At 43.4% G+C, this 121,896-nt stretch overlaps 4 protein-coding genes across 4 annotated transcripts in view; all 4 read right to left on the bottom strand.

The window, feature by feature from the left end:
• Window positions 1–431: 431 nt before the first annotated feature.
• On the bottom strand, window positions 432–44,888 carry LOC146982342 (NLR family CARD domain-containing protein 3-like; the record flags this gene model as incomplete). Its single annotated transcript, XM_085785573.1, has 5 exons — window positions 432–879; window positions 5,253–5,426; window positions 42,181–42,354; window positions 42,793–43,642; window positions 44,093–44,888. Coding segments are annotated over 5 exons (2,442 nt in total), but the record flags the coding sequence as incomplete, so codon positions are not given.
• A 34,417-nt stretch (window positions 44,889–79,305) lies between these two features.
• LOC146982330 (uncharacterized) overlaps window positions 79,306–121,896 on the bottom strand; it is a 420,172-nt gene continuing 377,581 nt past the window's right edge. Inside the window, exons 14-15 of the mRNA XM_085785572.1 lie at window positions 81,258–81,431; window positions 79,306–79,492 (exon numbers count right to left, since the gene is read on the bottom strand). Of these exons, the coding sequence (XP_085641698.1) occupies window positions 79,306–79,492; window positions 81,258–81,431 (361 nt within the window). The remainder of the gene's footprint in view (window positions 79,493–81,257; window positions 81,432–121,896) is intronic.
• Window positions 85,036–104,323, bottom strand: LOC146982341 (NLR family CARD domain-containing protein 3-like; the record flags this gene model as incomplete). The annotated part of the gene is made up of 2 exons (XM_085785511.1): window positions 85,036–86,709; window positions 104,309–104,323. Coding segments are annotated over 2 exons (1,689 nt in total), but the record flags the coding sequence as incomplete, so codon positions are not given.
• Window positions 108,764–119,164, bottom strand: LOC146982340 (NLR family CARD domain-containing protein 3-like). The gene is made up of 6 exons (XM_085785510.1): window positions 119,074–119,164; window positions 115,026–115,076; window positions 112,548–112,595; window positions 112,143–112,190; window positions 109,229–111,209; window positions 108,764–108,941 (listed from the first exon to the last, which is right to left on the bottom strand). The coding sequence occupies exons 1-6, from the start codon at window positions 119,162–119,164 to the stop codon at window positions 108,764–108,766; spliced, it is 2,397 nt and encodes a 798-aa protein (XP_085641636.1).

The following is a 121,896-nucleotide window of genomic DNA, read 5'->3' as shown; positions in this document are numbered from 1 at the left end:
TCACACATCTGCGTTGCCACATATCTTCCATGACTCGTGCAACTCTGATCCACTTTCCGGCTCACAGCCTCACGTGATTTGTCTACTTCGAATTTGATTCCTGCTCCTTGTGGGATAACTAGATAGCTGAGCCCGCCACTTGGCCCAGCTGTATCCAGCTCCTCATATTCATGCTCCTCGGGTTGTGGAGCGTCTCCTGGCTCCACCTCGACATAAATTGATTCATTTATGCCTCTGTTGTTTGCTCCATTCCATGTAGCCATCCTGTTGTCTTACGTCGTCTCGGGCTGTCTGCCCCTCAAAGCCTCTCTTCGTCCGCTGAGCAGGGATGAGAGCAGACTGTTGTGGCTGCTCTGCAGCGTCACTCGGGCCCCGGTCACAGAGCTTCCGTCGGCTGCTGATTCTTCCTTTTGCGACCCTTTCTCTCGGTGTCACACTAGGCCGAGGCTCCAGCAGTTTTTGTGCTGAATCACCTCCAGTGGTTGCGGGCTTTTTCCTCTCCTTTGCCCACACTCACTCAGTTGCAGATGGTTTCCTTTTCCTGTCTGCTGGTGCTGGCAGGGGATTTCTCTTCTTCCTCTCCCCCTGCCCGAGTCCTCGTCTCCAGAGGCTGACAGGCCGACTTTCCTTCCTTGCCGTTCCTCGTCTCCAGAGGCTGACAGGCCGAATTTCCTTCCTTGCCGGTCCTCTTCTTCAGAGCCTGGCAGGCCGAATTTCCTTCCTTGCCGGTCCTCGTCTCCAGAGGCTGACAGGCCGAATTTCCTTCCTTGCCGGTCCTCGTCTCCAGAGGCAGCAGGGCGCTTCCCTGCTGTCAGAACTCTCACCGCCGGGTCGTCTCTCACGAACAGTGTCCCTCCAGGTACACTGTGGTTCTTCCTCCTAGGCTCGACAATTCCTTTTATCGAGCCCCACGTTGGGCGCCACGTGTTAGATCCCCGGTATTAGGCCCCTGTAAAGAAAGGCCTATACTAGACCAGCTCTCCGTTTAAAGGGTAAGTTCTTAAGTTCTAACGGTCATCGACCAGAGTAGAATTTCTAAAGAATGTTTAAGCTGGTGATGAGGAAACTCGCCTAGCATCTAACTGCCTTCGTCCTGACGTCTGTCCCGCTTCCCCAAGCCACTAGTTCTGATAGAGCAGCCCCCCACCCAGAAGTAGTAACCCGGCACGCCTGTTAACGGCAGCTTTCCTCTTTGATCCTTGCACTTGTTATTGGCTAGGTTTAATTTAACGGTTTGGAAAAATAACCCTAGGGACCTGTTTATCTTTTGAAGTGAACACAAAACTAGATTAACCTTTAAGAGTCTTAAAGATGTTGTGCACACTATGGCTTAGCTTCTTACGATCATGAACAGCATAACAGTAATATTTGAATTAAAACCTCAGACAAAAAGATGAGGATAACAGTTCTCTTGTCTTTTAGGTTGTAAATTTATTTGCAGGAATTTAGCAGGGGCAAAGCAGCATCAGAGCATAAATATAAAAATCAAAGAAAATAATTAAAATCAAATTCTCACCCTATTAGTCAACCCTACCTCTGATGGATAGTTGCCTGATTCGAATTTCTAGAATAAGGACGCAGGTTTCGGCCGAATTCCCTGGACCCCTTCTGCTGGGGATGATGATCGGGAGCCTAAGCCCCTGGGAGCGGACCAGCAGAGAGTGTGGAGATCAACCGAGTCCAAATTGCTGTGCGCAGTCTTCTTGTTCGATGGCAATCTTCTGTAGACGCACCAGCCCTCGGAGTCTTCGCAGGAGTAGGGTCTGAGGAGCTCGCTCTCGCACCCAGTCCCGACGCACACTGTCTTTACTTCGTCCCGATGACCTTTTTATATGTTTGGACCGCCGACACCCTTCCTTTGTGTCATGGAATAATTTCTCCACCACTCTGCACCGGTCCGTGCCCATATTTGGTCAACGCGCACTTCTCTATTTCTCTAAATTTCCCCAATTACCTGACCCTGTGGCCATCTCACCTCGACCTGTCCTGGCATGTCCCGGGACAGGCCACAGGTTCCTCATTTTGGTGACCTTTGTCCTGCCCACCCCATTCTACTTCTCCTTTCCAATAGATTACGGCAACTATTCCATCAGCTCGGGATTCATCATATCATGTAATACTTTCCCTGAGTCACATACAGTAATCACTTCTAAAAATAGTAAAGACATCAAAAAATAGTAAAAACATCATAAAAATAGTAAAAACCCACAGTATACATCAAAAGGCCTAGCCCGGGACCCTCAACTCTCCTTGACAAGAGGATCAGATGAGTCCAGAGACAGTGATGATCTCTGTCAGGTCCAGAACACACAGGGAGGATGGTGGACTGGACTCTGTGAGAGACAGTGGAGCTGCTCTCAGGTCAGTTAGGGAGGTCCAGGAGGGAAGGAGTTTACCACCGTCTGAGAAGAGAAGCAGAGGACAGAGGTGATTGATCAGTGGTTGTCTCTCTCTCTGCTCTGATTGGCTGACTGTTGTCTCTCTATTCTGATTGGCTGACTGTTGTCTCTCTCTGCTCTGATAGGCTGACTGTTGTCTCTGTTATTGTCTCTCACTGACTTTAGTACAATAGTGCTGAAAGCAGCACAGACTGACTCCGCCCCCCTACTGACCTCACAGTCTCCAGTCTACAGTCTGGACTCTTCACAAGATCATCCAGATCCTTCACGTCTGAATCCTCCAGGTTGTTCTGTCTCAGGTCCAGTTCTCTCAGGTGGGAGGGGTTGGACTTCAGAGCTGAGACCAGAGAAGAACAGCTGATCTCTGACAACCTGCAGCCCTTTAATCTGAATAAAGAATAAAAGAAGAAGATAAATTCATTGATGATCAGAAAGAAGAGTTTTTTCTTCAACAGATGAATTTCAGTGTCTTTGTCCAAACATGAGTTGTGAGGATCTTGTGCACATTGTTGTGATAGAGATGAAGTGAGTTGATGAGCTGATATTGGACATTTTCTCCAGAGCTTCTAGAAAACATGAGTCGTCTGACTGAGAGAAATACGAGTGTGTGTGAAGGTTGAACTGAAGTGAACAGACATTATTCATGACCACTGAGTGAAATGAGCTGAAACTGAAGAATCATTCTCACACAACAACAACTGCAAATATTCAACAACCACTATTTCAAATGTCATTAATCAATTCAATCTAAGTCAATGATTCAAGTTCTGAGTGAAGATCAATCAGGCTCAGTTGTGGATCAAAGATCTAAGATCTACAACAGTAACAGTCAGTGAACTGACCCCAGAGTCTCCAGTCTACAGTCTGGACTCTCCAGAAAACCACTCAGATCCTTCACTCCTGAATCCTGCAGGTTGTTTCTAGTCAGGTTCAGGTGTCTCAGGTGGGAGGGGTTGGACTTCAGAGCTGAGACCAGAGAAGAACAGCTGATCTCTGACAAACTGCAGAACTCCAATCTGAATAAAGAATGAAAGAAGATAAATTCATTGATAACTGATCAGATGTGTCCTGATCAATAACGAGTCCTGATCAATAATCAATAGAGGGACTTTGTCCTTGTGTTCTTGTGGATCTTCATCATGTGGCCTTCTACACACATCATCCACATGTCAGCACAGATTCATCAGCTGCTGCTGACCTCAGCTCAGTCTGTCAATATACAATCAATATCTGTTGGACTAAACACTGACTACAACTCTCTGATTTAGAGATTCTGATTCTTTTTATTTAGACAGATTTATATTTGTACCATTTCATGTCACTAACTTTGTATTTTTCTTCTTCTCTGTTATTATTATCATTATCAATAACTTTATTGATCAACTGGTATCAGGGTTAAATCAATAAACTAACAGCACAGGGGTCAATGATGTGATGAAACCCAGTGTCAAGTGGTGTAACTTTGATTTTTGATATAAATCTGAATAAACAGGAAAATAAATCTGGACTCAAATGAGGAATTAATACAACTGGACTCATTTTACATCATTTGTCACAGATTATTTAGAAGAAGAGTTTTTGTTTTTAGGACATGTCCAGCTCAAGATGCATTAAAATCTAAATATACCATGGTCTGGGTGAATACTCGATTCTGATTGGCTGCGGGGTGTCCATTAAAAAGTGATCATGGACACCGGTCAAATTGCCTGATTACATTCTAAATATTACTGCGCTGGCTCAAACGCTTGTTAGTAACCACGGCAACGGACACTCGGGACCATAACAACTTTTTTTCAGCGCATCACGGCCATAAACTGTAAAAAGAATGGACGTAGCGTCCGTGACGTCACCCATTGGTTTTGGGGAGTCGTTTTTGTGACTCAAACATGGCGGCCTGAACAGCGCCATGTTGGATTGGCCGGCCGAGAACCCGCCCACTGGCCTCGAAGCAGCTGTCCACGGAGCTGCTCGGACCTGTCACTCAACGTTTCCGCGCCCTAATTGGCCAGAGTTTTAACCTAATAACAGTAAAACGGTAGAGTTAAAAAAAAATTCACCCCCCTCAGAGTGTGTGCGGGGGTAGAAACTGTCGATTGAGACGAAAAAACGTTCTGACACCAGGCTTTTAACATGTTTACTGAGGATGTAAAGTCGGCGATTTTAACATGGGGGTCTATGGGGAATGCTGCTTTCTGACACCAGCCCCCAGAGGAAGCCGAGGGGATTGCAGTTTTTTGAACGCGGAAGTGAGCTTCACTTCTCAGACCGACAACTGCCCCCTTGATCACGGCACTGGAGTCTGTAAACACATAAGCGGTAAGAAGTGCACTGGCCGTCTGAAAAACTTTGTGTCACGTAACATTTAAGCCGTCACCTCACCTCCCTTCACTTATCTACTATCAGGCTGTCTTTGGCAAAGTCACTGGCTGTAGTTATGCTGTGGTCACAGCGGGTCCCTCTTTTTTTTTTTCTTTTATCGCCGACGAGAGTTATTAAATAGTCCGCTCAGCCGCTTATTGTGAAAGACGTATTTTAACGGTAAAAACAACATTAAATTATAAGTAATTGATTTAATATGTATTTATCTCGTAAGTGACCATGGTAAAAGCGGGATAATGCACCTTCAACGTGTCCGATTATCAGAGATCAATGGACTTCGCGGCGCGTCGGACGGTTCACGCCTCCGCGTCGTCCATTAATTTCTGATAATCGGACACCTCGAAGGGCATTATCCCTTACATATAGAAACACAGAAAAAAATCTATTTCTATTCAATGTTTTCAGAAGAAAGTATATTTTTAGTTCACTTTAATCCACTGTAGGTGGATCAGATACAACAGTCAGTGAACTGACCCCAGAGTCTCCAGTCTACAGTCTGGACTCTCCAGAAAACCACTCAGATCCTTCACTCCTGAATCCTGCAGGTCGTTCTCACTCAGGTCCAGGTGTCTCAGGTGGGAGGGGTTGGACTTCAGAGCTGAGACCAGAGAAGAACAGCTGATCTCTGACAACCTGCAGCTCCACAATCTGAATAAAGAATAAAAGAAGAAGATTAATTAATTGATAACTGATCAGATGATGATTCTCTGTTATTATTATTGTTATTAATAACTGGGCGTGTCCTCCACTAAGGATTTTCATAGTTGAATCTGATTGGTCAGATTTTGCCCACAGTCGACTAATCGTAGAAACATGTTGTTTTTTCCTCATTGATTCATGATCTCATTCGCGTCTTTTTCTGGAGAAAAGAGTTCAAACAGCTGAATAAACTAATTCTTCAGTTGGCATCAGATAACAGGACATTCTCCATCCGTCCTTTTCCTGATCTCACTGAGTAGATGACGAGTGTGTGCTGTGAATTAACAAGTGTGTGCTATTAAATAACGAGTGTGTGTGGAGAATGAAAAGATGGACAACCCATCGTTGTGAAGACATGATATGAGCATCAGTGCTGGTTCAGACGGGTCAGAGGTCGGGGGTCACAGCACCATAGTGGTGGTGTTTTTGTAAAAATCTGAATAAAGAGGAAAATAAATCTGGACTCAAATGAGGAATTAATACAACTCTGTTTAACTAACTTTGTATTTTTCTTCTTCTCTGTTATTATTATTATTATTAATAACTTTATTGATCAACTCGTATCAGGGTTAAATCAATAAACGACTAACAGCACAGGGGTCAATGACGTGATGAAACCCAGTGTCAAGTGGTGTAACTTTGATTTTTGATACAAATCTGAATAAAGAGGAAAATAAATCTGGACTCAAATGAGGAATTAATACAACTCTGTGTTTCTGGACTCATTTTACATCATTTGTCACAGATTATTTAGAAGAAAAGTATTTTTGTTTTAGGACATGTCCTGCTCAAGATGCATTAAAATCTAAATATAGAAACACAGAAAATAATCTATTTCAATTTAATGTTTTCAGAAGAAAATATATTTTTATAAGTTCACTTTAATCCACTGTAGGTGGATCAGATACAACAGTCAGTGAACTGACCTCAGAGTCTCCAGTCTACAGTCTGGACTCTCCAGAAAACCACTCAGATCCTTCACTCCTGAATCCTGCAGGTCGTTCCAGCCCAGGTTCAGGTGTCTCAGGTGTCTCAGGTGGGAGGGGTTGGACTTCAGAGCTGAGACCAGAGAAGAACAGCTGATCTCTGACAACCAGCAGCTCTTCAATCTGAATAAAGAATAAAAGCAGTGAGTTGAGGACAAAGCTCCTTGTTGACAGCGTTCAGTGTCTCATCATCTGTTCAGAGCTGAAGAAGCTTCAGAAAGAACAAGTTTAGAAAATCAAAGTCCAACAGCTGAAGCAACAGGAAGCAGGTTAAACAGTGACAGAGAGAAAACAGCTAATTAATATTCATGAGAAGCTGCTGCTGCTTCAACACAGACGCAGTGACTCCGCCTCCTCACCTGTCAGCTCCACCTGTGGCTCCATCCATACAAACTCATGTTGTGCAGCCACATTTCTCAGAGACTCTGTCACTGAGCTCCTTCTCACTCCAACAGCTCATCTGCACTCATACAGTGTGCGTCATAGTGCGCGTGTGCGTAGCGATACGCCGCTTCAATGGCCGACAAACACGGCTCCAGAGTTCAGGGCTGTTTGACAGCAACATCAAGTTGTGACAATCTTCAGAACGACGTGGTCAGCTTTTCTCCGTGGGCGTTTTGAAAGTGTGTGAAGCAGGTTGTTTGTGGTGAGCCCGTCCACAGCAGCTCATCACTCAGCTTCTGTGCTGCTGCTCTGCTCTGCTAACACACTGACTGTGTTCAACAGCTCACACAAGCCCACGTTCAAGAAGCTCAGCTGTCACTTTGAGCTGCTTCTGACTCCTGCCCTCAGCCAAGCACTGAGTCAACACTCTGAGCCTGAGCCGCCACATGAAGCAACAACCTTCAGCCCATCTTGGTGAGCCTCCAAACAAACCAGCTGAGCCTCTGCAGCTGCTTCATGTCAGCAGCAACAAGACCAACACTAGCAGCTCTGCTCTCACCTGTCTCACCTTGATTCTCAGCATTCACACTCATTGACAGGAAGTGGCTGCAGTGTGTGCCGTGCTCTTCACTTCCTGCTTCACACTCCAGCCTCTCCCAGCCAGTTGAGCTACCAGGGAGCAGACTTTAGCTGCCAACAGCTCCCTACAGCCAGCCTCCACTGGAGCGCAGCTTTCCAGCCTCCTCTGCCTCTGCTGCCAGCTCTGTGGATCTCAGCTGCTTCCTCTCATGCTTCCTCCCATGGTTCTGTCAGCTCCACAACATCCACCAGCTGCTGTGTTTCTGACCACATCTGCTCTCAGTAGGGATGGGCATTTCGAATAATTTCCTAATCGAGTAACCTAACCTGGTGTTACCCGGGTAACCGATAACTGTAATAAAAAATAAAATGACGTCATGTCTGATGGACAGAGCGCAGCCGGTGCATAAATGCGCTCTGTCCGTCAGACAGTCCGCATTACTGACACACAGCGTCGTCAGACAAAATATCAGGTGGATAATAAGAGTAGAGATGGAGTTTAAGATGCACATACGGGGCAGATGTGCATCTTTATGCCGGGGAATAAATGCGCTGCATGCGCTCTGAGCTCGTTCTATGCTGCTCTGAATCACAAACACTACGACTGCTCTCACCTTCTTCTCTCTGGACTCATCTCAACTTAGGGCTGGGCGATATGGCCTAAAATCAATATCACGATATATTGAGCAGTTCGCCTCGATAACGATAAATGGACGATAACTGCAGGGGTATCGCATGTTTTATGTTAATAGGAGAAGAAAAAGGGGTGGGGGCGTGGTCTTATATGTTGATGAGACATTACATTGTAAGCAAGTGAAAAATATGTCTAAAGGGATAGATGACAAGTTGGAATTCATAACAGTAGAAATTGAGATGGAGAAAGCTAAAAATATAATCACAAGTTGTGTTTACAAAGCTCCTGTATGTGGAATAGAAATTCTTAAGGAACAAATGATTGATTTGTATGAAAAAATAATTAATAAGAAGACTGTATTTGCATGTGGGGATTTCAACATTGATTTATTAAACCCACAGGGTCATACGGGAACAACTGACTTCATTAACACCATGTATAGTGTTGGTCTATTCCCAAGGATCACTAAACCAAGTAGAATTACTAGGTCCAGTGCAACTCTAATTGACAATATTTATTCTAACATCATAGATGCAACTGTAGGGGGGTTGTTCATCCAAGATATAAGTGATCATTTACCAATTTTTACAACATTTCAGTACAATATAAGGGGAAATACTGGGGGAAAAAAATTAACAACATTTAGATTGAGAAATACAGAAACAGTGGAGTCATTAAAAATGGACTTGATGAGACAAACCTGGGAATCTGTTTATGTTGCTGATGTAGACAATTCTTATAATTCATTTTTAAGTATATTCAAAGAGTGTTATGATAGAAATTGCCCACTGAGAACATGCCGTGATAAAAGTAAAAAAGAAAATAAGCCATGGATATCCAAAACCCTACAGAATGCAATCAAAAAGAAAAATATACTATACAGAGAATTTATAAGAAGTAGAACAGATAAAGCTGAAAGAAGATATAAGCTATATAAAAATAGATTGACAAAGATAATTAGGATAAGTAAGGAGAATTACTATAGTAAATTAATGGAAGATAGTAGAAACAATATCAGAGAGACTTGGAAAGTAATTAACAGCTTGATTAGAAAGAACACTGGAAAAGCTGACTTTCCCCAATCCATCTTAAAGGGAGATATTCATATTTACGACAAGGAAAATATTGCAAACGAATTTAATAGTTTTTTTGTAAATGTAGGACCGAGGTTGGCAAGTGATATTGCCCAACCAATTAATACGGATGAAGTAAGTAATTTGACAGAAATGAATGTAAATAGTATGTTTCTCACAGCCACTTATGAAACAGAACTCATGGGGATTGTCAGAGCATTTAAAAGAAAACGGTCGACAGATAATAATGGTTTTGACATGGCCTTAATTAAGGACACCATATAAGGTGTGGTGAAACCTCTGACCTATATTTTTAATCTTTCACTCAGAACTGGAATCTTTCCAAATGAAATGAAAACAGCTAGAGTAATTCCTTTGTATAAGTCTGGTGGAAAAGATCTTGTGACAAATTATAGACCAGTTTCTTTGCTTCCGCAATTTTCAAAAATTTTGGAGAAACTATAAACAAGACTGGATAGTTTTATAGAAAAGCATAACATCCTGAGTGAGAATCAGTATGGTTTTAGAACAAACCAGTCTACTGGATTAGCATTTATGAAACTCATGGATGAAATAACCACCGCCACAGACAATAAATTACACACGATAGGAATTTTCATTGACCTTAAAAAGGCCTTTGATATGATCGATCATGGATTATTAATGCAAAAGATGTGTAAGTATGGTGTCAGAGGGGTAGCTCATTAGGGTCCGGGCAGCTAAGCTGCCGGGACACTATTGTATTCCTAGGAATTCTTCTTCTTTCTTTCTTTCTTTCTTCTTCCAAGGAAGTCATACTTCCCATGGGCGAAAACTCACCAAACTTCACAGAAACATCCGACCCCATGCCAGATTCACTCAACTCCAAGGACATGTGCCCCCCCCTCCTAGGGGGGGCACAATAAGCGTTTAAATTTAAAAACTTTAAAAATTCCTACCAAACCAACGGTAGATGCTACAGTGTTGAAACTTCACCACAATGTAGCCTCAATACTGCTGAAACTTTTGTCCACTTAAACTCATTACAAATTATGAAGTCCATCACTCTGTTTTTTTCAATAACTGTAAAACTTTTAAAATGTATCTCCTCCCACAATTTTTGCTCAATTGACACCAAACTTGCTACAGAGCATCTCCAGACCGTCCTCCACAAAACTTGTTTCTCGGATTTTTGATTAAGCAAAAATTGAGCCTACAGTGCATGAAAACGTTTGACTGTAAACAGTACTGTAAACATATACCATCAAATTCTTGCTAAATACATTTTCAATCTTCCTGAAAAAAAATGACAATATTCTGGAGTCATGGTTGATGAAGTTTGGCAAATATCAGAATTTTAATTAAAAAACTGAATTTTTGAGAATATTTTGAATTCTGCTCTCATGGGAACAACTGCAGCCAATGTGAGTGTGGAATTTATAAACATCATATTTTCTCTTATGAAGCAAAACACTTATCATTAAAAACAAATCACCAACATTTCCATGCTGTCAATATGCAATTTATGTATTATCAGATTTTTGTTTAGATGACTGAATTTCTGACTTTTGACCATTTCATCACAACAGCTGCCCGGGCACTGGCTCACCTGAGTGGATAAATGAAGCTACACAGCAGGTCTCACTACCAGCTAATTAGCTCAGTGAGTTAAGAGCTGGTTCTTGGTGTCAGAGATTGTGAGTTCGAGACCCAGCAAGGGTGATGATGATAATGACAGATCATGTCAGATGTCCTCAAGCTATTTTGCTGTCTAAATGCAATTTATGTATTAACAGATTTTTGTTTAGATAACAGAAATCTGCGTTCACAACAGCTGCCCGGACACTGACTCCCTGAGTCTATTTGAGAAGACACACAGCAGGTCTCACTTCCAGATAATTAGCTCACTGAGTTAAGCGCTGGTTCTTGGTGTCAGAGGTTGTGAGTTCGAGACCCAGCCAGGGTGATGATGATGATGATGACGACAGATCAAAATGTCAAATGTCCTCAACATGAAACACAAGACAATTGTCCTAATGGTGGCATCACAGCAAGCTTCTAAGTTTAAAAATCCAAATAGCTTGGACTGGACCATGTGCGAAGGCTCCTAACATCTTAGACTCATAGTAGATGTTTGACAAATACATATCATTATTTTACCTCAAAAACTGATTTTTCTTTTTCTGCCTACACGACAGTGAATGGCTTACACAATTTGTGAAGCCACTATTGATCTGCCACTTGTCAATTAGCTCAGTGCGATAGACAACGGTCTTTGGTTCTAGAGGTTGTGGGTTCAATCCTCAACTGGTGCAAATTGAACATTATAAGGTCAACTGTCTTGTCTTCCTATTCTCCTGTTTGTTGCTCAGAATTGCCTAAATTTGCCCAAAAGTAGCCCGGACCCGACCCATCGCTGCGCAGCAGCTATAATTCCTGGTTGTGTTCTTATTTAAGTAATAGATGGCAATATGTATCCTGTGATAAAACTGATTCTGTGTTATTAAAGGTTAAATGTGGGGTCCCGCAAGGGTCAGTGCTGGGGCCAAAATTATTAGGGTCCGGGCAGCTAAGCTGCCGGGACACTATTGTATTCCTAGGAATTCTTCTTCTTCTTCTTCTTTCTTTCTTTCTTTCTTCTTCCAAGGAAGTCATACTTCCCATGGGCGAAAACTCACCAAACTTTGCACAAAGGTTCAGTCCCATGCCAGATTCACTCAACTCCAAGGACATGTGCCCCCCCCTCCTAGGGGGGGCACAATAAGCGTTTAAATTTAAAAACTTTAAAAATTCCTACCAAACCAACGGTAGATGCTACAGTGTTGAAACTTCACCACAATGTAGCCTCAATACTGCTGAAACTTTTGTCCACTTAAACTCATTACAAATTATGAAGTCCATCACTCTGTTTTTTTCAATAACTGTAAAACTTTTAAAATGTATCTCCTCCCACAATTTTTGCTCAATTGTCACCAAACTTGCTACAGAGCATCTCCAGACCGTCCTCCACAAAACTTGTTTCTCGGATTTTTGATTAAGCAAAAATTGAGCCTACAGTGCATGAAAACGTTTGACTGTAAACAGTACTGTAAACATATACCATCAAATTCTTGATAAATACATTTTCAATCTTCCTGAAAAAAAAAGAGAATATTCTGGAGTCATGGTTGATGAAGTTTAGCAAATATCAGAATTTTATCTCAAAAACTGAATTTTCTAGAACATTTTGAATTCTGCTCTCATGGGAACAACTGCAGCCAATGTGAGTGTGGAATTTATAAACATCAGATTTTCTCTTATGAAGCAAAACACTTATCATTAAAAACAAATCACCAACATTTCCATGCTGTCAAGATGCAATTTATGTATTATCAGATTTTTGTTTAGATGACTGAATTTCTGACTTTTGACCATTTCATCACAACAGCTGCCCGGGCACTGACTCACCTGAGTGGATAAATGAAGCTACACAGCAGGTCTCACTACCAGCCAATTAGCTCAGCGAGTTAGGAGCTGGTTCTTGGTGTCAGAGATTGTGGGTTCGAGACCCAGCAAGGGTGATGATGATGATGACAGATCAAAATGTCACATGTCCTCAAGCTGTTTTGCTGTCTAGATGCAATTTATGTATTAACAGATTTTTGTTTAGATAACAGAATTTCTGACTTTTTGACCATTTTTGAAATCTGCGTTCACAACAGCTGCCCGGGCATTGACTCCCTGAGTGGATAAATGAAGCTACACAGCAGGTCTCACCACCAGCCAGTTAGCTCAGCGAGTTAGGAGCTGGTTCTTGGTGTCAGAGGTTGTGAGTTAGAGACCCAGCAAGGGTGATGATGATGATGATGACAGATCAAAATGTCAGTTGTCCTCAACACGAAATGCAAGACAATTGTCCTAATGGTGGCATCACAGCAAGCCTCTAAATTTAAAAATCCAAATAGCTTGGACTGGACCATGTGCGAAGGCTCCTAACATCTTAGACTCATAGTAGATGTTTTACAAATACATATCATTATTTTACCTCAAAAACTGATTTTTCTTTTTACTGTGGTTTCAAATCTGCCTACACGACAGTGAATGGCTTACTCAATTTGTGAAGCCACTGTTGAATGCCACTTGTCAATTAGCTCAGTGCGATAGACAACGGTCTCCCCAAATGATGCAAATTGAACATTATAAGGTCAACTGTCCTGTCTTCTTATTCTCCTGTTTGTTGCTCAGAATTGCCTAAATATGCCCAAAAGTAGCCCGGACCCGACCCATTGCTGCGCAGCAGCTATAATTAGGGCCCGAGCGGCGACTGCAAGTCGCCCAGCGAAAGCCCTATTGAAATCGCGCTGTTTATTAGGGCCCGAGCGGCGACTGCAAGTCGCCCAGCGAAAGCCCTATTGTAATTGCTATGTTTATTAGGCCCGAGCGGCGAGTAGCACTCGCCCGAGGGGCTATTGAAATCGCGCTGTTTATTATTATTATTATTATTATTCTTCTCCGCCTTCAAACCCCAATTTCGCCCCTTTCCCCAACTCGAAAATGCGTGAACTTTTTGCCGGACGTCCGGCTTCTTCCGAAATTCGATATTTTGTGCTGCTCGCGCATGTCCGACGCGAAATGGCGAAATAGCGCCCCCTACAAATTTTAAAAAGTCCCATAGACAATTTCGCTTACTTTGGCGTAGACCAACAAAATTCGGTACACATATGTACCATACCCAGATATACAAAAAAGCCTCTTAATGTCATGGTGAAATGTCAACAGGAAGTCGGCCATTTTGAATTGGTCGTTTTTGGCGCCAAATTAACTCGTCCGAAACGGTTCGCCCGACACGCTCCAAATTTGATAGACAACATCTTCAGACCTAGCTGAGTACAGCATGTGCTCCGTAGGTCAATACGTCAAAGGGCGTGGCTTCCAATGGGCGCCAAACATAGGCTCGATCGCCACCAACATTCGGTTGGCTGTCACGCCCACATGCTTTATCCTATCAACTTCAAACTTGAAGGAAATTATGGGGGTGAGTCACTGATTAGCCCGATATATCAATATCTCACTTTACTCAAAGCGCCCCCCGGTGGTAACAGGAAGTGACCATTTTTTACATTAAAATCTTTAACTCCTCCCACTAATTTCGCCCGATCTACTTCAAATTGCCTACAGGTTATCGAGATGCCATGCTGATCCAACCTTGTGCTCCATAGGTCTCTACGTCAAAGGGCGTGGCTTCTGCGGCCTTGCCAATTTTTGGCGACTTCATGTTTCCTCGCCATTTCACCTTCTAACAGCTCTAACGCCCACATACTTCATCCTATCAGCTTCAAACTTGCTGAAGATGATGATGGCTCCACCCTGAACGTTCCACTGAATGGCACGCCCACTTTACTCAATGCGCCCCCCGGTGGTAACAGGAAGTGACCTGGTTTACACTTAACTTGTCCGATCGACTTCAAATTTTTCATATTTGATGAGCCACTGCCCCTAAACACACCTACCCACATCTGGGTTCATACAAATGCGCCCCCTGGTGGTAACAGGAAGTGACCTGTTTTACATTTACATTGTCCGATTAACTTCAAACCTGACATGTGTGATCCTGGTCAGCCCCTGATCACACCTACCCACATCTGGATTCATACAAATGCGCCCCCTGGTGGTAACAGGAAGTGAACTGTTTTACATTTACATTGTCCGATTCACATCAAACGTCAGGGGCTTGATCCCGGTCAGCTCCTGAACGCCGCTACCCGCTTTTGGCTTCGTAGCGCCATCTAGTGGACGAACCGCACGTTGCGTTTTTCCGCTCCCGCAGCGCTTTTTTGCCATTCTCGCTTCGCGCCACGGCCCCCGCACGCCTCAGGCCCCCGCGGTCGCATGGGTCGAGCGAGGGCCGATCATCGCCGCTTGCGGCTTTAATTATTATTATTATTATTATATTCTCCCTAAAATCGCATTTTTGGGGGCTTCAACATGCCCCAAAACGCGTAAATTTTGGCATGCACATCAGGACTCGCGAAAAATTTGATATTTTAAAGTCGTTGGGAATGGGCGTGGTCAAATGGCTGAATAGCGCCCCCTAGAAAATTTCAAAACATCAGCCCCTCCTTTGCGTTTCACCTACATGCATGAAATTTGGTGGGCTTATAGAACATGGCAAGACACACAAAAAAGCCTCTTAATGACATGGTGAAATCACAACAGGAAGTCGGCCATTTTGATTTGAACTTTTGACCTGTTTGATCTAACTTCTCCTACAGATTTTGTCCGATTGACTTCAAATTGGCTAGAGACCACCGAGATGCCACTCTGATCAAAAGTTGTGCTCCGCAGGTCTCTAGGTCAAAGGGCGTGGCTTCTGGGGCCTTGAGGATTTTGGCGACTTTTCGTTTGCTCGCCATTTCACCTTCGAACAGCTCTCACGCCCACATACTTTATCCGATCAGCTTCAAACTCACTGGACATGATGACGGCTCCGCCCTGAACGTCCCGATATATTAATTTCTTACGTCACTCATAGCGCCCCCCGGTGGTAACAGGAAGTGGCCAGGTTTTACCTTAACGTGTACTGATGCCACATAGTTGACCCCATCAACTTCATTCCACTTCTAAAACATGCAGACTAAGGTGGTGAAGCTCCATCATGAACGCTGTGAAGCTACGAGTAATGGCGTCCGTGTGGCGACGCGGCGACCATTCCTCGCCATTAAAATACGTTTGGCTTTATGATGGCTTTAATGAACTCGTATCATCATGAAAATTGGTACACAGGTCCAGGGTCACGACCTCAACGTCTACATATGCTCATAGGCGATCTCACTCATGTTGCCCCCTAGTGGAAACAGGAAGTGGCATATTTTACATCAACATTGTCCGATTTCCACGAAACTTCACATGTGTGATGAGGGACTGACTCTGAACACACCTGCACGCATACCATTACTGCCCCCTGGTGGACGAACCTTTAACTGCTCATAACTCCCTCATGATTTGTCCGATTCACTCCAAACTTCACATGTGTGATGAGGGACTGACCCTGAACACACCTGCACGCATCCCATTACTGCCCCCTAGTGGACGAACCTTTAACTGCTCATAACTCCCTCATGCTTTGTCCGATTTCCAAGAAACTTCACATGTGTGATGAGGGACTGACCCTGAACACACCTGCATGTATCCCATTACTGCCCCCTAGTGGACGAACCATTAACTGCTCATAACTCCCTCATGCTTTGTCCGATTCACTCCAAACTTCACATGTGTGATGAGGGACTGACCCTGAACACACCTGCACGCATACCATTACTGCCCCCTAGTGGATGAACCATTAACTGCTCATAACTCCCTCATGCTTTGTCCGATTCACTCCAAACTTCACATGTGTGATGAGGGACTGACCCTGAACACACCTGCACGCATCCCATTACTGCCCCCTAGTGGATGAACCATTAACTGCTCATAACTCCCTCATGCTTTGTCCGATTCACTCCAAACTTCACATGTGTGATGAGGGACTGACCCTGAACACACCTGCACGCATCCCATTACTGCCCCCTAGTGGACGAACCTTTAACTGCTCATAACTCCCTCATGCTTTGTCCGATTTCCAAGAAACTTCACATGTGTGATGAGGGACTGACCCTGAACACACCTGCATGCATCCCATTACTGCCCCCTAGTGGACGAACCATCAACTGCTCATAACTACCTCATGCTTTGTCCGATTTACACAAAACTTCACATGAGTGATGAGGGGCGGCCCCTGAACACACCCGCCCACAACTGCTTAGCGCCACCTGGTGGATGAACAAAACATTGCAGCCCCGACATGCCTCAGGCCCCGCGGTCGCATGGGTGAGCGAGGGCCCGTCATCGCCGCTTGCGGCTTTAATTAGGGCCCGAGCGGCGACTGCAAGTCGCCCAGCGAAAGCCCTATTGAAATCGCGCTGTTTATTAGGGCCCGAGCGGCGACTGCAAGTCGCCCAGCGAAAGCCCTATTGAAATCGCGCTGTTTATTATTATTATTCTTCTCCGACTTCGTGCCTCAATTTCGCCCCTTTCCCAAATGCGAAAACGCGTGTACTTTTGCACGGACGTCCGGCCTGATCCGAAATTCGATATTTTTGGGTGGTCGCACATGGTCGACGCGAAATGGCGAAATAGCGCCCCCTACAAACTTTCAAAATCCCCATAGGGAATTTGAGTGACTTTGTCCGATGTCGATAAAATTCGGTACACATATGTATTATACCCAGATATGCAAAAAAGCCTCTTGACCTCATGACCTCAACCCAACAGGAAGTCGGCCATTTTGATTTTGATTTTTCCCGCCTAAAACGAACTCCTCCCACAGCGTTCGCCCGATCAAGTTGAAATTAGGTACACCACATCTCCAGACCTAGCTGAGCTTATCTTGTGCTCCGTGAGTCCGTAGGTCAAAGGGCGTGGCTGCCAGCGCTCAATTCACTTTGGCGTGCTCGCCATGTCCATACGAGTGGCTCTCACGCCCACATACTTCATCCAATCAACTTCAAACTTGCTGGACATGATGATGGCTCCGCCCTGAACGTCCCGATATATTAACTTCCCACGTAACTCATAGCGCCCCCCGGTGGTAACAGGAAGTGGACTAAAATTTGGAAAATGTACATACTTTGCCCCATCAACTTCATTCCACTTCTAATACATGCAGAACCAGTTGGTGAAGCTCCATCATGAACGCTGTGAAGCTACGAGTAATGGCGTCCGTGTGGCGACGCGGCGACCATTCCTCGCCATGACAATACGTTTGCCCTTTGGATGGCTTTATTGAACTCGTATCAACATGAAAATTGGTACACAGGTCCAGGGTCACGACCTCAACGTCTCCATATGCTCATAGGCGATCTCACTCATGTTGCCCCCTAGTGGAAACAGGAAGTGGCATATTTTACATCAACATTGTCCGATTTCCACGAAACTTCACATGTGTGATGAGGGACTGACCCTGAACACACCTGCACGCATCCCATTACTGCCCCCTAGTGGATGAACCATTAACTGCTCATAACTCCTTCATGCTTTGTCCGATTTACACGAAACTTCACATGTGTGATGAGGGACTGACCCTGAACGCACCTGCACGCATCCCATTACTGCCCCCTGGTGGACGAACCATTAACTGCTCATAACTCCCTCATGCTTTGTCCGATTCACTCCAAACTTCACATGAGTGATGAGGGGCGGCCCCTGAACGCACCAGACCACATGCGGTGATTGCCCCCTGGTGGATGAACGAAAAATTGCTTTTTTTGCCTCCTCTCAGGTTTTTTCACCCTTTCACCTTCACGCCACAGCCCCGGCGTGCCTCAGGCCCCGCGGTGGCATGGGTGAGCGAGGGCCCGTCATCGCCGCTTGCGGCTTTAATTATTATTATTATTCTTTATTATTCTTGCGCTCTTAAAATGCCATTTTGACCCCTTTGCCTAAGGCGAAAATGCGTGTACTTTTGCATGGGCGTCCGGCCGGATCCGAAATTCGATATTTTTGAGTGGTCGCACACGGTCGACGCAAAATGGCGGAATAGCGCCCCCTACAAAGTCCAAAAATGCCCATAGGGAATTTTGCTAACTTTGTCCTACACTCACAAAATTTGGTACACATATGTATTACACCCAGATATGCAAAAAAGCCTCTTGACCTCATGACCTCAACCCAACAGGAAGTCGGCCATTTTGGTTTTGATTTTTCCCGCCTAAACTGAACTCCTCCCACAGCGTTCGCCCGATCAAGTTGAAATTAGGTACGCAACATCGTCATACCTAGCTGAGCTTATCTTGTGCTCCGCAGGTCTGTAGCTCAAAGGGCTTGGCCTCTGGCGTGCCCCCAAGTTTGGCGACTGTTTCGGTGCTCGCCATGTAAATACGAACGGCTCTCATGCCCACATACTTGATCGTAGACGCTTCAAACTTGGTGCAAAAATCTATGGCGAGACCCTGAACGATCCGACATATTATTTGCCTACGTCGCTCATAGCGCCCCCCGGTGGTAACAGGAAGTGAACTAAAATTCATTAAAAATACATAGTTGACCCCATCAACTTCATTCGACTTCTAAAACATGTAGAACCAGTTGGTGAAGCTACATTATGAAGACTGTGAAGCTACGAGTAATGGCGTCCCTGTGGGGGCGTGGCTACCATCAATTCCTCGCCATGAAAATACGTTTGGCTTTTTGATGGCTTTAATGAACTCGTATCATCATGAAATTTGATAGACAGGTCCAGGGTGGAGACCTCTTCCATCTGATAGGGGTGTCGCTCATGTGGCCCCCTAGTGGAAACCGGAAGTGCCATTTTTTTGCATCAATATTGTCCGATTTCCACGAAACTTCACATGTGTGATGAGGGGCTGACCCTGAACACACCTGCACGCATCCCATTACTGCCCCCTAGTGGACGGACCTTTAACTGCTCATAACTCCCTCATGCTTTGTCCGATTTCCACGAAACTTCACATGTGTGATGAGGGACTGACCCTGAACACACCTGCACGCATCTCATTACTGCCCCCTAGTGGACGAACCTTTAACTGCTCATAACTCCCTCATGCTTTGTCCGATTTCCACGAAACTTCACATGTGTGATGAGGGACTGACCCTGAACACACCTGCACTCATCTCATTACTGCCCCCTAGTGGACGAACCTTTAACTGCTCATAACTCCCTCATGCTTTGTCCGATTCACTCCAAACTTCACACGAGTGATGAGGGGCGGCCCCTGAACGCACCACACCACATGCGGTGACTGCCCCCTGGTGGATGAACGAAACATTGCGTTTTTGGCCTCCTTCCAGGTTTTTTCTCCATTTCTGCTCCGCGCCACGGCCCCGGCGTGCCTCAGGCCCCGCGGTGGCATGGGCGAGCGAGGGCCCGCCATCGCCGCTTGCGGCTTTAATTATTATTATTATTAGGGCCCGAGCGGCGACTGCAAGTCGCCCAGCGAAAGCCCTATTGAAATCGCGCTGTTTATTATTATTATTATTCCCACACTCTTAAAACCCCAATTTCGCCCCTTTCCCAAAGGCGAAAATGCGTCTACTTTTGCATGGGTGTCCGGCCGGATCCGAAAAACGATATTTTTGAGTGGTCGCACATGGTCGACGCGAAATGGCTAAATAGCGCCCCCTACAATTTTGCCAAAAACCCATAGGGAAAAAAATGACGTTAACGAAAGCGGACCAAAATCGGCACACATATTTATCAATGCGAGATGAACAAAAAATCCTCCTATAGCGAAGCCCGAAACCCAACAGGAAGTCGGCCATTTTGGTTCAAAGTTCGTTTACGCAAAACGAACTCGTCCGAGGGGTTACGCCCGATCGGCTCCAAATTGGGTTCAGAACATCGTCAGACCTAGCTGAGCTTATCTTGTGCTCCGCAGGTCTGTAGCTCAAAGCGCTTGGCCTCTGGCGTGCCCCGAAGTTTGGCGACTGTTTCGGTGCTCGCCATGTAAATACGAACGGCTCTCATGCCCACATACTTGATCGTAGACGCTTCAAACTTGGTGCAAAAATCTATGGCGAGACCCTGAACGATCCGACATATTATTTGCCTACGTCGCTCATAGCGCCCCCCGGTGGTAACAGGAAACGTACAAAAATTCGTTAAAAATACGTAGTTCACTAAATCGACTTTGTTCCACTTCTAGTACATGCTGAACCAGTTGCTGAAGCTACATTATGAACGCTTTGAAGATACGACGAACGGCGTCCGTGTGCCGCCGCGGCGACTGACGATTTTTTGTCGTAAAATTACGTTTGCCTATTACGCGCACATACTTCGTCGTAGCCACTTGAAATTCAAAGGACATGACGTTGGCTCTGCCCTGAACGTTTTGATGTATCGACTTCCTGCCTGGCTCATAGCGCCCCCCGGTGGTAACAGGAAGTACGCAAAAATTCATTAAAAATCTATACTTCACCCGATCAACTTCATTCCACTTCTAATACATGCAGAACCAGTTGCTGAAGCTACATTATGAACGCTGTGAAGATACGACGAACGGCGTCCGTGTGCCGCCGCGGCGACTGACGATTTTTTATCGTACAATTACGTTTGCCTTTTTCGTGGCTTTAACGAAGTCGTGTCCTCACGAAATTTCATACACGGGTCAAGAATGGCGAGCTCTTTCAGCAGATAGAGTCGTTTCCTATGGGCGTGGCTAAATGCCTCAATAGCGCCCCCTTGAAGTTTTCCCGAAATTCTTCATAGACAAATTTCGCTTACTTTGTCGAACACATACAAAACTCGACACACACGTGTATCATACCCAAACATACAAAAAATTGAATTGGAGCCACGCCCTAAACCCAACAGGAAGTCGGCCATTTTGGTGTAGATTTTTCCCGCCTAAAATTAACTCCTCCCAGAGCGTTCGCCCGATCAAGTTCAAATTAGGTATACCACATCTCCAGACCTCGCTGAGCTTATCTTGTGCTCCGTGAGTCCGTAGGTCAAAGGGCGTGGCTGCCAGCGCTCAATTCACTTTGGCGTGCTCGCCATGTCCATACGAGTGGCTCTCACGCCCACATACTTCATCCAATCAACTTCAAACTTGCTGGACATGATGATGGCTCCGCCCTGAACGTCCCGATATATTAACTTCCCACGTAACTCATAGCGCCCCCCGGTGGTAACAGGAAGTGTACTAAAATTTGGAAAATGTACATTCTTTGCCCCATCAACTTCATTCCACTTCTAATACATGCAGAACCAGTTGGTGAAGCTCCATCATGAACGCTGTGAAGCTACGAGTAATGGCGTCCGTGTGGGGGCGCGGCGACAATTCCTCGCCATGACAATACGTTTGCCCTTTGGATGGCTTTATTGAACTCCTATCAACATGAAAATTGGTACACAGGTCCAGGGTCACGACCTCAACGTTTCTATGTACTCATAGGCGATCTCACTCATTCGCCCCCTAGTGGAAACAGGAAGTACTATATTTTACATCAACATTGTCCGATTTCCACGAAACTTCACATGTGTGATGAGGGACTGACTCTGAACACAGCTGCACGCATCCCATTACTGCCCCCTGGTGGACGAACCATTAACTGCTCATAACTCCCTCATGCTTTGTCCGATTCACTCCAAACTTCACACGAGTGATGAGGGGCGGCCCCTGAACGCACCACACCACATGCGGTGACTGCCCCCTGGTGGATGAACGAAACATTGCAATTTTGGCCTCCTTCCAGGTTTTTTCTCCATTTCTGCTCCGCGCCACGGCCCCGGCGTGCCTCAGGCCCCGCGGTGGCATGGGCGAGCGAGGGCCCGCCATCGCCGCTTGCGGCTTTAATTATTATTATTATTCCCACACCCTTAAAACGCCATTTTGACCCCTTTCCCAAAGGCGAAAATGCGTCTACTTTTGCATGGGTGTCCGGCCGGATCCGAAAAACGATATTTTTGAGTGGTCGCACATGGTCGACGCGAAATGGCTAAATAGCGCCCCCTACAATTTTGCCAAAAACCCATAGGGAAAAAAATGACGTTAACGAAAGCGGACCAACATCGGCACACATATTTATCAATGCGAGATGAACAAAAAATCCTCATATAGCGAAGCCCGAAACCCAACAGGAAGTCGGCCATTTTGATTCAAAGTTCGTTTACGCAAAACAAACTCGTCCGAGGGGTTACGCCCGATCGGCTCCAAATTGGGTTCAGAACATCGTCAGACCTAGCTGAGCTTATCTTGTGCTCCGCAGGTCTGTAGCTCAAAGCGCTTGGCCTCTGGCGTGCCCCGAAGTTTGGCGACTGTTTCGGTGCTCGCCATGTAAATACGAACGGCTCTCATGCCCACATACTTGATCGTAGACGCTTCAAACTTGGTGCAAAAATCTATGGCGAGACCCTGAACGATCCGACATATTATTTGCCTACGTCGCTCATAGCGCCCCCCGGTGGTAACAGGAAACGTACAAAAATTCGTTAAAAATACGTAGTTCACTAAAACGACTTTGTTCCACTTCTAGTACATGCTGAACCAGTTGCTGAAGCTACATTATGAACGCTTTGAAGATACGACGAACGGCGTCCGTGTGCCGCCGCGGCGACTGACGATTTTTTGTCGTAAAATTACGTTTGCCTATTACGCGCACATACTTCGTCGTAGCCACTTGAAATTCAAAGGACATGACGTTGGCTCCGCCCTGAACGTTTTGATGTATCGACTTCCTGCCTGGCTCATAGCGCCCCCCGGTGGTAACAGGAAGTACGCAAAAATTCATTAAAAATCTATACTTCACCCGATCAACTTCATTCCACTTCTAATACATGCAGAACCAGTTGCTGAAGCTACATTATGAACGCTGTGAAGATACGACGAACGGCGTCCGTGTGCCGCCGCGGCGACTGGCGATTTTTTATCGTACAATTACGTTTGCCTTTTTCGTGGCTTTAACGAAGTCGTGTCCTCACGAAATTTCATACACGGGTCAAGAATGGCGAGCTCTTTCAGCAGATAGAGTCGTTTCCTATGGGCGTGGCTAAATGCCTCAATAGCGCCCCCTTGAAGTTTTTCCGAAATTCTTCATAGACAAATTTCGCTTACTTTGTCGAACACATACAAAACTCGACACACACGTGTATCATACCCAAACATACAAAAAATTGAATTGGAGCCACGCCCTAAACCCAACAGGAAGTCGGCCATTTTGGTGTAGATTTTTCCCGCCTAAAATTAACTCCTCCCAGAGCGTTCGCCCGATCAAGTTCAAATTAGGTATACCACATCTCCAGACCTCGCTGAGCTTATCTTGTGCTCCGTGAGTCCGTAGGTCAAAGGGCGTGGCTGCCAGCGCTCAATTCACTTTGGCGTGCTCGCCATGTCCATACGAGTGGCTCTCACGCCCAGATACTTCATCCAATCAACTTCAAACTTGCTGGACATGATGATGGCTCCGCCCTGAACGTCCCAATATATTAACTTCCCACGTAACTCATAGCGCCCCCCGGTGGTAACAGGAAGTGTACTAAAATTTGGAAAATGTACATTCTTTGCCCCATCAACTTCATTCCACTTCTAATACATGCAGAACCAGTTGGTGAAGCTCCATCATGAACGCTGTGAAGCTACGAGTAATGGCGTCCGTGTGGGGGCGCGGCGACAATTCCTCGCCATGACAATACGTTTGCCCTTTGGAAGGCTTTATTGAACTCCTATCAACATGAAAATTGGTACACAGATCCAGGGTCACAACCTCAACGTTTCTATGTACTCATAGGCGATCTCACTCATTCGCCCCCTAGTGGAAACAGGAAGTGGCATATTTTACATCAACATTGTCCGATTTCCACGAAACTTCACATGTGTGATGAGGGACTGACCCTGAACACACCTGCACGCATCCCATTACTGCCCCCTGGTGGACGAACCTTTAACTGCTCATAATTCCTTCATGCTTTGTCCGATTCACTCCAAACTTCACATGAGTGATGAGGGGCCGCCCCTGAACGCACCCACCCACAACTGCTTAGCGCCACCTGGTGGATGAACGAAGCATTGCAGCCCCGACATGCCTCAGGCCCCGCGGTGGCATGGGCGAGCGAGGGCCCGTCATCGCCGCTTGCGGCTTTAATTTATTTTGTATCTGAATGAACTTTGTAAAGTGTCGAATTATATGAACTGCATCCTTTTTGCAGATGATACAAATTTCTTCTGTTCTGGGGACCAGTTAACTGATATAATAATACTGTCTAAAATGAGATGAAACTTGTAAAGAAATGGTTTGATGTAAATAAGTTATCTTTAAATATAAGTAAAACAAAATGTATGATTTTTGGGAACCGTAAAACAGATACAGTAGTTAGATTGAGAATAGAGGATACAGAAATTGAAAGGGTGTTTGAAACAAAATTTTTAGGTGTCATTATGGACCATAAACTGAATTGGAAAATGCATATTAATCATGTCAAATCAAAATTAGCCAAATCAATCGCCATATTATACAAGGTAAAAGATATGTTGAACCAGCGTGCTTTGTATATTCTGTATTGTACAATGGTTGTTCCTTACATAACGTACTGTCTAAAAATATGGGGGAATGCATATCCTACCCATACTAAACCGATCTTTATTCTTCAAAAAAGAGCTGTAAGGATTATCACCAAGTCAAATTATAGAGAACCATCAAATGAATTATTTATTAAATTAAGGGCCTTCAAATTTATGGATTTAGTGGACTATAAAATAGCATTGATAATGTACAAAGTGTATAACAACTTGTTACCTTGTAAAATTGTAATCATGTTTAAAAAAAAGGGAATGTAGATATGAGCTCCGAGGGAAACGTATGATGGACAAAACAAAGTCCAGGACTTAAATAAAAGATCAATGTATTTCAGTAAGGGGTGTAAGTATATGGAATGCACTTGATGACGATTTGAAGATGTGCCAGTCAATGTATCAATTCAAACGTTTGTTTAAGAAAAAGATATTTGATAAATATGAGAGATGTGGTTGACGTAGCTGACACTATTATGGAATTATGTTTTGGGATATATATACAAAACGATATGATTTCTGTTTGATGTTTTGAATGATGTGATCTGATGAAGTTGATCATGTAAGAAGGGTAGGCGAAAATAAGCGATAGCTTCAGCCTATTCCTTTTCGGTTTGGCTCTTTTCTAGTTGAACTGATGTTTTCTGTTGGACTTTTAACTTTGAATGACCTGACCGAAATAAACACATTTTCATTCATTCATTCATAACTACTCAACCCCCCCCCTGGAAAAAAATAGCATGACTCCCCTGGACCTATTTATTGCTGCTTCTTCTTCCATTTTTTTTTTGCTATCTATAACTGCTGTATTTACAGAGGTGCCTCTTTAAAACTATACACAGTCTGAAAATAAGAAAATACAAATAAAGTACTTTTAGTTGTTAAGAGTTATTGAACAACTGATAAGCACACATTATTACAGCACACATTAGGCTACAGAATTTCTTTTTGGAACAAGCTGCTCTTCCTCCTCAACCAGATGACTACCTCAGCAGCCCCAGCCACTTCATCTTTTTAACGTTTTCGCTGGACCAGATGGATTTGGCATTGAGTTTTACAAAGCATACTTAGACATTATAGCTCCTTTTATGTTAAGAATGTTTAACCATTCTATTTCAGTTGGTCTGCTTCCAGAAACGCTTTACTCTGCCAACATCTCTTTGATCCTGAAAAAAGGGAAGAACCAGACAGACCCTTCTTCATACCGGCCCATTGCGCTCCTTGGCTGTGATCTTAAGGTGTTTACTAAAATCCTTGCAAACAGACTTAATAAATGTATTGCAGATATTATCCATGAAGACCAAACTGGATTTATTCCAGGTAGATTTTCGTTTTTTAATGTTAGGCGTCTGCTGAATATTATGTACACTAAATTTAGCAAATATTCTAAAATTGCCGTTCTCGCCCTTGACGCTCAGAAGGCGTTTGATCAAGTTGAGTGGTCATACCTTTTATCTGCAATTAAGGAGTCTGGTTTGGGGGAGAATTTCGCCTCCTGGGTCAAAATGCTATACGCTCGCCCCACTGCCTCGGTCATCACCAACAACAACAGGTCTCCTGCCTTCACTTTGCAACGATCCTGCCGACAGGGCTGCCCCCTCAGCCCTTTATTATTTGCTGTTGCTATGGAACCCCTGGCTATCAGTATCAGGAATCACCCTTCTATTGCCCCTTTAATTTTGGGAGGAGTAGACCATCGCATCTCGCTGTACGCGGATGATGTTGTTCTGTTTCTGTCTCGCCCAGAAGTCTCTCTCCCCCCCTTATTAGGACTCATTGAAAAATTTGGTGAAATTTCTGGCTACACTGTAAATTGGGATAAAAGTGAATTCTTGCCGCTCACAGGTGATCTGGACCCAAATTTTCTTAAAAACTTGTCATTTAAAATTGTCTATGATAAAATCAAGTACTTAGGAGTTACAATTCCTAAAGACCCCAAGCTAATTTATAAATTGAATTTCCTCGACATGATTGATAAGTTAAAATCGAATATTGAATGCTGGAGACTGCTACCATTATCTCTTATAGGTCGGGTCAACGCAATTAAAATGGTTACTCTTCCCAGATTCCTCTACCTGTTCCAGAACCTACCTATTTTCTTACCCAAATCCTTTTTCAAATTAATAGATTCACTCATTTTACCTTTCGTGTGGGGTTTCAAGGCGCATCGTATCTCTAAAAAGCATTTAACCAAACCCAAATCAGCTGGTGCCCTCAGTTTACCAAACTTCTGCCACTACTATTGGGCTGCGAACTGTAGAGTATTAATGTACTGGCAAAATCCACGACAAGGTAATGTTATTGCCTCCACCCCGTCATGGCATGGAGTCTCCCTATCAGTTCTTTGCCTGCCCTCCTCTTCTCCTCAGCTCAGCCCCCTAAATCCAATCCTGGAAATAATTTCGTAGTTACAAGTTCTTTAAAAATCTGGTACCAAATAAGGAAATCGTTTAACCTGCCTGAAATCTCAACCTCCACCCTACCGAAACCACAGTTTCCCACCCTCACTGTCGGACAACGTTTTTCTGCTCTGGGTTAATAAGGGTATCACTACCATTGAGGACCTTTATCTCAATAAGACTTTTGCTACCTTTACTCAGCTGAAAGAGAAATTCACATTGTCAGATACGCATTTCTTCCGCTATTTACAGGTTAGAGATTTCGTCTGTAAAAACATTCCTCACTTTCAGTCATTACCAGCTCCCATTGAACTGTATACTCTTCTGAACCGTTCCCCCGACTCTAAGAGACTTACTTCACGATTCGTCGACCTTTTTAACTTACTTAACCCGACGTCATCCCACCATTTGAAAGAGGCTTGGGAAAAAGACTTAGCTCTGTCAATAAGTGACAATGACTGGGAAACTTACCTTGGTGACATTCGCAGCTGCTCAATCAATTCGAGACACCAACTTATTTAGTTTAAAGTTATCCACAGGCTACACTACTCTTGTGTTAAACTTCACTCTTTCTACCCTTCTATATCTCCAATATGCTCAAAATGTAAATCAGCGGAGGGAACTCTGGGCCATCTATTTTGGTTTTGTCCCAAATTAAATCAATTCTGGTCTGATATTTTCAAATGTTTTTCTGAGGTATATAACTGTAATATTTCTCCAGATCCTCTCACCGCAATTCTAGGCGGCTCTCGACACCTTTCTATGCTCACCAACTTGCACCGTAAAACTATACAATATGGAATGGTCATTGCAAAAAGGAACATCTTATCTCATTGGAAAAGTGATGAGGCACCTCCCTTTAAGGCCTGGCTTTCAGAAATTACTAATTTGTTGCATATGGAAAGGATTCGACACAATGTATCTCTCAGCTCTGCAACCTTTAAAAGGTACTTTATTGGTCACATATACAGCTAGTACAGTGAAATTCTTTCTCTGCATTTAACCCATCCCTGAGGAGCAGTGGGCAGCCACGGTGCGGCGCCCGGGGACCAACTCCAGATTATGAGCCAGTGCCTTTGGTCAGTGGCGCTGACTGGAGGATTAATTTAGCCAACATGTTTTTAGTGGTGGGGGAAACCGGAGCACCCAGAGGAAACCCACGCAGACACGGGGAGAACATGCAAACTCCACACAGAAAGGACCTGGGCGGCCGGGGATTCGAACCCAGGACCTTCTTGCTGTGAGGCAACAGTGCTAACCACTGTGCCACCGACCTTTGATAGGATGTGGCTGGCAACCATTTCTTCTACATTTGTCAAGACTGACTTAAAAGTAACACTTAACTCTCATACATCTTTGTCAACATAACCCCATGTTTTTGATTTTTATATAATACCTGGTGTCATGTTCGTGTTCCAAGGATGAGGCCGTGTTGATAGCAAGTAACTTAGTTTAATGTCTCACGTTCTCAATAACATACATGTGGCTTCATGCAGTCTTGCTCTACTCAGTTAGTACGGTAAGCTGACTACAAACCAGTACTGCCGCCTAGCGGTCAAACATGTAATAACATCCAATCATAACATCCCCCCTTTTCTATGGTAAAATGCATTAACATGAATCATCACATTAGCTGTGTCAGTTATTTCAACCATTTCTCATTCAGCATAACTCTGCAACACATAAGCAGTATAAACAGTTTATATCAGATTGCATAACTCATATCTAAGCCAAAACTAGACCATTTATAACACATTCCCAACATCAATCAATATACATTTTGTTCAACATGTTTAACATGCATATTGAATTGTCTTTGTTTAGAAGTTCAGTCTATCAGGCTTTCTGATTTCTCTTGTGGACCTTCTTAACTCAGGTTCACTTGGAGTGAGCAGGGCCGGTTTTAGCTATGGGCAATATGGGCGACTGCCCAGGGTGCAATCTTTGTGAGGGCACACGAGCGCTCTCCAAAAAAAAAAAAAAAAAAAGACAAAACAAAACTCGCCGTCAAGTTAGTGGTGTGGTCGCTAGGGCGCCCCTATGTCACGTCAACTTGCTGCTGAGAGTCATAGACCTACTACAGGTTCTGTGTGTGTCAGGAGAGGCGAGGGGGAGGGAGGTGGGGGGGGATCAACTCGCGACTGCTGAGGTCTCACGTCGGATGCTCCGCCGGCCCAGAGGGCTCTCATGCTGGGAAAGAAAGGAGAGTTAAGCGCTAAACTGCTCGCCCTGAAGTTGGCTTCATTTTGGTAATGTTGCTATCGGGATGCCCAGCAATATTCCTCTTCTTCCTCTTCAATATCCGGTCTCTGGTAAACAACATGAATGAACTGCGACAGGATCATGTGTTAAAACGGATCCTGGACTGTCGTGATGTTTATAATGAGCATGGTTTAACAGCAACGTCACGCTGTTTCCAAAACCACACCGACTTCAGCAGAGAAGTGATTTTAAGCACATTTTTAGTTTAGCCTACAGATGGAACCTCTTACCCCGGAGGCAAGATGCTGGAACACGAGCTGTCGTGCTGAGATTCACCAATAGAAAATACAAGACTGCACTGCTGAAACAGGGCAAGAAGCTCAAAGGCTCAAACGTCTACATCAATGAGAATCTCACCAAAAAGAATGCTGGCATTGCCAGACAAGCTCGCCAACTGAAGAAAGGGGGGAAGATTCAACACACCTGGACGGCAAACTGCAGAATCTACATCAAAACGAATGGATCATCACCTGAGGATGTCCAAATAATACAAATAAGGAGCGAGGACGAGCTGGAGAAATTCAACAACTAAGGTATGGCTCACAAACACTCCATAACATCAACACAGCAAAGCACAAGGGTTCCTACACAGACTGAAAAAATGATGGAAATATCAGAGAGGATTGCTGAACTTGAAAGTGTGGAGCTGATTATAAATCAAGATGTGAACCATACCTTAACAGACCCGAATGAAGGAATTGACCCGAATACTCACTTTTATCTTAACATGACTGAGAAATGCCAGTACTACACTGAAGATCAATACAATCAGAGCATTGAGATGGATGGAAAACTGTCTCTAATTCACTTTAACAGCAGTTAAACTATACACTAACTTTGACCACATCAAGGAATACCTACAACACTTCAATCATCACTTCAATATCATTGCGGTGTCGGAAACATGGATTAATGAAGACAAAGGAGCGGATTTTTTCCTGGATGGATACAAGCTTGTTTGTGTTAACAGAAGAAGCAAAATTGGAGGAGGAGTGGCCCTGTTCATTGACAATGAAATTAAGTATGACACTGTACAAAATATGTCTAAAGCTGTTGACCACTTAATGGAATGTGTGACAATTGAAATATGTGTGACAAATGGTAAAAATATAGTTGTAAGCTGTGTTTACAGAGCACCAGATTCAAAAATAGAAGATTTCAATGAATGTGTGGGAGAAATATTATCAGAAACTAACCAAAAGAGAGTTTTCATCTGTGGTGACGTAAATATTGACTTGCTCAATCCAAAACAAAACACGATGATCGACGAATTCATTAATATGATGTATACAATGGGCTTACAACCTCTCATCACGCGCCCTAGCAGGATCACAACACACAGTGCTACTCTAATTGATAATATTTTTACTAACGTTAACGACATAACAAGAGGACTCCTGATAAATGATATAAGTGACCACCTACCAATCTTTGCTATCTATGACTGGAAACACACTGTGAGACAGACACCTAACAAAAACATTTACATTAGGGTCAGGACCGAAGAAGGAATGAATGCACTGAAAAATTAACTACTGAGGCAAAACTGGAACAATGTTTACAATGAAACAGATGTGAATGATGCATATGACTCCTTTTTGCAAACATTTAAAACACTGTATGACAGACACTGTCCTATGAAAAAAAGACACACAAATCAGAACAAGGAGGGGAAACCATGGCTCACAAAACCATTGATAAATGCCTGCAAGAAGAAAAATACTCTGTACAGACAGTTCCTGAAATTAAGAACGACACAGTCAGAAGTGAAATACAAAAGATATAGAAACAAACTACATAGCATTTTGAATGAACGCAAGAAAGAATATTACAGCAATCTACTAGCAGAAAACATGAATCACACTAAAAAACTATGGGATATTTTAAACAATGTGACAAAAAATAAAAGGGCAAAACCAAGCTACCCTCCGTACTTCAACTATAACGACATGCAGGAAGCTAACCCGGGAGTCATAACAAATAGATTCAACCAATTCTTTGTAAATATTGGGCCAGAGCTGGCCAAGGACATTCCTGACTCACCCCTGCACTGGGACCACTTTGATAAGGACGGAGACAGAAATCCCAGCTCAATGTTTCTCGCACCAGTTAAGGCCACAGAGATCACACACCTGGTCAACAAGTGTGTAGGAAAAACATCTACTGACACTAACGACTTTGACATGAGGTTAATTAAAAAAGTTTTACCAGGTATCATCATACCGCTAACATACATCTTCAATCTGTCGTTTCAAACTGGGACATTTCCCACCAAAATGAAAGTTGCAAAAGTTGTGCCACTGTTTAAGAATGGGGACACACATGAGTTTACCAACTATAGACCAATCTCAATACTGCCACAACTGTCAAAAATCTTGGAGAAGCTTTTCAACAGTAGACTAGACAACTTCATCAACAAACACAAACTGCTATATGACAGCCAATATGGATTCAGAAAGAACCACTCAACTGCTTTAGCTCTAACTGAGTCTGTGGAAATAATCACTGACGCCATTGACCGGAAACTACATTCAATAGGTATCTTCATAGACCTGAAAAAAGCATTTGACACCATTAACCACGATATTTTAATAGCTAAACTGGAGAGATATGGCATTAGAGGTATAGTTCTGGAGTGGGTTAAGAGCTACTTACACAAGAGATCCCAATATGTGAAAATAGGTGATAACACATCAACTTGCCTGGACTTAATCTGTGGGGTCCCACAGGGGTCAGTTCTGGGTCCGAAGCTATTCATACTATACATAAATGATATATGCAATGTGTCCAATATTCTGAAATTAATATTATTCGCGGATGATACTAATATCTTCTGTTCTGGGGGTGACTTGAGCCAACTTGTGGAAACAGTAAACCAGGAAATGGCTAAGCTTCATGTGTGGTTCAATATAAACAAATTATCACTAAATCTAGGGAAAACTAAATACATGCTATATGGGAAAAAAGGTTATAATAAGAGTATTAACATCCAAGTAAATGGAGTGAATATTGAAAGGGTCAGTGAGAACAAAGTACTGGGAGTAATTATTGATGACATGTTAAGTTGGAAACCACACATAAGACACCTAAAAAGCAAGCTAGCCAGGAGTGTGTCCATACTCTGGAAAGCACAAAAAATAATAAATCAAAAAGCACTTCACCTGCTGTATTGGGCACTAGTCGCTCCACATCTGCAATACTGTGCAGAGGTGTGGGGTCACACATATAAAGGCTCCACTCATCCCTTGTTAATACTCCAAAAAAGAGCTCTGAGAATCTTGCATTATGCCAACTATAGGGCACACACAAATCAATTATTCGTGGATTCAAGAATACTCAAACTATATGACTTGATAAATTACCGCACAATACAAATGATGTACAAGGCCGCGAATAAAAGCCTCCCAATGAATCTGCAAATACTTTTCCTAGAAAGAGAGGGGCGACACAATCTTAGAGGGAACAAGATTCTCAGACAAAGAAAGGTTCGGACTACGTTAAAATCCTTTTGCTTGTCGATCACAGGTGTCAAACAGTGGAATGCATTAGAAGATGAAGTTAAAAACTCAGAGACACTGAATGTCTTCAAGAGAAAGTATGTCAACTCAACTATTAACCGGTACAGAATAACACAGGAGGGCTGATAAAGGTCAGAGACACGAGTCAACAGACACTGTGCTGAGACGGCATGGGAGCATAACAAAAAACATTTTGTACCCAAACAATACGTTTAACCAGAGAAAATTGTATGTCAAAGGTCTAAGCCTGACTGTTTGTGCAGGATGTTGTTATAATGTCTATCAACAAAGTGGAGATAAATTGGGGTGCTAATGCATGCTGTGACGTTACTGTGAGAGATCAGAGTACTGAAGAACTCAACTGAGCCCTGTCAATCGATAAGCTGAGTTCAGTCAACTGGTCCACGATGGATTTGCTGAGCTGGTCACTGAATGCTATTGACAGAGTGTTCTCAACAAGGCGTGCAGGCTCTGGAGAACCCAGATGCCCGGACGGAACCTTCATCTCCGGCTACATCTTGGATGGATGGGAAAAGTGGAGAGTCCTCTGCCTTGCCGCACTGGATGTGGAGGATGTCGAGGACGTGTACATATTCACGTTCATGACAATCGGGATGTTCACCCTGGGATGCGGTATTTTCATGCAATATCGGAAAATGAGGAAGATCGCCTCTGAGCAGAGCAATGCGAGGGCGGACAACGCCACTACTCGAGGTGCTGTGGTCGGGATGCGATCTGACATCACAGCAGTTCGTGAATTCGTGTCAATATTGCGAGCTGACATGGCCAAAACTCGGGAGGATATGGCCAAGTTAAGCGCGGCAAAGGCTGCAGAGGAGATGGATGAATAAAAGAATATGGCAAAAAAGGGCTCTTACTCCACACCACACCATCCCAACAAATAATCAGTACACTGGACTTTGCTCTCTGTCAATTGGACCATTCGGTGACTTTGTGACATGCCAAGCTACAAGATGAGACTGTTGTTCACTCATGACGGACAAATATGGACACATGTGCAAACACACACGTAATCTGTATGTACTGTCTAGAGCTAAACTTCAGCTCTGTATACTACCTGCTGCCAACATGTCATGTCAAATGTCATAAGTAAAAGTATGTTATATCAAAATGTAAAAAAAAAAAAAAAAAAAAAAGCAAAAACAATGAAAAAAATTATGTTATGATCTGTATACTATCTACTACCGTAACATGTTATGTCAAAATGTCATAAGTAAAATAATGTTACATCAAAATGTAAAAAAAAAAAAATATATATATATATATATATATATATATATATATATATATATATATATATATATATAATAAGAAAAGAAGAAAAAAATCAAAAAGATATGTATGTATGACAAATATTCTTATTCTGTGGGTAATGGGGGCGGGACTAGATAAGCTTTTGCTTCTCCCGCTTTTCCCTTTCGGCCATGTATTGTATTATTTGATGATGAAGTGTGATGATGATGATTTAAATTGACATGCCCGAAATAAACAAATTGATTGATTGATTGATTGATTGAACCCCCCCAACACTGATTATGATATATTCTTGTGTTTGTTCGTTGGTGGGGTTTTTTTTTTTTTTTGGGGGGGGGGGGGGGGGGGGGCCCCAAGGGATGGTAAAACTAGCCAGGACCGCCTCTGTGTGTGAGAGTCAGTGTTACAGTCCATAGTAGGTGTGGGAATTACCTCAGGTTACACTGAGCTCACCAACAGTCCCTTGAGGAGTCTTTAACAGACTGCGACGATTGCGTCTGAGGATTTGTCCATCATCAGTTTTCACCGTGTACGATCGTGGAGCAACTTCTTGTTCGTAGCTTCCTCTTCATCAGCAGTTCAGCTGGTGATAGGCCGCACTGAAGAGGTGATGCTCTGTAGCTCAATAAAGCCAGATAGGGATCCGAGTCACTGTCAGCTGCTTTCTTTAGGAGTTGCTTGAGAATGTGAACTCCGTTTTCAGCTTGCCCGTTTGACTGTGCATAGTGTGGGCTTGACGTCACATGCTTGAAATCATATTGCACTGCAAACTTCTGCCATTCTTTGCTGCTGAAGCAGGGGCCATTGTCGCTCACCATGGTGTGTGGGATGCCATGCCTGGCGAAGATAGATTTAGCATGTGTTATGACCAAGGGGGCAGTTGTCGGTCTGAGAAGTGAAGCTCACTTCCGCGTTCATAAAACTGCAATCCCCTCGAATTCCTCTGGGGGCTGGTGTCAGAAGGGAGCATTCCCCATAGAGCCCCATGTTAAAATCGCCGACTTTACATCCTCAGTAAACATGTTAAAAGCCTGGTGTCAGAACGTTTTTTCGTCTCAATCGATAGTTTCTACCCCCGCACACACTCTGAGGGGGGTGAATTTTTTTTTAACTCTACCGTTTTACTGTTATAAGGTTAAAACTCTGACCAATTAGGGCGCGGAAACGTTGAGTGACAGGTCCGAGCAGCTCCGGAGACAGGCTGCTTCGAGGCCAGTGGGCGGGTTCTCGGCCGGCCAATCCAACATGGCGCTGTCCAGGCCGCCATATTTGAGTCACAAAAACGACTCCCCAAAACCAATGGGTGACGTCACGGACGCTACGTCCATTCTTTTTACAGTCTATGGTTATGACACAAGTTGATGTTGAGCTTGTTAGTAGCGCCATCTCAGGGAAGTTTGAGTAGTAATCCATTACCACTAAATAGTCTTTACCTCTGAGATGAAACAAGTCCATTCCTACTTTGTGCCATGGTGCTGTTGGCACCTCAGCTACCACCATAGGCTCTTTGCTCTGCTTGTTCCTGTGTTTCTGGCATGTTTCACATTTACTTATAAGTGTTTCAATGTCTTTGTTCAGTCCGGGCCAGAAAACCGTGTCACTCGCCCTCCTTTTGCACTTTTCGATGCCGAGATGGCCTTCATGTATCCTGTGCAACATGTCCATTCTCAAAGCCCGTGGAATAACAATCCTGCCCTTTTTCAACAGCAGACCATTCACAGTACTAAGCTCACCTCTGACATGGTAAAATTGTGGACATGAACCAGCTGGCCATCCCTCATCCATGTTCTTCATGACATGCTGTAGCTCAGCATCCTTTGCTGTAGCCTCCGCTATTTGTCTTGACTTTGTGTCAGACACAGGCAGTGTAGCCGACACCATGTTCACGTGACACTGTATGTCCTCGTCTGTCGCACTCACACTGTCGCCTGTAGTTGCTCTGGATAGGGCATCAGCAAGGACTAGGTGTTTACCTGGAGTATATATCAGTTGATACACTCTTTCCATAAGCCCCAGTTCTTCACAGGCTCTGTCACCAAGAAGTGATTCCCGTCCCTCATTCACAACAAAGAAGAATAGGTGGTTAGGGATGGGTATTGATAAGAATTTAGTGATTCCGATTCCATTATCGATATTGCTTATCGATTCGATTCCTTATCGATTCTCTTATCGATTCTCATTGGGTGAGGGAATAAAAGAGAAATGGGTTTGTTTGCATTAATGCAGTGGTTCCCAACCTTTTTTGGCTCATGACCCCTTTTGACATCACAAATTTCTGGTGACCCTCATTCAAGATGAGCAAGCTCAGATATTTGTATATGCTGCATTTTATTTTATCTTGATTTATTTAAGAAAGTGAATATATCAAGAATATAGTTGTTTAAGATTGTGAAAAATAATTAGTTTATTTATTTATTTATTTTTAATCAATTACTAGACATTTAAGGCGATCCCATTTGAATTCCAGGCGACCCCACATGGGGTCCCAACCCCAAGGTTGAAAACACTGCATTAATGGCTCTGACATTAAAAAAGTTGACAGGACCGACCTGCCTGGACAGGTTAACACTAGACCACTGTGGCTGTGGGGCAGCTGTGCTCACAGGAGGAATTTAACAATGTTTCCATTACATAGTTTTTAATGCATCTGTATCTTCTCACTAGTTATTGTTTTCATAACGTTCGTTTTTATGCGGAGCGAGTGAGCGAGCGAAAGAGAGAGAGCGCGCCAGAGAAAAGACACAGGGCGCAGCTACCGTTTCACCTGGCTACGAGCAAAACCTGAAAGGAAGTGATTAGAATGAAGAGAGAAAAACAGAAAGAATAGACATGTAGTCTGTTCAGGAGACGTTGTCCTGTCCTCACGACGTGAGGGAGGGAGGACCGGAGGGTGGCTCTGGCTCACAGGTTAGTGATGAGGAAACGTCACTGTCAGCTGCATCTGTCAGCAGCTCCGCTCCACACAGACATGCCACTAACTTTATTTTGTGAGAACAAACGGTGACATGTGGATATAAACACTAAGCACCCTCATTTATAATGAAGATTGATTTTAACGGAACGTTACGTAACGTCATTAATCAATTAATGCGCGAGTTTCTGAACCAAACGGAATCGATAAGGGAATCGTTAAAGCAGACACGCACACGATTCCAAGAATTGATCCAAGTTGGAACCGGTTCCGAAGAGGAACCGGTTTTCGATTCCCATCCCTATAGGTGGTGCACTTTTCCTTTAACTGTGACACTCAACCTGCATGTGCCCAAACATTTGATTGGCCGCCCATTGTAGTCTTTCAGTCCAGATTCTTTTCTTTTTATTTGTGGCTTATTTTTCATTGCCTTCACATCACACATGCTTATGAGATTTGCTTTCGCACCAGTGTCCAATCTCATGGTGACTACAGTCCCACTTATCATTAGAGGAGCTATCCACTTATCTTCTGTAGTGACATCTTTTACCTTGTCTGGTTTATTTATTTGCTCACTTTCACAATTCACCATTACAACAAAGAACGTGTCACTTAGATCAGGCTCGTCTATTAAGTTTACAGTTTTTTCTTTCTTCCACTCTTTCCGTTTGGAGAAGCATTGTTTAGCAAAATGATTCTTGCCTTGGCAAGTGGAGCATTGCTTACCAAACGCCGGACACTGTCTAGGCTTGTGCTGTGAGCCGCAGCGCTTGCAGTTTATCATCACGTCCTCCTGCTGTGCAGGCCGGGTCTGTGTGCGCCGTCTCCGCTGATACGACACTGCTCCAACCGCTGCCGCGCTGTCGCTCTGCGCCGAGGCGACTGCAGACATCTCGCTGAACGTCCTCACGTGCCTTTGGGACAGCTCACTGGCCTGGCAGATCTTAATGGCTCCTGCCAGCGTCAGACCTTTTTATCTTCCACGCCGAAGACAATCTGGTCCCGGATCATGGAGTCCTTCAGCATTGCGAAGTTGCAGGACTGCGCCTTTAGCCGTAAGTCCGTCAGGAAGCTATCAAAAGGCTCATGCTGCCGCTGTGTACGAGACCAAAACACGTACCTCTCGTACGTCTCGTTCTTCTTCGGAGAACAGTGAGTATCAAACTTACTAAGCACTACATCCAACTTTTCATTATCTTCAGGACTGTCAAACACGAACGTGTTAAATACTTCTATGGCCTGTGGCCCTGCTATTGTTAGCAGCAGCGCTACCTTTCTTGCTTCCGGCTTTGCCTCGAGTCCCATAGCAGCAACATAGAGGTGAAACTGTTGTTTGAAGGTGCGCCAGTTCTCGTCGACATTCCCCGTTAGTTTCAAACTTTCCGGTGGTTTTAAATCCATGTCGTTCATTCGAGTTTACTTCTGGTACCATGTCATGTTCGTGTTCCAAGGATGAGGCCGTGTTGATAGCAAGTAACTTAGTTTAATGTCTCACGTTCTCAATAACATACATGTGGCTTCATGCAGTCTTGCTCTACTCAGTTACATAGTACGGTAAGCTGACTACAAACCAGTAGGCTACTGCCGCCTAGCGGTCAAACATGTAATAACATCCAATCATAACACCTGGTACGTTCTATATGTCAAGTTATATACTGTTTCTGAGCAGGGCCCTTTTATTCTTCTTTTTTTTTCTCTCTGTCTACTTGTCTATGTTTATTTTCTTTTGAGCTAGTGATGTGCTTTTTTATAATGTCACAGTTCGTCTGTTGTCTTGTTTATGTAGTGGTATGAGGCACCACTGTTATATTGAACACAGGGTTCTGCTACACCGACACTCCTTTTTAGCTTGTAGCCAATCGTTGCTCAAGCCTAGAGTATAAAAGTAGGCCGTGTCCCTCCTCCTGACCTCTCGCTTCCTGCTTCTTCGGCCCGCCCACTGACAGGTCGTTGCATGGCTGCTCCCAGCAGAGCACAGGTAGGCACACTTTAGCGTGCTGTTTGTGTACATTGTGAGCGTTATTTTAATTTAATTCAAACCGTAACTCCTTAATAGATCCGGCATCTCCGCCGCGGTCGAGGCGACATAATGGGTCGTTAACTGCCGCCGACCGGCGCGTAGGTGAGTCACTGAGAGTTTCTGTTTTTAATCGCTGTAAGCCAGGTGCTAAGTGTCTTTTCGCTCCTCTCCCTCTAACAGCCGGCCGGTTGTATGGCGCGTGGTGGCCTACTCCCCCCCGCCACGCCGACCCTCTTCACCCCTCTCCCTCTTTGGAGGGGACGTTAAGTGACCGGACTGAACTGGGGTTTTGGACGCTAAAGCTGAGTAAGAAGAGCACTATCCGTCATGGATATTTAGCCACGGCTACATGCTACCGCTGCTTCGCTGCCAGTCTGCTGCTACTATGTTTCTGCCCTCCTTGCTGCTTCGGCTTGGTTCGGGGTCCTGTCGGCCTACTGACCGACTTCCTTCCTGTTACTGACCCTGCTCCCGCTGCTACTGCGCGTGGTGCATGTGTGTGTGTTTGGCTGCCGCTCGTGTGCGCTGCTACGGGCTCTACCTGGACTTTCAGCCACTCACCTGGACTGCGTATGTGTGTGTGAATGTGGAGGTAGACAAGGGTTGGTTATATTGTTTTGGTTATGTGTTATGTGATTGATGGTATAATTTCTTCATTTAGTTTTCATTTGGAATTTATTTGTATTAGTTTATCATTGATTTGTTTGACAGAGCCCTCTTAATTTTGTTTTCCTTTCCCCCTCCTAGAGCTGAAGGCCGACGGTGGTGGTGGTCCTCCTGGGTGGTGGTGATCCCCGTGTGTGTGTGTGACCCCCGTTCAAGATTTATTTTGTGTGCACATCACGTTTTTGCTGTGTGAGTGGGGTGCTCTCCCTTTTCTTTTGGCTTCACCTTCCCCCTTTTGGCCCCTCCTCCGGCCGGTGGGCCTCAGCCTGTGGTCCCCAGCCTGTGGTCCCCTTCTCCTGGGCCTCCTGTTTATTGATTTCCTTTTTGCAAACCTTGTCATCAATTTTGGATAGGCTTTTGTGTGCGATCATTGAACTCCGTCTCCTACCCTCCCTGAGTGAACGAACCTGAGTGTCCTTTGATAGGTGGTGGTTGACCTTTGGTGCGGGTCCTTGGGCCCTAACCCAAGGTGGCGTTGTTGGCGACAAATTTAGTATATAACATAGTGGAAGTACACCCTCGTATTGCCACACTTATTATATTGAAAATTCATAAATAAAATATTTAAATAAATAAATAAACACGTGGTACGGCTCTTAACTCATTGAGTTATGGGGGCGGGACTAGATAAGCTTTTGCTTCTCCCGCTTTTCCCTTTCGGCCATGTATTGTATTATTTGATGATGAAGTGTGATGATGATGATTTAAATTGACATGCCCGAAATAAACAAATTGATTGATTGATTGAGTGCCAACCACGTAATTTCTCGTTTTTCGTTCCCATGCGTTGAGTGCCAAAAACGAGATTTTTTTGCGACGTGTTTTTTGCTTTTTTTTAAAAAATTATGAAAATAGACACTTTAATACACATTATATGTAAATTTGGGGACTCTACGACGAGGAGAACTGAAATAGATGACGATCAAAGTCACATGACAGCTCATGATCTGGAAGTTTTTATCATAACTCGGCTTTTGCAAACGGAGTTCTGCATGCAGATGCAGCGCAGCTGCTCCGCAGCTGCTCTGCTCTCACCCGCGAGGCTGCAGCAGCTCGGAGCAGAAACAGGAAGCTCTCAGCCGACAGTCCGCCCGGTCTTCATCTGGAGCAACACCGTGTCCTCCCCAAAGTAAAATCTGATGGTCTCTGGGCCAAAGCAGACCGGCATCACCGACCCGTACCACAGAAGGACCGCGACCACCAGCGGGACCGGTGTTCCAGAGCCGCTGTGGCCGACAGACCCTCACGTTCCGTGGCGAGAGGCTGTGACACGGCACGGCACGGTGCGTCTGTGTTATTGTTGTTTAATGGCGCCCCCCCCCCGCCCCCGATGGTGGTTTTGTGAATAGAACAACAATTGTTGTATATATTTATCTTATACGAGCCCTTTGATCCAGAAATGCGAGTGTCAGAAGAGCGACAGGCACAAACAGCGCACCTTTCATAAAAGACGCTCTATCTCCTTTTCTAGAAAAAAAGGAGGGATTTTGGTGAAACCCAGCCGTGTTTAGCTTGACTTTTCTCAGGAACGGAGGCACGTAGAAACAAACGGTTTGTGGTCATTTGAAGTAAAGTTAAACCTTTCAATTGAGCTACAGTATGTGTTGGTGGCAATAATATAGAATACACTATGGCTCCACATAAAAAGTCAAAAATGGTCTAAATTGCCGGTACACTTGACTAAAACTTTGGAAAGGAGCGTGGCACTCAATGAGTTAAAGGGACATGAACATAGCCTACCAACACACAGCCAAAAAAGACAAAAACAATTTTTATTTTGTTTCTTTTTTTTCTTTTTTTAAAACCGAATATACTGACATGCGCAAAATTACGTCGGTTATCGTTGTAAATTTTCGGTTTATCGCCCAGCCCTATCTCAACTGTTTTCTCTCTTCAGCTTCTTGAGAAAAATCCTCACACACAAATCCTGACATGTATGAACCAATGAGAAGCTGAAGCTCCAGTCAGTGAACTCACCCCAGAGTCTCCAGTCTACAGTTTGGACTCTCCAGTCCAGCACACAGAAGCTTCACTGATGAATCATCCAGGTGGTTCTCACTCAGGTCCAGGTGTCTCAGGTGGGAGGGGCTGGACTTCAGAGCTGAGGCAACGACTTCACAGTGAATCTCTGAGAGTCCACAACCAACAAGTCTGTGATTAGAGAAGAAACAAAATGTGTGAGAGTAAAATCAGACAATTTGTACTAAACACACACAACATGTCATCATGTGATCAACATGTGCTCTTCACACTCTGGTTCAGTTCATCTTCTCTCTTTGTGTTGGACATGAAACAATAATCCTCATCATGTGTGTGTGTGTGTGTGTGTGTGTGTGTGTGTGTGTGTGTGTTTGTGTGTGTAGAACTAATTGATTGATTGATTGATTCTTTTTAATGACCACACAGCCAGGCTGGTGGAATTTGCTTCCAGTACAGCTCATTGGTACAGGTTCCAAACATATAACATATATAGACATACATACAAACATATCATAATGCATATATCGCCGTGCTTATTCCTCAACGTTCAGAGTTCAAGATATTTATTGCGGTGGGAAAGATGGTGTTATTGATCATGTCTGGACTCACTCAGCCTTCCTGCAGTTCCTCACAGCTGGGATCAGTCTCCGTCGTCCCTCCTTTGATGTATTGTACTTCTTCAGGTTCAACTCGTCCAGAACCTCCTCTGACATCTGCAGCATGTAGGCCAGAGCTGAACACTGGAACTCAGAGAGTTCCTTCTCTGATCTGTTCTCTGACTCCAGGAACTGTTGGATCTCCTGATGAACTGACTGGTCCTTCATCTCCTTCAGACAGTGGAAGATGTTGATGCTTCTGTCAGGAGAGATTTTAACACTCTTCATCTCCTTCAGGTTGTTGATGGTTCTCTGGATGGTTTCTGGACTGTTGTCTGTCTGACCCAGCAGACCTCCTAACAGCCTCTGATTGGACTCCAGAGAGAGGCCATGAAGGAAGCGAACAAACAGGTCCAGGTGACCGTTTCTACTGAGGAGGGATTTCTGCATGGCTCTCTGCAGGAAGTCATCCAGGGTTAAATCATCATGTTGTTCTCCCAGGAACTTGTTGAGGACCTGTGTGTTCCTGTTGGTGAAACAGTGGAACATGTAGACTGCAGCCAGAAACTCCTGAACACTCAGATGAACAAAGCAGTAGACTGTTTTCTGGAAGATCACACTCTCTGTTTTGAAGATCTCAGTACAGAGTCCTGAGTTCACCAAGGCCTCTGTGACATCCAGACCACACTGCTCCAGGTCTTCTTGGTAGAACATGATGTTTCCTTCCTCCAGCTGTTCAAACGCCAGCCTCCCCAGCTTCAGAAGAACTTCCCTGTCGGCCTTTGTTAGCATCTGTGGACTCCTGTGTGATGACTGAAAGACTGACCGTAGTTTGGAGAGGACAGAGGCCGATGGGCGATTACCTACAAAGAAAAATTGAGTTTTGTTTTAAGATTTGAATAGAGATAGATAGATAGATAGATAGATAGATAGATAGATAGATAGATAGATAGATAGATAGATAGATAGATAGATAGATAGATAGATAGATAGATAGATAGATAGATAGTGTCCACAAGTTGGAGATTTATTTTTTATTTTGGCAGCTGATGATCACAAAACTTACAACTTTATCACAAACCCCACATTTTCCCAGGTCCAAAGATGTTCTCTTTGATGTAAGAGAAAGATGCTATAACAGTCTCAGTAACTGAGGTGTTATCCTGGCCTTACCTCTTTGTGTAGATCTGCTGCAATGACATGATGCAGCTGACTGTGACTGGAGGAGGCTGCACAGCCATCGGCCACTGTCAGAGCTGAACTTCAGCAGCAACTACAGTTTATAAAATGCCCTGTCCACCTCTATCACTCACCATACTTGTTGTTCTTCCTCTTTGTCTGGACCAGCAGGAAGTGTGAGAACAGGTCAGTCGTGGTCTTGGGCAGCTCTCCTCTCTGGTCTGTGGTCAACATGTGCTCCAGAACTGTAGCACTGATCCAGCAGAAGACTGGGACTTGACACATGATGTGGAGGGTCCTGGACGTCTTGATGTGTGAGATGATTCTTCTGGACAGATCTTCATCACTGGACCTCCTCCTGAAGTACTCCTCCATCTGGGCGTCAGTGAAGCCTCTGACCTCTGTTACCCTGTCGACACATGTAGGAGGGATCTGATTGGCTGCTGCAGGTCTGGAGGTGATCCAGACCAGAGCCGAGGGAAGCAGATTCCCCTGGATGAGGTTTGTCAGCAGCACGTTGACTGATGACGTCTGTGTGACATCAGACACAACCTCCCTGTTGTTGAAGTCCAGTGACAGTCGGCTTTCATCCAGGCCGTCAAAGATGAAGAGAAGTTTACAGACAGCCAGCTGCTCTGCTGTGACCTTCTGTAATGTTGGATGGAAAACATGGAGCAGCCTGAGAAGACTCAACCGCTGATCTCTGATCAGGTTCAGCTCCCTGAACGAAAGCAGAACCAGCAGACTGACATCTTGGTTCTCCAAGCCCTCGGCCCAGTCCAGAGTGAACTTCTGCACCGAGAAGGTTTTTCCAACGCCAGCGACGCCATTGGTCAGAACCACTCTGATGGGTCTCTGTTGGACAGGTGAGACCGTAGAGACGTCCTCTCTCTGGACAGGTGAGACCGTAGAGACGTCCTCTCTCTGTTGGACGGGTGAGACCGTAGAGACGTCCTCTCTCTGTTGGACAGGTGAGACCGTAGAGACGTCCTCTCTCTGCTGGACAGGTGAGACCGTAGAGACGTCCTCTCTCTGTTGGACAGGTGAGACCGTAGAGACGCCCTCTCTCTGTTGGACAGGTAAGTCTTTAAAGATGTCGTTGCACTTGATTGGAGTGTCATGGAGGGTCTTCTTCTTGGACGTTGTCTCCAGCTGTCTCACCTCATGTTGGGTATTAACCTCTTCACTCTGTCCCTCTGTGATGTAGAGCTCAGTGTAGATCCTGTTGAGGAGGGTTTCACTTCCTGTTCCCTCAGTTCCTTCAGTCACTCGTTCACATCTGCTCCTCAGACTGATCTTATGTTGATCTAAAACCTCCTGCAGACCACGATCTGCTGAGAGAGAAGAGACAGAGTCAGACTGAAGACAGAGAGTCTGACAATCTGATCAGATTATTTTCATCAGCTACAGAAAAACTACAGACAACAAAGAGAAGGTTTGAATCATCATCTTAAATGTCAGTGCTGTGTGATGGAACAATGACTCTGGAGAAAACAACAGGTCCTGGTTTCACTAATGACCACATCAGCAGACAGATGTTCAGTCTCACTTTGTCCACAGCTGCTCTGATTGGCTCCCTGCAGCTCACCACTTGTGCTGGGTCTTTGTCCATGAGCCTTCAGGACGTCAGAGACACCACTCCTCTTCTCTCTGTCCAGACTAAATGATATAAAACATGAAAACAAAAACACTTTGTACTCTGATAATTACATTAAATCAACACAGTTTAGTAGTAGTAGTAAACCTTTATTTTACCAGGCAAGAATTGCTAAGAATACATTCTTATTAAGGCAATGGCCTGGTAGGAGGTGAAAGACCTCCTAAGGGCAAGGGAGAGGGGATTAACACTGATGTGTCTTTTCTTCAATGGAGAGGAGAAGAAGAACGAGGACTGAGGACAAACGTGGATGTTGCCTCACTGATCTTAGACCAGCTGGTGTCTGTAAAGTATTTGGAGTAGACTAAGTTACTATTACATTTACTCTACTTTAACCATGACTCATCATCTCAGAGCTGAGGAGCTTTTTCTCTTTTCTATAGTGTTTGTCTTTCACTGCAGGAGGAGGGGGTCACTTTAAACTGGTTGTGAACCTTCAAAGCCTGATAGATCTGGTTCCTGGTTTCTCTCTGTTTCCTTCACATGAGTCTAATGACTGAATCATCTTCAGCTCAGTTTACAGTAGAAACCGTCTCTTACCGTGACTCTGGAGGTCCAGGTCCAGGACCAGGTCTGGGTCTGATGTTTAGAGGTTTATCATTGGACTTGTCACTCTTTACAGACCAGCTAGTGGATCCAGGTCCAGGTCTGGGTCTGAAGTTTAGAGGTTGTCCATTGGACCGGTCACTCTTTACAGACCAGCTAGTGGATCCAGGTCCAGGTTTGAAGTTTAGAGGATGATCATTGGACTGGTCACTCTGTACAGAGCAGCTGGTGGGTCCAGGTCCAGGTTTGAAGTTTAGTGGATGTTCATTGGACCGGTCACTCCTCACAGACCAGCTGGTGGGTCCAGGTCCAGGTCTGGGTCTGAAGTTTAGAGGTTGTCCATTGGACCGGCCACTCTTTACAGACCAGCAGGAGGGTCCTGGAGACTCTGGTCCGTCCTCCTCTTCCTCCACATTAACATTCATCTTCAGGACTTCAGTCAGTCTGAGAGGGAAACCAGAAACACTGAACAACACTGACGTAGCTTCAGATTCAGCAGTTCAGGGGAAAGTTAAGGGGAAATTAAATTCAACAGCTGAGCTCTGATCCTGTTTATTTCACCTCTTAATGTGAAAACTGTTTATTTTGTGTTGAGTGTAAAACTTTAACACTTTTCCAGAGAAGACTTTGTCTCTGAATGCACTTGAAAATTAATTACTCTGCCCACTATGTGTTGCTATGTCTTGCTATGTGCTGTTGTTCTTAACAAAGGTTGACTGTTCTGTGTGTGTTTTATGTGTATATGGGACCTTGGATGTTTTTATGTGTTTTGGACCTCCTGTCTGAAAATCAATTTCAACAGGGACAATAAAGATAGGCTAACTTTGAACTTTGAACTTTGAAGATAACGAGTCTGAGTGAAACCTGTTTTGTGTCTTATTCATTTGGTTTTTGATCAGAACCTGGTCCTATGTGGATCAACTGTGTTTCAGACTCTTTATCTTCTCTGGGTCAGTGTTAAACTTTTATTTTGAAGGTCAAACACACAGTTTTCACATTAAGAGGTGAAATAAACAGAGGATTCAGAGCTCAGCTGTCTGACTTAAGTTCCCTTAACTTTCCCCTTAGCTGTCTGTTAACACACACAGAGAATACAGTGTGTTAACAGTTTTTATTTCTCATATCAGCGTTTTGTCCTAAAACTGTATATTTTTTAACCTGGTCCCAGTGTGGATAAATCTCTGAAAAAACTAAAGTTATCTTTAGTGAAACAATGACGTCATAGCCTCACCTGTCACCTCTCTAACCTGTAACCAGGGCAACACCGCTGGACGTAGAAACTACAACAACAACAACAATGGCGGACTAGTGTAAAACTACTCTGACTCTTCTTCCCTTCACACTTCACAGGGACTGAGACTTAACGGTGAATAATAATAATAATGTTGTTTTAACACTCACCTGCTGCAGCTCTTACTCCTTCTTCTTCTTAAAATGGCGTCTGAACTAAATACTTTCACTTTCTCTCGCTCCTCCTCCTCACCTGTCTCATATCCACACCTCAGTCTGGGGCGGAGCCAGGCAGCCAGCTCACCTGAGGGAGTCACAGCACAGCAAGCCTCTACATTTAAAACCTTCCTAAACTAAACTAAAAATTCCCAACATAGACCAACCGTAGCCTACGTGCTACAGTTTGACAGAAAGAGAAACTTTATTGACACATTTATTTTCTATACAAACATGTCACAGGTAAAGCATTTCTCATCAGCTTTATTTTTTCTCTTTTTTTTTTTATTTGACCATGATGATTTTGAATGATTTCTGAATGTAAGTGATCTCATGTCTGCCTTTGTCAATTCTGGTTGACTGTTTGAAATAAAGTTGTTAATAATAATAATAATTTAAGAGCACATTTAACACACCCATGAACACCTCACTTGCTCTCACATTGTTAACTCCTTTAACACAGAACACTATAAGATTTTCTACCTTAAACTTACATCATGTAACCTAATCTTATCTGTGACTCTCCAAACACAAACTTGACAAACTTTATTTTTCCTTCGTGATCAGTCGACCTCAGAAAATGATCTTTAACATCAACGTGCTCACATCTCTGTCGACTCACAGCTTCTTTGCTAATGCTACTGTTCCTTGGTTATCTCCATAAACCATAGGTGGTGTGTAGCTGAGTCAGTATTTAGATTTAATATGTTTTTAACATAACATAACATATATTATCTATGTGAACTTCAGCTAAAACTAAAACCCACTCCACATATTATTCAGACCAGTGGTAAATATGTTAAACAGCTAAACTGTTGTTGCTGCAGCAGTTTGGCTCAGAGAACGATGGTTCCTGGTTCCAGCTGTTGTTGCAGGTGGGGCGTTAATTAGCGGTGCACCCCCCAAAACGCGCCAAAACGTCGCTGCTGCTGGAAGAGCCGAGACACACGGTGAAACTCTCTCCGTTATTTGTAGATAATATGCTCTTAAAGTCCTTACTTACCATGAATATCACACACACACTGAGTGATGAGGTGGCGGCCATGTTTAAAGTGTGTGTGACTGTGTGTTGTTTTTCTTTGTTCACGGTGAGACGAGGATTTAACGATCTCATCTCATTAGCATACATGTGTTTGTGTTGTGGCTTTGTTCTGTGTGTTTAAAGTTCATCTGCTGTGGATCCAACTGAAACTGCCACTATACGATCTCATGTCTACAGAAATATCTGATTGATTAGTGAACATTCAGTTTGAAACTGGAAACTACAGCTGCATCTCAATAAATCAGAATATCATGGAAAAGTCAGTTTACAGTAGTTCAAGTCAAATAACCACAACCAAGTATTGAGTGCATATAGATGGAGAAACTTTTCACAAGGACAATATTTCTGTATTAAAGATGCTTTTTTAAATTGGTCTTTTGTAATATTCTAATTTTGTTAGAGACTGAATTTTAGGTCTTTATTAAAGCAGATAACAGCGGCACGGCCGTTTCGGCTAATGCTGTGTTCAAGGCAGGCTTTTGAAACCGTAAGTTACAGCTTCAAGTCACAACTACGACTTGGTAGCGTTCCAGGTAACCCGTAGCTCGTGTTTTTACCGTCCTGTTGTCTGTGAAAGTTCCCTATAACGGCCACTCGTAACTTCCGACCCGTGAACTCGTACCAGATCGAACTGGTATGACTTCACAGGAAGGAAAAACACAAAGTACGAGTTTCCTTGAACGCACCATGAGTTAGCAGCCCCCGCCCTTGTCAGGCATCAATTGGTCCTCGTGCTACGTCACCACATTCACGCGCATCCCTTGGCTGCACACACAGCCCTTCATGCCGTTCTCTCCCCTCATTGGATAACACTTGTATCCCACAAGGAAAATTTTCTCCTCGGGTTACAGCAGAGCAGAGTGACGGAGAGACTCGTGTTTAGGCTGAAATACTTCATGTAAGTGATTGCTGACGGAAAATAGGACTATTTAGGACTTATATTAACAAAAACATTCCACTGATATCTGCTTTAAGTGTGTTTGTTTTTTTAATGGACCTTGAGTCTAATAATAAAGTCTGTCTATCTATCTATCTATCTATCTATCTATCTATCTATCTATCTATCTATCTATCTATCTATCTATCTATCTATCTATCTATCTATCTATCTATCTATCTATCTATCTATCTATCTATCTACTACAATTAAATAAATAGAGACATGCAATGTTTAATTCTGTATAATGGATCTATATAATGTGTTAGCTTCACTTTTTGAATTGAATTACTGACATAAATAAACTTTTCCATGATATTCTAATGTATTGAGATGCACCTGTATATATTTATTCATGCATTTGTTTATTACGGGCATGTCAATTAAATCATCATCATCATCACACTTCATCTTAGTTAAAATAATACAATACACATGGCCGAAAGGGAAAGCGGGAGAAGCAAAAGCTTATCTAGTCCCGCCCCCATAATAAAGAATAAATTATCTTCATCATAATCTTTTCTTTTTCTTTTGAAATTTTGACATAGCCTAACATTTCCTTATGATATATCTTATTGATTAGTGAATATTCTGTTAGAAGTGTTAAAAATTACTGTGATTAATGAGATAAAACATAAAAACATAGTAGATGCAGCTAATGTGCTCCTACTGTTGTGTGCAGAATAAAATCCTGACATGGTCTCCAACAACGTCCTGTTTCCTGTGAGGTGAGTGGTGCCAGTGGGTTGCAGTCTGCTACAGGTGAGTGTTGGTGTCTGTCAGCAGCTTCAGGTAGTTGCACCAGCTACATCACTCCTGTGTGCTGGCCTGGGCCTTGGATTTGTCACATCTGTAGACATTTTATTCTTCTTATGACTCATTTACACCAACACATTCATTATCTCCAAATAAAGTTCCAATGCAATGAACATACAGACACTATAAATCATATTACAGTGATATTTGTGCATAATCATCAACCTTATTTAACCAAGTTAACAAAGACCACATTCTTATCAGTGGCAGCAGCCTGGTAATAAACTCTTCAGCTCATTAATTAACACTCCAGAACTTATGCATTAACTTTTCATAACTTAGGTTCAGTTGTTAACAACAATTTCACAACAAAACAAGTCATGGATCCACAGCTCACACACATCACACAAACTCCCACAGACAACACTGGAGACACAGCGTCACATTTTATCAACAAAAACAAACCTTTATTCATAATGCACTTTTCATACAAAAGGAAGCAGCTCAAAGTGCTTTATGCAATAAAATAAACAGCAGTCAACATCCTCTGTCATTCAACATTCACAGTTACTCACACACACAAATGTTCTCCATGTAAACGTAGGCACATGCCCCACCACAATCCCTGCTCTAATTCTGCCCCCTAGTGTCCAAACAAGAGAACTCCTCCTACTGGAATCAGCTCCAGGTCAACAAACCAGATCATACAGACAGAAATATTCTTTCCTCCATAAATATGATAAAATGCATTTATATTAATACATTATGAGTTAAATGTAAATAATTTATCTCAAATGTGAACACACTTCACACCATAGAACAGGTTTGTCTCTGTCATTTGTAGCCCACAGCAATTAAACAGTTATGCATTCAGTGGAACTCATCATTTTAACTCATGTCTAAAAAACACACTTGACATAAATAGTTTCATATTTTACATAAAAGCACTTTAAATGAACACACTAATGTAAAATGATTCCACACCCCTGGGCTTAGAGGTTCTGTGAGTGTTAAAGTTTGATTTCACAAAAACATGGGCATCACCAACCATCAACTGTCTGCACAAACATTTATAATAACAGCATGAGCACAGAAAAACAGCAACAGATCAAAGTAGGAGTTTGTTATGCGTTGTATGTAGCATAGTTAAGGTAAAAAAAAAAAATCTTGCATAGTTCCTCTTTAACCGTCTTCTCTGTCAGCGATACTGAAGGTTGTGAACAGCACCAACCCGCCCCAGCACCACGGCAACCGTCTCACCAACAGCTGCAGACACACAACATTTCCTGTGTCTCTCCCAACACATTCATTATCTCCAAATAAAGTTCAATCCAGTTAACATACAGACACTATCAACAAAAACAAACCTTTATTCATAAAGCACTTTTCATACAAAAGGAAGCAGCTCAAAGTGCTTTATGCAATAAAATAAACAGCAGTCACAGCCGCTCTCATTCAACATTCACACACACAAATGTACAACACGTAGGCACTCACACTTCTCTAAAGTTTAACTAAGAAGTTTCAGTAATTCCTTTGGGGTTTGAGACAACACTCACCTGAAAAACACAGGAAAGAAACAGTGACACAGAGAGACGAGGCTGCTTGATCTGAGTCTTCCATGGCGATGAGGAAAACCCATCCAGACATGCCCCACCACAATCCCTGCTCTAATTCTGCCCCCTAGTGTCCAAACAAGAGAACTCCATCACCTCGAGGCCAACAAACAATATCATACAGACATAAATATTTTCCCTCCAAAAACATATGATGAAATGCAGTTATATTAATACATTATGAGTTAAATGTAAATAATTTATCTCCACAAATGTCCCACTCTGTCTTTATGAACCAGTTCTAGAGCTGCTTTGGCTCTAACATCCTGAACACACACTTCACACTGTGGGACAGGTTTGTCTCTGGTCATTTGTAGCCCACAGCAATTAAACAGTTATGCATTCACTTCAGTAGAGCTCAAAATTTAAATTCATGTTTAAAAATACACTTGAAATAAATTGTTCCATATTTTACATAAAAGAACTTAAAATAAACACACACATTTAAAAATGATAAAGTGGGTCAGATAGCAGAGTCAAGTGGAGGTGCACGGTAGCCAGTGAAATGCTTCATCCACTTCCTGAGTGAAGACCAGCTGGTCAGGTGAGGACAGGTGAGTTTTAATATGTAGTCAGCTGACTCATGTTTCCGTTAACCATGATGATAATTGTTGCCTTTGTAAACTGTGTCGGTCCATGCTAGTGCTAATACAATCCGCTCGCTGTGATGCTAATTAATTAATTAATTACTTCAAGTTAAAATCCTATTGGGTTAGCCTAACAGTGTTAAAGTAACATTGCGGAGTTTTTCGGCCTTAAAATAATGTTTCCAGACTCATTGCAATGGTAGAAAAATGGTTAATAGGATGAATGGTGCTGCCGCCGCAGCCTGAGTGGGGTCGCGTCGGCTGAAACTGCACTGTGTAACTTCCCTGCACGGGTACGAAACACTGCCCCCCCCCTCCTCCCCCCTCCCCTCTGCGTCGAGGGAGAGACGTGGTGGGTAAAGCGAAACTACGGTTCTCCTCCGGTCGTCGCCGCCGCCGCCGCCGCCCCCCCTCCCTGGACCACCCACCACACAGTCTCCTTGCAAACATGTGGGAAATACTGTCATTTATTAATGGGAATAAACGCTGGATGCGCTCGCTGTTAAGTTTCGTTTTCGTTTTTCCCCCCAGAAGATAGCGCTTCTCAACCAGATGGTGGAAGCACTGCGCTGAAACTCTGCAATGTTGCTTTAATGGCTTTGAAGTGGTGAGTGAGAATATCTTAGTAAATACTGCTGAGCAGCAGACATTTTCTGACTACATGCTGTGTAAAAGAAACTGTTATTCAATGTGTTCTGAAATACTTTGTGTAAAGTACTGCAGCTGGCTGTGGGTTAACACGGGTTCATATTAAATATTTACTGTTAATGCTGGTATTTCTGTAGCTAATAAAAGTTAAAGCAGAAGTAAGTGGTCCGGTCGTTTTCGCTAATGCTGCGTTCCAGGCAGGCTTTTGAAATCGTAAATTACAGCTTCAAGTCACAACTTACGACTTTGTAGCGTTCCAGGCAACCCACTCGTGTTTTTCCGACCTGTTTTACCGGTGAAAGTCACTATAACGGCCACTCGTAACTTCTGACCCGTGAACTCGTACCAGATCGAACTGGTACCACTTCACGGTCGGAAAAATATGAGTTTCCTTGAACGCACCATAACAGTCCTCGTCCCTACGTCGCCACATTCACGGCGTCCCTTGGCTGCACACACAGCCCTGCATGCCGTTCTCTCTCCTCATTGGATAAAAACTGTAGGATACGATAAATGTTTTCTCCTCGACTCAGAGCAGAGCAGAGGGACTGACAGACCCGTGTTTCAGACCAAACACTCTATGTAAGTGATTGCTGTCGGAAGATAGAACTATTTAAGACTTATATTAACACAAATATATCACTTACTTCTGCTTTAAATAAAGAAAGCAGAGAACCGGACACCCCTCCATCCTGACCTACAGCCTTTTCTTTTCCTTTTTTTCTTCTTTTGTTGCATATTTGTGGCACTTAGGCTAAATGTTTAAGATAGCTAATAAAACAATTTTCAATAAAAGGCCTATTGAGATATATTATAAATATAATTAAACATTAAAGTGAATCACTCATCTAACGACCTCACAGATTTATTTGTTGAACTATAAACAATCACATGAACTTCACATGTGAAATATTTTGCACATGGGGAACATGTGGTTTTGGCAATTTTATGTGAATCATTTTTAACATTTTTTACACGTTGTGACGGAGCGCCGTCACGGTCCGTGCCCAGCGCATGGCACACACACACGCCACACTCGTTTTTTCCCTCTGTTCATCTCAGTTCAGTAAATGATCATGTTAACGATCCTTTTTTCCTCCCAGCTCTGTAAGGAGACCATGGGTGCACACTTGGTCTCTGTTGTAACTATTATGCATACTCTTACCTGCATCGTAACTCACCGGGGTGGGTGTGTCCTCAGTCAAACCGGGACAAAGGGTTTCCCGGTGTTACAGTATATACGTCAATGGGCGGGGTTTGTGGTCATGTGACCGGCGGTGATTGTGCCGTTATTGTTTGTTTCATTTTTCATGTTTATATAAGGCATGTGGAGTTGACATTGCATCTGGTAAATCATGGAAATATATTTGGTAAAATAATGAATAACCCTGAATGGTGAAATGGTTTCTCTGATATGAGTATGTGTGATTGATAATTGTTTTCATAAGAATATCCGGCTCAGTGGGAGGAGCCTTACCTTTAAAAGAGGGCTGCTTTGGCCCGGCCCGGTCAGTTAGTGTTGGGCTGCTGCTTTGAGCTGTTGCAGAGCTCCTTGTATGTCCTGTATGGTTTATGTTTTGCACTGGGTGAAGCAAATAAATCCACCAAAGGAAATACTTGTCGACTACGCCATCATTTATATGTCATTTGAACCTGGTTTAAGGACCCTGTGACACACGTTGTGTACATGTTGTCACATGTGTCAAACCACATGTAGAAAATGGGTTCACATGGGAGTTCACATGTGATTCACATAAAATTGGGCCAAAACCACATGTTTCCCATGTGCAAAATTTTTCAGATGTGAAGAGTCACATGTTAAAGTTCATGTGGGTTTTCTGTAAGGGACTGATTAAAGACAAAACCAGACTGATGAAATCACAACAACCATGAGATTTGAATTGTTTGTTTTTTTTAATTTATTACAATATGCCGTCAGCCAATGTTGAAAATGATATTCACATGTAATAGATGGAGACCAGACCTGACTTTTAGACTCACATTAGAGCAAAAAAGACAATAATAAGATATAGTGAGACTTTGAATTTACATAGCCTAAGTGTGAAAGTGTAAAAAGCAAAGGTAAATATTTACTTACCTTACTTTATTTGTTTATTTAGTCGGGACAATGCATATTAATGGACAGTGAGTACCAGAATACCCACTGTAAATACAACAGATTTAGCACACGTGCTAAATTACATCCATAGTCCCCAAAACAATACAACAATTAACATAAAAAAGTCCATAAAGACAAAGGACCAGTAGATAACAGAATAAGTACATTTACATAGTTACAGGAGGGTTGGACACACAAGTAAAGTAAAGTAAAGTAAAAGTAAGTGTAAAAGTGTAAAAAGCAAAGGTAATATCAAATATACATTGATTCATTGATCATAATACAAAAATAAATAGTGTTTACTTGTTGGGCAAAGACTAAAACAACGTGGCGCCCTACGCAGCTGCTAAATCTGTGTATTACAGTGTCCTGTAAGGGACAAACAGTCAAACAGGTTAACTGCCTCACATTAATGTGTTAACTGTCGTCGTATCAACCTGATCTGAAACTCCATCATGGTAAAGGAACACTGAATAATGTGGAAATGAGCTGCAGTTCTTCACCACACCACAAGATGGAGCTGATTAGTCAGAATGGATGAAGAAGAAAACAGGAGGAGGAGGAGGAGGAGGAGGAGGAGGAGGAGGAGCAGAGAGTGTGTAGAGGATCAGATGAGTCCAGAGTCAGTGATGATCTCTGTCAGGTCCAGAACACACAGGGAGGATGGTGGACTGGACTCTGAGAGAGACAGTGGAGCTGCTCTCAGGTCAGTTCAGGAGGTTCAGGACTAGTGGAGTCCCCATCTGAGAAGCAGAGGACAGAGGTGATGGATCAGTGATCGTCTCTCTCTGCTCTGATTGGCTGACTGTTGTCTCTCTCTGCTCTGATTGGCTGACTGTTGTCTCTCTGCTCTGATTGGCTGACTGTTGTCTCTCTCTGCTCTGATTGGCTGACTGTTGTCTCTCTGCTCTGATTGGCTGACTGTTGTCTCTCTGCTCTGATTGGCTGACTGTTGTCTCTCTCTGCTCTGATTGACTGACTGTTGTCTCTCTCTGCTCTGATTGGCTGACTGTTGTCTCTCTCTGCTCTGATTGGCTGACTGTTGTCTCTGTTATTGTCTCACTGACTTTAGTCCAATAGTGCTGAAAGCAGCACAGACTGACTCCGCCCCCCTACTGACCTCACAGTCTCCAGTCTACAGTCTGGACTCTTCACAAGATCCTTCAGATCCTTCACGTCTGAAGACTTCAGGTTGTTTCTGCTCAGGTCCAGGTGTCTCAGGTGGGAGGGGTTGGACTTCAGAGCTGAGACCAGAGAAGAACAGCTGATCTCTGACAAACTGCAGCTCCACAATCTGAATAAAGAATAAAAGAAGAAGATAAATTCATTGATGATCAGAAAAAAACAGTTTTTTCTTCAACAGGTGAATTTCAGTGTCTTTGTCCAAACATGAGTTGTGAGGATCTTGTGCACATTGTTGTGATAGAGATGAAGTGAGTTGATGAGCTGATACTGGACATTTTCTCCAGAGTTTCTAGAAAACATGAGTCGTCTGACTGAGAGAAATACGAGTGTGTGTGAAGGTTGAACTGAAGTGAACAGACATTATTCATGACCACTGAGTGAAATGAGCTGAAACTGAAGAATCATTCTCACACAACAACAACTGCAAATATTCAACAACCACTATTTCAAATGTCATTAATCAATTCAATCAAAGTCAATGATTCAAGTTCTGAGTGAAGATCAATCAGGTTCAGTTGAGGATCAAAGATCTAAGATCTACAACAGTAACAGTCAGTGAACTGACCTCAGAGTCTCCAGTCTACAGTCTGGACTCTCCAGAAAACCACTCAGATCCTTCACTCCTGAATCCTGCAGGTTGTTGTTGCCCAGGTTCAGTTCTCTCAGGTGGGAGGGGTTGGACTTCAGAGCTGAGACCAGAGAAGAACAGCTGATCTCTGACAACCTGCAGCGCTGCAATCTGAATAAAGAATAAAAGAAGATTAATTCATTGATAACTGATCAGATGTGTCCTGATCAATAATCAGACGTATCCTGATCAATAATCAATAGAGGGACTTTGTCCTTGTGTTCTTGTGGATCTTCATCATGTGGCCTTCTACACATCATCCACATGTCAGCACAGATTCATCAGCCGCTGCTGACCTCAGTCTGTCAATATACAATCAATATCTGATCAATACCTGTTGGACTAAACACTGACTACTACTACTACTACTACTACTACTACTACTACTACTCTCTGATTTAGAGATTCTGATTCTTTGAGACAGATTTATATTTGTACCATTTCATGTCACTAACTTTGTATTTTTCTTCTTCTCTGTTATTATTATTATTATCAATAACTTTATTGATCAACTCGTATCAGGGTTAAATCAATAAACTAACAGCACAGGGGTCAATGACGTGATGAAACCCAGTGTCAAGTGGTGTAACTTTGATTTTTGATAAAAATCTGAATAAACAAGAAAATAAATCTGGACTCAAATGAGGAATTAATACAACTCTGTGTTTCTGGACTCATTTTACATTATTTGTCACAGATTATTTAGAAGAAGAGTTTTTTGTTTTTAGGACATGTCCTGCTCAAGATGCATTAAAATCTAAATATAGAAACACAGAAAATTATCTATTTCTATTAGGGCTGTCAGGCGATTAAACAAATTAATCTAATTAATTATAGAATTTGTAATTACTTAATCTAATTAATCGCATTTTAATCTTATATCTGCTAAAGTTACCCAAATAAAGAATTCAAATTCTAGGACATACAAAATTGTATTGCATGACTAATCAACTGAATACACCTAGAAGAGAAGATTTGAAATCCACATTTTTATTGGTGAAGTGCGTTTCATAAATGAAATTTAAAAGAAAATGGTCAAAAACTGGTCAAGCACATCCCAGCAAACCAATGGGCTCTATGCACAGCTCCAGCACTTGCTGAATTTAAGGCAGGTCCTTCATTTCCTGTCTTACATTATTGGACACACTGATTGTTGTGTTGTCTGCATGTGTGTTCTTTGTTCTTCAATAACGACACCGTTGTAGTTCTCTGAACGTTTACTGTCTCAGGTAAAGATGGCACGTTACAGTGCACGTGTCCGGCTGCCCGATAACCCGGAACTACCCAGCATTCAACATGTCTGTGAGGTCATAGTATCAACAAAATACAGTCACACCACATCCCCCTTTCTTTAGGCTTTGAACTTACTCTTAACTTCACTTCAGTTTAACCTTAGCTCAGGCTTCAATACAAATCAATAAACATTCTTTGTATAACACCAAAACAGTACTTTCAGTTCCTGCTATCAATGTCGCCATATTCCACACAACACATAACAGTTGGATCTCAACAAGTCTAGTAAACCTGTATATAAACTGTATTAACATTGGTCAATTTCCACATCTCCATAAACCATAATAAAACATAATAACTAGACTGTTTCCTCAAATACACTCTTGTTATCTCCTTTTTTTTCTTTTTCTTTTTTCCACAGACTGTCTTCACAGGTCAAGCCTGTGTGGCTTCTTTACTTCTCTGCCTGACCTCGTTCTCATGATGCCAGCTGCATCCTGATGTTTAGCTGGTGACACAGTCTCTGAAAAAGTCTTTTGAGGAGCCTCACTCTGAGACTCAGGTGCTGGCATGGGCACCAAATGCAGTCTGTTCCTCCTGAGTTCTCCTTGTGGTCCCCTGACCAGGTAGGACCGTGGTGAATGATGTTTAGATATCACAGTCCCTTCTGTTTTTGCGTCTGAGATCCACACATAATCCCCAGGTGAGAGCTCTGGGAGATCTCTTGCTCTGTGTCTGTGATTGAAGTGTCTAGCCCCCTTTTCTCTTAGCTCCCTCTCCTTGTGTTGGACAGCTTGAAGGTCTGGGAGAGCTGGCTGTAAAGTCTCTGGGAAGGTGGGCAGAGGGGTGCGAAGGCGACGTCCCATGAGCAGCTGGGCTGGGCTGTAGCCGTTGCTCAGAGGCGTGGCCCTGTAGGCCAGTAAAGCACGGTAGGGATCACGAGCTTTCTTGAGCAGGTTTTTGATAGTCTGGACTGCACGCTCTGCTTCCCCGTTGCTTTGGGGAAACTTGGGGCTGCTGGTTACATGGACAAACCCATAGTCTGATGCAAACGCTTTCATTGCAGCTCCCGAAAACTGTGGGCCATTGTCACTCACAAAAGTCTCTGGGATACCGTGTCTGGCGAACATTGATTTCAGGTGAACGATGACATCTGCTGACCTGGTTGGGCTGAGCTGAGCTATTTCAACAAAACGAGAATAATAATCTACCACTAACAGAAACGTGCTGTCTCTTAGGGAGAACAGGTCAGCACCGATTCTTTGCCAAGGCCTGTCTGGTAATTTGTTAGGCATCAAAGGCTCTTTTGCATTGATCCTCTCTTTGCAGCATTCTCTACACCTAAGGACTAGCTCTCTTATCTGACCACTAAGTCCAGGTCACTACACTGTCTGGCCAGCACGGTCCCTGCACTTTACCACACCCTGATGACCCTCGTGAATTTTCTCGAGTACATAATTTCTCATGTTAGCTGGTATAACTAACCGTGTGCCATACAGAAGAAGTCCACTGTGTACACTTAAAACTGCTCTCTCGTACCAGTAGTGTCTGATTGGTGCTGGCAATTGGCTCTTGTCAGGCCAACCTTCCAGACAGTATTTCATTACTTTAGCACAAACACTGTCTGCACACAGCTGCTCGCGCAGCTCAGTCATGTAGTTGTCGCTCGCTGGTAGGCCCTCAATGACACAGTCAATGTAGATGTTAGTATCCTCCATCAGGCCTATGTCAGCCTGTGTGGCACTATTTGTGAGGGGTGAACGTGACAACGTGTCAGCTGCTGTGAGGCTCTACCCGGTGTGTGTGAGATGGTGTATGAGTATCTCATCAGGCGCATCCTGAACCTCTGTATCCGAGGCGGCAGCGAGTCGAGAGCCCGCCCACCTAGTAAGCTCACCAGAGGTTTGTGGTCCGTTTCTAGCTCGAAATGGAGACCAAGGATGAAGTCATTGAACCTCTCGCAAGCCCAAGTCAGAGCTAGCGCTAGCGACAGGTGCCCACGTCAGCAGATATTCTCAGAGGTTTGTTAGGGTCATACAGCTGGAGAACAGGTGATGTCAGCAGCTCCTGTTTAAGTCCATTAAATGTCTTTTGCTGCTCTGGACCCCAGTACCACTGATTCTTTTTTGACAGGAGGTCTCTTAGTGGTTTGTCCTTTTCCGCCAGGTTAGGTATGAACTTCCCTAAATGATTCACCATACCGAGGAAACTCCTGACCTCGGTTGTGTTCGTCGGCTCTTTCAGCTCCTGCACGGCTCTTTTTTTGTCAGGATCAGGTTTTAGTCCGTCAGCTGAGACGATGTAGCCGAGAAACTTCACCTCTTTCTTTCCGAACTCGCACTTTTTCAGGTTGAGCGTGACTCCTGCTTTCTCTGCCCGCTGCAGGACTGCATGCACCCTCTCATCGTGCTGCTCCTTCGTGGTCCCCCAAATGAGGAGGTCATCCATGTGACAGACAACCCCTTCAAGGCCTGCCGTCACTTCAGTCACCATCATATTCTGGAAGTGCTCCGGTGCGGAGGAAATGCCGAAGGGCAAGCGGTTTAAGTGGTAACGCCCAAATGGCGTTATGAAGGTGGTGAGGAGCGCTGATTCTTTGGCCAAAGGAATCTGCCAGAATCCCATGTTAGCGTCTAATCTGGTAAAAAACTGTGCATCAGTGAGCATGCCAAGAGTCTGGTCAACTGAGAGAAGAATACATTTTTCTCTGCACACTGAGTCATTTAGGGGTGTCATGTCCACACATATTCGGACCTCTTCCTTGTCCTTCTTTGGGGCTACGACCATGCCGCAGCACCAGTCCGTGGGCTGTTCTACTCGACTGATGACCCCTAGACTCTCCATCCTATCTAACTCTATTCTCACTTTACCCATTAGAGGTATTGGTCGTGGCACCTTGAGTGAGAATGGTTTAGCATCAGGCTTGAGTTTTATAGTGTAGGGCTTCTGAACCCGGCCAAGACCATCACAGAGTTTTGGGTAAGCAATTTTCACTGTGTCTAGGTCTATGCTTATACTGTCTAGCCTAGCCACAAGCTTGAGCCGCAGTGAAGCTGCTCTGCTCAACAGTGCTACCTGTAGATCCTTCACTACAAATAAATTCTCTGTTGGGTGATGGCGGTCAGGTGAACATGGCGTGCTGAGTGTTTGCTGCTCCTCAGACCGAAGCTGTTCGACTAATTTAACCTGCTCCTTCGCTTTCTCTGTATGCCCGTTTACCCGTTTTCCTGCTGCTAAAAGCAGCTGCTTTAAAACGAATGTCTCAGCAAGAACGTGTAACTAGAAATGCAGCGAAGCTGCTGAAGGATCTCGAGCCGTCGTACACAATGGACTCAGAAGAAACACCACGCTGGGCCCAGCATTTGTGCGCGGAGATTCAAGACATCAAAACGGGATTCGACAACAAACTCGATACACTACAGAAGTCTATACAGACTATGAACAAAGAAACGAAAGCTGCCCTCAACAGGTTATCTAACGCTGAGAAGCGTATAAGTGCCCTGGAAGATTGAGCGTCAAACAATGGAGAGACGGTGAAACAACTATCAAAAGACGTGAAGTTTCTACGTGAGAGGGTTACAGATCTTGAGAGCAGAAGCAGAAGGAACAACATCAGGCTCACCGGATTGAAGGAAGGCGCTGAAGCTGACAACCTGTTTAGCATGCTAAACAAAATATTCCAGTATATACTGGGCATTAAAGATGGCGACCCGCTTCCTGAGATCGACCGGGCGCACCGGGCCCTGAGACCTAAGCCAGATCCTGGTGACCCCCCTCGACCCATCATAGTGCGCCTGCTTAGGTGGGGTGACCGACAGTCAATACTACAGGCTGCCAGGAACAAGCAGAGGCTGGTATGGGAAGGAGAACGATTCTTCGCCCGGCAGGACCTCGCAATGGAAGTCCAAAAACAGCGCGCTGCCTACAGAGATATCATCGACAAAGTGAGGACCACTGGCCTGCGATTCGGTCTGCTCCACCCGGCGAAGTTCATCATAACCATTAGTAGGAGCCCCAGGAGGGGTTCACGTGCACCCCCTTATTTTTTTTTCTAGTCTGGATTTTTTGCATCCTTGGAACCTCTAAAATAGAGATTTGGATGATCCCCGGAACAAAACCTGTCCAAAATGTGTTTTTTGTAACGTTTTAGTACCCCTATGATGCCTGTGGAATTGTTGCCAGGAATGCCAGTCAGACTGTCTTTCAAAGACTGTAGCACGCTCAAATTTTGAGCGAGCCCAAAGATAGAGATATCAATTTATTCGGGACAACCACAGGTTTCCAGTGTGACCAAGTTTGTCATGCTACCTTGTCAGGAAGTGAGCTAAAAACCTAATGATTTAAAGTCAGATGAAAATTTTGTGAGGGAAAATCAGCCATCAACATGTTTTCAAATGGTCCCTTGACCTGTCACCTAAATGTATGTGAATGGAAATGGGTTATATTGGTACCTACAGGCCTCCCCTATCCAGACATACCTAATTTGTGTGAATCTAATGTAGTTTTGGGGGAGAACCATGCAGTAATTTGCATGCAGTAACCTACAAATATGTCATTTCCGCCTATATACAAAATGGTGTATTTGACTATTTCTGCACACTGGGGGTTCATAAACAGTCACAGAATTGCATGAATTGGGTATGACTGGATAGCTGAGATGCTTGTGCATCCAATCCGCCTATTCAATTGTGATTTTAGTCCATTAAGTAGTGTATTGGCATAAATGGTGCTTATTGCTTGTCTTGAGCAATAATTCAATCACTCTTTGAAATGAACATTGGAGGATTTATTCACGTGTGCTAAACAGTAATTTCACCAAATGTAGCCATAACTATGTATGAAATGCAATAACCTATGGTCATAGGAGCAATAAATATTGCAAACATTAACTACTGTAGGAACCAGGGACATGTCCCCTATAGAATTCCTCTAGAGGAAGCTTGATTTTAGTAGTTCTCTTCACCATCATAAATTTTTTTGCTTCAATGGTCTCATCTTGCTCTTCTTCCTCTTCTTCACTATCTGCCTCCTGTGTGAATATGTCAACCAGAGAAGGAGGCATTATGGGTCTAGCAGTCCACACTACTCCACACTACTCCACAGTACTCCGTAATACTCCACAGTACTCCATCTTCATTCTTCTCCCATCCCTGGTGAAACTCATTTTGTAATATATACATGTTCTTGTTATACATAAAAAAGCAAACACAGTTAACAATATAATATTATTTACCAGATCTAGGTCATTTAGGCTGCTCAGAGGTGGGTGTAGCTGCCTGTTTGTAACCGGCCACTCCAAAAGAAAGTTAATGCAGTGCATGTGAAGATGATACACAAGATGGTCAGAGAGGATGAGTCCCTCTCAGCTAAGTCTGAAGTGGACCTTAGACACCTCCCACCACCACAATGGTGTCGCCATCCGCCACAGTGCTGTCTCTCCACCCACATTGATCGCTGCAACCATAGAGTTGCAGGTTACAAGCGGGCAGTTACCTTGGACTGCTGGACCGATAATGCCTCCATCTCTGGTTGACATACTCACACAGGAGGCAGATAGCGAAGAAGAGGAAGAACAACAAGATGAGACCATTGAAGCAGAGACTTTTGATGATAAAGAGGAATACTAAAATCAAGCTTCTTCTGCAAGAGCAATTATGTATGGGACATGTCCTTGGTTCCTACAGTAGTTTATGTTTGCAATTTTTCTTCCTCCTATACCATTAGTTATTGCATTTCATACATGAGCTCTTGAGGATATTATTGTGTTAAGTGACTGTGTGTTTAGAGTAATGACTGTTCAGGGGAGGAACTGTTCATGATTTGTCCTAGACCTGATGGACCTGTACCTGCTCCCAGAGGGCAGCATGCTGAACAGGTGATGGTTTGGATGGAAGTGATCACTGAGAATTTCTGTAGCTCTGGAGAGGCAGCAGGAGCTAGCAATATAGTCCAGGGAGGGAAGTGGACAGCTGATCACTTCTTCTGCAGACCTTATCACTCTCTGCAGTCTCTTCCTGTCAGTCACAGTGCAGCCAGCATACCATACAGATGGCATGGCATACACCAGCGAACTCTCAATTGAGATGAGAAGGTCTTCCTGCAGTTTGTTCCATCTCAAGACCCTCGGAGGGGGAGACGTTGCTGGGCTTTCTTGACGAGGACAGTTATGTCAGCTGACCACGATAGATCCTCTGAGATATGGATCCCTACAAACTTAAAGGTGGAAACCCTTTCCGCAAGGTCAGGAGGGGGGGGGTCAGTCTTGTGCCTCCAAAAGTCAGGATGGAAGAGCTTGTCACCAACTTTAACAGACTGTGGATGGTTAGAAAGAAAATTCTTAATCCAAGCACAGGTGGTAGGAGGGAGGTTTAGTGTGACCAGCTTGTCTGGTATGATGGTATTGAATGCCGAGCTGTAGTCTAAAAGCATCCTAACTTTCCCTGAAAATGGAGTAAGTGTGGAGGATGCCACCCTATTCCAGCTGAGATGAAGATGTGCTTTCGTGGTTGCCATGCTAGGGTTAGGGTTAGTAAAGGTTAAAGGCCTGGAAGTGGAGATGAACTGTGTCCTTTCTGCCGTCAATTATCAAGGGAAATGTCAACTCTCTGCCCATCAAGAGTGATGAGCCGGAGATATTGGACTCAGAAAGTAGATTGTTTCAAAATCATAACAATTGTGTACATCCCACCAACGGCTGCTGCTCAAGTTCAATGCAAAGTTTTCCATGCAGTCGTTGCTAGGATACAGGCCAAACATCCTGAGGCACTGACCTCAATGAAGTTTCCCTAATGGACTCACTGGGGGATGTGGTGGAGAGATGAACACTGAAGATGGAGGAGGCCATTCTGAATAACTTGGATCATCCTCTTCATGACACCTTGATGGACCAGGAAAGCAGCGGTGGTGGACGGCTCCTCTCTCTTCGCTGCAGGACGAAGAAAGCCATCAGGCTGAAGGTAGCTACAAAGAGTCTTCTCTCCTGCAAATTGTCAGAAGACTCTTCTGCGAATGGTCGATCACAGACAAATTCATTTGTAAGAGAAGTCCAAGGATGTTCCAGGTGGCGTCCTCGGTGGACCTGTTTGTCTTGTAGGCAAACTGATGGGAAGCAGTCCTTGATGTGCTTTAGGACCAGCCTCTCAAAGCACTTAGTGACCACGGGTGTTAGGGTGATGGGTCTGAAGTCAATGAGGCCGCTGATGGTGGTGGATTTGGGAACAGGGATTATGGTGGCTGATTTCAAGCAGTGAGGGACAGTGGCTTGTGTCAGTGAGAGGTGGAATATTTTTTGTAAATACAGTAGACAGCTGATCAGCACACACTTAAAATACTTTGCCAGGAACTCCATCAGGATCAGCAGCTTTCTTCTGATTCACTGACTTAAACACACTTGTGAACCTGATGTTCTTTGAGGGAGAGTGTGCGCGGATATGCTCAGAGGAAACTATGGGCAGCGGTGTGTGGGAGGCTGGAATGCTTTGGGTTTCTCAAAGCGGGTAAAGAAGTGGTTTAGCTCCTCTGTTAAAATGACCTTACAGACCCAGCCATGTTGCCCTGATAATATGTGTTTTAGGCCTTCCCACACTTGCCTGGGGTTGTTGTTTAACATGTAATCCTTCAACTTGTTCTTATCGGCTTTATTGCTCAAGACAAGCAATAAGCACCATTTATGCCAATACACTACTTAATGGACTAAAATCACAATTGAATAGGCGGATTGGATGCACAAGCATCTCAGCTATCCAGTCATACCCAATTCATGCAAATCTGTGACTGTTTATGAACCCCCAGTGTGCAGAAATAGTCAAATACACCATTTTGTATATAGGCGGAAATGACATATTTGTAGGTTACTGCATGCAAATTACTGCATAGTTCTCCCCCAAAACTACATTAGATTCACACAAATTAGGTATGTCTGGATAGGGGAGGCCTGTAGGTACCAATATAACCCATTTCCATTCACATACATTTAGGTGACAGGTCAAGGGACCATTTGAAAACATGTTGATGGCTGTTTTTCCCTCACAAAATTTTCATCTGACTTTAAATCATTAGGTTTTTAGCTCACTTCCTGACAAGGTAGCATGACAAACTTGGTCACACTGGAAACCTGTGGTTGTCCCGAATAAATTGATATCTCTATCTTTGGGCTCGCTCAAAATTTGAACGTGCTACAGTCTTTGAAAGACAGTCTGACTGGCATTCCTGGCAATAATTCCACAGGCATCATAGGGGTACTAAAACGTTACAAAAAACACATTTTGGACAGGTTTTGTTCCGGGGATCATCCAAATCTCTATTTTAGAGGTTCCAAGGATGCAAAAAATCCAGACTAGAAAAAAAAATAAGGGGGTGCACGTGAACCCCTCCTGGGGCTCCTACTACATAGAGGGAGAGACTCTTCGGTATGATTCAGCTGAGACTGCATTGAGGGGCTTGAAAGTGAAACTCCCAGATATCTTTTGATACTGATGTCAACAATCCTGGAATCTACCTCGCCCCGACTGTAAGTGACTCTTTTCTTTAGTTTTTTTTTTTTGGTACCCCCCCCCCCCTCGCCCGCCCTAATTTTTACTTTATTTTATTATCCCCTTCTCCCTCCCTTCCCTTCCCCCTTACTTTTATTTTATCTCATTTTTACTCCCCCCCCCCCCTTCCCACACTTTCAACTTGCAGTCCATAGACCCCCCCCTCTCTCTTTGCATACCACGGATCATGGAGACGAAGAACTAAGAACTGATGTGTGCCACCCAGCTGATTATACTGCAGGTTTAATAACTATGTATCTTTTCAGTAACGGTCTGTCGACTGCCTTAGTACCGCTTTCACCCACCCATCGCGGATAGAAGATGGGGCTTGCCTCATCAAATTGTTTTTTTTGTTTTTTTTATGCCACCTGGCGTAATATTTGTGCTGTTCCTTGTCTGTGTGTTCTCCCAGCCCCCCCCCCCCCCCCCCCCCCCCCCAAGCATTCACTCCATACCCCAGACCCCCACATGTGCAGTATCCAATATCTACATATGCATGCAAAGCATCAGCTGTTGTTCTTTGTCCAGGTGCTCTTACTCATTGCTTATTTTTTTTTCTTTTCTCCCTTTTTCTTTTGAATAAATGGTGATTAATGCTATAAAAGTGACCTCATGGAATGTAAACAGAATTCAGAATACTGTTAAAAGATATAAGATCTTGTCACATCTAAGGGCACTTGACACTGATATAGCAATGTTACAGGAAACCCATCTTAATATGGAAGAATCACTTAAATTAAAGCAAAGATGGGTGGGCCAAGTGTTCTCCTCCCCAGGCTCTAGAGGGTGTAGAGGTGTGAGCATTTTGATCTCTAAGAAAATCTCATACAACTTAATTGATATGGAGATGGATAAAGAAGGCCGATATCTGATATTATTTGGCAATCTGCAGAACGAAAAATGCACAATGGTTAACATTTATGCTCCCAATTCTGCTCAAGCATCTTTTTTATCCCCTATTATACCCCGCTTGGCACGGCATGCTAATCATCCCATCCTAATGGCGGGCGATTTCAACCTAGTCAGTGATGCCCTGATAGATCGCTCGGGCTACCCTCTTCCAGTTGATAAGTCATTGTCAAGTGCCTTTAATGAGTTGTTAGAATCACTGGCTTTGTCTGTATGGCGATTATTGAACCCTCACTCTCGGGAATATACATTCTACTCGAAGGTGCACAATTCGTATTCCAGAATTGATTATCTCCTATTATCCAATTCTTATGTAGAAAAGGTTATCAACGCTGAAATATATAGTATAGTCCTATCGGACCATGCTCCCCTTGCAATTATATTCTGCCTAAGTCCTATTTCTAATAAACCTAAACAGTGGTGATTCAATAATGCACTTTTAAAAGATGACACCTTTGTCTCCCACATTAAAACCAGAACAGAGGAATTTATATCTATAAATACAGCCTCTTTTTCCTCTATACAAACTGTTTGGGAGGCCTTCAAAGCCACCTGTCGAGGTTGGATAATTAGTTACGCATCAGCAAAGCACAGGGAAGCTGTGGCAAAGAAAGTTAAATTACGTAATGAACTTAGATCTTTGGAATTGCAACACATGCAAGACCCCACTAACCAAGTGTTAAAGAGCTCTGTTCTCTCAATAAGGGCCGACTTACAACTAACAATGCATGAGGAGACTGCATTTGCCCTGTACAGGCTTCGTAGGAAACACTTTGAGTGTGGGGACAAAGCTGGAAAGATGCTTGCTCTACAGCAGGACTCAAATACATTTGTCGAAGGTCCAGAATTTTTCTTAACAGACACCTTGGGGGCCGCACATTCAATTAAATCAAATTAAATTCACCTTTTTCGTCTAATAATTTAAATATTTTTATTTTACTTGTAAGCATAATATTTTTATTTATACACTTCATGGTGTTTTGTATGATATAAAATGAAAATCTTGACATTATCATATCATCATTTACATATCATGCTGGAGCTTTACACTGCTGACTTGTATCCTCAGACATGCCCTGTGATTTTCAGCTTAAATATGAAAGGAGGCTGACCATCACAGGACAGTCTGTTCTCATGATACAAGTCATTGGTCCTGAAATGTGTGTTTCTCTTCTATAATACACATTCTACATCTTGGAGGCGACGTCTTTCCACACACGGGCTTCCTTCACCTTTCAAACGAGGCAGAGCTCAGTGGGAAACAGTAGGAGACACAACAGCGGGGGAGAAGCAGGTCGTGCAGCTGTGCGCCGCGGACGTGCACGAAAAAACAATTGCGTCTCATCAAATGCGCGCGGCTATGGCTTTTGAGTTATGAGCATGCATGACGCGCGGCTACATTGAATGGGTTTGAGCGCGCGCAAAAGACGCTTCATCTGAACGGCCCCCCATGCATGATGCACACACAGTTGAACCAAGACGGCGGTGAAAATCACCCACGGTCTCTGCAGACAGGCAGGGAAAACCCTGCAGTCCAGCCCGCTCCCCAAACACTCGCACATGGTGATTTGGGTTCGTCAGCGTTTCTGTATCCCAGTGCAGGGCCTCACAGGCACACACAAACGCTGCGTACGTGTTTCCATGTCCCAGCGCTTTGACTTACAGGCGCACGGAGCCAGAGAAATACAGTATACAGTAATATGTAAACTAGTAGAACTCAGTCGCGGGTCTGATTGGAAGGTTCGGCGGGCCGGATGCGGCCCGCGGGCCGCCTATTGAGTACCACTGCTCTACAGCTTAAACAGCTTGAGAGCAAGCAGTGCATCCCAGCTATAAAGAACGCTAAAGGCACAATCATAACGGATCAAAAGCTAATCAGTGATGCTTTCAGAGAGTTCTACTCAGAACTATATCAAAGTGAGTGCCTAGCCCAAAATCACAACTTGGATAGTTTTTTAAGGAATGTGTCACTCCCTGTATTAAGTGTTGCTCAGGTAGATGAACTGGAGAATTCCATTACAACCAAGGAAATTGTGACAGCTGTAAAATCACTATCATCTGGCAAGAGTCCAGGAGAAGATGGATTTACAAGTGAATTTTACAAATGTTTTCTGGATGCATTATTACCTTTGCTGGTTGAGTTGTACAACGACATGATTGAATCTCAGTCAATGCCATTGTCAATGCGTACAGCCATAATATGTTTACTTCCTAAGCCCGGTAGAGATCATCAATTAATGGGCAATTATAGGCCTTATTGGGCCGGATTTACTAAGATCTCAGATAGCGGACGCTAGATTGTTTGCGCCCGCTATAATATTGCGAGTTTGGTTGGTGCACGCAAAACAGGTGATCTACTAAGAGTAACCCGCTAAATGAAAACACGTGCAAACCGCAATATGTAAATGAGGGTTTTGCGCGTGGTATTCGTTTCCGCCATGGAGAGAGTGGACAGAGAGCTGGACGGACGAAGGGACAGAATGACATTTGATCCGATGCATACAATAACAGCATGTGTGTTCATCTCTCTCGGGCTCTGTTTAGATAAATAAACACAAATCGCTACAGGGCCCAACTCGTCATATAGTGACGAACAGGCAGCAGCTGCAGCGACAATCACACACCTGTAATATGTGTGTGTGTGTGTGCCGCCCATGATCGAGTGGATTAATAGAGAGCTCAGGTGGGACACACGGATCTAAACGCTCTGACCACGGACCAGAGGGATCAAAGACGGGCAAAGGCAGCGGTGACGTGTCTCCAGAGGAGAGGAGAGGAGAGGAGAGGAGCGCACTGCAGGAGAGACGTGCCCCGTGCGTAACGGCGCGTAAAAGACTTTTAACACGGCTGAAAAACTGTTACAGAATGACCCAGACGTGAGGAAATGCAGAGATGTAAGATCACGGGGCTCTGACAGGTATCAAATCAATAAACGCATACGTTTTGGCAAAGTTGTATCAGTTAGTACATGGTTTTCAGACGTGGTGAATAAAGACGCAAAAACAGCCACCGCAGTCTCTTCCTGGTTAGGTAAATCACATTGCACGCGCTAAATAAATCTATTTGCATCTACTCCTCCCAGTATTCTGCACGTTCTGGCTGAAACGCCCATATTTACATATTCATCAAGGCAAACACGCTAAATGGATCGCACGTGCTATTCTGCTCGTGTGAGGGACGCAATCCTCGGTGCGTCCGGTTAGTAGATCAGGTTCCACATGTGTTTGCGCGTTCAATCACGTTTGCACACGTTTTAATACACGCAAACCTTTAGTAAATCCGGCCCTAAGTCTCTTAAACAATGACTACAAAGTGTTTGCAAAGCTCCTTGCTCTTCGCATGGAAAAAGTAGTTCCCTCTCTAGTAAACCTGGACCAGGTGGGATTTATAGCTGGCCGCCAGTCTGCTAACAACATGAGAAGACTGTTCCATGTAATGCACAGAGCAGGCTCACTTCAGCGTCCAGCGATGGCAATATCGCTGGACGCTGAGAAAGCCTTTGATAGAATAGAATGGCCATATTTATTTAATATCTTATCTAGATTTGGGTTTGGTCAGGTATGTATGAAATGGTTTAGAACACTTTATTCTGACCCAGTTTCCATGATTAGAAGCAATAATATATTATCTGAACCCTTCCAATTGTATCGAGGGACACGACAGGGTTGTCCAATTTCCCCCTTAATTTTTATCTTGGCTCTCGAGCCTTTAGCCTGTGCCATACGCGCTAGCTCTAACATAAAGGGTATCCCCATGGGTGGCCACCAGTTTAAAATGAATTTATTTGCTGATGATATTTTATTGACTCTAATTGACCCCCTTCAATCCATTCCTAGAGTATTGGAGAAAATTAAAACCTTTAGTCTGCTCTCGGGCTATAAAATAAATGGGGGTAAATGCGAAGCCTTACCATTAAACCCCTTTACTCACTCGTCTCATTTGGGCTCAGCCCCATTTATTTGGAAACCTGAAGGTATTAAATATTTAGGTATAACGATTAAAACACCAATCAATAAGATTTTTGATGCCAACGGTCCAGGTTTACTTAAAATAATTAAAGAAGATTTGAAAAGATGGTCAACTTTACCCTTATCATTATGGGGCAGGGTAGACATATTAAAAATGAATGCTCTGCCGAGACTAGCCCATGTAATATCATCTATTCCCCTTCAATTCCCTCAATATTGGTTTAAAGATATACAATCTATATTCTCTACATTTTTATGGAAGAATAAAAAACCTAGAATCAGTTATAAAAAGATGTCCATGCTGAAGAGTAAAGGTGGTCTAAGTGTTCCTGATATGTATTTATATTATCTTGCATACAATGCCAGATTTCCCATTGTGTGGGGCTATAGCACTAAAACCTGTAAGCCAAATTGGGATTGGTTAGAGGAACAGATAATTAAAGATCATAATAAACATATATCCCTGCCATCATTATGGTACTGTCCTAAAGATATGGCTGGCATAGACAATCCAATAATTAGGTGCTCCATTGGCATAGTAAAGCTTGTGCATATGCAGAAGGCTAGGCATTGTGGGGAGTTCTCTTCCCTCCTGCCCACTATGGAGTAACCCTCTTATTTCAGCAGGCGGCCTCCCTTTAAACATCTCTGCTATGAAAAATGGTGGATTGCACACATTAGGGCAAATTGTGAAGGATAACACCATGATACCTTTTTCTGAAATGTTATCGAAATTTAACATGAATAACTCAAGTTTCCTCTCCTATCTCCAGCACAAGGCTGTTATTACCAAAATATCCTCAAAAGGAGCAAGTGTGTGTAGTCAGGAACACTTAGACAAAACGTTAAAAAAACTTGTGGGTGGAAAAGGTCTGGTCTCAGGCATTTATAAATTATTACTCCTATCCTCCTCTAATACCAACATTAGGGCTCAGTCAAGATGGGAGGAAGATTCAGGTATCTCACTTTCCCAGCAGGAATGGGACAGAATCTGGAATAGCTCTGTATCTTTTACCAAATGTGCACGTTTTAGGATTATCAACTTTAAAATCTTACATAGGGCCTGTGGTGGAAAATTGCTTTGATGGGTATTCTCCTTGTAATAAGTGGTAACATAGTCTTTGAAGTTGTTGTAGTAAGACCATGTAGCAATCCTGTTAACTCCACTAGTGGAGACATTTGTGTATTGACCATAATAAACCTGGGGGACAGAGGAAGGACACTAGGATGACCCACGTACAACCTTGTTTACTAATTGCTCTAGGTTGTAAATACCTACAGAGAAACCAACAACGGGGGTAGACATTTGTTGAGTAACACATCTGTTGGATTGTTTTATTGTCTGAGAAAGCTAGAAGTGTTTGTAGTAATGTCTAACCAGAGTCATAAAGTGGGGTATAAGAAGGGACTGCAACCTCTGTTCTTGGGGCACTACTCTGAACTGCTACCTGCCATGTAGTTCTGTGTTCTGTTCCCTTCTCCCCTTCTCTGTGGAGAATGGAGAATAAACTTGGGTGCATGCTACCTCTCCTGTCTTGTTCTTTGACTCGCCACCGGCAGGACCAATATTCCCACGACAAGATGGTGGCAGCGGTGGGATCTCCAAAGTACCCATTTGGGGGGTCTGGGACCTCTAGTGCTTCTAAGGCGAGAGGCCGTACTAGTAAAGATCCAACTACGGGGTCGGGGTATTCTGGGAATACTGCCTAAAAGTTGTCTCTGGGAGGCACGTGTAAATAGCCGGGGTTTACACCTAATAGACGCGTAGGGGCCGTGAGGACGCTCATTGAGCATGGGATCTAACAGCAGTCAGGAATGTGAGCCTGTGTCGCCAAACGAGCAATGCATGAAAGATAAATATGGTGATGAAACAATTAAGTTTATGCCGCTGTGGTGTAGCAAAATGGGTTCCCCTGAGGGGGTTCTTTTAGTTTGCAACACTTGGCGTTGTTAGAAGGAAAACTAAGTAGAAGAAAAAGAAATAAGAAAGGGTAAGAAGGTAGTAATGATGGATTTGAGGAAGTAGAATAGCAAAGAGTAGCATTTAATGCGTGGGTAAAGGAAGCGAAGCGTAGCGATAGAAAGCAAACTTGTAAGTTGATGAAGAAGGTGCTTGTAGAGCAATCAGACATGACAAGAACAGACAATTCTTCTCAGTGCTCTTCTCTGTCTGCTTCTCTTTCACAGTTGGTAAAGGTTGACCTGGACCTCGACTCCTGTACCACTCCTCCCCCACCACAGCAACAGCCGCAGATGCAGCCGATGTCGGATGTGCAGCAGCAGCAGCAGCAGCAGTACAGCCACCTCAGGCAAGCACAGAGACTGGTCCTGAAGCAGGAGCAACAGTATGGAGAGCAGGGAGCTGTACATCAGTCTGCTGATGTGATGTCACCTGATGTGAAGCCAAAGACACTTCTTTGACATCTCCACACACAGGGACATGTGTGTAACATGGAAAATAAGAGACACAGCAAGAGTAAAAAGACAGCAGATCTTCACGATGCCGCCCTCACTATGCTGAAAACAGTTCACAGCAATTCTCAGAGAGACAGAGAGTTCAACACCCGAGGAAGATGCCGTGAAGGAGGACAAGTGGGCAGAAGATTTTGAGGGCCAAGCAGGGCCTACATTGAAGACGATGTGTGTTTCACATGCGGGCAAAAAGGACACTGGGCGCGAGATTGCCCAAAGAACAAATCAGACTGATGGGGAGAGTGGACGGAGGAGAGGAAAAGGTCTCAGCCGAATGCCACTGTGTCAGAAGATAGAGGTACTGCACACACTCACACTACACACAAAACACAAACACATGAGAGTGCTACTGGGAAAACTAACGTAAACAGAGGCACATATGTACAAATGCAGACTGAGGCCTATCAGCAATTGCCAGCATACGCTAACTGTAGGTCAAAACAAACTCAAATTTCTTGTTGATTCAGTAGCAACAAACTCTGTAATCAGAGCGTGTGATCTCTCTCCCTCTCCAAAGATGAGTGGTAGATATGTGTATTCCATGGAAGCATCAGACACAGCAGTCTGATCACTGTCCTATTAATCTCTTGGGAAGAGACGTAATGATAACTTTGGGGATATCTATTTTGTCAACTATAGAGGGACTGAAAGTCATAAAAGCAAATGCCTTGGTTAACCAAATGGTGTATATTAACTACACTCCACTGTAGTACACATATCAATGGCAGTTGGCCAACACAGAAGCAAGCAGAACATTAATTGAAGAGGCAGAGACAATCATGACCGCTCTTAACATTGTATTCATGCAAGATTTACTGTGTATTGACATATGAGACTAACTGGTACCAGGACAGACAGGACTGACGACTTGGACATACTGACTATTGGTGACGTTTACAGGGACACAGACAAAAGTGCAGCAGCCATAAACCTGCCTAACGACCTGTGACAACTGTTTGAAGTTCCCAATGCAGTCCCACATGTAGCCTTGGCTAATACAAACAACTGTGAGTGGGAAGACATAGGGTCATTTGTTAAGGACTGCACACAAGCGACTGACTGGATAGACACTTCCACTGAAGGTGTCCAATACTGTGCGAGACTGAGCTCATGTAAATAAGCATTTTTCTGCTGATGTACACAGCATGCGCAGCGTAACACTAATGTCTGAGAATATGAATGATCTAACCTATATGTTTCCATGTATGAATGTATAAAAAAAAAAAAAAAAAGAAAAAAGTGCATGTTCATCCCTTGTTAAAGCAGATATCAGTGGAATGTTTTTGTTAATATAAGTCCTAAATAGTCCTATTTTCCGTCAGCAATCACTTACATGAAGTATTTCAGCCTAAACACGAGTCTCTCCGTCACTCTGCTCTGCTGTAACCCGAGGAGAAAATTTTCCTTGTGGGATACAAGTGTTATCCAATGAGGGGAGAGAACGGCATGAAGGGCTGTGTGTGCAGCCAAGGGATGCGCGTGAATGTGGTGACGTAGCACGAGGACCAATTGATGCCTGACAAGGGCGGGGGCTGCTAACTCATGGTGCGTTCAAGGAAACTCGTACTTTGTGTTTTTCCTTCCTGTGAGGTCATACCAGTTCGATCTGGTACGAGTTCACGGGTCGGAAGTTACGAGTGGCCGTTATAGGGAACTTTCACAGACAACAGGACGGTAAAAACACGAGCTACGGGTTACCTGGAACGCTACCAAGTCGTAGTTGTGACTTGAAGCTGTAACTTACGGTTTCAAAAGCCTGCCTTGAACACAGCATTAGCCGAAACGGCCGTGCCGCTGTTATCTGCTTTAAGTCAAGTACCTGTCAAATTGTGGGCTAAAGGGAAATATGATGTGGGTCTAGAAAGAACGACAGAACCTAAAGCGTGGTTTCTGCATTTCGCCAAATAGACACATGGGTTAGGCCGCGTGTCAAAAGGGGGGATGTATGCCGCATTGGCAAAATATTGGTTTATTGCTTGTCTTCCTTGTTAGTGGATTTTCATTCACAGGTGAAAGCAGCACTGCCGGATCCAGCCAGCAGTACACTCCACCCATTCCAGCGAGGAGATTAGGTGATAGTAGAGGACCTGAGGGTGAAGAGGTGGAACCAAAAGAAGTGGCTAGGACCATTCCAAGTGCTCCTGATATACAGCAGTGAAAACTTCTGAGAGAGCAACGTGGATACACGCCAGTCACTGCAGGAAGGTGCCAGAGCCAGAGGACAACCCCACACAAGTTTAACCAAAGGAGGGAAAACACTCACTCGCTCACACACACACTTACAGCGAGGCAACGATGACCAGCACAGCTGAAAGGTGTAAGCCAAGCGCTGCCACAGCAGCAACAATGAAGTTCACATGTTGCATACGCATGATTCCAGGGTAAAAGCAACACACAAGACACTGTGTAGTGTCCAACGAGGGACAACGATGGAACGCAGAGCTTCGTGACAAGTGTTTAACAACCTATTAAGATACTGTAGTGCTAACAATGATGTCTATGATGTGTAAAGGTTGAAAAAAGTGTATTCAATGATGTGTTGGATTGAAGCTTATGCATTTTCTACAATGATGTCTGATTAGTTGATCATTAATGATAAAAAGGGGGGAGTTGTGGTGGAAAATTGCTTTGATGGGTATTCTCCTTGTAATAAGTGGTAACATAGTCTTTGAAGTTGTTGTAGTAAGACCATGTAGCAATCCTGTTAACTCCACTAGTGGAGACATTTGTGTATTGACCATAATAAACCTGGGGGACAGAGGAAGGACACTAGGATGACCCACGTACAACCTTGTTTACTAATTGCTCTAGGTTGTAAATACCTACAGAGAAACCAACAACGGGGGTAGACATTTGTTGAGTAACACATCTGTTGGATTGTTTTATTGTCTGAGAAAGCTAGAAGTGTTTGTAGTAATGTCTAACCAGAGTCATAAAGTGGGGTATAAGAAGGGACTGCAACCTCTGTTCTTGGGGCACTACTCTGAACTGCTACCTGCCATGTAGTTCTGTGTTCTGTTCCCTTCTCCCCTTCTCTGTGGAGAATGGAGAATAAACTTGGGTGCATGCTACCTCTCCTGTCTTGTTCTTTGACTCGCCACCGGCAGGACCAATATTCCCACGACAGGCCTATATCACGCCTTACAAGCTAAATAAAATGGATAACTCTGTATCCTATGCTGGCATGGGTGTGGACAAGTAGGCACCCTGGCCCACTCCCTCCTGTTTTGTCCTGCTGTCAAGGCCTTTTGGGATGCAGTCAGAGACACATTGTCCCAAATCTTAAATATTGAACTGATTCTTTCTCCAGCTACATGCCTATTAGGTGTCCAACCGTCTGGCATGAACTATTTAATTGCGCAAAAAATTGTCTCACTTGCTTGTCTTACAACTAAACGTACAATACTAATGAACTGGAAAGTTAGAAACCCCGACTGTTTCAACATGCTGAAATGGTTGGATGAATTCTTAAACCTTGTAAGTATGGAAAAGGCTGCTTCCGCCTTGTTGGACCTTCACAGGAGGGAGGACGGCTTATGGGACATGATTAGAAACTTTATGACAGCACAGCACCTTGCCCTCACCCCACCATAATGTTGTCCCATTGATTCAAGATTGACTATTCTGTACTGGAGAAATCAGTGTCTGGTGTGAACTGGAGGGACGCGGCTCGCGCGCGATTTCCGCGGCCACTCCGCTTCACCGTCCCTCTCTGACTGGCCGCACATCTCGAGTTGTGGGGCGGCCGCTGCAGCGCTTCAGTTCGGCGTGTGTTCTATTTTTCACACGAGCCGGAGCGCTGTTGTCAAGCTGGATAGACGTACCAGACAGGAAGTTGGGCTCAGAAAAGACGAGAGAATCCGGTCAATTTTCAAAATAAAATAATTAAATGATGATTAATTAAGTTGTTGCTTGCCCGTCTATTTGTCAGGTGTGTCTGCACGCGAGACACACACATCCATTCATACAGAGCTAGAAACAGACCTGTGTGTGTGGAAAACCGAGTACAGACGGGTAGAGATGCGAGTGGAGTCGATGTTTCACTGGCACGGAGAGAGCAAGACGCGCTGCTTCCGCGGGCAGTGTCCAGGCTGTGAGTCGCGTCCATGTCGGTCAGTCTGTTGTCACCCTGCTTTGACTAGCGACGCAGGTGGAAGTGACCAACACGTCCGGACAAGTTCCTCGGTGCTATGCTACCGTGACGTGCCACTGCCAAGTAGCCAGGGTCATTCAATGGGCCAAATTTAAAGTGCTTGCGCATTGAATTGCCACTCAGAATGAATTGCGTTCATTTTTCTAACGCGTTAATTTGCAGTGTAATTAATTAATCTAATTAACGCGTTAAACTGACAGCCCTAATTTCTATTTAATGTTTTCAGAATAAAGTCTATTTTTATAAATTCACTTTAATCCACTGTAGGTGGATCAGATACAACAGTCAGTGAACTGACCTCAGAGTCTCCAGTCTACAGTCTGGACTCTCCAGAAAACCACTCAGACCCTTCACTCCTGAATCCTGCAGGTTGTTCCAGTTCAGCTCCAGTTCTCTCAGGTGGGAGGGGTTGGACTTCAGAGCTGAGACCAGAGAAGAACAGCTGATCTCTGACAAACTGCAGCTCCTCAATCTGAATAAAGAATAAAAGAAGAAGATTAATTCATTGATGATCAGAAAGAAGAGTTTCTTCTTCAACAGGTGAATTTCAGTGTCTTTGACCAAACATGAGTTGTGAGGATCTTGTGCACATTGTTGTGATAGAGATGAAGTGAGTTGATGAGCTGATACTGGACATTTTCTCCAGAGTTTCTAGAAAACATGAGTCGTCTGACTGAGAGAAATACGAGTGTGTGTGAAGGTTGAACTGAAGTGAACAGACATTATTCATGACCACTGAGTGAAATGAGCTGAAACTGAAGAATCATTCTCACAAAACAACAACTGCAAATATTCAACAACCACTATTTCAAATGTCATTAATCAATTCAATCAAAGTCAATGATTCAAGTTCTGAGTGAAGATCGATCAGGTTCAGTTGTGGATCAAAGATCTAAGATCTACAACAGTAACAGTCAGTGAACTGACCTCAGAGTCTCCAGTCTACAGTCTGGACTCTCCAGAAAACCACTCAGATCCTTCACTCCTGAATCCTGCAGGTTGTTCCAGCCCAGGTCCAGTTCTCTCAGGTGGGAGGGGTTGGACTTCAGAGCTGAGACCAGAGAAGAACAGCTGATCTCTGACAAACTGCAGCCTCCCAATCTGAATAAAGAATAAAAGAAGAAGATTAATTCATTGATTACTCAGGGGTCGACAATATAAATGGCCCGGTGGCCCGCAAACCGTCAGGGCCACCAGAACGCTCCAAACCGGGCCAGTGAAAATAATGCCTTGAAAAAAATATAACAAGTAAATAAATAAATCTAATTTCACATTAAATCCCTGTGGTATGAAATGATAACTGTCAAATCGTCTCGGTAATTAGTGCTAAGAGATTCCGACCCAATCAACGACAGAGACATCTACTTTCTGTGCGCAGCCAGCGCTGTGCCCTGGCACGTCGGCACCACCTGCAAGCAGCTGCAGCTGCAGCTCCAGCTCACTCACTGCTGCTGATAGAAGGTCGTCACAAGAACCGATAAAAACCTTTTTCTTAACCATGAAACTTCCCTCCTCCTCAGCGCGTCGGGTCGAGTCCTGTCGGGACCGACGCAAACGTTACACACAGGCCAGAGCTTGCGCTAGGGCGCCAGCTGTTCGGTGTGCGCCACAGCGGTGGTGCACGTGACGTTTAGACCATAATAACAACAACAACAAAAAAAACATGTGTAAACACAAAACTGAGCTGAAAATGAAACAATGAGTCAGTTTTGCACCAATCTGTGGAAACAGCCTAAACGTGAATGAATGAGAACAACAGTTATATCACTGAACTACTTGGAGGATAAAAGTAATGACTACATAACTTCATGTTTGTGTTGAGGCATATTTACCATTTTAACTCTGTTTTTACTTCATTGTTAAACCACAGTGGAGGCTAAATACTGTACAAGTCTAATGTGAAACAGTTATTTATTTATTAAATAAAGTAGCCTGATGAATTTAGAAGCACTTTTTTTGTCCTTCTTAAACCGTGGTATCAAATAATTGTCAAGAATCGTGGAAATTTACTAGTATTCGTATCGATATATAAAAACGTTCCAGCCTCGATGGCGAGACTGCAGGAATTGGCTGGGATATGTTGTTTTTCGTTAATATGAGGATTGATACCTATTGTCCTGGGCCAGTGGTTAGAATGGTGGGGCCAGTGATCTTCCCTTATTGTCTACCCCTGTTACTAATCAGACGTGTCCTGATCAATAATCAATAGAGGACTTTGTCCTTGTGTTCTTGTGGATCTTCATCATGTGGCCTTCTACACACATCATCCACATGTCAGCACAGATTCATCAGCTGCTGCTGACCTCAGCTCAGTCTGTCAATATACAATCAATATCTGATCAATACCTGTTGGACTAAACACTGACTACAACTCTCTGATTTAGAGATTCTGATTCTTTTAGACAGATTTATATTTGTACCATTTCATGTCACGAACTTCGTATTTTTATTCTTCTCTGTTATTATTATTATTATTATTATCAATAACTTTATTGATCAACTCGTATCAGGGTTAAATCAATAAACTAACAGCACAGGGGTCAATGACGTGATGAAACCCAGTGTCAAGTGGTGTAACTTTGATTTCTGATAAAAATCTGAATAAAGAGGAAAATAAATCTGGACTCAAATGAGGAATTAATACAACTCTGTGTTTCTGGACTCATTTTACATCATTTGTCACAGATTATTTAGAAGAAGAGTTTTTTGTTTTTGGGACATGTCCTGCTCAAGATGTATTAAAATCTAAATATAGAAACACAGAAAATAATCTATTTCAATTTAATGTTTTCATAAGAAAGTATATTTTTATAAGTTCACTTTAATCCACTGTAGGTGGATCAGATACAACAGTCAGTGAACTGACCTCAGAGTCTCCAGTCTACAGTCTGGACTCTCCAGAAAACCACTCAGATCATTCACTCCTGAATCCTGCAGCTTGTTTCCAGTCAGGTCCAGGTGTCTCAGGTGGGAGGGGTTGGACTTCAGAGCTGAGACCAGAGAAGAACAGCTGATCTCTGACAAACTGCAGCCCCTCAATCTGAATAAAGAATAAAAGCAGTGAGTTGAGGACAAAGCTCCTTGTTGACAGCGTTCAGTGTCTCATCATCTGTCCAGAGCTGAAGAAGCTTCAGAAAGAACAAGTTTAGATTATAGCTGCTGCGCAGCGATGGGTCGGGTCCGGGCTACTTTTGGGCAAATTTAGGCAATTCTGAGCAACAAACAGGAGAATAGGAAGACAAGACAGTTGTCCTTATAATGTCCAATTTGGACCAGTTGAGGATTGAACCCACAACCTCGGGAACCAAAGACCGTTGTCTATCGCACTGAGCTAATTGACAAGTGGCAGTTCAACAGTGGCTTCACAAATTGAGTAAGCCATTCACTGTCGTGTAGGCAGATTTGAAACCACAGTAAAAAGAAAAATCAGTTTTTGAGGTAATGATATGTATTTGTTAAACATCTACTATGAGTCTAAGATGTTAGGAGCCGTCGCACATGGTCCAGTCCAAGCTATTTGGATTTTTAAAATTAGAAGCTTGCTGTGGTGCCACCATTAGGACAATTGTCTTGTGTTTCGTGTTGAGGACAACTGACATTTTGATCTGTCATCATCATCATCATCACCCTTGCTGGGACTCGAACCCACAGCCTCTGACACCAAGAACCAGCTCCTAACTGGCTAAGCTAATTGGCTTGTAGTGAGACCTGCTGTGTAGCTTCATTTATCCACTCAGGTGAGCCAGTGCCCGGGCAGCTGTTGTAAAGGCAGATTTCAAAAATGGTCAAAAAGTCAGAAATTATGTTATCTAAACAAAAATCTGTTAATACATAAATTGCATTTAGACAGCAAAACAGCTTGAGGACATGTGACATTTTGATCTGTCATCATCATCATCATCATCATCATCACCCTTGCTGGGTCTCGAACCCACAACCTCTGACACCAAGAACCAGCTCTTAACTCGCTGAGCTAATTGGCTGGTAGTGAGACCTGCTGTGTAGCTTCATTTATCCACTCAGGTGAGTCAGTGCCCGGGCAGCTGTTGTGATGAAATGGTCAAAATTTCAGAAATTCAGTCATCTAAACAAAAATCTGATAATACATAAATTGCATCTTGACAGCATGAAAATGTTGGTGATTTGTTTTTAATGATAAGTGTTTTGCTTCATAAGAGAAAATCTGATGTTTAAAAATTCCACACTCACATTGGCTGCAGTTGTTCCCATGAGAGCAGAATTCAAAATGTTCTCAAAAATTCAGTTTTTGAATTAAAATTCTGATATTTGCCAAACTTCATTAACCATGACTCCAAAATATTCTAATTTTTTTTCAGGAAGTTTGAAAATGTATTTAGCAAGAATTTGATGGTATATGTTTACAGTAGTGTTTACAGTCAAACGTTTTCATGCACTGTAGGCTCAATTTTTGCTTAATCAAAAATCCGAGAAACAAGTTTTGTGGAGGACAGTCTGGAGATGCTCTGTAGCAAGTTTGGTGACAATTGAGCAAAAATTGTGGGAGGAGATACATTTTAAAAGTTTTACAGTTATTGAAAAAAACAGAGTGATGGACTTCATAATTTGTAATGAGTTTAAGTGGACAAAAGTTTCAGCAGTATTGAGGCTACATTGTGGTGAAGTTTCAACACTGTAGCATCTACCGTTGGTTTGGTAGGAATTTTTAAAGTTTTTAAATTTAAACGCTTATTGTGCCCCCCCTAGGAGGGGGGGGCACATGTCCTTGGAGTTGAGTGAATCTGGCATGGGGTCGGATGTTTCTGTGAAGTTTGGTGAGTTTTCGCCCATGGGAAGTATGACTTCCTTGGAAGAAGAAAGAAAGAAAGAAAGAAGAAGAATTCCTAGGAATACAATAGTGTCCCGGCAGCTTAGCTGCCCGGACCCTAAAAATCAAAGTCCAACAGCTGAAGCAACAGGAAGCAGGTTAAACAGTGACAGAGAGAAACAGCTCATTAATATTCATGAGAAGCTGCTGCTTCTTCAACACAGACGCAGTGACTCCGCCTCTTCACCTGTCAGCTCCACCTGTGGCTCCATCCATACAAACTCATGTTGTGCAGCCACATTTCTCAGAGACTCTGTCACTGAGCTCCTTCTCACTCCAACAGCTCATCTGCACTCATACAGTGTGCGTCATAGTGCGCGTGTGCGTAGCAACACGCCGCTACAATGGCCGACAAACACGGCTCCAGAGTTCAGGGCTGTTTGACAGCAACATCAAGTTGTGACAATCTTCAGAACGACGTGGTCAGCTTTTCTCCGTGGGCGTTTTGAAAGTGTGTGAAGCAGGTTGTTAGTGGCGAGCCCGTCCACAGCAGCTCATCACTCAGCTTCTGTGCTGCTGCTCTGCTCTGCTAACACACTGACTGTGTTCAACAGCTCACACAAGCCCACGTTCAAGAAGCTCAGCTGTCACTTTGAGCTGCTTCTGACTCCTGCCCTCAGCCAAGCACTGAGTCAACACTCTGAGCCTGAGCCGCCACATGAAGCAACAACCTTCAGCCCATCTTGGTGAGCCTCCAAACAAACCAGCTGAGCCTCTGCAGCTGCTTCATGTCAGCAGCAACAAGACCAACACTAGCAGCTCTGCTCTCACCTGTCTCACCTTGATTCTCAGCATTCACAGTCATTGACAGGAAGTGGCTGCAGTGTGTGCCGTGCTCTTCACTTCCTGCTTCACACTCCAGCCTCTCCCAGCCAGTTGAGCTACCAGGGAGCAGACTTTAGCTGCCAACAGCTCCCTACAGCCAGCCTCCACTGGAGCGCAGCTTTCCAGCCTCCTCTGCCTCTGCTGCCAGCTCTGTGGATCTCAGCTGCTTCCTCTCATGCTTCCTCCCATGGTTCTGTCAGCTCCACAACATCCACCAGCTGCTGTGTTTCTGACCACAACTCAACATCTGCTCTCAGATCAGTGCTGCACGTTGCTTCAACAACAAGTGTCTGAGTTGAAAACAACAGTTGTAGAAGCTGAGCTCGTTCTCTGCTGCTCTGAATCACAAACACTACGACTGCTCTCACCTTCTTCTCTCTGGACTCATCTCAACTGTTTTCTCTCTTCAGCTTCTTGAGAAAAATCCTCACACACAAATCCTGACATGTATGAACCAATGAGAAGCTGAAGCTTCAAACAACTACAACAGCTCCAGTCAGTGAACTCACCTCAGAGTCTCCAGTCTACAGTTTGGACTCTCCAGTCCAGCACACAGAAGCTTCACTGATGAATTACTCAGGTGGTTTCCACTCAGGTCCAGGAGTCTCAGGTGGGAGGGGCTGGACTTCAGAGCTGAGGCAACGACTTCACAGTGAATCTCTGAGAGGTAACAACCACCAAGTCTGTGATTAGAGAAGAAACAAAATGTGTGAGAGTAAAATCAGACAATTAGTACTAAACACACACAACATGTCATCATGTGATCAACATGTGCTCTTCACACTCTGGTTCAGTTCATCTTCTCTCTTTGTGTTGGACATGAAACAATAATCCTCAGCTGGAAAAACCCATTCTCTGATGACTGAGACTATGAGAATCCTTTAACACTCTGTGTGTGTGTGTGTGTGTGTGTGTGTGTGTGTGTGTGTGTGTGTGTGTGTGTGTGTGTGTGTGTTATTGATCATGTCTGGACTCACTCAGCCTTCCTGCAGTTCCTCACAGCTGGGATCAGTCTCAGTCGTCCCTGAGCCGATGTCCTGTACTTCTTCAGGTCCAACTCGTCCAGAACCTGCTCTGACATCTGCAGCATGTAGGCCAGAGCTGAACACTGGATCTCAGAGAGTTCCTTCTCTGATCTGTTCTCTGACTCCAGGAACTGTTGGATCTCCTGATGAACTGACTGGTCCTTCATCTCCGTCAGACAGTGGAAGATGTTGATGCTTCTGTCAGGAGAGATTTTATCAGTCTCCATCTCCTTGAGGTTGTTGATGCTTCTGTCAGGAGAGATTTTATCTCTGTCCTCCCTGTAATAACTGTCCTCAGTCTTCATCTCCTTGAGGTTGTTGATGGTTCTCTGGATGGTTTCTGGACTGTTGTCTGTCTGACCCAGCAGACCTCCTAACAGCCTCTGGTTGGACTCCAGAGAGAGGCCATGAAGGAAGCGAACAAACAGGTCCAGGTGACCGTTTCTACTGCTGAGGGATTTCTGCATGGCTCTCTTCAGGAAGACATCCAGGGTTAAATCTCTATCGTCATCAGCAAACTGTCTGTCTCCTTCTTCATCTTCTTCTGAAGAAAAGTAGTCAAGTTCCTCGACTTGTTCTCTCAGGAAGTTCTCCAGGACCTGTGTGTTCCTGTTGGTGAAACAGCTGAACATGTAGACTGCAGCCAGAAACTCCTGAACACTCAGATGAACAAAGCAGTAGACTGTTTTCTGGAAGATCACACTCTCTCTTTTGAAGATCTCAGTACAGAGTCCTGAGTTCACCAAGGCCTCTGTGACATCCAGACCACACTGCTCCAGGTCTTCTTGGTATAACATGATGTTTCCTTCCTCCAGCTGTTCAAACGCCAGCCTCCCCAGCTTCAGAAGAACTTCCCTGTCGGCCTCCGTCAGCTCCTGTGGACTCGTCTCATGTCCTTCACCGTACTTGTTCTTCTTCCTCTTTGTCTGGACCAGCAGGAAGTGTGAGAACAGGTCAGTCGTGGTCTTGGGCAGCTCTCCTCTCTGGTCTGTGGTCAACATGTGCTCCAGAACTGTAGCACTGATCCAGCAGAAGACTGGGACTTGACACATGATGTGGAGGGTCCTGGACGTCTTGATGTGTGAGATGATTCTTCTGGACAGATCTTCATCACTGGACCTCCTCCTGAAGTACTCCTCCATCTGGGTGTCGGTGAAGCCTCGGACCTCTGTTACCCTGTCAACACATGTAGGAGGGATCTGATTGGCTGCTGCAGGTCTGGAGGTGATCCAGACCAGAGCCGAGGGAAGCAGATTCCCCTGGATGAGGTTTGTCAGCAGCACGTTGACTGATGACGTCTGTGTGACATCAGACACAACCTCCCTGTTGTTGAAGTCCAGTGACAGTCGGCTTTCATCCAGGCCGTCAAAGATGAAGAGAAGTTTACAGACAGCCAGCTGCTCTGCTGTGACCTTCTGTAATGTTGGATGGAAAACATGGAGCAGCCCGAGAAGACTCAACCGCTGATCTCTGATCAGGTTCAGCTCCCTGAACGAAAGCAGAACCAGCAGACTGACATCTTGGTTCTCCAAGCCCTCGGCCCAGTCCAGAGTGAACTTCTGCACCGAGAAGGTTTTTCCAACGCCAGCGACGCCGTTGGTCAGAACCACTCTGATGGGTCTCTGTTGGACAGGTGAGACCGTAGAGACGTCCTCTCTCTGTTGGACAGGTGAGACCGTAGAGACGTCCTCTCTCTGTTGGACAGGTAAGTCTTTAAAGATGTCGTTGCACTTGATTGGAGTGTCATGGAGGGTCTTCTTCTTGGACGTTGTCTCCAGCTGTCTCACCTCATGTTGGGTATTAACCTCTTCACTCTGTCCCTCTGTGATGTAGAGCTCAGTGTAGACGCTGTTGAGGAGGGTTCCACTTCCTGTTCCCTCAGTTCCTTCAGTCACTCGTTCACATCTGCTCCTCAGACTGATCTTATGTTGATCTAAAACCTCCTGCAGACCACGATCTGCTGAGAGAGAAGAGACAGAGTCAGACTGAAGACAGAGAGTCTGACAATCTGATCAGATTATTTTCATCAGCTACAGAAAAACTACAGACAACAAAGAGAAGGTTTGAATCATCATCTTAAATGTCAGTGCTGTGTGATGGAACAATGACTCTGGAGAAAACAACAGGTCCTGGTTTCACTAATGACCACATCAGCAGACAGATGTTCAGTCTCACTTTGTCCACAGCTGCTCTGATTGGCTGTCTGCAGCTCACCTCTGGTTCTGGGTCTTTTTCCATGATCCTTCAGGACGTCAGAGACACCACTCCTCTTCCTCCTGTCAAGACATTTCTGGATCAACAACATGTCACAGTCTCAGCTCCACATCTCTGATCTGAACCAGGTCTGATGGACCTGGTTCCTGGTTTCTCTCTGACTCAGGCTTCAACCTTCACTGACTCCATTTACTGCATTTAGTCCCTTCACTGAAGAATCTTGTTTCCTGACTCATTAGACATCATCTCTCTGATGAGCCGAGCAGCGAGCTAGCTCCCGGTGGCTGCTCCCAGGTGGCTCTGAACTTCTCCCAAAACCTCGGAGCAAACTTCCAAACGGACGTCAGGACATCAGGACTCTAAACTGTGACTTTCTCGCATGAAAAAACATAAAAAATTAATAGTGACGTTTTAACAGCATTACAGTGGACTTTTTCTGTGTTGTTGTGCTTCAGATGGCCGTCGCGCTGCACGATGACGCCATATGCTCGACCAATCACCAGCTCGCAGTGCTTTGGCTCCTCCCCAAGGGAACCGGTCCTGTGTGCTAGGTACCCCAACCACAAGGGTTACAAACATGGTAATGGATAGGCCTACCATGGGACCAGTATGGTTCCATGGTAACGGGTACCATGGGACCAGTCGTTCTATGGCAGTGGAAACGCTGAAATAAGCCTACCGTTCCGTACCGACCCGTACCGTACCGCAGGGGTTCTCAACTAGTCTCACTCTGGGATCCACATTTTCCCATGGTCATTAAACCAAGAATTTTTTTTTAAAGAGCATATTGCAGGTTAGACCCCCCTTTGAACCAATGCTTCGAAAAATAATGTAGGAACAAGTTTTTATCAAAATTATACTTATAAATACACTATTTAGGCTTTTGGAGCCGTTTTTGTGAGAAAAATTTACTTCCGCATCGAAAAACGCTTGACCGGAAGTGACGTAGGCGGAGGGAGACCGGTCGATTTGAACAATAGAAAAACAGGATTCTGGTGCTGGTTCTGACCCCGAGGGAACTTTAAATGTGTATGATTACAAATATGACGGACCACAACCATATAACTACGAGTCCATTGTGCACATTAGAGAGCAGAGAGAGACCTGGGGGAGAATTAATGGCCAGAGGAGAGAGAAATTGAGCTGTGGTGTCAGGACAGTCAGTGGAGAGTTGGTCAGAGACCGGTGGCTTAGCAATACGCAAGCTACGGATATAAATACTGCGCTCACATCACAACATTGTACAGATTAGTACTATCATGTATCATAAATGATAGTTTAAAAAACTAGTATTTATTATTTGATACAGGTCTGAGTACTACTTACCAATGACAGAAACTAAAGAGCTTGTAACGACATGTCTCATACTCGTTAATATCCGTGCACACTACGGGAGCACTTTACCGTCACCGTCCGCGACAGACAGAGAGAGAGAGAGAGAGAGAGAGAAAAGGGCGAGATAAACACTGTCCTGAATACACCTATTACTTACATGCACTACAGACAGGAGCATGGACCTCTCCAGACCAGCAGACAGGAGTATGTTTGAGGGAGACATAGTTTATTACTCTGAGTTCTATTTTATGACTTTCTACTGAATGTTTATTACTGATATCGTGATAGTGTTGTAAAGGTGCAGTATACTGAAAGTTATTCCTAATATTTTGTTCACTCTGTAATCATAGGCCAGGTGCAAAATATTAGGGACACTAGTCAATATAAATTATATTGACTAGTGTCCCTAATATGATTACAGAGTGAACAAAATATTAGGAATAACACACACACACACACACAATTATATATTTAGGTCACAGACTTAAGACTTTTATTGACATTTAGTATACAAGTGTAACACAACAACATTTTGCAACAGCATAAATATCTTAAAAATACTATTAGTGCAAGAGAAAAATAAAAATAAAGGAATACCATTACACTGCATACAGCAGACGGATTGTCCACTGGGCCGAGCCCATATAGGGTTTTCTTTCTTTAACACAAGGGTACCAACAGTCAGATCTGTATTTGATGGTTAAACCTGCATGCAGCAGCAGCCTAAAGGCCCTTTCACACCGGAGACGTATTTTTCGTGCGAATAATTCGCGCGTCAATATTTTTTTTCGAACCTCGGTTTTCATCACGGGTCCTTTCACACCGACCGCGAATGTTTCGCGGCGAAAATGCGGCACAATTTTTTTTCGGAGCGAGGTCGATTTTTCTGAGCTTTCGCCCGGCGAATAAACGCATCAACCAATCATGTGGCGTGAAGAGGAGGTACGTCACAGCCCTCACGTCAGAACACAGACGGCTGTTTCCCATAACAGACGGTGGCCGCACAGTCTCGGGCCGCCACAGTCTCTCACAGGAAAAATAAGTTGTTGTTTCACCGTCTTTGCTCTCATCTCTGCCAGTCAGCCCCTCCACCTGCCGTCTCTCTGGGCACGTACACACACACACAGACACACGCACACACACACACACACACACACACGGACATGCGGGCGCATGGACACGTGCTTGGCCGCTAATGTAAACAATAAATAGCCTGTGTCTCGGAGGAGAGAGGAGGAGGAGGAGAAGAGAGGAGGAGGAGAGGAAGAGGAGGAGGAGAAGAGAGGAGGAGGAGAGGAAGAGGAGGAGGAGGAGAAGAGAGGAGGAGGAGGAGGGAGGAAGAGGAGAGAGGAGGAGAGGAAGAGGGGGGGTAAGTGGAAAGAGGAGAAATAGCAATAGAGTGTGTCCATAGGACAGTGATCAGATATTGATCAGTGATCAGACAGTGAGCTGCTGCTGTGTTGAGTAAAGTTGGTAACAAGACAACAGTGGCATAACGTAGTGAATACATGAGGGATAATTAACAGATTGAAGACATGACATGGAGGCGAAGAACCACCCGTCCAAAGCGAAACTTTGGAATTTAATTGTCGCATAGTCGCATATTCGCGTCGCCGCCGGTGTGAATGGTTTTGATGCGAAATATTTGGCCGCGAATATTTCGCAATTTCGTGTCGTTTATTCGTTACGTCCGCGGTGTGAAAGGGCCTTAAGACTGCTAACAAACATGTCCTTCATAAATTATGTTCTTGAATTAAAGTTAACACAATTAAACACATCCTGTACAACACATGTAAAGTGTTAACTTACCAAACATTGCAACTATTATGCAGATGTGCCAAATGTTATTAATAATCAAAAAGAAAAATATACCATCTGACCCATTAAAAAATATATATAGTGTTATGAGTATGAAAAGCCTCTGTGGAGGTATCAACATCCTGTATTAAACCATTAATGCTGTGCAGTGAAGACGCCAACAGCTTCCTCCTTGTTGATCTTCTGGATGGATGTGGAAAGGGAAGCAGCAGCAGAAGAGGACAGGACAGTGTTGCACTCTCGTAGAGTCTGTGGTGACCAGGGGTCCGTTTCACAAAGCAGGTTCAACAAACTCTGAGTCTAATCCTGAACTCTGAGTTGATCTACTCTGAGACAGGAAACTTGACCCTGAGTTACGGGGAGATGAAAAGCCCTCATCAATGGAACATAGATAACATGATTCACCATGGCAACCAGCAAAAAAAAAGCCTCGCCCCTCCCACTTCTCACGGTGGAGTGACGTATGAATGCTGACGCAGAATCACGTACCCCCCCCCCAAAAAAAAGATTCTGCAGCAGCGGCAAATGGACGTGAGCTCGGATTTTTTTTTTTTTTTTTTACCGCGGGACAAGTATTAATCTAAAAAAAGAAATCTCGAGAGTTATTCAACATTGTGTGTTTGAGCCTCTTTTATATACAGTCTATGGTTTGAGCAGGTGCAACTCCAAATGTGTGTTTGATATGTTCAAGTTTGTCTCCATTATAGACCCTTTCAGAGAGTATAAACAAAGACAGGTGTGGCTTATTAGAAAACGCTCTGGTACACTAAATGGAATGGAGCCTTAAAGCAGATATCAGTGGAATGTTTTTGTTAATATAAGTCCTAAATAGTCCTATTTTCCGTCAGCAATCACTTACATGAAGTATTTCAGCCTAAACACGAGTCTCTCCGTCACTCTGCTCTGCTGTAACCCGAGGAGAAAATTTTCCTTGTGGGATACAAGTGTTATCCAATGAGGAGAGAGAACGGCATGAAGGGCTGTGTGTGCAGCCAAGGGATGCGCGAGAATGTGGTGACGTAGCACGAGGACCAATTGATGCCTGACAAGGGCGGGGGCTGCTAACTCATGGTGCGTTCAAGGAAACTCGTACTTTGTGTTTTTCCTTCCTGTGAAGTCATACCAGTTCGATCTGGTACGAGTTCACGGGTCGGAAGTTACGAGTGGCCGTTATAGGGAACTTTCACAGACAACAGGACGGTAAAAACACGAGCTACGGGTTACCTGGAACGCTACCAAGTCGTAGTTGTGACTTGAAGCTGTAACTTACGGTTTCAAAAGCCTGCCTTGAACACAGCATTAGCCGAAACGGCCGTGCCGCTGTTATCTGCTTTAATTAGTATTCTTGGTAACACCTGTCTTTGTTTATACTCTCTGAAAGGGTCTATAACGTGACGGGGATGTGCGTGTTGTCATCAATCACCTGGAAATAATCCATAAGTGGATCGACCTACTACGAAAAAAAATAAGAGAGAAATGCAATTTTCTCTGAACTGCGTGCGTGTCCGTGTCGTTTCATGTGAGTGTTGTTCAGATAAAGTGACGGTGCAGAACAACAGGAACGATCAAACAAATCCTCATGGAGAATAAAACATCCAGTTGAGGAGTTTACACGTCCTGTCAGCCGCTGCTTTCAGTCTTCAGATAAAAAGGAGAAACTCAGAGTTAGTTGGAGAAAACCTGCTCCCGACCAGGTTAGGTTCACGGAGTGTGTTGCCATAGTAACTGACTCCAAGCTTCAGTTACCTCTCTTTGTGAAACGGGCTGGAGTTACTCCTCTTTCCCTGGTTTGACTTACCTCCCTTTCTGAAACAGAAAACCCAGAGTTTGCCTCATTTCAGGGTTAACATTTCAGGGTTAACAGAGATCAGAGTTTTCACTAAACCTGCTTTGTGAAACGGATCCCTGGAGTATTCCACTCTCAGAGAACCCACGAGGAGCCAAAAAGGCTGACAGACCTGAGAGACATATGTAAAAGGCAAAAAATTAAAAGAAAAGTTATGATCACAAGAAGACTCTTACCTGCTTTATTTTTGCACAAGTTCCCTCCTGCGTCTCAATGTTTTCTTCAGTTTCCCCACAAGAGGCCGGCCAGTTAGTAAACAGACATCAGCTGGCTTTGGCACTGCAGCCCTGAAAAAAGAAAATGACCTATGAATTTGCACCATGACACATATTGGGCTGTGCCTGGAAAGCTAGGATAATAAGAGGTAAATGGTTGGTTTACTTTACCCTGTCCAACCTGCAAACAGCTCTGTCACAGAATGTATTAAAACTGGAGGTCAGATAGTGTTGGAGTAGTACCGCCTGTATGCAACAGTATACATACGTAGCATATATAATTAATTCTCTATGTGTGATGTTATACTACCTGCTTCGATGAGAAGGTCTGAGGCTGCACTGTGAGCTGCATTGAGGAGCCAGGGAAAGCCTGTTGCTGCACCACTGACTGTCATCTCCCCTGCCTCATTACTGCCAACAGGCCCGGACTGGCCATCGGGAGAACTGGGAGGTTTCCCGAAGCGCCGGCCTATGATTGGCCTGCTGGCCTGCGTCTCTCTCTCTCTCTCTCTTTTTAAAATTTTTTTTTTTAAGTCTGCCGGTCAGCCGGCGCCGCGGCTATCTGACTTTTTTTTTCTAAGTCAGAGAGGCAGGCCTGGCCAATCAGAGGCCATTCAGGCCAGTAGGGCCTAGCATGTGAGGAGGACAAGGCGAATTGTTTTGATTAACACCCGCCCCAACAGCCCGTATCAACCACACAGACAGCGTGCGGAGGAAGGGGTGTGTGTGTGGTGTGTCTGGTACTTGCTGCAGTCGCGGTGTGTGTGTGTAGCGAGCGCCGAGCAGAGAGGGAGAGTCGAGGCTTCGACTATTAAACCATGGACCCCAACCCGGGTAAAAAAAAGAAAAAGAAAAGGCGGTGCCGAGAGGGAGAGAGAGAGATGCGGCCAAATGCCATAAGTTGAGAAATTTATTCAGCCCCCCCCCCCCAGCCAAGATACCTCTGCAAGTAAGTTATCTAAAAAAACAACAGCAACAACAACAACAAAAAAACACTGGTTCTTGTCAGAAGGCTTTGAGGTCCAGGGACCTGGGTCCGTGAGGCTGTACACACCAAATTAGCCTACTGGCTATAATTGGGTGCATTTACATTTTATCTTTTTAAAATGTTCATTAATGTACACTGTCCCTCTCGAACAAATAAAGGAAAATGAAATGAAACTTTTACACAGTAGGCTATCTAGGCCCTGGCCATGAAATTAAGCAAGCCACTTTTTTATTTACTGTTATCATTCCATTATTATGTATATGAATACAAGGGCAAATTAAGTGAGACATAGGCTACACTATCTTACTGTATGAACTAGTGTATGGAAAAACACTGTAAGCATATGTTTGCTATTCAAAGGTGGTGATGGTGATGACATGAGTCCTGCTGGTACTTCAGGAGAAGCCAGTGCAGAGCAGTTGGCAGAAGGTACAGAATCATTTCTAGAGCAACAACATGCAAGTTGCAGACATAACACCAACAGGCACTGCCATTTGACATAAATGGCTCTCATTTGTAATACAGTAATAGCTGCCATTCTATTAAGCACTAGTGGTGTTGAATTTTGCTGTCTGTTGCTGACTTGCTATTATGTATCCCAGCCCTATATTAGAACATGAGTCAATATTATGAATTGAATTGAATTGAATTGAATTGAATTGAATTATGTGATTGCTTATTAGGAACTATACTCTCGGACTGTATTATACATTGCGTCTATCAGTGCGTGCATGTTCTGTGAACATGTATTCAAAGGCTGTCTCCTCATAGCTGATTAATTGTTTGATTAGGACTTTGTTGTCTTTGTTTATTAGGTTATATTGTAGGCTACACATAAAAATATATGCCAAAGAGGCAGTTGACATTCCACGTGATATGACTTTTATGTAACCTTGGCACTGCGTTAAACCTTTATTCTCTTCTAGTAGAGGATTGTTGTGTTACTGTATTTACCAGCCCGGCCCCAAACACAAAAGTTACTGTATATTCCTAACTTAGTTTGTACATAGGTCCCATATTTGAACTTCTATTTGGAATGCACTGTGTGTGTGTGTGTGTGTGTGTGTGTGTGTGTGTGTGTGTGTGTGTGTGTGCGTGTGCGTGTGTGTTCGTGCGTGCATGTGCGTGTACATGCGTGCAATGCATGTAGGTGTGGGCGTGAACGTGCGCGTGTGGGCAAGGCCAGGGTGGCCTGGTTACATGACTGGCCCCTGGCCTGAAAAAGTCTCCCAGTCCGGCCCTGACTGCCAATGTCTCCCAAATCCTTCAAAATATAGCACATTTAAATACATTAGGAATGCTTTAACTGTGCAAACAGGGTCACTGGGCTGTAACTAAACTTGACACTTATTATTATATTGGCAAACCGAGTGCCTTTTCATAAGATAGGTTGAGCAAAAAATGTTGCTAACGCTAGCTAGCATCAGTTAGCATTGCTCGCTTATTAGCAAGCTAGCTGCGCTGCTCTACAACAACATATGTCACGTTGCTTCTCATGAATTAAATCACTACGTTCAGTAAATGGGTAGTTAGCAAATAAAATAAGACTTACAAGTGGCTGTTGACGTTTATGTCCAGCTGAGTCTCTGCTGATCTGTGTCTGCTGCTGCTGCTGCTCCTGCTGCTGACAGACAGCAGTCCGGATGAGGCTGTCGGCACCGAAGGCACCGCACGGGGGGTCGGGGGTGGGGGGTGCGCACAGCTCTTGCTTCGTAATCCCACCTTGAACTCCATCAGATCGCTGGAGTGATAATCCTCTGGTAAAGTGAGCAACAGACTCGCATTTTCCGTAGCTGACGCAGAGGTGAAGCCCCGTCTTTTCAGCTGCACAACACGCAGGCAGGCGGAAGATAGCACCGGTTTTTCCTGTTAGGAAACCGGTGGACTCGGTGTCGTGACAGGCTGGAGCTTGCGAATCCACCACAAACTCAATAATTTACCATGTCCATGATAAATCAACGCAATCCAAACCTGCTGTAAACACACTGACTCACGACAAGACGACCACTCTGACAGACAGCCATTTGCTCCCACACTAATCTATGGCAGCGGCTAGCATACGACTCCCTCACGTGACGTAATATGACGCAATGTTGAAAAAAAGACAGTTTTTAGGCACTGTGCTCAAAACCGTCACTTTTTAGGTTAAATTTGCGCCTTTGTGTCTTGAAAAACATTTTAAATCCTCACTCGACTTTTCACGTGGTATATTTCACACAAGATTACATATTTATTTTGTAAACAAGTAGAACCTGCAATATGCTCTTTAAAGCCTTTAAAAACTAATTTTGCTCTTTATTGAGCAAAGTGCATTTCAGGGCACATGAATGAAAGTGAGGAGGACCATGACAACTGCATGTATGGAAGTGAATAAAAAAATATCAAACTGCACAAAATGGAGACCAACAAAATGATATATTTGACTTCTAATGCATCCCTGCATGTAGTAGTAGTAGTAGTAGTAGTAGTAGTAAACCTTTATTTTACCAGGCAAGAATTGCTAAGAATACATTCTTATTAAGGCAATGGCCTGGTAGGAGGTGAAAGACCTCCTAAGGGGAAGGGAGAGGGGGAGTAACATTAAAATATAGACAATAAAAGCACATACAACAACAGTGACACAAAAGAAGAAAAAATAAAGACAATAAGCCAACATAATGCAATGACATACCACAGAATGACAGTTAGTTTGACGTACAGTGACATACAACAAGTTATGTAAGGACAGAGACATTAAAAGTAAAAACAGTGATACTAGACAACCATAAATGAGACAGTAACAAAACAACAACAGTAACAGACGGTGTTAGTGAGGTTAGTGAGGTGACAGGATCAGAGAGAGCTTTGGCTGGGACAGCTGCAGGTAAACTTCATACTTTATGGATTTAGTTATGACATGTTTGAAGGAGTTGACAGAAGTAAGAGTTTGTAACTGTAAGGATTTTTGGAGTTGATTCCAGCTGTCGGCGGCAGCAACCTGGAAGGAGGAACGGCCCAGGGAAGAGTGCACCCTTGGGGCATTTAACAGGATGAGAGGGGCAGAACGGGTGTTGTGTATAGGGGGAGGGCGCAGGTGCAGAAGCTGGGTTAGGTAGGGAGGAGTGAGACCTAGGAGGGTTTTGAATACCAGCATCAGCCAGTGAATGTTGCGCCTGGTTTCCAGGGGGGGCCAGTTTGCCAGGGTGTAGAGGTCACAGTGATGGGTCCTGTACGGGGCGTTGGTAGCAAATCGAATGGCGGAGTGGTATAGAACGTTGAGCCGTTTGAGTGCTCCTTTGAGCACTCCCTTTTGCATTCAGAGCATATTCACAAAAGTGAATAAATATCAAATTGCACAAAATAAAGACCCACAAAACAAAACAAGATTCACTGCATTCAGGCCACATTAATAAGAAACTGATATCTTTGCATTCAGAGAAAAGCAAATAATAAGAAACTGAGGAGGACCATTACAACTGCATGTGTTCACGTGTCTCCTGTGCCTTTCAAAATTAGTTATTTTTCAAAATAAAAGACATGTCCAACATCAGATGTGCATTATATATTATTTACTTTTACGACCAGCTGTCCGCGACCCACTTTTGGGTCCCGACCCACCAGTTGAGAACCACTGGCGTACCGCATAGTGGAAACAGGGCTTATGAGCTGCAGGACCTCAACACACTCAACACTGGTAACGAGGCTGGAGCAGGTCTCTTACCGGGAGTCTGACGCTCCAGGTCCAGGACTGAATTCTGGACCCTCTCCTTTGGACCGGTCACTCTTCAGAGACGGACAGGTGGATCCTGGAGACTCTGGTCCGTCCTCCTCTTCCTCCACATTAACACTCATCTCCAGGACTTCAGTCAGTCTGAGAGGGAAACCAGAAACACTGAACAACACTGACGTTAGCTTCAGATTCAGCAGTTAAGGGGAAAGTTAAGGTTGAATTATTAAAAGCTATATTTCTTAAAAAATACATCCACGGGGCATTTAGAGGGGTGCAGAATAGAGGTATTGTTTTTCCATAAAAAATTATATTTAGTCTGAATTATAAGAAAATGTTGGGTTTGACAGTGACTTCCTTCCACATCTGACCAGCCAGTAGTCGTCACTTCTCCTCTGTTTTGCTAACACTCCTCCCGGTCGTGTGCATTTTGTTTTCAATGAAGCCTTTGATAATCAATCAGTGGATCGATGGATTATCATATATTATGTTACGATGTGTGTATTTGTGTAGTTACAAGTACAGTAAGAAGTTACAAGTCTTTTATCTAACATCACAATAAGTGATGTAAAATTATTTTTCTGTCTTGATCAATAGAGGGTGGTATCATTAAATTCAACAGCTGAACTCTGAATCATTTCACCTCTTCATGTGAAGGCTGTGATTCATTTTGTGTTGAGTGTAAAACTTTAACACTTCTCCAGAGAAGATAATGAGTCTTTAAAACAATAAAACTGTTTTCATCAGAACAGGTTTAGTTTTGTGTCATGTGTTTTTTGTTTTGTTTTATCAGAACCTAGGTCTGATGTTCCTTTTTGTATTTTGCACAAATCCAATAAAAGTCATCACAAACCATAAACTATAAATAAGCTATAGGTATTCATCCATGCTTAGAAAACACTGGTGGGACAGGCTGCTAATGAACTATGTGGAGAGTTGATAATTGATTCTCTCTCTCTGTGTCTGTCTCTTTTTCTCTCTCTCTTTCTTAAATCTGTTTTATCATGTTTGTTGTAGTTGATATGACTTTAGACTTTAGACATTTATATGGACCACTTACTGTGTCTGCAATAAAGATTAATAATAATAAACTGTGTTTCAGACTCTTTATCTTTTCTGGGTCAGTGTTAAACTTTTATTTTGAAGGTCAAACACATTTTTCACATTAAGAGGTGAAATAAACAGAAGATTCAGATCTCAGCTGCCTGACTTCAATTCCATTAACTTTCCCCTTAGCTGCCTGACTGACACACACACGCACGCACACGCACGCACACGCACGCACACACACACACACACACACACACACACACACACACACACACACACACACACACACACACACACACGCACACGCACACACACAGGCGCACACACAGGCGCACACACACAGAGAATATACAGTAGGCTATATTAACCGTTTTTATTTCTCATATCAGCGTTTTGTCCTAAAACTGTAGCCAATGTTTTTAAAACCGGTCCCAGTGTGGGTAAATCTCCAAACGCCGCCTCAGAAAAAACTAAACGGATCTTTAGTGAAACAATAACGTCATAGCCTCACCTGTCACCTCTCTAACCTGTAACCTGGGCAACACCGCTGGACGTAGAAACTACAACAACAACAATGGCGGACTAGTGTAAAACTACTCTGACTCTTCTTCCCTTCACACTTCACAGGGACTGAGACTTAACGATGAATAATAATAATAATGTTGTTTAACACTCACCTGCTGCAGCTCTTACTCCTTCTTCTTCTTAAAATGGCGTCTGAACTAAATACTTTCACTTTCTCTCGCTCCTCCTCCTCACCTGTCTCATATCCACACCTCAGTCTGGGGCGGAGCCAGGCAGCCAGCTCACCTGAGGGAGTCACAGCACAGCAAGCCTCTACATTTAAAAACTTCCTAAACTAAACTAAAAATACCCAACATACCAACCGTAGCCTACGTGCTACAGTTTGACAGAAAGAGAAACTTTATTGACACATTTATTTTCTATGACGTAAGCCTATAAACATGTCACAGGTAAAGCATTTCTCATCAGCTTTATTTCTTCTCTTTTTTTTTATTATATGATTTTTGAATGATTTCTGAATGTAAGTGATATCATATCTGCCTTTGTCATTTCTGGTTGACTGTTTGAAATAAAGTTGTTAATAACAGGGTTGCCAACTTTTGGTCCTGGGCTGGAGTGAGATTCTGTTGACGGGGGGGGGGGGGTTGTCTATAATAATAATAATAGTTATGTTTATTGTTGTTTTTCTGTCTCTCTCTTCCCCCCCCCCCCCTCTCTCTCTCTCTCTCTCTCTCTCACACACACACACACACACACACACATTATACCTGCAAACTGAGTAGGCTAGAGGTAATAGGTGACAAAATACGTATATCCCTCTAGGGGGGTCTGGGGGCACCCCCCCAGGAAAAATTTTTGATTTTAACATGTATTTGAAGCATTCTAGTGTACTCTGAGAAGAAAATAAAGGGAAAACACAACATTTGCTTCAGATAACAGGGAAAAAAACAGATCTGTGGTTCCTATCATTGTATGGCTGGAGTGTATGAAACTGGTCTAGTGGGGAGCTCTGGCTTTTGGCCTGGACCAGCCTACTACAGCCTGATGATACAAGTCAGGTCCTGAAATGTGTGTTTCTCTTCTGTAATAAACATTCTACATACCCATTCGGAGTTTGCAGGTATGGCCCACGTGCATGCATGCGCAGTTGCGCACACACGTACACACACACACACACACCTGTTGCTGCGCTGTCTCTCTCTCCTCTGCTCTCTGGACTGAGCTGCCTGGCTGTACTTTTGTGCTACCCAGTCTGCATCTTGATGTTATAGTTTTCAACGGACTGGCCCAACCAGCCCGACCGCAGGCGTCAGTTCGAGCCGCGTTCAGTCTGAAAACATAACTCGGTCAGGTCAGGTTGTGTCTCGGGCTTCGCTCTCTCCCTCTTTTTTTTGGCCATCGGATTCGGACCAGGTCGGGTCCAGGCTTCAGCACCGTGCCGCTGTTGGTGGAGGGGTGGGGGGGGTCGCGGATCGACAACTCCCCGTCCTACTGTGCTCTGCTGTGATCACAGGCTTGAGCAGCCGTCCAATCGACACGCGGATAAGCATCACACCAATCAGAGAGCCTATTGATGAGTGCCAAAGCTTGCTTTGATTTTTTTTTTTTTTTTTTTGCCAAATCGCTTGATTTTGGCGTGAGAATTGTTTGAGTGGCGTGAGAGCGTGAGACAGGACCTAAAAGCGTGTGACACACGCCAGATGCGTGAGAGTTGGCAACCCTGTAATAATAATAATAATTTAAGAGCACATTTAACACACATATGAACACCCCACTTGCTCTCACATTATTAACTAGGCTACTTTAACACAGAACACTATAAGATTTTCTACCTTAAACTTACATCATGTAACCTAATCTTATCTGTGACTCTCCAAACACAAACTTGACAAACTTTATTTTTCCTTTGTGATCAGTCGACCTCAGAAAATGATCTTTAACATCAACCTGCTCACATCTCTGTCGACTCACAGCTTCTTTGCTAATGCTCCTGTCCCTTGGTTATCTTCATAGACCATAGGTGGTGTGTAGCTGAGTCAGTATTTAGATTTAATTTGTTTTTAAGTTGATATTATCTATGTGAACTTCAGCTAAAACTAAAACCCACTCCACATATTATTCAGACCAGTGGTAAATATGTTAACCAGCTAAACTGTTGTTGCTGCAGCAGTTTGGTTCAGAGAACGATGGTTCCTGGTTCCAGCTGTTGTTGCAGGTGGGGCGTTAATTAGCGGTGCACCCCCCAAAACGCGCCAAAACGTCGCTGCTGCTGGAAGAGCCGAGACACACGGTGAAACTCTCTCCGTTATTTGTAGATAATATGCTCTTAAAGTCCTTACTTACCATGAATATCACACACACACTGAGTGATGAGGTGGCGGCCATGTTTAAAGTGTGTGTGACTGTGTGTTGTTTTTCTTTGTTCACGGTGAGAGAGGATTTAACGATCTCATCTCATTAGCATACATGTGTTTGTGTTGTGGCTTTGTTCTGTGTGTTTAAAGTTCATCTGCTGTGGATCCAACTGAAACTGCCACTATACGATCTCATGTCTACAGAAATATCTGATTGATTAGTGAACATTCAGTTTGAAACCGGAAACTACAGCTGCATCTCAATAAATCAGAATATCATGAAAAAGTTTATTTATGTCAGTAATTCAATTCAAATAAACAAAACCAAGTATTGAGTGCATATAGATGGACTAACTTTTCACAAGGACAATATTTCTGTATTAAAAATGCTTTTTTATATTGGTCTTTTGTAATATTCTAATTTTGTTAGAGACTGAATTTTAAGTCTTCATTAAATGTAAACCATAATCAATACAATTAAATAAATAAAGACATGAAATGTTTAATTCTGTGTGTAATGGATCTATAAAAAGTGTTAGCTTCACATTTTGAATTGAATTACTGACATAAATAAACTTTTCTATGATATTCTAATTTATTGAGATGCACCTGTATATATTTATTTATTTATTAGTTTATTTCGGGCATGTCAATTAAATCATCATCATCACACTTCATCTTAGTTAAAATAATACAATACACATGGCCGAAAGGGAAAGCGGGAGAAGCAAAAGCTTATCTAGTCCCGCCCCCATAATAAAGAATAAATTATCTTCATCATAATCTTTTCTTTTTCTTTTGACATAACATTTTCTTATGATATATCTATTATATATATATTATTGATTAGTGAATATTCTGTTTGAACTGTTAAAAATCAATGTGATTAATGAGATGAAACATAAAAACATAGTAGATGCAGCTAATGTGCTCCTACTGTTGTGTGCAGAATAAGATCCTGAGATGGTCTCCAACAACGTCCTGTTTCCTGTGAGGTGAGTGGTGCCAGTGGGTTGCAGTCTGCTACAGGTGAGTGTTGGTGTCTGTCAGCAGCTTCAGGTAGTTGCACCAGCTACATCACTCCTGTGTGCTGGCCTGGGCCTTGGATTTGTCACATCTGTAGACATTTTATTCTTCTTATGACTCATTTACACCAACACATTCATTATCTCCAAATAAAGTTCCAATCCAATGAACATACAGACACTATAAATCATATTACAGTGATATTTGTGCATAATCATCAACCTTATTTAACCAAGTTAACAAAGACCACATTCTTATCAGTGGCAACAGCCTGGTAATAAACTCTTCAGCTCATTAATTAACACTCCAGAACTTATGCATTAACTTTTCATAACTTAGGTTCAGTTGTTAACAACAATTTCACAACAAAACAAGTCATGGACCCACAACACACACACATCACACAAACTCCCACAGACAACACTGGAGACACAGCGTCACATTTTATCAACAAAAACAAACCTTTATTCATAGAGCACTTTTCATACAAAAGGAAGCAGCTCCAAGTGCTTTATGCAATAAAATAAACAGCAGTCAACATCCTCTGTCATTCAACATTCACAGTTACTCACACACACACAAATGTTCTCCATGTAAACGTAGGCACATGCCCCACCACAATCCCTGCTCTAATTCTGCCCCCTAGTGTCCAAACAAGAGAACTCCTCCTACTGGAATCAGCTCCAGGTCAACAAACCAGATCATACAGACATAAATATTCTTTCCTCCATAAATATGATAAAATGCAGTTATATTAATACATTATGAGTTAAATGTAAATAATTTATCTCCTCAAATGTGAACACACTTCACACCATAGAACAGGTTTGTTTCTGTCATTTGTAGCCCAGAGCAATTAAACAGTTATGCATTCAGTGGAACTCATCATTTTAACTCATGTCTAAAAAACACACTTGACATAAATAGTTTCATATTTTACATAAAAGCACTTTAAATGAACACACTAATTTAAAAATGATTCCACACCCCTGGGCTTAGAGGTTCTGTGAGTGTTAAAGTTTGATTTCACAAAAACATCGGCATCACCAACCATCAACTGTCTGCACAAACATTTATAATAACAGCATGAGCACAGAAAAACAGCAACAGATCAAAGTAGGAGTTTGTTATGCGTTGTATGTAGCATAGTTAAGGTAAAAAACAAAAAAGTCTTGCATAGTTCCTCTTTCACCGTCTTCTCTGTCAGCGATACTGAAGGTTGTGAACAGCACCAACCCGCCCCAGCACCACGGCAACCGTCTCACCAACAGCTGCACACACACAACATTTCCTGTGTCTCTCCCAACACATTCATTATCTCCAAATAAAGTTCAATCCAGTTAACATACAGACACTATCAACAAAAACAAACCTTTATTCATAAAGCACTTTTCATACAAAAGGAAGCAGCTCAAAGTGCTTTATGCAGTAAAATAAACAGCAGTCACAGCCGCTCTCATTCAACATTCACACACACAAATGTAGACACTCACACTTCTCTAAAGTTGAACTAAGAAGTTTCAGTAATTCCTTTGGGGTTTGAGACAACACTCACCTGAAAAACACAGGAAAGAAACAGTGACACAGAGAGACGAGGCTGCTTGAACTGAGTCTTCCATGGCGATGAGGAAAACCCATCCAGACATGCCCCGCCACAATCCCTGCTCTAATTCTGCCCCCTAGTGTCCAAACAAGAGAACCCCATCACCTCTAGGTCAACAAACCATATCATACAGACATAAATATTCTTTCTTCCAAAAACATATGATGAAATGCAGTTATATTAATACATTATGAGTTAAATATAAATAATTTATCTCCACAAATGTCCCACTCTGTCAGCATGAACCAGTTCTAGAGCTGCTTTGGCTCTAACATCCTGAACACACACTTCACACTGTGGGACAGGTTTGTCTCTGGTCATTTGTAGCCCACAGCAATTAAACAGTTATGCATTCACTTCAGTAGAGCTCAAAATTTAAATTCATGTTCAAAAATGCACTTGAAATAAATAGTTTTATATTTTACATAAAAGCACTCAAAACAAACACACATTTAAAAATGATAAAGTGGGTCAAATAGCAGAGTCAAGTGGAGGTGCACGGTAGCCAGTGAAATGCTTCATCCACTTCCTGAGTGAAGACCAGCTGGTCAGGTGAAGACAGGTGAGTTTTAATATGTAGTCAGCTGACTGATGTTTCCGTTAACCATGATGATAATTGTTGCCGTTGTAAACTGGGTCGGTCCATGCTAGTGCTAATACAATCCACTCGCTGCGATGCTAATTACTTCAAGTTAAATCCTATTGGGTTAGCCTAACAGTGTTAATGGCTTTGAAGTCACAATTTTATGTGAATCATTTAATTTTGTTTGTTAAGAGTAGTGTCAAACATGTGGAAAATGGGTTTACATGGGAATTCACATAAAATTGGGCCAAAACCACATGTTTCCCATGTGCAAATAACATGTTTACCATGTGCAAAATGTTTCACATGTTAAAGCAGAAGTAAGCGATCCGGTGGTTTTGGCTAACTTCCTGTCAGCCGATGGAGTTAGCAGTCCCCGCCCTCGTCCCTACGTCACCACATTCAGGCGCATCCCTTGGCTGCACACACAGAGAGGACTGCCCCTTTATGCCGTTCTCTCTCCTCATTGGATAAAGGTTGTAGGATACAAGGAAATTTTTTTCCTCGGCTTACAGCAGAGCAGAGTGACTGATGGACCCGTGTTTCGGTCCAAACACTCTATAGAAGTGATTGCTGTCAGAAGATAGAACTATTTAAGACTTATATTAACACAAATATTCACCTTACTTTAAGCCGTGGGTCCGAAGACAATTTCATTATCTTGAATAATGACAATAAAGATACTCTGACTCTGACTCTGACTCACTTCTGCTTTAAGTTCATGTGGTTTTTCTATAAGTGTAGCTCCTCCCGGTAGTAAAGCATGAGACCCGAGCTCGTTTAAAGACAGGGTTTATTCACAGTCACCGACCGACCCGTGAGAACTAAAGAAAGTGAAAGTAAACAAATAGTCCGGTAAATACATGTGCTAATTCAGAGCTTGCAGCTTAATGTTATTACACATACACACCAATAAAAACACACCTCGTAGGCTGCACACTACCAAAGGGGCTGAATCTTGTCTTTTCTTCTGTCTTCGTCTTCTTTGTTTACATTTAATGTCGTAACTCTTTATCTTTACATCAACTTTACCGAGTGTGGAGACAACCGACCGTGTTGTTTCTCCCTTGCCATGCTCTGCCAGGTGGTGTGTCGCTAAAGTGGTACCGTGTAGAAACAAATACAAAACAATGCGCCCCCCTCAACTGAAGGGCAGGTAGGATCTAAAAAATAAATAAATGAGAATTAATTAAACTGACATGTAGGCAGTTACAATAAGAGATTGATTAAACAACAAAACCAGACTGATGAAGTCACAACAACCATGAGATTTGATTTGTTTTGTTTTTAATTTATTACAATATCCTGTTAGCCAGGGTTGAAAATGATATTCACATGTAATAGATGGAGACCAGACCTGACTATTAGATTCACATTAGAACAATACATGATAAAGAGACAATAATAAGATATAGTGAGACTTTAAATTTACTTGAGTGTAAAAATGTAAAAAGTAAAGGTAAATATCAAATATACACTGATTCATTTATCATAATACAAAAATAAATAGTGTTTACTTACACTACCAATTACAGTGTCCTGTAAGGGACAAACAGTCAAACAGGTTAACTGCCTCACATTAATATTTTAACTGTAGTCATAGCAACCTAATCTGAAACTCCATCATGTTAAAAAATAAAAATAAAACACACTGGGCCTGTCCCAATATGCACACTCGATCACACTTACACACTTGGGCACTTGGCGTGCGCGTTCATGGGCCTAGTGTCAGTGCGCAAGTGTGTCCCGTTTCTCCAACGACCGAAAGTGCAGCCGCTTGATTTGCACTTTATCCACACTTAAGGTAAGACTGCATCCGAGCGGTATTTGGCCAAGTATAAATCCCACAATGCACCACGGTGAAGTCCGTCGTCACCGGGAGCAACGAGCCACGTTTAGGAAATGCGAATTGAATTAATCTCAATAAAATGAAATTAACTTTCTTTCTCATAATTATGACTTTTTAATGTCATATTTTATATTCATCATGCTCTGTTCATGTTTTTCTTGTTTGTTTTATTTACTTACAGAGTTGGGCTTACACATTTATGATCTGAATCTTGCGCATAGAGACACTTTAGGAGTAGATGAGACTGATCCAGCAGCACTGGTTATTACAACTGTTGCTGTGCTGTGTGTGTGTGAGTGTGTCGTAGTTGTGCTAGTGTGCACAACGGCACAGGCTGCACTTGTCAAGTGTGTCCCGATTGCTTTTAAATCTCCCCCCACACGCTTGGCCACTTAATCCACGCTTGCACACTATATGTAAATATACGTTCCGCCGGCAAAACGTCACCAAAGTGTGTGCGTAACCAAGCGCACTGAGCCAAGTGTGGAGAAATGGGACAGCCCCACAATAATGTGGAAATGAGCTGCAGTTCTTCACCACACCCCAAGATAGAGCTGGTTAATCAGAATGAATGAAGAAGAAAACAGGAGGAAGAGGAAGAAGAGGAGGAGGAGCAGGAGCAGAGAGTGTGTAGAGGATCAGATGAGTCCAGAGTCAGTGATGATCTCTGTCAGGTCCAGAACACACAGGGAGGATGGTGGACTGGACTCTGAGAGAGACAGTGGAGCTGCTCTCAGATCAGTTCAGGAGGTTCAGAAGAGGGTGTCCCATCTGAGAAGAGAAGCAGAGGACAGAGGTGATGGATCAGTGATCATCTCTCTCTGCTCTGATTGGCTGACTGTTGTCTCTCTCTGCTCTGATTGGCTGACTGTTGTCTCTCTCTGCTCTGATTGGCTGACTGTTGTCTCTCTCTGCTCTGATTGGCTGACTGTTGTCTCTGTTATTGTCTCTCACTGACTTTAGTCCAATAGTGCTGAAAGCAGCACAGATTGACTCCGCCCCCCTACTGACCTCACAGTCTCCAGTCTACAGTCTGGACTCTTCACAAGATCATCCAGATCCTTCACGTCTGAAGACTTCAGGTTGTTCTCTCTCAGGTCCAGTTCTCTCAGGTGGGAGGGGTTGGACTTCAGAGCTGAGACCAGAGAAGAAGAGCTGATCTTTGACAACCAGCAGCGCTTCAATCTGAATAAAGAATAAAAGCAGTGAGTTGAGGACAAAGCTCCTTGTTGACAGCGTTCAGTGTCTCATCATCTGTTCAGAGCTGAAGAAGCTTCAGAAAGAACAAGTTTAGAAAATCAAAGTCCAACAGCTGAAGCAACAGGAAGCAGGTTAAACAGTGACAGAGAGAAAACAGCTCATTAATATTCATGAGAAGCTGCTGCTGCTTCAACACAGACGCAGTGACTCCGCCTCTTCACCTGTCAGCTCCACCTGTGGCTCCATCCAGACAAACTCATGTTGTGCAGCCACATTTCTCAGAGACTCTGTCACTGAGCTCCTTCTCACTCCAACAGCTCATCTGCACTCATACAGTGTGCGTCATAGTGCGCGTGTGCGTAGCGATACGCCGCTTCAATGGCCGACAAACACGGCTCCAGAGTTCAGGGCTGTTTGACAGCAACATCAAGTTGTGACAATCTTCAGAACGACGTGGTCAGCTTTTCTCCGTGGGCGTTTTGAAAGTGTGTGAAGCAGGTTGTTTGTGGCGAGCCCGTCCACAGCAGCTCATCACTCAGCTTCTGTGCTGCTGCTCTGCTCTGCTAACACACTGACTGTGTTCAACAGCTCACACAAGCCCACGTTCAAGAAGCTCAGCTGTCACTTTGAGCTGCTTCTGACTCCTGCCCTCAGCCAAGCACTGAGTCAACACTCTGAGCCTGAGCCGCCACATGAAGCAACAACCTTCAGCCCATCTTGGTGAGCCTCCAAACAAACCAGCTGAGCCTCTGCAGCTGCTTCATGTCAGCAGCAACAAGACCAACACTAGCAGCTCTGCTCTCACCTGTCTCACCTTGATTCTCAGCATTCACACTCATTGACAGGAAGTGGCTGCAGTGTGTGCCGTGCTCTTCACTTCCTGCTTCACACTCCAGCCTCTCCCAGCCAGTTGAGCTACCAGGGAGCAGACTTTAGCTGCCAACAGCTCCCTACAGCCAGCCTCCACTGGAGCGCAGCTTTCCAGCCTCCTCTGCCTCTGCTGCCAGCTCTGTGGATCTCAGCTGCTTCCTCTCATGCTTCCTCCCATGGTTCTGTCAGCTCCACAACATCCACCAGCTGCTGTGTTTCTGACCACAACTCAACATCTGCTCTCAGATCAGTGCTGCACGTTGCTTCAACAACAAGTGTCTGAGTTGAAAACAACAGTTGTAGAAGCTGAGCTCGTTCTCTGCTGCTCTGAATCACAAACACTACGACTGCTCTCACCTTCTTCTCTCTGGACTCATCTCAACTGTTTTCTCTCTTCAGCTTCTTGAGAAAAATCCTCACACACAAATCCTGACATGTACGAACCAATGAGAAGCTGAAGCTTCAAACAACTACAACAGCTCCAGTCAGTGAACTCACCTCAGAGTCTCCAGTCTACAGTTTGGACTCTCCAGTCCAGCACACAGACGCTTCACTGATGAATCATCCAGCTCGTTGTAACTCAGGTCCAGGTGTGTCAGGTGGGAGGGGCTGGACTTCAGAGCTGAGGCAACGACTTCACAGTGAATCTCGGAGAGTCCACAACCACCAAGTCTGTGATTAGAGAAGAAACAAAACAATTTGTACTAAACACACACAACATGTCATCATGTGATCAACATGTGCTCTTCACACTCTGGTTCAGTTCATCTTCTCTCTTTGTGTTGGACATGAAACAATAATCCTCATCAGGGCTGGGCTGGAAAAATCCATTCTCAGATGACTGAGACTAATGAGAATCATTTAACTCTGTGTGTGTGTGTGTGTGTGTGTGTGTGTGTGTGTGTGTGTGTGTGTGTGTGCGTGTGTGTGTGTGTGTTATTGATCATGTCTGGACTCACACAGCCTTCCTGCAGTTCCTCACAGCTGGGATCAGTCTCAGTCGTCCCTGAGCTGATGTCCTGTACTTCTCCAGGTCCAACTGGTCCAGAACCTGCTCTGACATCTGCAGCATGTAGGCCAGAGCTGAACACTGGATCTCAGAGAGTTTCTTCTCTGATCTGTTCTCTGACTTCAGGAACTGTTGGATCTCCTGATGAACTGACTGGTCCTTCATCTCCGTCAGACAGTGGAAGATGTTGATGCTTCTGTCAGGAGAGATTATATCTTTGTCATCCCTGTAATAACTGTCAACACTGCCATCACTCTCCATCTCCTTGAGGTTGTTGATGGTTCTCTGGATGGTTCCTGGACTGTTGTGTGTCTGACCCAGCAGACCTCCTAACAGCCTCTGGTTGGACTCCAGAGAGAGGCCATGAAGGAAGCGAACAAACAGGTCCAGGTGACCGTTTCTACTGCCGAGGGATTTCTGCATGGCTCTCTGCAGGAAGTTAACCAGGGTTAAATTAACATGTTGTTCTCCCAGGAAGCTCTCTAGGACCTGTGTGTTCCTGTTGGTGAAACAGTGGAACATGTAGACTGCAGCCAGAAACTCCTGAACACTCAGATGAACAAAGCAGTAGACTGTTTTCTGGAAGATCACACTCTCTCTTTTGAAGATCTCAGTACAGAGTCCTGAGTTCACCGAGGCCTCTGTGACATCCAGACCACACTGCTCCAGGTCTTCTTGGTAGAACATGATGTTTCCTTCCTCCAGCTGTTCAAACGCCAGCCTCCCCAGCTTCAGAAGAACTTCCCTGTCGGCCACCGTCAGCTTCTGTGGACTCGTCTCATGTCCTTCACCGTACTTGTTCTTCTTCCTCTTTGTCTGGACCAGCAGGAAGTGTGAGAACAGGTCAGTTGTGGTCTTGGGCAGCTCTCCTCTCTGGTCTGTGGTCAACATGTGCTCCAGAACTGTAGCACTGATCCAGCAGAAGACTGGGACTTGACACATGATGTGGAGGGTCCTGGACGTCTTGATGTGTGAGATGATTCTTCTGGACAGATCTTCATCACTGGACCTCCTCCTGAAGTACTCCTCCATCTGGGCGTCAGTGAAGCCTCGGACCTCTGTCACTCTGTCGACACATGTAGGAGGGATCTGATTGGCTGCTGCAGGTCTGGAGGTGATCCAGACCAGAGCCGAGGGAAGCAGATTCCCCTGGATGAAGTTTGTCAGCAGCACATTGACTGATGACGTCTGTGTCACATCAGACACAACCTCCCTGTTGCTGAAGTCCAGTGACAGTCGGCTTTCATCCAGGCCGTCAAAGATGAAGAGAAGTTTACAGACAGCCAGCTGCTCTGCTGTGACCTTCTGTAATGTTGGATGGAAAACATGGAGCAGCCTGAGAAGACTCAACCGCTGATCTCTGATCAGGTTCAGCTCCCTGAACGAAAGCAGAACCAGCAGACTGACATCTTGGTTCTCCAAGCCCTCGGCCCAGTCCAGAGTGAACTTCTGCACCGAGAAGGTTTTTCCAACGCCAGCGACGCCGTTGGTCAGAACCACTCTGATGGGTCTCTGTTGGACAGGTGAGACCGTAGAGACGTCCTCTCTCTGTTGGACAGGTGAGACCGTAGAGACGTCCTCTGTCTGTTGGACAGGTGAGACTGTAGAGACGTCCTCTCTCTGTTGGACAGGTGAGACCGTAGAGACGTCCTCTCTCTGTTGGACAGGTAAGTCTTTAAAGATGTCGTTGCACTTGATTGGAGTGTCATGGAGGGTCTTCTTCTTGGGCGTTGTCTCCAGCTGTCTCACCTCATGTTGGGTATTAACCTCTTCACTCTGTCCCTCTGTGATGTAGAGATCAGTGTAGATGCTGTTGAGGAGGGTTCCACTTCCTGTTCCACTTCCTGTTCCCTCAGTTCCTTCAGTCACTCGTTCACATCTGCTCCTCAGACTGATCTTATGTTGATCTAAAACCTCCTGCAGACCACGATCTGCTGAGAGACAAGAGACAGAGTCAGACTGAAGACAGAGAGTCTGACAATCTGATCAGATTATTTTCATCAGCTACAGAAAAACTACAGACAACAAAGAGAAGGTTTGAATCATCTTCTTAAATGTCAGTGCTGTGTGATGGAACAATGACTCTGGAGAAAACAACAGGTCCTGGTTTCACTAATGACCACATCAGCAGACAGATGTTCAGTCTCACTTTGTCCACAGCTGCTCTGATTGGCTGTCTGCAGCTCACCTCTGGTTCTGGGTCTTTGTCCATGATCCTTCAGGACGTCAGAGACACCACTCCTCTTCTCTCTGTCCAGACTAAATGATATAAGACATGAAAACAAAAACACTCTGTACTCTGATAATTACATTAAATCATAAAGACGTTGATGAGTACAAACACAGTTTAGTAGTAGTAGTAAACCTTTATTTTACCAGGCAAGAATTGCTAAGAATACATTCTTATGAAGGCAATGGCCTGGTAGGAGGTGAAAGACCTCCTAAGGGCAAGGGAGAGGGGATTAACACTGATGTGTCTTTTCTTTAATGGAGAGGAGAAGAAGAACGAGGACTGAGACAAACGTGGATGTGGCCTCACTGATCTGAGACCAGCTGGTGTCTGTAAAGTATTTGGAGTAGACTAAGTTACTATTACATTTACTCTACTTTAACCATGACTGGTTTCTCTCTGTTTCCTTCACATGAGTCTAATGACTGAATCATCTTCAGCTCAGTTTACAGTAGAAACTGTCTCTTACCGTGACTCTGGAGGTCCAGGTCCAGGACCAGGTCTGGGTCTGAAGTTTAGAGGTTGATCATTGGACCGGTCACTCTTTACAGACCAGCTGGTGGGTTCAGGTCCAGGTCTGGGTCTGGGTCTGAAGTTTAGAGGTGGTTCATTGGACTGGTCACTCTTTACAGACCAGCTGGTGGGTCCAGGTCCAGGTCCAGGTCCAGGTCCAGGTCCAGGTCTGAAGTTTAGAGGTTTATCATTGGACCGGTCACTCTTTACAGACCAGCTGGTGGGTCCAGGTCCAGGTCCAGGTCCAGGTCCAGGTCTGAAGTTTAGAGGTTTATCATTGGACCGGTCACTCTTTACAGACCAGCTGGTGGGTCCAGGTCCAGGTCCAGGTCTGAAGTTTAGAGGTTTATCATTGGACCGGTCACTCTTTACAGACCAGCTGGTGGGTCCAGGTCCAGGTCCAGGTCTGAAGTTTAGAGGTTTATCATTGGACCGGTCACTCTTTACAGACCAGGAGGTGGGTCCAGGTCCAGGTCCAGGTCTGAAGTTTAGAGGTTTATCATTGGACTGGTCACTCTGTACAGACCAGCTGGTGGATCCAGGTCCAGGTCCAGGTCCAGGTCCAGGTCCAGGTCTGAAGTTTAGAGGTTTAAATCCGGACCGGTCACTCTTCAGAGACGGACAGATGGGTCCTGGAGACTCTGGTCCGTCCTCCTCTTCCTCCACATTAACACTCATCTTCAGGACTTCAGTCAGTCTGAGAGGGAAACCAGAAAACACTGAACAACACTGATGTTAGCTTCAGATTCAGCAGTTAAGGGGAAATTAAATTCAACAGCTGAGCTCTGAATCCTCTGTTTATTTCACCTCTTAATGTGAAAACTGTGTTTTATTTTGTGTTGAGTGTAAAACTTTAACACTTTTCCAGAGAAGACTTTGTCTCTGAATGCACTTGAAAATTAATTACTCTGCCCACTATGTGTTGCTATATGTTGCTATATGTGCTGTTGTTCTTAACAAAGGTTGATTGTTCTGTGTGTGTTTTATGTGTAGTTATGGGACCTTGGATGTTTTTATGTGTTTTGGACCTCCTGGCTGCAAATCAATTTCAACAGGGACAATAAAGATAGGCTAACTTTGAACTTTGAAGATAACAAGTCTGACAGTGAAACCTGTTTTGTGTCTTATTCTTTTGGTTTTTGATCAGAACCTGGTCCTATGTGGATCAACTGTGTTTCAGACTCTTTATCTTCTCAGGGTCAGTGTTAAACTTTTATTTTGAAGGTCAAACACACAGTTTTCACATTAAGAGGTGAAATAAACAGAGGATTCAGAGCTCAGCTGTCTGACTTAAGTTCCCTTAACTTTCCCCTTAGCTGTCTGACTGACACACACACACACACACACACACAGAATATACAGTAGGCTATATTAACCGTTTTTATTTCTCATAACAGCGTTTCGTCCTAAAACTGTAGCCTATATTATTAAAACCTGGTCCTGGTGTGGGTAAATCTCCAAACGCCGCCTCAGAAAAAACTAAACTTATCTTTAGTGAAACAATAACGTCATAGCCTCACCTGTCACCTCTCTAACCTGTAACCTTGGCAACACCGCTGGACGTAGAAACTACAACAACAACAATGGCGGACTAGTGTAAAACTACTCTGACTCTTCTTCCCTTCACACTTCACAGGGACTGAGACTTAACGGTGAATAATAATAATAATGTTTTAACACTCACCTGCCGCAGCTCTTACTCCTTCTTCTTAAAATGGCGTCTGAGCTAAATACTTGGACCGTGGATGTTTTTATGTGTTTTGGACCTCCTGGCTGCAAATCAATTTCAACAGGGACAATAAAGATAGGCTAACTTTGAACTTTGAACTTTGAAGATAACGAGTCTGACAGTGAAACCTGTTTTGTGTCTTATTCTTTTGGTTTTTGATCAGAACCTGGTCTTATGTGGATCAACTGTGTTTCAGACTCTTTATCTTCTCAGGGTCAGTGTTAAACTTTTATTTTGAAGGTCAAACACACAGTTTTCACATTAAGAGGTGAAATAAACAGAGGATTCAGAGCTCAGCTGTCTGACTTAAGTTCCCTTAACTTTCCCCTTAGCTGTCTGTTACAGGGTATATACAGGAATCTTAAAGTTAATTCTAAAACCCTTTTAAGACTTTTTCAAGAATTCTCAATATTTTTCAACACCTCACCACCACTTCAAGCTGTAACCATTTACATCAGTGACACTTTTAACTAAACAGTTTTAGTTTGTGATAAAGACTAGAGACCACTATGATACAACAGAATTCAAAATAGGCTGGGATAATAAATAAAAGGCAAAGTTTATCAAAAAAAAAAACATTGTTCCACTCTCAAAAAAACAAAAACAACAATCTTCTTTTCTTTTTTATGTACCAGTTCATCTTTGTTTTTTTTTTAAATGAATAAATTCACACACTTTTACAAAGTTTTTTAGGACTCAAACTCTTGGACAGCTAATTCTGAAAAAAAACCAACTTCAAAATCTAAGACTTTATAAAGTCGTGAAAAGACTTTTTAATACTTTTTAAGGGTCTTAATTTTCCCCAAATTGATTTATCACCTTTTAATACTTTTCAAGACCCCGCGGATACCCTGTGTTAACACACACAGAGAATAACAGTGTGTTAACAGTTTTTATTTCTCATGTCGGCGTTTTGTCCTAAAACTGTATATTTTTGAACCTGGTCCCAGTGTGGGTAAATCTCCAAACGGCGCCTCAGAAAAAACATAACGGATCTTTAGTGAAACGATGACGTCATAGCCTCACCTGTCACCTCTCTAACCTGTAACCTGGGCAACACCGCTGGACGTAGAAACTACAACAACAACAATGGCGGACTAGTGTAAAACTACTCTGACTCTTCTTCCCTTCACACTTCACAGGGACTGAGACTTAACGGTGAATAATAATAATAATGTTGTTTTAACACTCACCCGCTGCAGCTCTTACTCCTTCTTCTTCTTAAAATGGCGTCTGAACTAAATACTTTCACTTTCTCTCGCTCCTCCTCCTCACCTGTCTCATATCCACACCTCAGTCTGGGGCGGAGCCAGGCAGCCAGCTCACCTGAGGGAGTCACAGCACAGCAAGCCTCTACATTTAAAAACTTCCTAAACTAAACTAAAAATTCCCAACATAGACCAACCGCAGGCTACGTGCTACAGTTTGACAGAAAGAGAAACTTTATTGACACATTTATTTTCTATACAAACATGTCACAGGTAAAGCATTTCTCATCAGCTTTATTTTTTCTCTCTTTTTTTTATTTAACTATGATGATTTTGAATGATTTCTGAATGTAAGTGATCTCATGTCTGCCTTTGTCATTTCTGGTTGACTGTTTGAAATAAAGTTGTTAAAAATAATAATAATTTGAGAGCACATTTAACACACATATGAACACCCCCACTTGCTCTCACATTATTAACTCCTTTAACACAGAACATTATATGGTTTTCTACCTTAAACTTACATCATGTAACCTAATCTTATCTGTGACTCTCCAAACACAAACTTGACAAACTTTATTTTTCCTTTGTGATCAGTCGACCTCAGAAAATGATCTTAAATCTCTGTCGACTCACAGCTTCTTTGCTAATGCTCCTGTTCCTTGGTTATCTCCATAAACCATAGGTGGTGTGTAGCTGAGTCAGTATTTAGATTTAATGTGTTTTTAAGTTGATATTATCTATGTGAACTTCAGCTAAAACTAAAAACCCACTCCACATATGATTCAGACCAGTGGTAAATATGTTAACCAGCTAAACTGTTGTTGCTGCAGCAGTTTGGTTCAGAGAACGATGGTTCCTGGTTCCAGCTGTTGTTGCAGGTGGGGCGTTAATTAGCGGTGCACCCCCCAAAACGCGCCAAAACGTCGCTGCTGCTGGAAGAGCCGAGACACACGGTGAAACTCTCTCCGTTATTTGTAGATAATATGCTCTTAAAGTCCTTACTTACCATGAATATCACACACACACACTGAGTGATGAGGTGGCGGCCATGTTTAAAGTGTGTGTGACTGTGTGTTGTTTTTCTTTGTTCACGGTGAGACGAGGATTTAACGATCTCATCTCATTAGCATACATGTGTTTGTGTTGTGGCTTTGTTCTGTGTGTTTAAAGTTCATCTGCTGTGGATCCAACTGAAACTGCCACTATACGATCTCATGTCTACAGAAATATCTGATTGTTTAGTGAACATTCAGTTTGAAACTGGAAACTACAGCTGCATCTCAATAAATCAGAATAGCATGGAAAAGCCCATTTACAGTAGTTCAAGTCAAATAACCACAACCAATTTTCACAAGGACAATATTTCTGTATTAAAAATGCTTTTTTAAATTGGTCTTTTGTAATATTCTAATTTTGTTAGAGACTGAATTTTAGGTCTTTAGTTAGCCATAATCAATACAATTAAATAAATAAAGACATGAAATGTTTAATTCTGTGTAATGGATCTATATAATGTGTTAGCTTCACTTTTTGAATTGAATTACTGACATAAATAAACTTTTCCATGATATTCTAATGTATTGAGATGCACCTGTATATATTTATTTATTTATTTGTTTATTTCGGGCATGTCAATTAAATCATCATCATCACACTTCATCTTAGTTAAAATAATACAATACACATGGCCGAAAGGGAAAGTGGGAGAAGCAAAAGCTTATCTAGTCCTTCCCCCATAATAAAGAATAAATTATCTTCATCATAATCTTTTCTTTTTCTTTTTCTTTTGACATTTTGACATAACATTTTCTTATGATATATCTTATTGATTAGTGAATATTCTGTTAGAAGTGTTAAAAATGAATGTGATTAATGAGATAAAACATAAAAACATAGTAGATGCAGCTAATGTGCTCCTACTGTTGTGTGCAGAATAAAATCCTGAGATGGTCTCCAACAACGTCCTGTTTCCTGTGAGGTGAGTGGTGCCAGTGGGTTGCAGTCTGCTACAGGTGAGTGTTGGTGTCTGTCAGCAGCTTCAGGTAGTTGCACCAGCTACATCACTCCTGTGTGCTGGCCTGGGCCTTGGATTTGTCACATCTGTAGACATTTTATTCTTCTTATGACTCATTTACACCAACACATTCATTATCTCCAAATAAAGTTCCAATCCAATGAACATACAGACACTATAAATCATATTACAGTGATATTTGTGCATAATCATCAACCTTATTTAACCAAGTTAACAAAGACCACATTCTTATCAGTGGCAACAGCCTGGTAATAAACTCTTCAGCTCATTAATTAACACTCCAGAACTTATGCATTAACTTTTCATAACTTAGGTTCAGTTGTTTACAACAATTTCACAACAAAACAAGTCATGGACCCACAACACACACACATCACACAAACTCCCACAGACAACACTGGAGACACAGCGTCACATTTTATCAACAAAAACAAACCTTTATTCATAGAGCACTTTTCATACAAAAGGAAGCAGCTCAAAGTGATTCATGCAATAAAATAAACAGCAGTCAACATCCTCTGTCATTCAACATTCACAGTTACTCACACACACAAATGTTCTCCATGTAAACGTAGGCACATGCCCCACCACAATCCCTGCTCTAATTCTGCCCCCTAGTGTCCAAACAAGAGAACTCCTCCTACTGGAATCAGCTCGAGGTCAACAAACCGTATCATACAGACAGAAATAGGCTTTCCTCCATAAATATGATAAAATGCAGTTACATTAATACATTATGAGTTAAATGTAAATAATGTATCTGCTCACACCATAGAACAGGTTTGTCTCTGTCATTTGTAGCCCAGAGCAATTAAACAGTTATGCATTCAGTGGAACTCATCATTTTAACTCATGTCTAAAAAACACACTTGACATACCGGTAAATAGTTTCATATTTTACATAAAAGCACTTTAAATGAACACACTCATTTAAAATGATTCCACACCCCTGGGCTTAGAGGTTCTGTGAGTGTTAAAGTTTGATTTCACAAAAACATGGGCATCACCAACCATCAACTGTCTGCACAAACATTTATAATAACAGCATGAGCACAGAAAAACAGCAACAGATCAAAGTAGGAGTTTGTTATGCGTTGTATGTAGCATAGTTAAGGTAAAAAAAAAATAAAAAAATCTTGCATAGCTTCTCTTTAACCGTCTTCTCTGTCAGTGATACTGAAGGTTGTGAACAGCACCAACCCGCCCCAGCACCACGGCAACCGTCTCACCAACAGCTGCAGACACACAACATTTCCTGTGTCTCTCCCAACACATTCATTATCTCCAAATAAAGTTCAATCCAGTTAAAGCAGATATCATCGGCACGGCCGTTTCGGCTAATGCTGTGTTCAAGGCAGGCTTTTGAAACCGTAAGTTACAGCTTCAAGTCACAACTACGACTTGGTAGCGTTCCAGGTAACCCGTAGCTCGTGTTTTTACCGTCCTGTTGTCTGTGAAAGTTCCCTATAACGGCCACTCGTAACTTCCGACCCGTGAACTCGTACCAGATCGAACTGGTATGACTTCACAGGAAGGAAAAACACAAAGTACGAGTTTCCTTGAACGCACCATGAGTTAGCAGCCCCCGCCCTTGTCAGGCATCAATTGGTCCTCGTGCTACGTCACCACATTCACGCGCATCCCTTGGCTGCACACACAGCCCTTCATGCCGTTCTCTCCCCTCATTGGATAACACTTGTATCCCACAAGGAAAATTTTCTCCTCGGGTTACAGCAGAGCAGAGTGACGGAGAGACTCGTGTTTAGGCTGAAATACTTCATGTAAGTGATTGCTGACGGAAAATAGGACTATTTAGGACTTATATTAACAAAAACATTCCACTGATATCTGCTTTAACATACAGACACTATCAACAAAAACAAAACTTTATTCATAGAGCACTTTTCATACAAAAGGAAGCAGCTCAAAGTGCTTTATGCAATAAAATAAACAGCAGTCACAGCCGCTCTCATTCAACATTCACACACACAAATGTACTACATGTAGACACTCATACTTCTCTAAAGTTTAACTAAGAAGTTTCAGTAATTCCTTTGGGGTTTGAGACAACACTCACCTGAAAAACACAGGAAAGAAACAGTGACACAGAGAGACGAGGCTGCTTGAACTGAGTCTTCCATGGCGATGAGGAAAACCCATCCAGACATGCCCCACCACAATCCCTGCTCTAATTCTGCCCCCTAGTGTCCAAACAAGAGAACTCCATCACCTCATGGTCAACAAACCATATCACACAGACATAAATATTCTTTCCTCCAAAAACATATGATGAAATGCAGTTATATTAATACATTATGAGTTAAATGTAAATAATTTATCTCCACAAATGTCCCACTCTGTCAATATGAACCAGTTCTAGAGCTGCTTTGGCTCTAACATCCTGAACACACACTTCACACTGTGGGACAGGTTTGTCTCTGGTCATTTGTAGCCCACAGCAATTAAACAGTTATGCATTCACTTCAGTAGAGCTCAAAATTTAAATTCATGTTTAAAAATGCACTTGAAATAAATTGTTTCATATTTTACATAAAAGCACTCAAAATAAACACACACATTTAAAAATGATAAAGTGGGTCAGATAGCAGAGTCAAGTGGAGGTGCACGGTAGCCAGTGAAATGCTTCATCCACTTCCTGAGTGAAGACCAGCTGGTCAGGTGAGGACAGGTGAGTTTTAATATGTAGTCAGCTGGCTCATGTTTCCGTTAACCATGATGATAATTGGTGCCGTTGTAAACTACGTCGGTTAATTTTTAATTAATTAATTACCTCAAGTTAAATCCTATTGGGTTAGCCTAACAGTGTTAATGGCTTTGAAGTGGTGAGTGAGAATATCTTAGTAAATACTGCTGAGCAGCAGACATTTTCTGACTACATGCTGTGTAAAAGAAACTGTTATTCAATGTGTTCTGAAATACTTTGTGTAAAGTACTGCAGCAGGTGTTCATGTTAAATATTTACTGTTAATGTTGGTATTTCTTTAGCTAATAAAAGTAAATGATGTTCTGAAGATTTGTCAGATTTTAACCGTATATTTAAAGGTGCACCGGTGAGTTAATTTTTTGAGATCTCCCTTATGTATTTGACCTGCAATTGAAATGTAGTAAAAATATCAAATTGCTCACAACTTAGCATCAAGTAATTGTATCTTGACCTTGTCTCAGGTCCCAGAGTGAATACTTTTCAAAATGCCACCCTGCTGAGATCGTGGAGCCGACCTAGAGTGATCCAGAGATTTGTGAAGATTTCAACAGTTTCCAGAGAGAGAAGATGTTCCAGTACTGGATGACGAGCCAAGCCCAGAGAGATACTGAACCACTGGCTTTCAGCAAGGAGACAGCAAACTAGGTAACACTTATGTATTCCTCCTCTTTGTCAAGAATGGTTACACTTTACATTCATCATCACCTGATCGAACTGGTACCACTTCACGGTCGGAAAAATACGAGTTTCCTTGAACGCACCATAACAGTCCTCGTCCCTACGTCACCACATTCACGGCGTTCCTTGGCTGCACACACAGCCCTGCATGCCGTTCTCTCTCCTCATTGGATAAAAACTGTAGGATACGATAAATGTTTTCTCTTCGGCTCAGAGCAGAGCAGAGTGACTGACAGACCCGTGTTTCAGACCAAACACTCTATGTAAGTGATTGCTGTCGGAAGATATAACTATTTAAGACTTATATTAACACAAATATATCACTTACTTCTGCTTTAAGATAGCTAATAAAACAATTTTCAATAAAAGGCCTATTGAGATATATTATAAATACTAATTAAACATTAAAGTGAATCACTCATCTAACGACCCCACAGATTTATTTGTTGAACTATAAACAACCACATGAACTTCACATGTCATTCACATTTTGCACATGGGGAACATGTGGTTTTGGCAATTTTATGTGAATCCTTTTTTACACATGTGATCACATGTGTCAAACCACATGTAGAAAATGGGTTCACGTGGGAGTTCACATGTGATTCACATAAAATTGGGCCAAAACCACATGTTTCCCATGTGCAAAATTTTTCACATGTGAAGAATCACATGTTAAAGTTAATGTGGGTTTCCTGTAAGGGACTGATTAAACAACAAAACCAGACTGATGAAATCACAACAACCATGAGATTTGATTTGTTTTTTTTTAAATTTATTACAATATATCGTCAGCCAAGGTTGAAAATGATATTCACATGTAATAGATGGAGACCAGACCTGACTTTTAGACTCACATTAGAGCAAAAAAGACAATAATAAGATATAGTGAGACTTTGAATTTACATAGCCTAAGTGTGAAAGTGTAAAAAGCAAAGGTAAATATTTACTTACCTTACTTTATTTGTTTATTTAGTCGGGACAATGCATATTAATGGACAGTGAGTACCAGAATACCCACTGTAAATACACCGGATTTAGCACATGTGCTAAATTACATCCATAGTCCCCAAAACAATACAACAATTAACATAAAAAAGTCCATAAAGACAAAGGACCAGTAGATAACAGAATAAGTACATTCACATAGTTACAGGAGGGTTGGACACACAAGTAAAGTAAAGTAAAGTAAAGTAAAAGTAAGTGTAAAAGTGTAAAAAGCAAAGGTAATATCAAAAATAAATAGTGTTTACTTGTTGGGCAAAGACTAAAACAACGTGGCGCCCTAAGCAGCTGGTAAATCTGTGTATTACAGTGTCCTGTAAGGGACAAACAGTCAAACAGGTTAACTGCCTCACATTAATATGTTACAGTAACTGTCGTCGTATCAACCTGATCTGAAACTCCATCATGGTAAAGGAACACTGAATAATGTGGAAATGAGCTGCAGTTCTTCACCACACCACAAGATGGAGCTGGTTAGTCAGAATGAATGAA

This window comes from Trachurus japonicus, chromosome 8 (genome assembly GCF_045865225.1).
Source record: "Trachurus japonicus isolate A0001 chromosome 8, Traja_1.0".
Taxonomy (NCBI): domain Eukaryota; kingdom Metazoa; phylum Chordata; class Actinopteri; order Carangiformes; family Carangidae; genus Trachurus; species Trachurus japonicus.
Note: the sequence above shows the minus strand (reverse complement) of the source record. Positions and strands in the feature narration are given on the sequence as shown.

What these genes read in the sequence shown, in the direction of transcription:
- LOC146982340 (XM_085785510.1), bottom strand. Translation starts at nt 119,164, where the DNA reads ATGTCTGGATGGGTTTTCCTCATCGCCATGGAAGACTCAGTTCAAGCA. An exon ending in GAGGTGTGGATATGAGACAG is followed by an intron (nt 112,596 to 115,025) that starts GTGAGGAGGAGG and finishes TCTAAACTTCAG; the next exon opens with ACCTGGACCTGGACCTGGAC. An exon ending in GGACCTGGATCCACCAGCTG is followed by an intron (nt 112,191 to 112,547) that starts GTCTGTACAGAG and finishes TCTAAACTTCAG; the next exon opens with ACCTGGACCTGGACCTGGAC.